Source organism: Natator depressus, chromosome 14, assembly GCF_965152275.1.
Source record: "Natator depressus isolate rNatDep1 chromosome 14, rNatDep2.hap1, whole genome shotgun sequence".
Taxonomy (NCBI): domain Eukaryota; kingdom Metazoa; phylum Chordata; order Testudines; family Cheloniidae; genus Natator; species Natator depressus.
Genome location: NC_134247.1, coordinates 41,376,774 through 41,502,262, shown reverse-complemented (window position 1 = coordinate 41,502,262; position 125,489 = coordinate 41,376,774). Strand labels below are relative to the sequence as shown.

General features: G+C 51.8%; 5 protein-coding genes, 1 long non-coding RNA gene and 1 pseudogene across 9 annotated transcripts; 3 read left to right on the top strand and 4 right to left on the bottom strand.

Moving 5' to 3' along the window:
• Positions 1-4,456: 4,456 nt before the first annotated feature.
• On the top strand, positions 4,457-13,207 carry LOC141998474 (zinc finger protein RFP-like). Of its 2 annotated transcripts, XM_074971325.1 has the most exons (8): positions 4,457-4,537; positions 5,251-5,840; positions 7,406-7,501; positions 8,517-8,747; positions 9,066-9,088; positions 9,820-9,935; positions 11,107-11,151; positions 12,515-13,207. In XM_074971325.1, exons 2-8 carry the CDS (start codon positions 5,424-5,426, stop codon positions 13,021-13,023), a joined length of 1,437 nt encoding a protein of 478 aa, XP_074827426.1. In that variant the 5' UTR covers positions 4,457-4,537; positions 5,251-5,423; the 3' UTR covers positions 13,024-13,207. The 2 variants fall into 2 exon arrangements, with proteins under 2 accessions (XP_074827426.1, XP_074827427.1); XM_074971326.1 differs by lacking the exon at positions 7,406-7,501 and having other exon boundaries at positions 12,515-13,206.
• Positions 13,208-23,713: 10,506 nt separating this feature from the next.
• LOC141998602 (uncharacterized) lies at positions 23,714-27,242 on the bottom strand. Its single transcript, XR_012641857.1, has 3 exons — positions 26,817-27,242; positions 24,854-25,081; positions 23,714-24,188 (listed from the first exon to the last, which is right to left on the bottom strand). It is a non-coding gene; the product is annotated as an uncharacterized LOC141998602 (long non-coding RNA).
• Positions 27,243-29,543: 2,301 nt separating this feature from the next.
• LOC141998473 (tripartite motif-containing protein 10-like) lies at positions 29,544-45,907 on the top strand. Its single transcript, XM_074971323.1, has 8 exons — positions 29,544-29,987; positions 33,971-34,436; positions 38,399-38,494; positions 39,480-39,710; positions 39,855-39,877; positions 40,620-40,735; positions 43,926-43,970; positions 45,329-45,907. The coding sequence occupies exons 2-8, from the start codon at positions 34,020-34,022 to the stop codon at positions 45,841-45,843; spliced, it is 1,443 nt and encodes a 480-aa protein (XP_074827424.1). The 5' UTR covers positions 29,544-29,987; positions 33,971-34,019; the 3' UTR covers positions 45,844-45,907.
• Positions 45,908-54,640: 8,733 nt separating this feature from the next.
• LOC141998469 (zinc finger protein RFP-like) lies at positions 54,641-65,105 on the top strand (annotated as a pseudogene).
• A 7,186-nt stretch (positions 65,106-72,291) lies between these two features.
• On the bottom strand, positions 72,292-82,205 carry LOC141998535 (zinc finger protein RFP-like). The gene is made up of 7 exons (XM_074971397.1): positions 81,777-82,205; positions 79,073-79,168; positions 78,458-78,688; positions 78,118-78,140; positions 77,268-77,383; positions 74,373-74,432; positions 72,292-73,017 (listed from the first exon to the last, which is right to left on the bottom strand). The coding sequence occupies exons 1-7, from the start codon at positions 82,200-82,202 to the stop codon at positions 72,503-72,505; spliced, it is 1,467 nt and encodes a 488-aa protein (XP_074827498.1). The 5' UTR covers positions 82,203-82,205; the 3' UTR covers positions 72,292-72,502.
• A 13,325-nt stretch (positions 82,206-95,530) lies between these two features.
• On the bottom strand, positions 95,531-108,123 carry LOC141998446 (zinc finger protein RFP-like). Of its 3 annotated transcripts, none has more exons than XM_074971281.1 (8): positions 107,328-108,123; positions 104,929-105,350; positions 102,033-102,128; positions 100,748-100,978; positions 100,412-100,434; positions 99,578-99,693; positions 97,481-97,540; positions 95,531-96,576 (listed from the first exon to the last, which is right to left on the bottom strand). In XM_074971281.1, the coding sequence occupies exons 2-8, from the start codon at positions 105,343-105,345 to the stop codon at positions 96,053-96,055; spliced, it is 1,467 nt and encodes a 488-aa protein (XP_074827382.1). In that variant the 5' UTR covers positions 105,346-105,350; positions 107,328-108,123; the 3' UTR covers positions 95,531-96,052. The 3 variants fall into 3 exon arrangements, with proteins under 3 accessions (XP_074827382.1, XP_074827380.1, XP_074827381.1); XM_074971279.1 differs by having other exon boundaries at positions 104,929-105,347; XM_074971280.1 differs by lacking the exon at positions 107,328-108,123 and adding an exon at positions 105,775-105,811.
• A 4,973-nt stretch (positions 108,124-113,096) lies between these two features.
• Positions 113,097-120,591, bottom strand: LOC141998464 (zinc finger protein RFP-like). Its single transcript, XM_074971315.1, has 7 exons — positions 120,162-120,591; positions 117,687-117,782; positions 116,853-117,083; positions 116,213-116,235; positions 115,365-115,480; positions 114,514-114,573; positions 113,097-113,638 (listed from the first exon to the last, which is right to left on the bottom strand). The coding sequence occupies exons 1-7, from the start codon at positions 120,576-120,578 to the stop codon at positions 113,124-113,126; spliced, it is 1,458 nt and encodes a 485-aa protein (XP_074827416.1). The 5' UTR covers positions 120,579-120,591; the 3' UTR covers positions 113,097-113,123.
• Positions 120,592-125,489: the final 4,898 nt, after the last annotated feature.

Here is a 125,489-nt window from a genome sequence, read left to right as displayed (position 1 = left end):
ATGGGCAGCTATCCCACAGAGCACCCATTCTGGCGCTGTGGGAAGGGGACGGGGGGGAGGGCATTCTGGGTCCTGTCCCAAAGCCCCGTGATGCATCAGTTCGCATCCCAGCAATCCCAGTGCTTAAGTCCACATTTGGCGCCATCTTTCAATGTTTTTTGTACTGCGCACTGTGTCTTCCCTTTCGGTCTGCGGGAACGGAGCCCGAACTGCTGAGGAATATGCTGACGACTCTCACCAGCACGTCACGTTTGGCAGTTGAGTTACTCCTTAAGATCCAAACGGACAGTGCAGAGTCTTGACTCGAGTAACGCATACGACACGAGATTGCTTCTGACATTCACAGACGTGCTCAGCACCGTGGAACGCTGCTTTTGGGCTCGGGAAAGAAGCACCGAGTGGTGGGAATCACATCGTCATGCAAGTCTGGGATGACGAGCAGTGGCTGCAGAACTTTTGGATGAGAAAAGCCACTTTCAGGGGACTGTGTGAGGAGCTCGTCCCCACCCTGCGGCGCAAAGACCTGAGACTGAGCACTGCCCTGACGGTGGAGAAGCGGGTGGCTATTGCAGTCTGGAAGCTGGCAACTCCAGACAGCTACCGATCGGTCACTAACCAGTTTGGAGTGGGAAAGTCGACCGCTGGAATCGTGTTGATGCAAGTTTGCAGGGCCATTGATCGCATCCTGCTCAGAAGAACAGTGACTCTGGGTAACGTGCATGAGATTGTGGCTGGCTTTGCACAAATGGGTTTCCCTAACAGTGGAGGGGCGATAGGTGGGACACATACTCCAATTCTGGCACCAGCCCACCTAGCCTCCGAGTACGTTAATCAGAAGGGGTATTTCTCTGTGGTTCTCCAAGCGCCTCTGGATCACTGTCGGCCTTTCATTGACATTAACGCAGCCTAGCTCGGAAAGGTGCATGACACGCGCATCTTTTGGAACACTGGCCTGTTCAGGAAGCTGCAAGCCGGGACTTTTTTCCCAGACCAGAAGATCACCGTAGGGGAAGTCGAACTGCCCATTGTGATCCTTGGAGACCCGCTTACCCGTTAATGCCGTGGCTCATGAAACCCTACACAGGGAGCCTTGACAGCAACAAGGAGAGCTTCAACAACAGGCTGAGCCCGTGCAGAATGACTGTGGAGTGTGCTTTTGGCCATTTAAAGGGCCGCTGGCACTCTCTGTATGGGAAGCTGGACCTGGCCGATGACAGCATCCCTGCGGTTATATCCACGTGCTGTACCCTCCATAACACTTGTAAAGGGAAGGGTGAAAGATTCACTCAGGCATGGACCTCAGAGCTTCAACACCTGGAGGCTGAATTTGAACAGCCAGAGAGCAGGGCTATTCGAGGGGCCCAGCGCAGGGCTGAAAGGATTAGGGATGCCTTGAGGGAGCAATTTGAGGCTGAAAGCCACCAGTTTGGTGCCCTGCACGGGAGTGAAGTGCAGTGGTTCCAATATTAGGAGGAATCTGTGTTTGCTACACTGACTTGCAGTGCTTGTTGATTTCCTGGGCTAAGGTATCTTTTACTTTATGGAATAATCAAGAATGTTTTCAAAGCCAGAAAATCCATTTATTGAAAAGAAAATTCATTTATTGAAAATAAACACAACTGCTTGGGAAACAGAAAGGGCAAGGGGGTGGGGTGGGGAACGGTACAATCACAGATTTGCGTATGTCCTGTCTGGAGGGCTGTGCAATGAGGGCTGCACTTCTGGCCGGCTATACTGCATGGTGATGGAGGTTGAGTGCAGAGGGTCGGGGTCGTAGTTTTCAGGGCTGGGTGGTGAAGCTACAGATGTTGGAGGCAGCTGGTGGCAGTAAAAACCCGGATGTTGGGGAAAGTGGGTTGGAGGTGACATGGGGGCACAAGGGAAAGAGTTTTGGGACAAGGGCTGCAGGGGGCGGGCGCGGGCACAGTAGTGCTCCGCCTTCATGGCTACAAGCGCCTGGATAGAGTCTGCTTGGTGCTCCATTGTGCTTCTCAGCCGATCCGTGCTTTGCTGCCGGAGCACCGCGCTTTTGTGCCAGCGCTCCTCGTTCTGCTGGCGGATCCTTCTTTCACTCTCCCGCCACTCCTACACCTTTTGATTCTCATTACTTGAATGCTGCATTACTTCATGCAACATGTCTTCCTTGCTTCTACGTGGCCTCTTTCTGGTTCTTTGGAGTCTTTCGGCCAGTGATAACATGGACGGCTGAGATCTCAAGGTTGCATCAGTAAAGGCAAAATGCAACACTTAACAGAGGCAGCATTGTCCACACCAGACAGAGCAATGATTCCCCCGTACTTAAGGGCAAGCAGTCTACACAATAGCATGCATGCAGCTGTAATCCTCCTCACCCCAAGAGCCCGCACCGAATAACTTCCTTCCCAAAATAAAAGCCGCTTACCGGGAACCTCCTCTGGTGTTTGTCCTTCCCCAAGCACTGGCCGCCGTGACTGGCTACCTTCCTCCTGGTTTGAGAACCGCTCCTGGCTGCATGCATCTAGGGATGCTGGGGTGTCTCCCTCCTCCTCAGCACCCTCGCTCCCGCTTTCCTCCTCCTCCTCCTGCTTGATTGAACTTGGCTCTGAAGTGCCCATGGTGGCCCTTGGAGTGGAGGTGGGGTCACCCCCAAGTATCGCGTCCAGCTCTTTGTACAAACGGCAGGTCGCGGGGGCAGCTGTTTGCCTCGTGGGCTTTGCGGTAGACTCCCATAGTGCATTCATTAACACTTAATAAATACATCAAAATTAAATACATTACAGAGATAAGAACCTGTAATGACAACTTTACTTCATGAGAAGCTCCAGAGAAAGAAGACCCAGAGGGACAGGTTTCAGAGTAGCAGCCGTGTTAGTCTGTTTCCGCAAAAAGAAAAGGAGGACTTGTGGCACCTTAGAGACTAACCAATTTATTTGAGCATAAGCTTTCGTGAGCTACAGCTCACTTCATCGGATGCATACAGTGGAAAATACAGTGGGGAGATTTTATATACACAGAGAACATGAAACAATGGGTGTTACCATACAGACTGTAACAAGAGTGATCAGGAAAGGTGAGCTATTACCAGCAAGAGAACCGGGGGCGGGGGGGGGGGGAACCTTTTGTAGTGATAATCAAGGTGGGCCATTTCCAGCAATTGACAAGAACGGTAGGGGGGAAATAAACAAGGGGAAATAGTTTGACTTTGTGTAATGACACATCCACTCCCAGTCTTTATTCAAGCCGAAGTTTGAGGGAGTAATGGTAGGGGGAATCCCAGGGAGACCAAAGGGGCTGGTAGAGGGAGCAGACAGAGAACAGGGGTAGAGGCAGAGTGGCTGCAGGGTTGGCCCAATCTTCTGCATCTCCGCTGTGGGTGGAGACACTGATCTCTATCACTGGAAGAGGGAACAATAGAATGGAATGCCCAGAAGAAGGAATGACTTGAGGACAATTTCCTGAGGGACCCATCCCCTTGCAGAGCTTTTCTAGCTCTGACATTTACATTGCTACATGGTTTGGCCCACAGAAATAAAAATCTGCACATCTTCCATGTGGTTTTGGATCAATGGAAAAAACCAGGTACAATTCAAGTTACTTTTAAAATTCCCGAGGAAACTGAGTTCACAAAATAAATGAGCGTATGAATAACCAGAAAATATACTTCTCAAGTGAAAACTGATCACTGGACTTCTTTGCAAAGACACTGTAAGTTTTCTTACAGGAAAAGCCACAACGTGTCTGGAAAGGAAGAGGAGATTAAATTACTTGCCTCAGTGGAATGAAATCCCCAGAGCATCGCTGGGCCTGTGATGATGACGACCGGGGTTTCCTCACCTGGGGCTCCCCCTCCCCGTGCTGGGGAGGCACGGCCGGGCAGGTCTGCGGCTGTAAGCAGGTCCCCTGCCCCAGGTGCAGCTCCCATTGGCCTTGGTGGCCGACAGACTGGGAGCCTCCTGGCCAATGAGCTGGGGGCGGGAGGGGGAAGGCAAAGGGGAAGATTGTAGGGAGCAGGGGAGGCAGGGGGGAGGGGAGCTGTGCCTGGAGGCACAAAGGGGAGGCTCTCTGGAGAGGGGTGACGGGGGCACAGGGGCTGGTGGGGATCTTCCAGGGAGGTAGCGGGTTGTGTGGGTCTCTGTGGGGTGGGAGTGATGGACAGAGCCAGCTGCAGCCCGGGTCTGGTCTGTGGGGGAAGGGAGCGTTGCTATATCCCCCCACCCCCTCCCCAGGAAGCCCCCTCTGTACTGTGGATTTTATGCCAGCCCCGGGGTGCCCATCGCTGCTCCTTTCTCCTGCCCCGGCTCCATCTCTTTGTCTGCCCCCACAATCCCCCCCCCCACATCTGTGTCTGACAGTGACAGACTCCTGCTGCTCTCTCTGCCTGCAGCTCCCTCCCCCTCCCTGCTGGAGAGGCGCGGTCAGGCAGCTCTGGCACGGCCCCCCAGCCCCAGCTGAGAACCAGGTCAGCTCTGGGAGGGGGGACGGAGGCAGCGTGCAGAGCTGCCCTGCCTCCGCTGAGACTCTCCGCAGGGACGCCGGGGAGGGGGGAGCCGCCCCTGAGGTGAGAGCGCCCCGCCCCGCCCCCACCCCACATTGCCGAACCGTGGAGCATGGGCACCACAGCCCATCTCGCTGCCTATGTATCCAACCCACCCTGCTCCCCGTCCCCTGGCTGCCCCCGCCCCTTATCAAACCCACCGGCCCCGCAACCATGAGGCTCCGAGCAGCGTTTGGCTCAGGGCGGAGCCAGACATGCTGCCCCGCGGGAGCATGCAGCCCCCCCCCCCCGAGCTCTGCCCTGCATTGGGCACACCTGGCACACCCCATTTGCAAGCCTATGCCATGTACCCTGCAGGCCCCTAGTGCGAGCTCCCCGCACACCTCAGCCATTGGGCCGCAGCCCTCACCTGGGGGACGGGAGCTTGGTCTCCCTGCAGTCCCTGGTCTCTCTGCTGGGACGGACAAACAGGGAGAAAATGGGAGCAGCCTTTGCTGGGCGTGGTTGTGTGACAGGGTCACCTGCCCCCCGAGGGCCCAGGCTGAGATCCCAGCACATTCCACAGGCCCCTGAGCCGCCGTCAGATGGACTCTCAGCCTCGGTCCCTGTGGTGGTGGGGGCGGCACTGGGTCATTGCCCTGGGGGAGCTGCAGGGGGAGGGAGGAGATTTAGCTCCTCACAGACAATTTTAACAGTTCTCAAGCTTCAACTTTTTGAATCTCAGTGTCTAGTGTCATTAAATAGTTCTGGTCTGACCACAATATTGATCCCCCCAGAACTGATACATTTTTCACCAAAGCCTCCAGGCGTGAAATTGGTTGGGTCCTTCCTGCTCAGCAAACAGCCTGAGTCATTTTCGGCATAGAAACACCCCGTTGCTGCTGCAGGCGGAGCATAGTGTGAACTCAGGAAACTGAAACTTACCCTGTCCCACTGCCCAGAGGGAGCCATGGCTGCAGCGAGCCCCGTGGAAAGTCTCCAGGAGGAAGCGACATGTCCCATCTGTCTGGAGTATTTCACAGACCCTGTCACTCTGGAGTGTGGGCACAATTTCTGCCAAGCCTGCATCGCCCAGTGCTGGGAGGGACCCAACACAGCTGCCTCCTGCCCTCAGTGCAGAGAAACTGTGCAACAGAGAAACCTCAGGCCCAACAGGCAGCTGGCAAATGTCATAGAAATCGCCAAGCGGCTGAGTTTCCAGGCAGCGAAGGGAGCAGGAGGGGGTGGGGTGTGTGGGGAACACCAGGAGGCTCTGAAACTGTTCTGTGAAGAGGATCAAACCCCCATCTGTGTGGTGTGCGACAGATCCCGGGCTCACCGCGCTCACATGGTGGTTCCCATACAGGAAGCTGCCCAGGAGTACAAGGTAGGGAGTTGCTGTCCAGTCTAATGGGTAATAACTTTGGATGTTAATTACAGGTTAATGGTGTAACCCTGTCATTCAGCTGCGTGTAGCCTTCATTGCACGAAAGCTGATTGGGGGAGTTAAAAGCTGTGGCTGGTATTAATGTGTTTATTGTTATTTGCATCCCCTAGAGACCCCAGATGAGATCTGACCTCGATTGTGGGGGCCTTGCACAAAACCCAGTAAGGGCCAATCCCTGCCCCGAGCCATTTACAGTCTAACTGGACAAGACAGACAAAGGGTGGGAGGGGAAACTGAGGCACAGTGAGGGGAAGTGACTTGTCCAAGGTGACTCAGCAGATCAGTGGCAGAGCTGGATATAAAAACCTGGTTTTCCAAGGCCCAGTTCAGTGCTCTAACCACTAGCTACTCTGCCCCTTTCAGCAGCACTGAGCAGTGATGAAGTGCAAACAGTAGGAGGAAAAGACTCCTCGATACAGATCCTAGGCCCGGCAGGGAGAGGAGGTTTCCCACTGGGATTGTGAACTCCTGTGCCGCTCCGTGAGGGTTAAACTCAGATGCTGCTGGCCTGCACGAGAGGAGATCACTGGGCTGAACACGGTGTGGGACTCCGAGCACTTCAGTCCACACCCACAAGGGCTCCAGTGAGCTCAGGTCCATGCCACATGCCACTGGGATCAGACTTATCTTCAGCAAAACTAACCCCTGGGCCGTGCGGACCAGTGCCAGTCTGACCTGTTCTCGTGTGTTCATGGGCAAGGACCAGCCAACGTGGGTCCGTTAGTCCCACCAGGCAGCCCTTTGAAATCTGCCACAATCCACCGCTTCTGGGGTCTTTGCTCGGGACTTTGGGGTCGCTACCCAGAGGCCATTGCCAGGGAAAGGGGCTAGGACAGCACTAGGGCAAACCCCAGCTGTTCCTAACACAAATCAACACATCTAATGGGGTCCAGGGCTGAAAGCCAATGGAGATGGACTCCTTTGAGCATCCCAGCCTACATGGCTGCCCCCGGTGGCTTCTGGGATTGGTATCACTGTTTGTTAAATCTTCTCAAAAAACAGCTTTATAGATTCACCACCATGGGACACCAGTTTTCCATTGGTTCGACTCAATGGAGAAAGTGGATGTAATAACTTCAAACCATCTGAATACAAAACCCGCCCAATTTCCATAAATCAGATTTCATTTCCTTGGTGTCTCTGATGTCCTACCTCGAGAAAGACCCACTGTTGTACACAATATTGTTGTAATTGTGTTGGTCCCGGGCTATTAGAAAGACAAGGTAGGTGAAGTAATATCTGCTCATGGCACCTTCTGTGGTGAACGACAAGCTTTCAAGCTTACACAGAGCTCTTCTTCAGGCCTGGGAAAGAGAATGTTCCCCAGAGCTGAGTTGTGTGTGACTCTTTTACCAACAGGAGCTGGGCCAGCAGAAGGTTTTGCCTTACCCCACCTAGTCAATCTAGGAAGACTGCCTGTTATGTAGAATTCTGGGTGGGAAAACACCTCATCCACCCCCCAGCAATCCTCAAAATAAACCCACCAAATCATTTCTGTTTGTCAGGAAAAAATACAAGCCCTTTTGCAGACTCTGAGGGAAGAGAGAGAAAAGCTGCTGGGATTGAAAGTGACTGGAGAGGAGAGAAGCCGGGAGTATCTGGTTGGTGCCTGTTGTTCTTTGCGTGCTGGGAGATGGAGCTGGGAGGGATGTTTATTGGTAGACTTCTCTGTGGCCTTGTGTGTGTTTCTCCCTGATCATGGGATACTGTGTGTGTGTGTGCGTCTGTGTGCGTGTGCGTGCAGATGTGCATATCACAAATGTTCTCTCCCTGGAGAAGGACAACAGCGTCTTCTGCAGGATCTAAGATGCATTTTAGTTAATGAGTTAATTACGACCCCTTGTGGCTTTCACAACATTTCTCCCAAACCGCACTGACTATATCCCCGTAGGCATGGAGACAGCCCTTGCAGAGAGATTGGGCCCAAATGGGAAGTTGTAAGAAAATCCTCTCCTTTGTGATCACAGTGTAGAGTCAAGTGTCAGGATGTGAAGAATGGTGGGTTTTGAACCTCAGCCCACAGAGACTCTCATGACAACCCGACCGCTCTCCAGAGCCAGCGGGGGAGGGGCTGGTGGAACTCTGGCCCACCAGAGGATCTGCCTACGAAGCTCCTGATTGGAGCAGACGTTCGGCTGCATGAATTACGCCAGCAGGAGTCACGGGAAGTTGTCCAAACAACTGAGTGAACTCCCGATCTGCTGCTGGACTGGACCCTGACGCTGGCTTGGCCCTGGTGTTGTTCCTGACTCAGGTTTGACCTGCAGTACTGCTGTCTGACTTTGGCTTGACCCTTCGCGTGGCTCCCTGACTCCGACTCCAGCCCTGATCCCCTGTGTGACTCCAGACACTGATTCTGGCTCAGCCTTTGGCGTGACTTCTGAGCTCGACTGTAGCCCCAACCCTTGGTCAGATCCTGACTTTGACTCCAGCTCTGACTTCGGCTGTAGTTAATGACTTCTGACTGCAGCTCTGAGCACTAGGCCTGATGGCTCATGGCCTGGTTTCTCCACAGGTGTGTTAGAGATTGTAAAGAAACTCTCTTTTGTAAGACTGTATGAAAGGTCATCAGTCTCCATCCGTGCTCCTGACCAGCCCTTTCCTTATTTCTTATAGAAACAGACAGAAACCGAGAGGCAGAAGATTATGTCTGAATTTCACCAACTGCGGCAGTTCCTGGAAGAACAAGAGCGACTGCTGCTGGCCCAGCTGGAAAAGCTGGACAAGGAGATTGTGAAGATACAGAATGAAAATATCACCAAACTCTCAGAGAGGATTTCCCGTCTCAGTGAGCTGATCAGTGAGATGGAGGGGAAGTGTCAGAAGCCAGCAAGTGAATTCCTGCAGGTGAGACTGAGCTAGAAATATCCCAAATCCCAACACAGGGACAGGAAGTACGGGCACCGGGGTCCAGCAGCCAGAGATCTCAGTGTAACTCAATGTGTGCATTGCTGAAATGTGAATGACTCTTGTTCTTTGCAGACTCACAGACACATTGATATTAGACCTGGAAAAGCCCCATTAGCTCAGTGAAACAATGGCCCCAGGGCCAGGGCAGGGCTGATTTTCCCTGTATTTGCAAAATCCCTTTCCTGGAATCCCAAGTGGGTGTCAGGTGGTACTGAGATTTTTTTTTAATCTCTCTCTGCTCTCTCTCCCCTCTAGGATGTCAGAATCACCTTGAGTAGGTACGTGGCTCTCTCTCACTCCCACACATACTTGACAATGCTGGGGAAGAGCATGGAGATGATGTTTGCACCGCATCTCCACAGCAACATGTGTGGGGATTTTGGATACAAATCTCTCAGATAAACTTAATCCTGAGGTTCTCACCCTGGTACAGAAGACTCTGGAATTCTCCATTCAGTGGAAAAGACTGACCTCAAGTCTTTCTGAGAGATGTCACATCCCTGGGGGAGCGGCTGCCTCAGGATTGTGGGGATGGAATATGGGCCTGTCACTACTGGGGCCCTGGTTACCATTCAGCCCAAGGCAGCAGTGGTCAAGAGTCTTTCCCACCTGAGTCTTTCCCGGCCTGAGGACAGTTTTGAGAGCTGTGTGGAATGAGCTGGGGACGGGGGAGTTGGTGTCTCCGTTTAGTTCCTAGTGGACAGATTTCTACAGCACTTTACATAGGAACCTCCTGTCCCTCAGAGCATGGAGGCCAAGGAGTGAATTGGCCATGGAGACTCAATTCCCCTTTTGTCCCCAGAGCTGAGCTCACCAGACCAGAGTTGAAGAATATTAAGGAGTCCTTAGAAGGGAAGGTTGTACGGCCATGGGCTGTGTTGCACCTGCTCTGAGGCTGGGAGAAGTCGAGGAATTCGAACTCCAGGCATATTAGAGCAACGACTCACGAGCCAGAACTTATCATGAGTCACACAATGAAATATAATCACTGGAAATTGTTTCTCTCCAGGTGTGAGAAGGGGAAGTTCCAGCAGCCAGAGGAGATTTCTCCTGAACTGGAAGAGCAAGTCAGCGATTTCTCCCAGAAAACTATTGTGCTAATGGAGACTCTGAGGAAGTTCAAAGGTACCCAGAAGGGATCTAGGAATAGAAATTGGAAAGAGCCTCTGAGACTGTGGGAAGAGAATGGTGCTGGTCAATTGGTTCACACTTAGAGGATGCTTCTATTTAATTGCTGGGTGAGAAGGCCAGACACCTGGGTCCAAGACACTCAGGTTGATTAATTCAAACCTTTGTTTGCACCAGAAACATGCTTTTCGATTACAGTTACAAAGTAAGAAATGACTCATCGACTTTAAGGTCAGAAGGGACCATCATGATCCATCTACTCTGACCTCCTGCACATTGCAGGCCACAGAACCTCCCCACCCACTCCTGCAATTTACCCGTAAACTCTGGCTGAATTACTGAAGCCCTCATATAATATATGATATAATTAAATCATATAATGATTTAAAGACTTCAAGTTACAGAGAATCCACCTTTCTTCTAGTTTAACATCGGTAAATGATACGTGCCCCATATGGCAGAGGAAGAAAAAATCAATCCCCTAGTCTCTGGCAATTTGATTTGGTGGAAAATTCCTTCCCTATCCCAAATATGATGGTCAGTTGGAGACTGAGCATTTCAGAAGACCCATCAGCCAGGCACCTGGGTGAGATTTCTCTCTAACTCAGAGCACTCCCCGACTCGTGCCCTATCACCAGCCATTGGGATATTTGCTACTAGCCATCGCATATAGAAAGAAGTGCTGGTCAGTTTCCTTCTCTTGGGGCATAGGTGGGTCATTGGGGATTTCTTCTAGGAAGCTCTAATTACACCTTACAATGTCTGGAATATTAGACACCTAAAGTGGCTAAAGTTACTTTTATGCCAAAGTCTTTGTATGATCTGGGTCTAGGTTATGACAAAAGGCCGTGAGTGAATGAAACAAACCAACCGGAGTTTGAAGGGTGGGAGGGGATGAGGAGGGGAAAAGTAAATCTCTCTTACAGATTGTGTGTCCTGGGATGGTTGTGAAGCTGAAAGGACGTTGGTTCCATTGCTGGGAGATGGCTGAATGAGAGAGGAAGTAGAAGGTTTCAGTTAGTTTCTATTAAATGCCTGAGTGTGTCTCTGGGCCTCTCGATCTGTTTCTCTGTCATGAGGAAAACACAGTTCTATGCGTTCAGAGTGGGGACGCTGTTAGAAATATGAAAGTCTGAAATCTCGTCTCTTTTCTCCTTTCCCCCGCCAGACACTCTGCCGTCTGCACTGGAATCCCTAGGAGCACACAGACAGGGTGAGTTTGCAGCTGGAGATTGTCTTTACATTAGGAGAAAATTCCAGTGAAAACATCTTCATGAGATTGTAACGAAAGTTACCAACCAACTCACCAGTGGCTGTGGCACACACAGCCCTAAAAATAACCTGTTCACAGTGAGGAGATCCAGGGGCACTGGAACATGGGGGCCGGGGGGCCAAGCTCACCCTCTTTTTAACATGGGCATAGTTTGGGGGCAGGGGGCCATGTTGGCCCCCCAAAGTGCAAGCCTTGGGCAGGTTGGAGCATCGCAGCATTGGCTGTGCTTCATGGAGGGGCGGCTGATCAACTGCGCCCTGTGTAGTGCAGCTTCTTCCTGGTGCTTGTCCCTCTTAGTGGCCCCACCCCTGCTCCTCTTCCCCCCGGACCCTCCACCTGCCCTGGGTGGTGCACGCCGGAGAGCGGGGACATGGGAAGGTGGAGGGTCAGGGGCTCTCCATAGGGGCCAAGGCTCCCAGCCTGGACAGGGTCAGGGCCTCGGCGGGAAGATGAAGAGTGGGGCAGGGCCAGGGAGAGGGCAGGGCCACAGGTGGTGCGACCTAGTACCCCCCTTCCCAACTTCTGCCAAGGTGCCGGAACACCTGGGGAGATCCCAAGCTGACATCACACAAATAATCCTGACACCAACCTTAGTGCTGAGTTCATGCCCATGCTAATGAACAGAAACACTCTCCCTGAGCAGCACCCGAACAGAGCTGTCTGCCCTGAGGACTGACACATCCCTCTGCTTTACCCTGGTGCAGGGGGTCTCCTCATTGCTCTTCCCCAACATCCCGCCTTTCCTCTGGGCAAGGCTGGGCTCTCCCATTCGAGCTGCTTCCTGGATTGGAGCGATCCTTTCCCTCTGATGCTGCCAGCTCCTCCCTTCTCTCTGTGCTGGGGATGGGGTTACCTCAGCCAATGCCACCTCCTTCTCTCTGGTATTAATCAGCTCTTCCCCAATGCTGCATCTTCCTCTCTGTTCCCAGCCGTGGGAGTGGAGACTGCATTAGAGGAGGGAGATTTCCTCTGGCCTTCAAAACTGTACCCGCTTCCTCTGCTCCCTCCCCACTAAAACCTTTCTTGGTGTGTCTCTCCTGCTGGGAATGGAGCAGAATCAGCAGGGGTAGCTGGGAGCTGACGCTTATGCAAGCTAATGGGAAATTAATGAAGTGGGTCTCCTTACAGAGACTGAGGAAGTGCAGTGACATCTCTGCTCAGTCTCAGGTGCCCAGGACAGAGGCAGCTCCCTGCGATCCAGGCCTGTCCCAGCCAGAACAGGGCTGCTGGGGAGAGTGAGAAATGGCCCCAGCCTCCCCCAGGGCAGAGCTCTGCCCCTGACGCTCTGATTCTCTCTCCCCAGTGAATGTGACTCTGGATCCAGACACGGCTCATCCCGACCTCGTCCTGTCTGAGGGTGGGAAAAGTGTGAGATGGGGAAACACGCGGCAGCAACTGCCCGACACCCCTGAGAGATTTGATACTGAGCTCTGGGTGCTGAGCTGTGAGGGATTCACCACGGGGAGACATTGCTGGGAGGTGGAGGTGGAGGGTGGGCGATACTGGGCTGTGGGGGTGGCCAGAGAGTCTGTGGGGAGGAAGGGACGGATCAGCTGTAGCCCTGAGGGGGGGATCTGGGCTGTGGAGCAGTGGGGCGATCAGTTCCGGGCTCTCACCTACCCTGTGACCCCCCTGAGCCGGGCCCCCAGCAGGATCCGGGTTTGTCTGGACTGTGGCCGGGGGCAGGTGACATTTATCGATGCTGGTGACGAGGCCCCGATCTTCACTTTCCTGCCGGGCTCCGTCCCTGGGGAGAGAATCCGCCCCTGGCTCTGGGTGGGGCTGGGATCCCGGCTCCGCCTGTGTCCCTGAGACCCAGAGCAGAGGGGGGAACCAGAAATCAGCCTCTCTAGTCTCACGGACCCCAGTCTCTATGACCTTGGAGGACTCCCATCGAACCCAGCCCCTGGCCCCTCATCTCTACGACCCCTGGAAGCTCCTCCCCCTCCCTCCCTGCAGCCCCAGGCATGGGAGGGGGAGGGGGAGGAACCCCTGGGGCTGCAGGAGGGGCAGAGGGGCCCTGAGGGGCAGAGGTGGGGGCTGGTCAGGGACCCAGCATGAATCAATCAGGGGTTGGGGGGCTGGGGAGAAGCAGCAGCAGGGAGCGGTTTGTGCAGATCTGTGGGATTGGATCTCACGGGGTCTCCCAGCCAGAGCTCCTGCCCCAGGGGCCCAAGTCACTTCAGGACAACTGATGACACTGTCATGGTCCCACACACGCGCGGGGGGGTGGAGGGGATGGGTAGGGGGTGCAGATTGATGGAAAAACCATAATATAACCTTAAAAAAATCATCATTCGGTCAGTCTCACGATTTTTTGAAACTCCTGAGCTTGGCAGCACTGGGGGAGGCAGGGACAGGGCAGGTTTGACCCGAGGGAATTAGAAGAAGCAAGAAGGAAAATGTGAATGAAAATAAAACAAGAAGAAAGGGAGAGTCCAGGAGAAATGGTGGAAAATAGAACTGAGAAGAGTGACAGGAAACTATCCCTGACAGGTTTCAGAGTAACAGCCGTGTTAGTCTGTATTCGCAAAAAGAAAAGGAGTACTTGTGGCACCTTAGAGACTAACCAATTTATTTGAGCATAAGCTTTCATGAGCAACAGCTCACTTCATCGGATGCATACTGTGGAAAGTGTAGAAGATCTTTTTATATACACACAAAGCATGAAAAAATACCTCCTCCCACCCCACTGCTGGTAATAGCTTATCTAAAGTGATCACTCTCCTTACAATGTGTATGATAATCAAGGTGGGCCATTTCCAGTCCACTTCCTGGACACTACAGTGCTAATAAACGATGGTCACATAAACACCACCCTATACCGGAAACCTACTGACCGCTATTCCTACCTACATGCCTCCAGCTTTCACCCTGACCACACCACACGATCCATCGTCTACAGCCAAGCTCTGCGATACAACCGCATTTGCTCCAACCCCTCAGACAGAGACAAACACCTACAAGATCTCTATCAAGCATTCTTACAACTACGATACCCACCTGCGGAAGTGAAGAAACAGATTGATAGAGCCAGAAGAGTTCCCAGAAGTCACCTACTACAGGACAGGCCCAACAAAGAAAATAACAGAACGCCACTAAGCCGTCACCTTCAGCCCCCAACTAAAACCCCTCCAACGCATTATTAAGGATCTACAACCTATCCTGAAGGATGACCCAACACTCTCACAAATCTTGGGAGACAGGCAAGTCCTTGCCTACAGACAGCCCCCAACCTGAAGCAAATACTCACCAGCAACCACATACCACACAACAGAACCACTAACCCAGGAACCTATCCTTGCAACAAAGCCCGTTGCCAACTGTGCCCACATATCTATTCAGGGGACACCATCACAGGGCCTAATAACATCAGCCACACTATCAGAGGCTCGTTCACCTGCACATCCACCAATGTGATATATGCCGTCATGTGCCAGCAATGCCCCTCTGCCATGTACATTGGTCAAACTGGACAGTCTCTATGTAAAAGAACAAATGGACACAAATCAGATGTCAAGAATTATAACATTCATAAACCAGTCGGAGAACACTTCAATCTCTCTAGTCACGCGATTACAGACATGAAAGTTGCTATATTAGAACAAAAAAACTTCAAATCCAGACTCCAGCGAGAAACTGTTGAATTGGAATTCATTTGCAAATTGCATACAATTAACCTAGGCTTGAATAGAGACTGGGAGTGGCTAAGTCATTATGCAAGGTAACCTATTTCCCCTTGTTTTTTCCTACCCCCCCTCCCCTTTCCTCTGACGTTCTTGTTAAACCCTGGATTTGTGCTGGAAATGGCCCACCTTGATTATCATACACATTGTAAGGAGAGTGATCACTTTAGATAAGCTATTACCAGCAGGAGAGTGGGGTGGGGGGAGGTATTTTTTCATGCTTTGCGTGTATATAAAAAGATCTTCTACACTTTCCACAGTATGCATCCGATGAAGTGAGCTGTAGCTCACGAAAGCTTATGCTCAAATAAATTGGTTAGTCTCTAAGGTTCCACAAGTACTCCTTTTCTTTATCCCTGACAGGGGAACCAGCCTGGGGGCAGCAAGAGGGGAATGAGTAAAATAACAGGGGTGGGATGGAGCAGCCATGGGCGATGATCTGTCAAAGGGAGGGGAGGAGAGTGGGAGAGACACAGGAAAATAAACAGGGATCAGAAGTGAGGGTTAGAAAAATGAATAGAAAAGGAGAGTATGAAAGGAAAGGGAAGAGAGAGATTTAAGACATGTTACTGAAAGTGAGACTGTAACTCATTAATTCCCTATATTAATTCCTGGCCATTGGTGCTATTTTAGTGCCATTAAGAAAACTGTTCTCAGTAGCTGGGGATCTGCTTGCCATGCTGTGGTTATTAAGGCTCCTTCTCAGCTCCCTTTACTTTCCACCTTTAGTAATTCCTGTAAATAAAACATTACAAACAATTCTTCTTGTTTGTTCCACTTTACTGTCCCAGCTGCAGTTGTCGGGGGCTGAGCCATGGGATTTCCTGCCTGACTTGGTTGTGTCCCCCCAGCCCCCACAGGGAATATCGTGCCTCTAGGAGGAGAGTTTGGGGTTTTACTGGGATGTGTCACTCTCCAGCCTGTGCTCTGTCTCTCTCCTGTCCACACCCATGTCAATGAGGAATTGCTCAGCTGTGCTCTGCGGAGAGGTGACTGGTTGCACAGGGGACAATCCATGAAGGGACTTGGTGTTGCAATGTTGAGCGTCACAGGGCCGAGTTTGTCGGCAACCAGAAAATCACATTCTGCAAAGCTGAGTCAGGTGCCTGAACCCCCTAGACAATGCGTGGGCATCAGAGGCAACTGACAGTGCGATTCACAAAAGCCAGCTCACTCGGCGGGGAGCCATCTACGCTAGACAAGGGGAGATGCTGACAAGGGGGGAGGGGTGTCCTAAGCCCTGCCCCCCTCACAGACAGGTGCCTAAATCGGGGCTGCAGGGGGGCATTGGTCTCTGCTTAGCCACCCACAGACGGGAACCCAGCGCCTGACGTCCGGTGGTGCTCCACCTCCTCCCCGAGCTCGCCACCGCTTCTCCCGCCTCCCAGGCTTGCGGCGCCAATCAGCTGTTTGCTGCGCCAGCCTGGGAGGGAGAGAAGCAGAGCGGGGCGGTGCTCAGGGGAGGAGGCGGAGCAGAGGTGAGCTGAGCCGGGGAGCTGGTCCCCTGTGCGCCGCCCCCCCCGTTATTTGCTGCAGGCGGCCCTCCCCGTGCCCCCCTGCCCCAGCTCACCTCCGCTCTACCGCCGCCCCCAACCACGTGGAGCCCGAGGCGACCGCCTAGTTCGCCGAGTGGTTGCTCCAGCCCTGCGGCAGAGTGAGCTCTGGCTGAGGCGGGGGAAAGAGTGAGCTCCTGTTGGGCAGGGAATAGCAAGCGGGACAGGGGAAAGGGGAAGGTCCTTCTGTGGCTAGGACTGTGGGGGAAGCAAGCTCCTGAGGGGGTTAACAGAATGTGCCCCTCCAAAAGGGGTTGATTTAAATTCCTGTGCACGTCCCTGCTTGTACCTTGTCTGAAGGGTCCTTGTGAGTGGCAGAGGGTCACATGTTCTCTTCCTCTCAGTGGCTCTGTTGCAAGAATCAACTCCTCTGACTTCCAGCAGCCTCCCCCCTGGCTGCCCCCCCTTCCTGTGACAACCTCTCCCCTTCAAGATCATTTCCTCCAAGTGGAGCAGGCCCTGCAGGAATGAGGCCACTTGAGCCCAGAGGAGTTTTCATCTGTTCCTGACTCGGATGGGGCTGTGCTTAATCAGGGTGTGTTAATCTAGTTTTATCAAATTTGGGTAAGTCTAAATTAAATAAACTTCAACCAAAATGTTATTGGGGGGATGAAAGAAGCAATAGAAAAATGGAAGTTGAATAACAATAATTACTCCGTCTTAACTTAAGAACACATAAGGGAAGGGAAGCTCATAAAAAAACATTTATATGCATTTCTGTTTATGTTTTAGGGAAACGAGATCTAGATATTGTAAGTGTCGTTTTCTTTCCTCTGAGAAGAAAATTTTTGTACACAATTGGATCCTCATGTGGGAGTGTAATTGAGTCATCAGTGGGTTAGGTGGCCTAGTGGTTAGCACACTTAGTGCCCCCTCCCAGTGGGCAGGTCTTGCAGTCCTGGCCCTCTTTTAATCAGAAGGGCAGGGAGGTGGGCAGTGGTAGGGGAGCCTGGGCCCACCCACTCTACTGGGCTCTGACCCAGGGCCCTAGGAGGCTCAACAGTGTCTGGTGCCCAGAGTTGTCCTCTGAGTTGCCCTCCCTGTGTCACTTCCTACCGTCTGCTGTTCTCCCACAGTTTCCAGTCCAAGATAAGCTGGGGGGAAAAGAAAAGGCAACCAAACCATCAGTCCCAACCAGGCTAAGTATACAGTCAGTCCCTTTTCAGGAGCCTTCAGGAGCCTCCCAGCCTCTCCCCTTTGAGCTGGGTTACTCCCCTTTCAATCCTCCGCAGCCCAGTCACACCCCGCTCACTGCCTGGGGACCTGCCATTGCAGCTGCGTCACTCTCCCCAGGCTCCCTGTGCATGGAGCAAAACTGTCCCTTGCTCCCCTTGGCTGCCCTGCCCCGACCTGTGGCTGCCAAGCTTGTGATCACACAGCCCAAGCTCTGAGCCCAGCTGTGCGACCCCAGTGTCCAGCCCAGGTGCTGGGGGCAGGCGGCTGATGCTCACAGGGTGGACTCACTCCCGCAAGCTCCAGAAGCCGAGGCCATGAGAATGGAATGAAACCCCCACCCCCACCGCACAGGCCACCAGACATGGGGAGGTGGCCGGGGGCGCGTCTGACACACATTTCCACTCAGGCCTGTGGCATCCAGCTCCCTGCCACTGCCCCACAGTCCTAGCACTCTCGGGAGATCCTGCTCCAGCAAGGGTCACTGGGCCTGGGCCTGCCGGGAGGGGAGACTGCAAAGCACTGTGGGCTCCCTCCAGCTGACACTGCTGGGCCTGATCTTGGAGGGGCTGAGCACCCTCTGTTCCAGTTGACACAGCTGGGCCTGAACCTGTGGGGGAGGGGGCTGAGACCCCTCTGAAGCCACTGGGCTTGTTTGTGGGGGTGGGGAACAAGCACCTCTGGCATCATGGCAGCTGGGTTCCATGGGCAGGGGCCAGCTCCAGAGGTTATCATTAGCTGACACTGGGCTTCTTCGGGGCAGAGGGAAGAGTGCATCATGGGTGCAGCTTAGAGCTGTGCTCCCCGCCCTGCCTGGGGAGTCCCTGGCCTTGCAGAGGCAGCCCGGCTCAGGGAGAAGGACATAGAGGGCTGCTGGGCAGACAGCCAGTTTCCTGGCTCCCAAAGCATGGAGAGCCTGTGGCCTGAGCAGGCCAGGTGGCTTCCACCAGCTTCTGATCTGCCGGTGCCCCCCTCAGTTTGAAAATCTCTGTGCTAAATGGAAGGCAGAAATCGGGGGAGGGGGCATGACCCCCACTTGCACACCGGCCCATTTTCCTGCCCCCGCTGGCTTTGCACCCTGGGTGGCTGCCCCTCTTACCCTGCACTACTTATGGACCTGTTCCTGTGGCAGGGGCCAAAGGCACCTTCCTCTACGAAGCTGGGAGGGTTGGCACCACCGTAATCACACACATGGGGATGAGCAGGGAATGGACAAAAATCACAAGATAAACCAGATACATTCTATGATATATTTTTGAAACTTCAGGGTTTTTTTGGAGGGAGGGGTCAAACCCATGCTTTTTGATTCTGACTCACAATTTTTAACTTTTGGGGTTGGCAACACTGGACAGGGTGGGAATAGAAGAAACAAAGGAAAAATATGTCAAAGTAAAACAAAATCAACAGAGAGTCCTGAAGAAAGGGTGAAAACTTGATATGAATACAATGAAAGGAAAGCACTCTGAAGAGGTGAAAGGCAGTGAGAGGGAAAAGAATGGAGACCATGAAGGGGAATGATCTGTGACAGTGATCCAAGGAGAGTGGAAGAGACACAGAAATAACAGAGATTGGAAGTGAGTGCTAGAAAAATAGTGAGTCAAAAAGGAACAGTATGAAAGAAAAGGGAATGCAAGAGGGACAGAGAGTTATAAAACATCACTGAAAGTGAGACTGTAACTCTGCAGTGTTACTTCCTTGACTTTGTTGTCATTTTAGTGCCATTAAAAAAGCTGTTTCCAAAATCTGTGGGTCTCTTTTCCATTGTTGTGGGTATTAAAGCTGCTTCTCGGCTCCTTTTCACTCAGGTGGGTATTTACAGTAAAGAAAGCAGGAAAGACAATTCTGATTTGTTCCTTGTTAATATTCCAACTGCAATTGTTGCGAGCAGAGTCATGGGATTTGGTTCCCTGCTTGGCTGTGTCCCCCCAGCACCAACAAAGAATATACCATGTAGCCTTTCATTTTATTTAAAGTGAATTGAGTAAGGTGGTGTTACACCTCCCTGGATTCAGCTTTGGTGGCTACAGTTTCAAGCTCAACGGAGTGAAAGTCACCTCTGCTACATGTTTCAAATTTAGAGCCTCTAGGAACACAGAAAGACCAAGGATGGCGACCGCACAGACATTCACAAGTACATACTCACATCCTGAAGGATAGTCTTCAGGTCTGATGGCTGCCTTGCCAATTGGTCATTAGTAGAGGGATGGTTCCTGCAGGAGTTTCCCATCGGGAACTCATTTTACCCAATCTGCAAGCAGGCGTGCAGGTGCTCGGGCTGTGGAGGGCACCAGGATTAGTAAGGTCGGCCCTGCTCCGCTGGGATCTAAAGGGTCCTGAGGTCAAGTGGAGAGGGGGCTGTTGCAGGCAGCAGGTGCAATGCTCACCCTCCCCCCTGCACATGTCCTCCATTTTGCCCGTTTTGGTTTTCTTTGGTGGAGTTTCCAGCTCAGTAACTGTCCCAACCTGGTTTTTCCTTTCTCCTGTGCAGGGGGTGCAAAGATCTCCCCCCTCTTCAACTCTGCTGCTGTGCCAAGCACTCGGGGAAGTATGGTGTCGGCACCAAGAGCTGAAGCTGGCACAGAGTGAGGAATTTGTCTCTTCAGTCTCCTCCCCACTGCTCCTGGGTTTCACTTCTGCTCCCCTAAAATAATTGATGGGGGAGGGGAAATGAAGAAAATCAGCTGAAACTCTTTGCCAGGAACCGTGAAATAAGGTAACTCTGGGTCTGAGTTCCATTCTGTTCCATCCAGGCTGGGAGTGAGGCTGATCTTCCTGGCAAGGAGACCTCTTGGGATGGTGCTGAATTAGTATGATGTGGTTGTTATGAATGAATGTGGTATGGCTTGACATGTCTGAATTTGCTTGAGGATTCTGGGAGCAGGATTCTTCTCTTAGCGTCAGGCAATTGATGTGGAAATTCACTGGCTGGCTCTATTCTGTGTGTATGTTTCAATACCGACCTTTGGAATATGTCAGTCAATATGCCAGCCCACTAGGTAAAGAAAATGTAAAAAACATGTTTCAGAGGGGTAGCCGTGTTAGTCTGTTTCTGCAAAAACAATCAGGAGTCCTGTGGCACCTTAAAGACTAACACATTTATGTGGGCATAAGCTTTCGTGGGCTGGAACCCACTTTGTCAGAGGCATGAAGACAAGCCATCAGTAAGCTTGGCACAAGCTGACCTGGGGCAAAATGACCCCCTTTGGAAGACATCATGCCGAGAGCTTGAGTGAATAACTGATGAAAGGGTAAACATGGAGTGATCTTTGGTTGGTACCTCTGTGCACTCCCTTCCAAAATATTAATGAGAGAAAATTAGTAATAAAACGCCCACGGGGCATGTTTCTGGAACATGTGACTTCTTGGAGGAAAAAAGGTATAAATATTAAGCAAAGTAAATTAGGGTGGGAAGGAAGGAAGGAAGGAAACATTCCTTAATTAACTTCTGAAGACACCTGTAAGGCCATAAGACAATCTCTGAGTAGCCAAGACTCTGCCTTGGGGGATATTTGACAGGTCAAGTGACAGAGAAGAGAAGAGAAGAGAAGAGAAGAGCCTTCAGCTAGAAGTGATATGTACGCCCACTTTGTTTGCCAATCAGGATACAGTGTAAGGCCAGCATAGTTACTGAGGGTTTGTGCTTGGGGAACAGTGGATGTCAGCTACGCAGTATCTACCAGTGCACCGGAACCACTTGGGGCCAAGGGGCCATGCTCCCCCCCTTTTTAACATGGGCATTGTCTGAGCGGCAAGGGGCCAGGTGAACCCCCCAAACTGAAAGCCTTGGGCAGACGTGGAATGGCACCAACAAGGGCTGCACTTCCTGGTCAGGGAGCTGAGAAGGTGATCAGCTCCCTGGATGTGAAGTGCAGCCCCTGCCAGCAGAGCCAGCTTCTTCCTGGTGGGGGAGTTGAACTGGCCTTAGCCCCCGACCGGCAGTGAACCCTGATCCCTCTCAGTGGCCCCACCCCTGCTCCTCCTCCTCTCCTTAAGCTCCCACCCCCTGGCCTGCCCCAAGTGATGTGCCCTGGGGGGCAAAGGAGTGGAGCACCTCCAGGGGAAACGAGAAGTCAGCACCTATGTGGCACAGTATTGCCAACCCCCGGCATTTACAAAGTACAAGTCAGGCTCCTCAAAATCATGAAGTTGGTGTTGGTCCTGCTTTGAGCAGGGGATTGGACTGGATGACCCTCCTGAGGTCTCTTCCTAATCTTCTGTGATTCTATGAAATGTAATCATAATAAACATTAGATTGTTTCTATTTGGGTTTTGGTTGCTCAGACCTGTAGGCGGCACTTGGGTCACTTTTTCTAGATTTTCTCTGCAACCGAGAGGGCGAGAATCTTCCGTGATGCTTCCGTTCCACATCCTCCTCACCCAGACTCCCAAGAATGTGGGCGGGGGGGAGGCTCTGGGCACCCAGCCACTCCACTCCAGAGCAATTCCATCGGCAAGGAATGGGGAGCAGCAGGTGATAACGGAGCAGAAAGGGCATGAAAGGAAAAGGGGGAGAAGGAAACAAACAAACAAGGACACAAAAGTTTAAACTCAGGGTCTGTCTACACAGTATGTGTCTGCGGCCTCACTGCTCTTGGCAGTGTGTTCGCTCCAGCAGTGTCAGCCTGTGTACTCGTACCCGAGCTGGGAATCACACCTCCCAGGTGCTGTGTAGACGAGCCCTCAATTGAACTAGGACATTCTTAATTCACAATGAGGCGTGTGTCCACAGCTACAAGCAGACTTGCACCGAAACAATGGGCGGGAACTAAACCCCACTGAGTGATTTCAGTGACAATCTGTGTGCGGAGGAGCCTTGGCTGGGCAGCGTCTTGCTGAACATCTAACCATCCGCCTGGGACCAGCCGGGCAACAGGGGCTCCCTGGGTCAAGGTGAGAGGCAGCGGAAGCGTGCTAGTGATAAGGCGTAAAAACGTCAGCACAGCAATTCATTAATCAGGAGCAACCCGTGAGCTGAAGGGAGATTTTAGGGTAAATATTCAAAGCTGTCTGAAAGTGCAGTCTGAAGGTTAAAGCCCAGCCGATTCAAAATGCCATCAAAGAGCTGGAAGGAAGACTGTAGTTTCAAACTTTGTAAATCTCCATAGACAGAAGGGAAAGTAACAATCCTACCCATCCTTCCCCACCCCCCACCACCCGCCCAGATCTGGACTAACTCTTTTCGGGGCCAGGGGCTATTAGATTTTGTGGTAACTCCTAGGTTCCAGGGTGTGGCCAAAAATGCAGGGTTCAGAGTGTGGGAGGGGGCTGCAGGAGACATACCCTTATTCTTCCTGAGGCCTGGTCTATACTACAACTTAGGTTGGCCTAGGTACTGTGCTCAGCGCTGTGAAAACTGTCACACCCAGCACTGTAGTGGGGAAGCCACCTAAGCTAGCCAATGGGAGATGCCAGTGAGAGGGGCAAGTGCTAAGGCCTCCCTGCACAGAGGTAGACACCTGCTTAGTTGCACACCCCATGGCTGGAGGAGGATGGGGGGGTCCTGTCACATCACCTTCCTTATTTTAGTGCACCACCGCGATGACTAGAGTTATGGATGAGACCAGCTTTCTGTTTAAAACTTGACTATTGTAAGTGCACTGAGATTGACAAAGTCCCTCGGTTTGCCTGGACATTTGGTGTGCCCTGGGGAGGAGTAGGGTCAGGCTGGGGGCCAAATTGGAGGCCAGTTGTCGAAGGGTTCCCAAGATACGTCTCCCTGGTAAAATAGCTTCTCCATGGCTTCTACCACTATTTGTGTTCACTATTTGTGAACACTATTTGTGTTCACTGATAGAGAAAAGCCCAGAGTGGAGTGTTTTGCTTCAAGGTCTCACTCACTGGAGGGTTACCCTTAGAGAGTGTCTGGGACCAGGGTTGCCAAGTGCTGAAAATAATTTTTATGGACAGTATAGAAAAAAAATTATAGACAACCAAACTCTTTTACGGACACATACTTACGTAATATAAAGATGGCTCAAAAGGACACAAGGGAACAATATTCAGTGTTTTTAATCCTACATCAAAACAGAAATGTTAATCTGCTAGTTTCACCGATTTACTAGCCACATCAGCGTCCTCCAAGTTCTCCGGTTTGTGATCATACACACACACGCCCGTTCAGGAGCAGCTCACAGGCACAGGGTATTTCCTGCAAAATTTGCTTTGTCTTTTCAATTCTTTCTGCAGTCTCTGGATCCAGCTCTTCCGGCTGGGCCAGCAGGAGTCGCTCTTGTTCCTCCAGGACATGGTGTAGTTGCTGAAAGTAAGACACAAGTTTCTGCCTTTCAGCTTCTGTCTCTGCCTGTAACATACGACCAGGGAGAGAGCAGGGCAGGGCAGGGACATGGACAGACTCCAGGGATAACTGATAGACGCTTGCATCCATAGGACACATCATATCATTGGAAGCTTTCCTGAGAATGTGCCTTCAGTTCAGTGGGAAATTCCCCCGTCACTTGCTGTTCCTGCAGCCCTTCCAATCCTGGAGATGCAAAGCAGCTGAAGCCTGAGCCCCGCCATGTGGGGCTGACAGCCGGAGCCACGTTGTGGGGTTGAAGATGAAGCCCTGTGTGCGGAGATGAAGTCACAGAGGTCAAATAAAATCGCAGAATCCATGACCTCCATGTTCCACTCGTACCAGTGGTTATCATACTATTTTTTGTGATCTCATGACCCCCCCTACAAAAGCCTTGCAATCCCCTTTTGGCTCAGGACCCTCCAGTCTGCAAAACACTGGCTGAGTGGTTAGTGCACTCTCCTCAGCAGTGGGGAACTCCGGTTCAAATAATGCCCCCCACACCCGGCAGGCAGTGGGAGCATAGATGCTGACTTTTATTTCTCCCTGGGGGTGCTCTACCCCCACTCTGCCCTGAGGCCACGCCCCCCCCATGCCCCTCCCCTGAGGCCCTGCGCTAGCTCCGACTCTTTTGACCCACTCCGCCTCATCCCCTAAGGCCTTGCCCTCTGGCTGCCTCTTCCCGCCCCTGCTCCAACCCCTCCGCCAAAGCCAATCTGCAGCTCGCTGCTCTGCGCCCTCCCGGAGGCACCTCCCCCAGCCACCAAACAGCTCATTGGCAGCCCCACAGAACAGCTGTGACTGGTGGTGCTGAGCTCCCCCTAAATTTGTATTTGTTCTGTGGGGGTTTGCGCTCTGGAGCACCCCTGGGGTAAGCACCTCTGTTGCTTCCAATCATGGGACCGAGCAGTGACCAACTATAAACAGCGACTTACAATGAGACTTAGCCCACGTCCTGCTGTTAATGGACAAGTCAGTGAGGCCTAAATTTACAGCAATGGCCTGATTTTGGGTGTCTCGGTTTATCTCCTCGGAATACAGGACTTCAGGGCGCGTGTTCCACCCGCATTCGCAGCTGCAGCCGGAATCAGTGGGTGCTGCCGGTGCCCAGCCCCTTGGAGAACCAGCCCTTCAGCACTTAGCTCAGGACCCAGATTTGGACCCTAAATCAAAAGACATTCTTGACATTTGGACCCAGCCCATCATTGTGCTCTGGCTCCTGTGCCGGCGAGCGTGGCTTTAATGCATGGGCATCAGAGGCACCTCACAGTGCGATTCACAAAAGCCAGCACACTCGGCGGGGAGCCACCTAAGCTAGACAAGGGGAGACGCTGACAAGGGGGGGGGTCCTATGCCCTGACCCCTCTCACCGACAGGTGCCTAATCGGGGCTGCAGGGGGGCATCGGTCTCTGCTCAGCCACCCACAGACGGGAACCCAGCGCCTGACGTCCGGTGGCTCAGGCACCTGAGGTGTTTCTTGCTGGAATGAGTCAGGCACCTGCCTCGCTCCACACACAATGTGAGTGTGGGGGTGGGGAGAAGGTGGAGATGGGTTTTGTGATGTCATCTTCCTTATAACTTTTACCCCCACGGTGAGAGCCCTCAGCTGGCACGTGGGAGACCCAGGTTTGACTCCACTGTCTAGAGTAGCTCATGAATGTGAGTACCAACCTCAGGGCAAACAGTTACAAACCAGGGTACAAACCCCACACTAGGTATCAAATGTGAACCCCTCAAGCACCATAACAGCCTGAACATGGAGTCACAGACAGTCCCCTTGGGTTCTCCGGTCCATCTTGCTGCTTTTCTGCCTCCTCCCCTGCTGCATCTCCCCGCTCCCCCTGCCGGAGCTGCCACATTCCCAGCAGCAGAGTCGGGGCAGCTCCTGGACACAGGTATCTATCGTTAAAGCCACCAGCTGCTCTATCCTGGCGTCAGAGAATTGTGGAAGACAAGGAACAGGAGACAGCCTCTCCCCAGCCCAGGGAGAACCATTAATAGAAACCTTCCCACCCCAGGGCAAAGGGAGCAGGAGGTGGCCGCCCTGGAGGGAGAGACTCTTATCCAGGAACAGGGAGAAGCATCCAGAAAAGAGCCCCCCTCAGCCCAAGCAAAGAGATTTGGCAGCCCTGAGTGGGAGACCTCTCCATTCCTGTCTCCAGAACCCACCTCGTCAGAGTTAAGGGGGTTTGGATGCTGGGCACTGAGAGGGTTTCTGTTTACTGGTGTGTGAGTCTGTATCCCAGACCTGGTGATGTGCTACCGGACTGCAGTAAGGGGAACCCAAGCATCTGAGCCCCAGGATCCCCAGATAATTCAAGCTTCTGGGACCAGAACAGAGCCCATCCACTGCTCCAGTCTTGGGGTCCCTAGGAACATTCTTTGGGGACTCTCCCCCTATCTGAGGTGTGAAACCCGCTGCCTAAGCCCCTGGTGCAGAGCTGACCCTCCAGACTCCCGCGTGCTTAAACGCACCATCTCCCAGAACTCCACGCCAAGGTGAGAGCCCGCTGGTCTCAGCAGAATTCCCTCCGGAGGCGCGCAGTGGTTGTGAAGCATTTGGCTCCGTCTGCACTAGACAGCAAAGCACTGCCTGTGTGCTCACCCGCGAGCGCTGGGGAGAGAGATCTCCCAACACTCCTGGTAAACCAGGTCGACGCTCAGAGCCTGTCTACACTGGGGCTTTACAGCGCTCAAACTTGCTGCGCTCGGGGGAGGGAGGGTGATTTTTCACACCCCATGAGCCAGCAAGTTACTGCACTGTGAATTGCCAGTGTAGACAGGCCCCTTCACACACAGAGAGACTCTTTGCTCATGTCCAACACACTATTGCTCTTTCTCTTAACCAGATAAAGCACAAGAGCATTCAAATCACATCGCACAAATGACCAACCTACCTGCAGTGGCCGTCACTAGCTCACCCTTCCCTTGGGAGTCCTGGGGGCCATCTGGGCTCAGGAAAAGCAGGCAGGGCCCCCGGCCTCATAAGGCTGCTGCGTGCTGGGGGACTGTGCTCTCTCCTTCCGAGTTGGAGACAAAGAGCGGGATCCATGAAGGGACTCAGGTATTGCAATGCTGAATGTCACCGCGTCTAAATTGCAGCTCCCTAGAACATCACTGGAACGCCACTGAGCCACAAAGCCTTAGTTATGGGGAGATGTAAGTGCCTTAGAAAGGGATCCACAAAAGCCAGCGTGCTAGGCAGGGAGCTGCCTAAGCCAGTCAATGGGAGATGCTGAGCAGAGGGGAATTGTATAGGGCAGGGGTGGCCAACCTGAGCCTGAGAAGGAGCCAGAATTTACCAATGTACATTGCCAAAGAGCCTGAGTAATACGTCAGCAGCCCCCCATCAGCTCCCTGCCTCCAGCCCCAGTGCCTCCCGCCTGCCGCCAGCCCCACCAATCAGTGCCTCCCCCTCCTCCCGCCTGCCACAATCAGCTGTTTCACATGCACTGGAGACTGGGGGAGGGGGAGGAGCGAGGGCATGACAGGCTGGGGGGCGGGGCAGGGAAGGGGCCTTGGGGAAAGGGGTGGAGTGGGAGCAGGGCCTGGGGCAGAGCATGGGGTTGAGCAGTGAGCCCCCCACCCCCCGTCCCGGGCACACTGGAAAGTTAGCATGTGTAGTTCCAGCCCTGGAGTCAGGGCCTATGCAAGGAGGTGAGGAGTGGGAGCTGCTGGTGTCTGAACAAGCCTTCAGAGTAGTGAGTGCTGTGCTTAAAGTGACAGTGCACTGTCTCTCTCTCACACACACGCACACACTGTCTCTCACTCCCCAGATACACACGCTCTCCCCCAACACACACTTGTATTATTGTTGTTGTTACTTCCTGTTGAAATGAGCAAGGCACCTATGTTCTCTGTAATTTTATTCTTTCAAAGTTGGTTAAGGATTGCAGGGCTGTTATTGTAGGGGTTCTTTTTTTGACTGGTCTGCGCATTTCATAATTTTATTTCTCTCTTATGCTTCAATTTAATTCTTTGAGGAGTGAGTTCTAAAGTGCCTAACCTGTCCTGGCTGGAGTAATTCTCATTATTACTGTTATTAGCATATTGTGCTTTCAGAGTAGCAGCCGTGTTAGTCTGTATTCGCAAAAAGAAAAGGAGGACTTGTGGCACCTTAGAGACTAACCAATTTATTTGAGCATAAGCTTTTGTGAGCTACAGCTCACTTCATCGGATGCATAAAAGTGGAAAATGTAGTGATGATGTTTTTATACACACAGACCATGAAAAAATGGGTGTTTATCACTTCAAAAGGTTTTCTCCCCCCACCCCACTCTCCTGCTGGTAAGAGCTTATCTAAAGTGATCACTCTCCTTACAATGTGTATGATAATCAAGGTGGGCCATTTCCAGCACAAATCCAGGGTTTAACAAGAACATCTGAGGAACGGGAGGGGGGTTGGAAACAAGGGGAAATAGGTTACCTTGCATAATGACTTAGCCATTCCCAGTCTCTATTCAAGCCTAAGTTAATTGTATCTAATTTGTAAATGAATTCCAATTCAGCAGTTTCTCTCTGGACTCTGGTTCTGAAGTTTTTCTGTTGTAATATTGCAACTTTCATGTCTGTAATCGTGTGACCAGAGAGATTGAAGTGTTCTCCGACTGGTTTATGAATGTTATAATTCTTGACATCTGATTTGTGTCCATTTATTCTTTTACGTAGAGACTGTCCAGTTTGACCAATGTACATGGCAGAGGGGCATTGCTGGCACATGATGGCATATATCACATTGGTGGATGTGCAGGTGAACGAGCCTCTGATAGTGTGGCTGATGTGATTAGGCCCTGTGATGGTGTCCCCTGAATAGATATGTGGGCACAGTTGACAACGGGCTTTGTTGCAAGGATAGGTTCCTGGGTTAGTGGTTCTGTTGTGTGGTATGTGGTTGCTGGTGAGTATTTGCTTCAGGTTGGGGGGCTGTCTGTAGGCAAGGACTGGCCTGTCTCCCAAGATCTGTGAGAGTGATGGGTCGTCCTTCAGGATAGGTTGTAGATCCTTGATAATGCGTTGGAGAGGTTTTAGTTGGGGGCTGAAGGTGACAGCTAGTGGCGTTCTGTTATTTTCTTTGTTGGGCCTGTCCTGTAGTAGGGACTTCTGGGTACTCTTCTGGCTCTGTCAATCTGTTTCTTCACTTCCGCAGGTGGGTATCGTAGTTGTAAGAATGCTTGATAGAGATCTTGTAGGTGTTTGTCTCTGTCTGAGGGGTTGGAGCAAATGCGGTTGTATCGTCGAGCTTGGCTGTAGACAATGGACCGTGTGGTGTGGTCAGGGTGAAAGCTGGAGGCATGCAGGTAGGAATAGCGGTCAGTAGGTTTCCGGTATAGGGTGTTGTTTATGTGACCATCGCTTATTAGCACTGTAGTGTCCAGGAAGTGGATCTCTTGTGTGGAGTGGTCCAGGCTGAGGTTGATGGTGGGATGGAAATTGTTGAAATCATGGTGGAATTCCTCAAGGGCTTCTTTTCCATGGGTCCAGATGATGCAGATGTCATCAATATAGCGCAAGTAGAGTAGGGGCATTAGGGGACGAGAGCTGAGGAAGCGTTGTTCTAAGTCAGCCATAAAAATGTTGGCATACTGTGGGGCCATGCAGGTACCCATAGCAGTGCCGCTGACTTGAAGGTATACATTGTCCCCAAATGTGAAATAGTTATGGGTGAGGACAAAGTCACAAAGTTCAGCCACCAGGTTTGCCGTGACATTATCGGGGAACACTATCCACTATCATAAAGTTCCGGTTTCCCCCCCTTTGCGGTCCCGCGGGACTGGGGCTGTGTCTTTCAGAGAAGACTCTCCCCTCCCCCCGGGACAGGGGTTGAACTGAGGCAATTTCCAGTGTTACTTTCACTTTCTCTGGGCAAAGGCTGCGAGCCGAGCGCACGTTTATCAATCGGTACAAACCCCGTTTCTGTTCACAACCTTCCGCGGAGAAGCCCCGAGACAAAACTGCAGCTCTGCCATCGCCAGAATGAGCTGAGCCACATCCGTGACCGACAGGAGCCAGAGGAGCCAGCCAGAGGAGCGAAGTCTGACCACACCTGACTGCTCAGAAGACCCAACCAGGTGGGTTAATTTTGCTCCAGAAGGACTGTTTCTAACGTCTAATGCACGCTCCTTACTGCTTGGACAGATTATTCAAAACACAAGGAGTAAATAATTCTGTAAGAATTTGTTTCTCTCTTTATGGGAGGGAGGAGGGATAGCTCAATTCGAGCACTGGCCTACTAAACCCAGGGTTGTGAGTTCAATCCTTGAGGGGGCCTTTAGGGATCTGAGGCAAAAATTGGGGATCGGTCCTGCTTTGAGCAGGGGGTTAGACTAGATGCCCTCCTGATGTCCCTTCCAACGCTGATAGTCTATGATCATTTGTTTCTCTCTTTATGGAAACTTTACAATACCTCTACACTCAAAGTGATTTACCGTCAAATACATTGTGGGTTGTTTTCGTAGCAATGTAACATGAGATTTTCACAGCTTGATGAATTAGTACCTAAAAGGTTGTTACAAGGAGGAGGAAGGTAAATTGTTCTCATTAACCTCTGAGGATAGGACAAGAAGCAATGGGCTTAAATTGCAGCAAGGGGGGTTAAGGTTGAACATCAGAAAAAACTTCCTAACTGTCAGGGTGGTTAAGCACTGGAATCAATTGCCTAGGGAGGTTGTGGAATCTCCTTCCCTGGAGATTTTTAAGAGCAGGTTAGATAAATACCTGCCAGGGATGGTCTAGATCACAGGTTCTCAACCTTTTTCTTTCTGAGCCACCCCCATGACATGCTATAAAAACTCCATGGCTCACTTGTGCCACAATAACTGGTTTTCTGCGTATAAAAGCTAGAGTCAGTGTTAGCAGGTAGCAAGTAGGGCAAATGCCTGGGACCCCATGCCACAGGGACCCTCATGAAGCCACATTGTCCCATGCAGTGGGGCTTCAGCTTTCTGCCCTGAATCTTTGCATACCTCACAGGTTAAGTCATATTGGGCTAGATCCTCAACTGGTGTGAATCAATGTAGCTGCTGCACTGAAGTCAATGGAAATATGCTGATTTACTCCTGCGGAGGTTTTGACCCATTGTGTCCTTAAGATTCAAAAATGTGTGTTTCTGGTGAACTTACTTATTATTCAGCTATCTGGTTCATTTATTTTTTATATTTGACAGTGTCATAGTACAGAATTGTCATTGAAGTAAGCAGGGGGTTACATGCACAATTCCCATTAACAGTAGTATTTTTCTTGGGATTTTGCAATGCCATTGCCTTCTAATGATTCGTAACTTTCATGCTTATGCATGCACAAACCAGAAGGAATAGGACTGAAGGAGGGCAAAGGGAAATTACCAGACTAAAAATACTGGTCTTACCACAAAATTGTGCGTAGCCCAAGCAACGCCTACCCCGGTATTTAACAACACTTCGTGCAAAACTGAAGGAAAGCATCATCTTATCTACTCTATCAACAGTTCCTTGCTTTGCAGTAAGGTTAAAGTCCTCCTAGATAAACTGATGCCAAAATAAAAGCCATATCTTAAAGAAACAGTTCACCTTTTTTATTTAGGGACTTATTCAAAGTCTATTGAAATCAACAGGTGTCTTTCTGTTGACTTCAATGGGCTTTGGAACAAATTCTGAATGCTCTTTTGTAAGAAGAAAAATCAAAGAAAAAGACACTTATGGGCAAAATTCTTCACCTTCTTCAATTCTGGTTCTCTGCTTCCCTTCATACATAGATTTCCCAGTGTCATCTGTGGTAATTCAGTGCACACAGGGAGAGCAGGATTCCAGATAAAAGAACCATCATTCCTATGGGAAAGGAGATTTTTATAGACTAATTGTCCTTTTCTTTTTGACTCAGTTGCCCACATATGTCATTTCAAGTACACAATTACTTGGGCCATTGTCTACCTGCACAAATAATGTCAAATTTCTCGTTAGCACTTCTGCAAATGATCCAACATTGCTAGAAAGGCTGATCTTCCATTGTTAAATGATTTTACAACATTTGTAGATGTGCTGCTCTACTTAAGTTCTGGCATATTTGATATAACATAATGACATTATAACATGTGAGGGTCAGGACAGCGTGAGAATGAACTCTGAGGTACGTTTGAGATCACAGTGAGGGGTGAACTCAAAAGTTTATAAGGTTAAGTGTAGTTTGGAACCAAAAATGTGGATGCTTGTAGAAACCAATTCAATGTATTGGTTCTGCAAAAATGGGCTGTAAGTGCTGCGCTGCCTCTGTATCAGTGTTTTGACACTTTCAGGAATTAGAAAAAGGTAGAATGTCACACTGGATCCCTTAAAACTCTAGGCTCCAAGTCCCTCCGCTGATAGAAATCAGTGTAACTGTTAGAGTTGGTTGAAACATTTTCAACTGAACATCTTTTCACTGAAAAATTTCCTTTTGCGAAAGCCAAAACATTTATCAGGAACATAAATTATGATGAAGTTTTCAGTGGTAACATTTCTGAGGTTCAAGGTGGACTCTCCAATCGCTTACAGAGAGAGAAAAAAAACAACCCATTTTAACATAATTCAGTTTCACAAAACAGTTCTTTTTTCATTCCAGTGTGGACCAAAACCAAATTCTGAAACCTTCAAAGTTGTTGCAAAATTGAATTGTTTTTCTCCATCCATCTCTAGTAGCTACATTAACTTTCATGGTGCTATGCTGAGTGAAGCCAACTGGTGACCTGGACCCACCTGTTATGCAGGAAGGCAATGTCTATTTTAGAAGGATTCAGGGATTTAATGATATTCAGTGGAATTCACTTGAGTGTACAGGTGGAATTTTAAGGCTCAAAGATTGTATATTAAAGTTTAGAACCATACTGTAAGCAATCTTTAATACAAAGAACGAGGCGAGAGAGGCCCCTGGGGTTCGTCTACACAGTCCATGGCGCTGAGCCTCCCAGCCTGGGACGACAAACTGGAGCTTGCATTAGTGCTCTAAAACAGCTGTGTAGACAGCACTTTGAAGTTGGGGGGAGGTGAAGCAGAGGGGTCCCACATCTCAGGGGAGTGCCCTAAGTCCTGGGATAAAAGTTATGCGGGAGCTCCTCCTCTCTCCCTCTCTTCTTAGCTCCCCCCTGCCCCCCGGTGTTTTGTCTGAACTTACCTGCAAGGCCTGATCCTTTAGGCATGCTCAGAGGACGCTACCAGACTGGACCCCACCCACTGGTGGTGGGTAGGGGAGGCTGAGTTTCCCCAAATGGCCAGGCATGGTCCCACCCACACTCCACCTCTCAGGGCCCTACTTCAGCAGAGCTGCTGAGCAGATGGAGGACATGGGGCTCCCCACAGCAGCCCAGGCTCCCTCTTAGCACAGCCCGGCTCTGGCTTTCAGCCTGGCCAGGGGACGGGACCTCAGGGGGAAGAGGAGGAACAGTGGGCAGGGCATGATCAGCTCCTCCACTCTGAATCGCAGCCCCTGCCTCTGTTGCTTCCTGCCCTCCGAAGGCTACTGTGCCCATATTAAAAAGTGCAGAGACCATGGCCCCCCTGGACCCTCCCGGATCTGGCACCACTGCTCTGAGTGAGTTTAGGCACCTATAGGATTCATTAGGAATTTTCTGCATTGAAGTGCTTTTGAAACTGAGACTTAAGCATCTTAAACAGGGACTTTGGTACCAACTGATTGTGTGTAGCCAGGGTAACATTGTTATCCCGTGGGCAAGTTCACATTGCCCTGTATTTTTTGTGGCCACAGAGCTATGGAAGAGAGGGTAGCAGGGGTGATTTCTGGTCCTGTGTTTAGGGAAGGTTTGGTGACGTGCCTGTGAAAGAGGCAATGTAACATATTGTGAGACAGATTGTTCTCTGCCGTGTGAAAAGCCTCATTTTCATGAGCAAATCTTTGGGCATGGTTAACCCAGGGAAATTATTTTTCATCACTACTTTTGAACAAAATTATTTTTGTTTCATTTTTACAATTCTATTTTTAATGAATCAACTCAAAAGAATGTCTTTCATGAAACAAATGGAATGGAATAAAAACTAACATTTTATTTATTTATTTGTATATTTCCACTATCAACAAAACAATTTAGGATCCAGAGTGGAAGCAGAGAGAACAGAAGCCTAGAGATCGCAACAGCCATGGCCTCAGGGGCTCCTGTACGGGAAATCCAAGAAGAAACCAACTGTCCCATCTGCCTGGAGTATCTGAGGGACCCAGTCACCGTACAGTGCGGGCACAACTTCTGCCAGGTCTGCATCACTCAGCACTGCGAGACATGGGCAGAGCTGGGCTCTGGCCCCTTTTGCTGCCCCAGTTGCAGAGCCCGAATCCCAAAAGGGACTCTCCGAAAAAACTATCAGCTAGCAACTATAGTGGAAAAAATTAAACAAATGGATTTCAAACCAGGAAAAGAGAATCTGTGTGAGAGACACGGCAAAGCCCTGGATCTGTTCTGTGATGAGGACTGGGAAGCCGTGTGTGTGGTTTGTTGGAGATCCTCAGAGCACAGATTTCACACCATGCTTCTCATGGAGGAGGCTGCCCAGAAATACAAGGTAGGAAACACTGTGGATCTGGGAAATTATTTCTTTTTCACACTCAGTCTCTCAGAGCCACAGAATCTCCTAATTTCCCAGATTTTCTCCCTGATCTCTGGAACCACCTAAATCTCCCCACCCCCCGCAGTCTCCTTCCTCTGGGCAGGTGCAGGGAGCCTTGGCCACTGATGGCAGGCACAAAGCCTGTCATTAGGGAGACATGGGGCCTGGCTACACTTGCAAGTTAGAGCACATTAAAGCAGCCACAGGCACCCTAACCCATCCACACTGGCAAGGCCCGTCGAGCGCCTGGACTCTGCAGGTGGAGCGCTCATGGTAATCCACCTCCATGAGAAGCATAACGCTTGCTGCGCCCCGGCTGAAACGCCCGGGTGTCAGTGTGAAGGAGGTGTTGCATTACTGAGCTGCCATCGGCCTCCGGAAAGGTCCCGTAATCCCTTAATTAAGTCAATTGGCCACTCTTGTCACTGTTTTGAACTCACTGGGCTGTAGGAATGTGGATATCCCCTTTCAAAGCTCTGTGTCTGACAACCGGCTGCTTCTCTGCTCCCAGACAAAGCAGCCAGTAGTGTGGAAAGCTGCTCGCTATGCCTGTGTGAGAGAGAGAGGCGGGCGGGGGGGTGTCTGCTGCTGTCTGAACTGACAAGACAGCCTGCTGACACGATCTCAGCCCCCCAAACCCACTCTCTCTCCCCCCACATACACACAACACACTCCCTGTCACACTCCATCCCAACCCCCGCCCCATTTGAAAAGCACCTTGCAGCCCCTTGCATGCTGGGATATACCTCCCACAATGCACTGCTCTCTGTGGCGTTATAAGAGCTGCTAATGCGTCCACGCCAGTGCGCTTGTAGCTGTCAGTGTGGACACACGGCAGCGCTTTCCCTGCTGCGCTCCCCGAGGGCTGGTTTAACTCCCAGCACTCTACATCTGCCGGTGGAGCCAAGCCCGTAGGCACTAGAGCTCCATGGGAGGCACGTTCCTCACATACAGGCCTGAAGCAGGATGTGTCTGTGCTGCTGCCAGGCCAGGCCTGGAAGGCACGAGCTGCGCTCACCACACACCCGCCGCCCCGGCTGTCAGGGATCAGAGGCAGGGCAAGGCAATGCCTTCTAAACCTGCCAGGCGTAGCCCCGCCCACACTCCGCCCCCTGGCACCCCCCTGCTTCCGCCGCGGCTCCTGGACCCTCAGTCTCCTGGGGCTGCCTGGGCTTCAGGGCCAGGTAGGCTGGAGCTGCGTGCTGCCTGCTCAGCGGGTGGGTGGGAGGTTGGGGTTGCTCAGGGGCTGGGGGCCTGCCTCCATAGGAACAGCTGAGTGTAGAGGCTGCACAGGGAGCAGGAGGGAAGAGGCTCTGAAATTGTTCTATGTGAAGAGGATCTAACTTCAATGTGTCTGGTTTCTCGTCTGTCCTGGGCTCACCGAGCTCTCACAGTGGTTCCCATCCAGGAAGCTGTCCGGTGGGACAAGATACAGAGTTGCCGTTCAGTCTAATGGGTCAGAGCTTTGGGTTTTAATTACAGGTTAACGGGATCACAAGTTGCCTGACACCAGGGCTGCTGACAGACTTGCCAGGCCTCTGGGCAAGGCATGGGGGGCAGCTCTGGGCCTCGGGAAGGGGCGGGGCCTCAGGGAGAAGGGGCGGGGCTGGGGCTAGCCTACCCCAGGCAGCCCTTCAGCACCGCCCAGGCCGCTCCACCTGGGGCTCCAGCGGCGATTTAAAGGTTCTGGGGCCATAGGTGCCAACTTTCCCCGGCGCCGGTGGGTACTCGTGCCCCTCCTGCCCCCGGCCCCGCCCCGACTCCACCCCTGCCCTGCCCCTTCCCCGCCCCCATTCCAGCCTCTTCCTCAAGCACGCCGCATTCCCCCTTCTCCCCACTCCCTCCCAGCGCTTGCCACAGGAAACAGCTGTTTCGCGGCAGCAGCAAGCGCTGGGGGAGAAGGGGGAGAAGTGGGGACGTGGGGCGCCCAGGGGAGGAGGCGGAGGTGAGCTGGAGCAGGGGGCGGGGCGGGGAGCTGCCGGTGGGTGCAGAGCACTCACCAATTTTTCCCCGTGGGTGCTCCAGCCCCGGAGCACCCACAGAGTCGGCGCCGATGGCTGTGGCTCCGGCCACCGCTGTTCCTGTGGTAGCAACGGCAGCTGCCAGGAGCCCCGGCCCCTTTTAAATCCCTGGCCCCGGGACAGCTGCCCCTTTTGCCTCCCCTGTTGGCGGCCCTGCCTGACACAGGTGTAACTGCATCATTCAGCTGCGTGAAGCCTTCATTGCTTGAAAGCGGATTTACACATAAACGATAGTCCAGCCTGGCAAGAAAAGCAACAGAGGAAGATTTTAGATTTGTCTGATATGGGAAAGTTTTCTCTGAGCAGCTAAATCCTTTTCAACCCCAGCTCCCACCAGTGACTATGGGACCTTTCTACAGACCAGAAGCTGTGAAATGATCAGTGAGGTTTGATTCTAGATGGTGCTTGATTCACAAGAGCCGCAGGACAGCCTGTGAGAGTGTTGCTTTCAGACTTCAGAAGGGGGAGTTACAAGCTGTGACTGTTATTACTGATTGTATCACAGTGTTCAATATTGTTATTTGCATCCCAGAAGACCCTACAGACCCCAGATGAGATCTGACCTCGATTGTGGGGGCCCTGCACAAAACCATTTACAGTCTAACTGGACAAGACAAAGTGTGGGAAGGGAAACTCAGGCACAGTGAGGGGAAGTGACGTGTCCAAGGTCACTCAGTAGGTCAGTGGCAGAGCTGTGTATAACCCTCGCTTTTCCAAGTAGAAGTGCAGTGTCCTATCCACTCGTCTACGCTGCCCCCCACCCCCAGCAGCACTGAGTAGGGATGAAGTGCAGCCATTAGGAGGAAAAGACTTCTTGGTAAAGGTCCCAGGTCCAGCAGGGAGACGAGGTTTCCCACTGGGATTCTAAACTCCTGGATTGCTCCATTCGGGGCTAAACTCGGAAGCTGCCAGCCTGGACTAGAGGAGATCATGGGGCTAAACTCCAAGCACCTTGAATCTGCACACAGAAGGGCTCCAGACAGCTCAGGTCCATGTCAAATACCCCTGGGATTACACTGGATTGTAACAAAACTAAGCCCAGGCTGGAGCTGACCGGTGCCAGTCTGACCTGTTCTGTTGTGTACGTGGGCAAGCACCAGCCAAAGTGGTTCCATGAGTCCCACCAGGCAGCCTTTTGAAATCTCCCAGAATCCACTGCTTCCGGGATCTTTATGAGGGAATGGGACAGTGGGGGACTTGCCGAGGGGGCATTGCCACGGAAAGGGTTTAGAGCAGCACTGGGGCAAACCCCAATCGTTCTTTATACAAATCAGCCTGTTTAATTAGGGTGGCCATAGAGGATTTCCCCGAACATAGCACATTCCCATGCCTGCCTGCATGGGCCCACCCCCAACTGTATCACTCTGCCTGCTTGGGCCCACCCCCGCCTCTGTCAGCACACCCCCACCTGCATCCTTCTGCATCAAAGTATCACCCCCCACTCCTGCCCCCACCCTCACAGGTGTCCTCCTGCATCCTCAGTTTCCTCCTGTCTCTTTTTCACCTGACAAAGCCACCTCCAGGGACCTGGTGGCTTCTGGGATTTTTATCATTTTGTTTATTAAACCATCTCAAACCCAGATTTATTGAGTCATCCCCATGTGACTCCAGTGTCCTGTTACGCACTGTACCACTAATCAATTCATAAATAGCAATAAAGCTTGGTTATAATTGAGATCTCTCTCTAATTATTAAAATACCTGAACCTGAATGGGTAACAAGTCAGAATATGACACGCTCCCAGTCTGCATTAATAAGGTTTCATCTCCTTGGTGGTCCTGATGTTGCAAAGCAATTCACCAACAATCATCTTGGGTTTTGGGTGGAAAAACACCCAGCTCCACACCCCTCTCAGCCATCTAAATGAAACCTCTCAAATCCTTTATGGTTCTTCAGGAAAAAATCCAAGCCCATTTGAAGACTCTGAGGGAAGAGAGAGAAAAGATTCTGGGATTTAAAATGACAAGAGAGGGAAAAAGGTGGGAGTATCAGGTAAGGTGCCTGTTGTTATTAATTGGCAGGGACTGGCCGTGGGAGGTCCATTTGGAGGCAGATTCCTGTGTGGCCTTGGGGAATGTGGACTTGTGTGTGTTTCTCCATGATCATGGATTGCTGGGTTAGATTCATGTGTAGACAAGCCCTAAGATTCCATTTCAGTTGATGAGTTAATGTCTAGCCCTTGTGGCTTTCCCAGAAATCCTCCCCAAGTGAACTGAATGTCACCCGAGAGGTGTTGTCCACTGTGTTTGGTCATTCTGTGTATTATTAACGTGTTTGTTCTTTTTTGTTCCCTGGCATCTGTGTCAGTGTAGTGCTGAGTCCTGCTTCCTGCTGCTCTGGGTTTGAGTTCACAGAGACCGTGAATAGCAGAATACGCTGACCATGACACACATGGAAACCTCCCTTTCAGAGGGATGCAGGGGCCAAAGGGGAAGGTGTGAGAGTCCTCAGCCTAGTACACACAGGCATAGGCGCAGACTTCACCTCTAGCCGGGGCGTGCTTGATCCCCCACTCTGCCCCGGCCCTGCTCCCATTCCACTTCTTTCGCCAAGACCCTGCCTGCGCCTGGCCTCTTCTTGCCTCTACTCTGCCCTTGCCCTGTCCCCATTCTATTCCTTCCCACAAGTCCTTGCCCCATCCCCACCTCACCATGTTCCTGCTCTTTCCGCTGTCCCCTGGAGCATCCCCAACACCGTGAAACAGCTGTTTCAGGGCAGGTGGGAAGCGCTGGGAGGGAGCGGGGGAGTTGGTCCATGGGGGGCAGAGGGGGAACTTGGCTGCTGGTGGGTACTGAGCATCTGCTAATTTTCCCCTGTGGGTGCTCCAGTCCCAGAGCACCCACGGTATCGGTGCCTATGCACACGGGGTACAGTCAATTGTCAGAAATTTTCAAAGAAATTGCACACTCAGCTCTCCATGAAAGGACCCCGGGCTCCATCCATGTCCCTGACCAGCCCTTGCCCTGTTTTCGTACAGAAACAAACACAAACCGAGAGGCAGAAGGTTGTGTCTGAATTTCAGAAGCTGCGGCAGTTCCTGGAGGAACAAGAGCGACTCCTGCTGGCCCAGCTGGAGAAGCTGGACAAGGAGATTGTGAGGATCCAGAATGAAAATGTCAGTAAACTCTCAGAGGAGATTTCCCATCTCAGTGAGCTGATCAATGAGATGGAGGGGAAGTGTCAGAAGCCAGAAAGTGAATTCCTGCAGGTGAGACTGAGGGAGAAATATTAGCACTGGAGCATAGTAGCCAGGGCGGGGCCTCCCTTCCCCCTATTTGATAAATCCCTTCCCTGAAATCCCCTGTATGTTTCAGATGGGACTGAGATTCTTTTCTCTCTCTCTCTCCTCTAGGATGTCAGAAGCACCTTGAGCAGGTACGTGGCTTTCTCTTGCTCCGACTCACAAATCTGGGAAAGAGCTTGGTGGTGATATTAGCACCACCTCTCCCCAGGGCTCTACTGAAAACTGTGTGGGGAAGATCAAAAGTCGGATACAAATCTCTCTGATCCACTTCATCCTGAGGTTCTCACCCTGGTACAGAAGACTCTGGAATTGTCCATTCAGTGGGAAAGACTGACCTCACGTGTTTCCGAGAGATGTCACATCCCTGGGGGAGTGGCTGCCTCAGGATTGTGGGGATGGAATATGGGCCTGTCACTACTGGGGCCCTGGTTACCATTCAGCTCAAGGCAGCAGTGGTCAAGAGTCTTTCCCACCTGAGTCTTCCCTGGCCTGAGGACTGTTTGGAGACCTGTGTGGAATGAGCTGGGGAGGGAGGAGTTGGTGTCTCAGTTTAGTTCCTAGTGGACAGATTTCTACAGCACTTTCCATAGGAACCTCCTGTCCCTCAGAGCATGGAGGCCAAGGAGTGAATTGGCCATGGAGCCTCAATTCCCCTTTTGTCCTCAGAGCTGATCTCACCAGACCAGAGCTGAAGAATATTAAGGAGTCCTTAGAAGGGAAGGTTGTATGGCCATGGGCTGTGTTGCACCTGCTCTGAGGCCGGGAGAAGTCGAGGAATTTGAACTCCAGGCATATTAGAGCAGCGACTCACTAGCCAGAACTTATCATGAGTCACACAATGAAATATAATCACATGAAATTGTTTCTCTCCAGGTGTGAGAAGAGGAAGTTCCAGCAGCCAGAGGAGATTTCTCCTGACCTGGAAGAGCAAGTCAGCGATTTCTCCCAGAAAACTATTGTGCTAATGGAGACTCTGAGGAAGTTCAAAGGTACCCAGAAGGGATCTAGGAATGGAAATTGGGAAGAGCCTCTGAGACTGTGGGAAGAGAATGGTGCTGGTCAATTAGTTCACACTTAGATGATGCTTCCATTTAATTGTTGGGTGAGAAGGCCAGACATTTGGGTCCAAGACACTCAGGTTGATTAATTCAAACCTTTGTTTGCACCAGAAACATGCTTTTCGATTACAGTTACAACGTAAGAAATGACTCATCGACTTTAAGGTCAGAAGGGACCACCATGATCCATCCACTCTGACCTCCTGCACATTGCAGGCCACAGAACCTCCCCACCCACTCCTGAAATTTACCCGTAAACTCTGGCTGAATACTGAAGCCCTCATATAATGATTTAAAGACTTCAAGTTACAGAGAATCCACCATTTCTTCTAGTTTAACATCGGTAAATGATACGTGCCAAATATGGCAGAGGAAGGCAAAAATCAACCCCAGAGTCTCTGACAATTTGATTTGGTGGAAAATTCCTTCCCTAGCCCAAATATGGTGGTCAGTTGGACACTGAGCATTTCAGCAAGACCTAAAAGCCAGACACCTGGGACAGATTTCTCCCTAACTCAGATCCCTCCCCAACTCGTGCCCCATCACCAGCCATTGGTATATTTGCTACTAGCCATCGCAAATAGAAAGAAGTGCTGGTCAGTTCCCTTCTCCCGGGGCATAGGTGGGTCATGGGGAATTTCTCCTAGGAAGCTCTAATTACCCCTTACAATGTCTGACGTATTAGACACATCCAAACTGCATATTTACTAGTTCTTTTCCAATCATCTTTCAGTGACATGAATATTAAGTACCTTATATAGGTCACACACTACACATGCATGAACACATCGTTGGCAGGGCTTTTTTTCTTCAAGTTATTTTCATGTTATTGTTCTCTTCTCTGATTGATTATGCACACACCACTTTCCCCCTTGTCTCCACAGAGGGGGTATTGGACTTTGTTAACTTCTCTGTGGCAGGCTGCACAGCCCCCCTCAGCCTGGCTCCAGCCCTTCAGTGCCTCCCCCCATTGCACAGCACCCCACAGCCTAGCTCCAGTCCTTCAGTTCCACTACCCCACTGCACAGCCCCCTCAGCCTAGATCAAGCCCTTCAGTGCTGCCCCCTCACTGCACAGACCCCCTCAGCGAAGATCCAGCCCATCAGTGCTACCCCCACTGCACAGCCGCCCAAAGACTAGCTCCAGCTCCAGCTCCTCAGTGCCACCTCCATATTGTACAGCTCCCCACAGCCAAGCTCCAGCCCGTGACTGCTACCCCTCCCCCGGCTGCACAGACCTCCTCAGCCCAGCTTCCCAGGAGCAGCAGGGATGAGGGACAATGGAAAGCCACTTCTGGGAGCGACCAGAGGTGAGTCCCCCCCCAAAAGAATTTGTTCCACCCTGGCCCCTGCTCACAACAGCCCCCGGCCCATAGCCAGAGCTTGTCCCTTTGTCCTGGTCAGGAGACAGAGGAGGTTCCCATCGACCCTGGGATCACCCCTGCCCAGAGAGGGGTGCCCTGGTCACAGTGAGGTGATGGGAAACCCTGCGCCACTGAGAGACCCCCCTCCTCTGCTTCCCACATCCTGTGACATGATGGGGGATCTCCCATATAATGGACACAGACAGGGGAGAGACATGGGGTAAGCGGTGTAGAGGTGGGACACACACACACACACACACACAGACACAGACACTCATCCTCCCATCAGACATATTATTTAAACAAGAAAAAGAAAAAAGTAGTGACAACAATGCACTGAAATATGTTTTTAGGAGAAATATTTATTTCAATGCCCCCATCCCACAAAAAAAATATTGACTGCGGCAGTGAGGGACATTCAAAAACACTCACCTGAGTTGAATTTATTACTATTATTATTGTTTATTATTTATTAAAGAGCTAGGTTATGGTTTTTTCAGTGTGGAAAATTGTGCGTTATGTTACTGGTTGAATGATGAGTGAATGACATAACCCCCCGCCAATGTCCGTCACTCACTCCGGTAATTTTGTCAAGTGTCCATCGCACAACATGATGCTGCCAACCCCTGGCCAAAGGGACCAAAGTGGGTAAAGTTACTTTTCTGCCAAAGTCTTTGTATGATCTGGGTCTAGGTTATGACAAAAGGCCGTGAGTGAATGAGAGAAACCAACCGGAGTTTGAAGGGTGGGAGGGGATGAGGAGGGGAAAAGTAAATCTCTCTTACAGATTGTGTGTCCTGGGATGATTGTGAGGCTGAAAGGACATTGGTTCCATTGTTGGGAGATGGCTGAATGAGAGAGGAAATAGAAGGTTTCAGTTAGTTTCTATTAAATGCCTGAGTGTGTCTCTGGGCCTCTCGATCTGTTTCTCTGTCATGATGGGTTTCAGAGTAACAGCCGTGTTAGTCTGTATTCGTAAAAAGAAAAAAGAAAAGGAGTACTTGTGGCACCTTAGAGACTAACCAGTTTATTTGAGCATGAGCTTTCGTGAGCTACAGCTCACTTCATCGGATGCATAGCATATTGTGGAAACTGCAGAAGACATTATATACACACAGAGACCATGAAACAAAACTTCCTCCCACCCCACTGTCCTGCTCGTAACAGCTTATCTAAAGTGATCATCAAGGAGAGCCATTTCCAGCACAAATCCAGGTTTTCTCACCCTTCCCCCCCCCCCCCACAGACACACATACAAACTCACTCTCCTGCTGGTAATAGCCCATCCCTCTTTGAAACCTCTCTTTATAATGCGCATGATGCATCATGCGCATTATAAAGAGAGGTTTCAAAGAGAGATGGGCTATTACCAGCAGGAGAGTGAGTTTGTATGTGTGTCTGTGGGGGGGGGGGAAGGGTGAGAAAACCTGGATTTGTGCTGGAAATGGCTCTCCTTGATGATCACTTTAGATAAGCTGTTACGAGCAGGACAGTGGGGTGGGAGGAAGTTTTGTTTCATGGTCTCTGTGTGTATATAATGTCTTCTGCAGTTTCCACAATATGCTATGCATCCGATGAAGTGAGCTGTAGCTCACGAAAGCTCATGCTCAAATAAACTGGTTAGTCTCTAAGGTGCCACAAGTACTCCTTTTCTTTTCTCTGTCATGATGAAAACTCAGTTCTATGCGTTCAGAGTGGGGACGCTGTTAGAAATATGAAAGTCTGAAATCTCGTCTCTTTTCTCCTTTCCCCCGCCAGACACTCTGCCATCTGCACTGGAATCCCTAGGAGCACACAGACAGGGTGAGTTTGCAGCTGGAGATTGTCTTTAAATTAAGAGAAAATTCCAGTGAAAACATCTTCATGAGATTGTAACGAAAGTTACCAACCAAATCACCAGTGACTGTGGCTCACACAGCCCTAAAAATGACCTATTCACAGTGAGGAGATCCAGGGGCACTGGAACATGGGGGGCCAGGGGGCCAAGCTCACCCTCTTTTTAACATGGGCATAGTTTGGGGGCAGGGGGCCATGTTGGTCCCCCAAACTGCAAGCCTTGGGCAGGCGTGGAGCATCGCAGCATTGGCTGTGCTTCATGGAGGGGCAGCTGATCAACTGCGCCCTGTGTAGTGCAGCTTCTTCCTGGTGCTTGTCCCTCTCAGTGGCCCCACCCCTGCTCCTCTTCCCCCCGGACCCTCCACCTGCCCTGGGTGGTGCACGCCGGAGAGTGGACATGGGAAGGTGGAGGGTTAGGGGCTCTCCATAGTGGCCAAGGCTCCCAGCCTAGCCAGGGGCAGGGGCTCGGCAGGAAGATGAAGAATGGGTCAGGGCCAGGGAGAGGGCAGGGCCACAGGTGGTGGGAGCTAGTACCCCCCCTCCCCAACTTCTGCCAAGGTGCCGGAACACCTGGGGAGATCCCAAGATGACATCACACAAATAATCCTGACACCAACCTGAGTGCTGAGTTCATGCCCATGCTAATGAACAGAAACACTCTCCCTGAGCAGCACCCTAATAGAGCTCAATGCCCTGAGGACTGACACATTCCTCTGCTTTACCCCGGTGCAGGGGGTCTCCTCATTGCTATTCTCCAACATTCTGCCTTTCCTCTGGGCAGGGCTGGGCTCTCCCATTGGAGGTGCTCTCTGCTTCCTGCTCTTCCTGTGACGCTGGCAGCTCCTCCCTTCTCTCTGGCCTGGGGATGGGGCTACCTCACCCAATGCCACCTCCTACTCTCTGGTGTTAATCAGCTCTTCCCCAATGCTGCATCTTCCTCTCTGTTCCCAGCCCTGGGAGTGGAGACTGCATTGGAGGAGGGAGATTTCCTCTGGGCTTCAAAACTGTACCTGCTTCCTCTGCTCCCTCCCCACTAAAACCTTTCTTGGTGTGTCTCTCCTGCTGGGAATGGAGCAGAATCAACAGGGGTAGCTGGGAGCTGATACTTATGCAAGCAAATGGGAAATTAATGAAGTGGGTCTCCTTACAGAGACTGAGGAAGTGCAGTGACATCCCTGCTCAGTCTCAGGTGCCCAGGACAGAGGCAGCTCCCTGGGATCCAGGCCTGTCCCAGCCAGAACAGGGCTGCTGGGGAGAGTGAGAAATGGCCCCAGACTCCCCCAGGGCCGAGCTCTGCCCCTAACGCTCTGATTCTCTCTCCCCAGCGAATGTGACTCTGGATCCAGACACGGCTCATCCCCAACTCGTCCTGTCTGAGGGTGGGAAAAGTGTGAGACGGGGAAACAGGCGGCAGCGACTGCCCGACACCCCTGAGAGATTTGACGCTGCGCTCTGTGTGCTGGGCTGTGAGGGATTCACTGCGGGGAGACATTGCTGGGAGGTGGAGGTGGGGGGTGGGGGATACTGGGCTGTGGGGGTGGCCAGAGAGTCTGTGGGGAGGAAGGGACGGATCAGCCGTAGCCCTGAGGGGGGGATCTGGGCTGTGGAGTGGTGGGGGGGTCAGTTCCAGGCTCTCACCTCCCCTGTGACCCCCCTGCCCCTGAGCCGGGCCCCCAGCAGGATCCGGGTTTGTCTGGACTGTGACCGGGGGCAGGTGACATTTATCGATGCTGGTGACGAGGCCCCGATCTTCACTTTCCCGCCGGGCTCCGTCCCTGGGGGGAGAATCCGCCCCTGGCTCCGGGTGGGGTGGGGATCCCGGCTCCGCCTGTGTCCCTGAGACCCACAGCAGAGGGGAACCAGAAATCAGCCTCTCTAGCCTCATGGACCCCAGCCTCTATGATCTTGGAAGACTCCCATCTACCCAGCCCCTGGCCCCTCATCTCTATGACCCCTAGAAGCTCCTTCCCCTCCCTCCCTGCAGCCCCAGGGATGGGAGGGGGAGGGGGAGGAACCCCTGGGGCTGCAGGAGGGGCAGAGGGGCCCTGAGGGGCAGAGGTGGGGGCTGGGCAGGGACCCAGCATGAATCAATCAGTGGTTGGGGGGCTGGGGAGAAGCAGCAGCAGGGAGCGGTTTGTGCAGATCTGTGGGATTGGATCTCACGGGGTCTCCCAGCCAGAGCTCCTGCCCCAGGGGCCCAAGTCACTTCAGGACAACTGGTCGCACTGTCATGGTCCCCCACACACGCGGGGGCGGTGGAGGGGATGGGTAGGGGGTGCAGATTGCTGGAAAAACCATTGTATAACTTTAACAAAATCATCATTCGGTCAGTGTCGTGATTTTTTTAAACTCCTGAGGTTGGCAGCACTTGGGGGGGGGGGGGGGGGAGGGGGCAGGGACAGGGCAGGTTTAACCAGTGGGAATTAGAAGAAGCAAGAAGGAAAATGTGAATGAAAATAAAACAAGAAGAAAGGGAGAGTCCAGGAGAAATGGTGGAAAATATAAATGAGAAGAGTGACAGGAAACTATCCCTGACAGGGGAACCAGCTTGGGGGCAGCAAGAGGGGAAGGGATAAAATTGGGGGTGGAGGGGGGTGGGATGGAGCAGCCAGGGCGGCTGATCTGTAACAGGGAGGGGAGGAGAGTGGGAGAAACACAGGAAAATAAACAGGGATGAGAAGTGAGGGTTAGAAAAATGAACAGAAAAGGAGAATATGAAAGGAAAGGGAAGAGAGAGATTTATGACCCGTGACTGAAAGTGAGACTGTAACTCATTAATTCCCTGTATTAATTCTTGGCCATTGGTGCTATTTTAGTGCCATTAAGAAAGGTGTTCACAGTAGTTGGGGATCTCCTTGCCATGCTGTGGTTATTAAGGCTCCTTCTCAGCTCCCTTTACTTACCACCTTTAGTAATTACTGTAAATAAAACATTACAAACAATTCTTCTTGTTTGTTCCACTTTACTGTCCCAGCTGCAGTTGTCGGGGGCAGAGCCATGGGATTTCCTGCCTGACTTGGTTGTGTCCCCCCAATCCCCACAGGGAATATCGCGCCTCTAGGAGGAGAGTTTGGGTTTTACTGGGATGTGTCACTCTCCAGCCTGTGCTCTGTCTCTCTCCTGTCCACACCCATGTCAATGAGGAATTGCTCAGCTGTGCTCTGCGGAGAGGTGACTGGTTGCACAGGGACAATCCATGAAGGGACTTGGTGTTGCAATGATCCCCAGATAATTCAAGCCTCTGGGACCAGAACAGAGCCCATCCACTGCTCCAGTCTTGGGGTCCCTAGGAATATTCTTTGGGGACTCTCCCCCTATCTGAGGTGTGAAACCCACTGCCTAACCCCCTGGTGTAGAGCTGAACCTCCAGACTCCTGTGTGCTTAAACGCACCATCTCCCAGAACTCCACGCCAAGCTGAGAGCCCGCTGGTTTCAGCAGAATTCCCTCCGGAGGCGCGCAGTGGCTGTGAAGCATTTGGCTCTGTCTGCACTAGACAGCAAAGCGCTGCCTCTGTGGTCACCCGCGAGCACTGGGGAGAGAGATCTCCCAGCACTCCTGGTAAACCAGGTCGATGCTCAGAGCCTGTCTACACTGGGGCTTTACAGCGCTCAAACTTGCTGCGCTCGGCGTGTGTGTGTGTGATCTTTCACACCCCTGAGCCAGCAAATTACTGCACGGAGAATTGCCAGTGTAGACAGGCCACTTCACACAGAGAGAGACTCTTTGCTCAAGTCCAACACACTATTGCTCTTTCACTGAGCCATTTACCGTCTGGGCTTTAATCCCCATATCGATGGAGCATCTAAGAAGATAACGTCAAATCCAGAAACCAGGACATGGCTGTCTAGCAAGTAACGACTCAGAGGGCTTTCCCCACTTCTAAATAGGGAAGCTTGAGCAACATTCCCCAGCTCAGTAAAGAACTGGAGAGGTTTGAGGCTGGGGATGAGAACTGGCTGCTGGAAGGAGTCGGGGCTCTGACCTGGAGTCTGACCAAGGAGGTCAGACGGAGAGACAGACAGAGCTCGAACAAGGAGGTTCGCTGCTGCTTGCCTGGGCTCTGGGCTGACCAGAATGATCTATGCTTGAACCTTCATTTCTCTCGGATAACCTAACAACTTCCTAGGCAGCGTCCAGTTGACTACTACACCCGACTGTTCTGACAACGCTCTTTGAGGGTTTCTGCAAACGCTTGCTCAGGTGTGTTTGTCCCTGAAGCGTGTGTGAGTCTCTACCAGGAGTGTCTCAGTTGGCCGCACTGAACAGAGCTCACAGTGTGAAGTCGGAGCGCTGCAGGCCGAGAGCTCCAGCCTAAGGAGGGGGTGCAGCCACGTGGCTTATCCAGGAGGAAGAGCGAGAGGCCTCGGGAGTCTGGCAGACTAAAGAGTCTAGAGACGGTTGTGAAGCTGGGAATGTAGCACCAGCCAAGTGAATTCATGACAGAAGTTTAAGAACAAGGAGATCCCAGGGCAGGGTTCATCTTCAGCCACTCCCTGCTGCAGTCAGCTTCTACCCAGGGGTGTGCGTAAGGGAGAGAAGCAGAGCGGGACGGTGCTCACGGGAGCTGCGCTGGGTAGCGGGTCCCCTGTGCACCGCCCCGGCCTCCCCGTTACTTGCTGCAGGCGGCCCTCCCTGTGCCCCAGCTCACCTCCGCTCCACCGCTGCCCCCAACCACTTGGAGCCCGAGGTGACCGCCTTTTTCGCCGAGTGGTTGCGCCAGCCCTGCGGCAGAGTGAGCTCTGGCTGTGGTGGGGGAAAGAGTGAGCTCCTGTTGGGGAGGGAATAGCAAGCGGGGATAGGGGAAAGGGGAAGGTCCTTCTGTGGCTAGGACTGTGGTGGGAGCAAGCTCCTGAGGGGGGTAACAGAATGTGCCCCTCCAAAAGGGGTTGATTTAAATTCCTGTGCACGTCCCTGCTTGTACCTGGTCTGAAGGGTCCTTGTGAGTAGGAGAGGGTCACATGTTCTCTTCCTTCCAGTGGCTCTGTTGCAAGAATCAGCTCCTCTGACTTCCAGCAGCCTCCCTGCTGGCTGCCCCCGCTTCGTGTGACAACCTCTCCCCTTCAAGATTGTTTCCTCCAAGTGGAGCAGGCCCTGCAGGAATGAGGCCACTTGAGCCCAGAGGAGTTTTCATCTGTTCCTGACTGGAATGGGGCTGTGCTTAATCAGGGTGTGTTAATCTAGTTTTATCAAATTTGGGGTAAGTCTAAATTAAATAAACTTCAACCAAAATATTATTGGGGGGGATGAAGGAAGCAATCAAAAAATGGAAGCTGAATAGCAACAATCACTCCGTCTTAACTTAATTTAAGAACACATAAGGGAAGGGAAGCTCATAAAAAAACATTTATATGTATTTCTGTTTATGTTTTAGGGAAACGAGATCTAGATATTGTAAGTGTCGTTTTCTTTCCCCTGAGAAGAAAATTTTTGTACACAATTGCATCCTCATGTGAGAGTGTAATTGAGTCATCGGTGGGTTAGGTGGCCTAGTGGTTAGCATACTTAGTGCCCCCTCCCAGTGGGCAGGTCTTGCAGTCCTGGCCCTCTTTTAATCAGAAGGGCAGGGAGGTGGGCAGTGGAAGAGGAGCCTGGGCCCACCCACTCTACTGGGCTCTGACCCAGGGCCCTAGGAGGCTCAACAGTGTCTGGTGCCCAAAGTTGTCCTCTGAATTGCCCTCCCTGTGTCACTTCCTACTGTCAAAGTTTGACTCAGACTCACAATTTATCAGACCACTCTGTTTTATTAGCAAAGCTGCTCTTCTAATACATTTAGAAGTGAACCCCCCGAGTGGGGCTTGTGTCTCTTAATTTATACAGCTTGCTGGAGAACAAGTTACAGAGAAGTTACAGACAAAAGAAGAAAAAAGATTTTAGTCACCACCCTTCGAGATCCCTGAGACCAGTCACGTATCTTCAATTACCTGCCACCCTTAACAATCTCCTTTAACAGCTTCTAGTTAACTTAACTAATTGCCCTTCACACCTTCCATTCTGATGCCTGCTTCTTAGAGGTGCTGGCTCTATCTTAATTGCTTCTCCATTCAAAAGCTAACTGTCCCTCCGTGTGCTCCCTCAGATACTTTGTAACATGTTTTGGCATGCCCTCTCATATACAATGTATCCAGCATGTCCCCTTACACAACCTTATACTTATACAATGTTATACTTCCACACCACAGAGCACCTCTTCCCATCCTGGCACTGTGGCTTGTGGAAAGGGGGCAGGGGGGGCATTCTGGGTCCTGTCCCAACGCCCCGTGATGCATCAGTTCGCATCCCAGCAATCCCAGTGCTTCCGTCCACATTTGGCGCCATCTTTCAATGTTTTTTGTACTGCGCGCTGTGTCTTCCCTTTCGGTCTGCGGGAACGGAGCCCGAACTGCTGAGGAATATGCTGACGAGTCTCACCGGCATGTCACGTTTGGCAGTTGAGTTACTCCTTAAGATCCAAACGGACATTGAGGAGTCTTGACTCGAGTAACGCACACGACACGAGATTGCTTGTGGCATTCACGGACGTGCTCAGCACCGTGGAACGCTGCTTTTGGGCTCGGGAAAGAAGCACCGAGTGGTGGGAATCACATCGTCATGCAAGTCTGGGATGACGAGCAGTGGCTGCAGAACTTTTGGATGAGAAAAGCCACTTTCAGGGGACTGTGTGAGGAGCTCGTCCCCACCCTGCGGCGCAAAGACATGAGACTGAGCACTGCCCTGACGGTGGAGAAGCGGGTGGCTATTGCAGTCTGGAAGCTGGCAACTCCAGACAGCTACCAATCTGTCGCTAACCAGTTTGAAGTGGAAAAGTCAACTGTTGGAATCGTGTTGATGCAAGTTTGCAGGGCCATTGATCGCATCCTGCTCAGAAGAACAGTGACTCTGGGTAACGTGCATGAGATTGTGGCTGGCTTTGCACAAATGGGTTTCCCTAACAGTGGGGGGGCGATAGGTGGGACACATACTCCAATTCTGGCACCAGCCCACCTAGCCTCCAAGTACGTTAATCAGAAGGGGTATTTCTCTGTGGTTCTCCAAGCGCCTCTGGATCACTGTCGGCGTTTCATTGACATTAACGCAGCCTAGCTCGGAAAGGTGCATGACACATGCATCTTTTGGAACACTGGCCTGTTCAGGAAGCTGCAAGCCGGGACTTTTTTCCCAGACCAGAAGATCACCGTAGGGGAAGTCGAACTGCCCATTGTGATCCTTGGAGACCCCGCTTACCCGTTAATGCCGTGGCTCATGAAACCCTACACAGGGAGCCTTGACAGCAACAAGGAGAGCTTCAACAACAGGCTGAGCCCGTGCAGAATGACTGTGGAGTGTGCTTTTGGCCGTTTAAAGGGCCGCTGGCACTCTCTGTATGGGAAGCTGGACCTGGCCGATGACAGCATCCCCGCGGTTATATCCGCGTGCTGTACCCTCCATAACACTTGTAAAGGGAAGGGTGAAAGATTCACTCAGGCATGGACCTCAGAGCTTCAACACCTGGAGGCTGAATTTGAACAGCCAGAGAGCAGGGCTATTCGAGGGGCCCAGCGCAGGGCTGAAAGGATTAGGGATGCCTTGAGGGAGCAATTTGAGGCTGAAAGCCACCAGTTTGGTGCCCTGCACGGGAGTGAAGTGCAGTGGTTCCAATATTAGGAGGAATCTGTGTTTGCTACACTGACTTGCAGTGCTTGTTGATTTCCTGGGCTAAGGTATCTTTTACTTTATGGAATAATCAAGAATGTTTTCAAAGCCAGAAAATCCATTTATTGAAAAGAAAATTCATTTATTGAAAATAAACACAACTGCTTGGGAAACAGAAAGGGCAAGGGGGTGGGGTGGGGAACGGTACAATCACAGATTTGCGTATGTCCTGTCTGGAGGGCTGTGCAATGAGTGCTGCACTTCTGGCTGGCTATACTGCATGGTGATGGGGGTTGAGTGCAGGGGGTCGGGGTCGTAGTTTTCAGGGCTGGGTGGTGAAGCTACAGATGTTGGAGGCAGCTGGTGGCAGTAAAAACCTGGATGTTGGGGAAAGTGGGTTGGAGGTGACATGGGGGCACAAGGGAAAGAGTTTTGGGACAAGGGCTGCACGGGGCGGGGGCGGGCACGGTAGTGCTCCTCCTTCATGGCTACAAGTGCCTGGATAGAGTCTGCTTGGTGCTCCATTGTGCTTCTCAGCCGATCCGTGCTTTGGTGCCGGAGCACCGCGCTTTTCTGCCAGCGCTCCTCGTTCTGCTGGCGGATCCTCCTTTCACTCTCCCGCCACTCCTACACCTTTTGATTCTCATTACTTGAATGCTGCATTACTTCATGCAACATGTCTTCCTTGCTTCTACGTGGCCTCTTTCTGGTTCTTTGGAGTCTTTCGGCCAGTGATAACATGGACGGCTGAGATCTCAAGGTTGCATCAGTAAAGGCAAAATGCAACACTTAACAGAGGCAGCATTGTCCACACCAGACAGAGCAATGATTCCCCCGTACTTAAGGGCAAGCAGTCTACACAATAGCATGCATGCAGCTGTAATCCTCCTCACCCCAAGAGCCTGCACCGAATAACTTCCTTCCCAAAATAAAAGCCGCTTACCGGGAACCTCCTCTGGTGTTTGTCCTTCCCCAAGCACTGGCCGCCGTGACTGGCTACCTTCCTCCTGGTTTGAGAACCGCTCCTGGCTGCATGCATCTAGGGATGCTGGGGTGTCTCCCTCCTCCTCAGCACCCTCGCTCCCGCTTTCCTCCTCCTCCTCCTGCTTGATTGAACTTGGCTCTGAAGTGCCCATGGTGGCCCTCGGAGTGGAGGTGGGGTCACCCCCAAGTATCGCGTCCAGCTCTTTGTACAAACGGCAGGTCGCGGGGGCAGCTGTTTGCCTCGTGGGCTTTGCGGTAGACTCCCATAGTGCATTCATTAACACTTAATAAATACATCAAAATTAAATACATTACAGAGATAAGAACCTGTAATGACAACTTTACTTCATGAGAAGCTCCAGAGAAAGAAGACCCAGAGGGACAGGTTTCAGAGTAGCAGCCGTGTTAGTCTGTTTCCGCAAAAAGAAAAGGAGGACTTGTGGCACCTTTGAGACTAACCAATTTATTTGAGCATAAGCTTTCGTGAGCTACAGCTCACTTCATCGGATGCATACAGTGGAAAATACAGTGGGGAGATTTTATATACACAGAGAACATGAAACAATGGGTGTTACCATACAGACTGTAACAAGAGTGATCAGGAAAGGTGAGCTATTACCAGCAAGAGAACCGGGGGTGGGGGGGGGGGGAACCTTTTGTAGTGATAATCAAGGTGGGCCATTTCCAGCAATTGACAAGAACAGTAGGGAGGAAATAAACAAGGGGAAATAGTTTGACTTTGTGTAATGACACATCCACTCCCAGTCTTTATTCAAGCCGAAGTTTGAGGGAGTAATGGTAGGGGGAATCCCAGGGAGACCAAAGGGGCTGGTAGAGGGAGCAGACAGAGAACAGGGGTAGAGGCAGAGTGGCTGCAGGGTTGGCCCAGTCTTCTGCATCTCCGCTGTGGGTGGAGACACTGATCTCTATCACTGGAAGAGGGAACAATAGAATGGAATGCCCAGAAGAAGGAATGACTTGAGGACAATTTCCTGAGGGACCCATCCCCTTGCAGAGCTTTTCTAGCTCTGACATTTACATTGCTACATGGTTTGGCCCACAGAAATAAAAAGCTGCACATCTTCCATGTGTTTTTGGACCAATGGAAAAAACCAGGTACAATTCAAGTGACTTTTAAAATTCCCGAGGAAACTGAGTTAACAAAATAAATGAGCGTATGAATAACCAGAAAATATACTGCTCAAGTGAAAACTGATCACTGGACTTCTTTGCAAAGACATTGTAAGTTTTCTGACAGGAAAAGCCACAAAGTGTCTGGAAAGGAAGAGGAGATTAAATTACTTGCCTCAGTGGAATGAAATCCCCAGAGCATCGCTGGGCCTGTGATGATGACGACCGGGGTTTGCTCACCTGGGGCTCCCCCTCCCTGTGCTGGGGAGGCACGGCTGGGCAGGTCTGCGGCTGCCAGCAGGTCCCCTGCCCCAGGTGCAGCTCCCATTGGCCTTGGTGGCCGACAGTCTGGGAGCCTCCTGGCCAATGAGCTGGGGGCGGGAGGGGGAAGGCAAAGGGGAAGATTGTAGGGAGCAGGGGAGGCAGGGGGGAGGGGAGCTGTGCCTGGAGGCACAAAGGGGAGGCTCTCTGGAGAGGGGTGACGGGGGCACAGGGGCTGGTGGGGATCTTCCAGGGAGGTAGCGGGTTGTGTGGGTCTCTGTGGGGTGGGAGTGATGGACAGAGCCAGCTGCAGCCCGGGTCTGGTCTGTGGGGGAAGGGAGCGTTGCTATATCCCCCCACCCCCTCCCCAGGAAGCCCCCTCTGTACTGTGGATTTTATGCCAGCCCCGGGGTGCCCATCGCTGCTCCTTTCTCCTGCCCCGGCTCCATCTCTTTGTCTGCCCCCACAATCCCCCCACCCCACATCTGTGTCTGACAGTGACAGACTCCTGCTGCTCTCTCTGCCTGCAGCTCCCTCCCCCTCCCTGCTGGAGAGGCGCGGTCAGGCAGCTCTGGCACCGCCCCCCCCCCGCCCCAGCTGGGAACCGGGTCAGCTCTGGGAGGGGGGACCGAGGCAGCGTGCAGAGCTGCCCTGCCTCCGCTGAGACTCTCCGCAGGGACGCCGGGGAGGGGGGAGCCGCCCCTGAGGTGAGAGCGCCCCGCCCCCACCCCACATTGCCGAACCGTGGAGCATGGGCACCACAGCCCATCTCGCTGCCTATGTATCCAACCCACCCTGCTCCCCGTCCCCTGGCTGCCCCCGCCCCTTATCAAACCCACCGGCCCCCCAACCATGAGGCTCCGAGCAGCGTTTGGCTCAGGGCGGAGCCAGACATGCTGCCCCGCGGGAGCATGCAGCCCCCCCCCGCCCCGAGCTCTGCCCTGCATTGGGCACACCTGGCACACCCCATTTGCAAGCCTATGCCATGTACCCTGCAGGCCCCTAGTGCGAGCTCCCCGCACACCTCAGCCATTGGGCCGCAGCCCTCACCTGGGGGACGGGAGCTTGGTCTCCCTGCAGTCCCTGGTCTCTCTGCTGGGACGGACAAACAGGCAGTAAATGGGAGCAGGCCTTGCTGGGTGTGGTTGTGTGACAGGGTCACCTGCCCCCCGAGGGCCCAGGCTGAGATCCCAGCACATTCCACAGGCCCCTGAGCCGCCGTCAGATGGACTCTCAGCCTCGGTCCCTGTGGTGGTGGGGGACGCACTGCGTCATTGCCCTGGGGGAGCTGCTGGGGGAGGGAGGAGATTTAGCTCCTCACAGACAATTTTAACAGTTCTAAAGATTCAACTTTTTGAATCCCAGTGTCTAGTGTCATTAAATAGTTCTGGTCTGACCAAAATATTGTCTGATCCCCCCAGAACTGATACATTTTTTCACCAAAGCCTCCAGGGGTGAAATTGGTCGGGTCCTTCCTGCTCAGCAAACAGCAGGAGTCACTTTCAGGCAAGGAAACACCCCCCTTGCTGCTGCAGGCGGGGCATAGTGTGAACTCAGGAAACGGAAACTTACCCTGTCCCACTCCCCGGAGGGAGCCATGGCTGCAGCGAGCCCCGTGGAAAGTCTCCAGGAGGAAGCGACATGTCCCATCTGTCTGGAGTATTTCACACACCCTGTCACTCTGGAGTGTGGGCACAATTTCTGCCGAGCCTGCATCGCCCAGTGCTGGGAGGGACCCGACAGGGCCCCCTCAGTGCAGAGAAACTGTGCAACAGAGAAACCTCAGGCCCAACAGGCAGCTGGCAAATGTCGTAGAAATCGCCAAGCAGCTGAGTTTCCAGGCAGCGAAGGGAGCAGGAGGGGGTGGGGTGTGTGGGGAACACCAGGAGGCTCTGAAACTGTTCTGTGAAGAGGATCAAACCCCCATCTGTGTGGTGTGCGACAGATCCCGGGCTCACCGCGCTCACATGGTGGTTCCCATACAGGAAGCTGCCCAGGAGTACAAGGTAGGGAGTTGCTGTCCAGTCTAATGGGTAATAACTTTGGATGTTATTTACAGCTTAATGGTGTAACCCTGTCATTCAGCTGTGTGTAGCCTTCACTGCATGAAAGCTGATTAGGGGAGTTACAAGCTGTGGCTGGTATTACTGGTTGTATGACAGTGTTTATTGTTATTTGCATCCCCTAGAGACCCCAGATGAGATCTGACCTCGATTGTGGGGGCCTTGCACAAAACCCGGTGAGGGACAATCCCTGCCCCGAGCCATTTACAGTCTAACTGGACAAGACAGACAAAGGGTGGGAAGGGAAACTGAGGCACAGTGAGGGGAAGTGACTTGTCCAAGGTGACTCAGCAGATCCGTGGCAGAGCTGGATATAAAAACCTGGTTTTCCAAGGCCCAGTTCAGTGCTCTAACCACTAGCTACTCTACCCTTTCAGCAGCACTGAGCAGTGATGACGTGCAGACAGTAGGAGGAAAAGACTGCTCCATACAGGTCCTAGGCCCGGCAGGGAGAGGAGGTTTCCCACTGCGATTCTGAACTCCTATGCCGCTCCGTGAGGGTTAAACTCAGATGCTGGCGGCCTGCACTAGAGGAGATCACTGGACTGAACATGGTGTGGGACCCCGAGCACCTTCAGTCCACACCCACAAGGGCTCCAGTCCGAGCAGGTCCATGCCACATGCCACTGGGATCAGACTTATCTGCAGCAAAACTAACCCCTGGGCCGTGCGGACCAGTGCCAGTCTGACCTGTTCCCGTGTGTTCATGGGCAAGGACCAGCCAACGTGGTTCCGTTCGTCCCACCAGGCAGCCCTTTGAAATCTGCCAGAATCCACCGCTTCTGGGGTCTTTGCTCGGGACTTTGGAGTCGCTACCCAGAGGCCATTGCCAGGGAAAGGGGCTAGGACAGCACTAGGGCAAACCCCAGCTGTTCCTAACACAAGTCAACACATCTAATGGGGTTTGCCCTCGTCCTTAGATCAGTGCTGTCCAACCCGTCCCATCCCCCGGGGCACAGGGCTGAAAGTCAATGGAGTTGGACTCCTTTGAGCATCCCAGCCTACATGGCTGCCCCCGGTGGCTTCTGGGATTGGTATCACTGTTTGCTAAATCTTCTCAAAAACAGCTTTATAGATTCACCGCCATGGGACACCAGTTTTCCACTGGTTCAACTCAATGGAGAAAAGAAAAGGAGTACTTGTGGCACCTTAGAGACTAACCAGTTTATTTGAGCATGAGCTTTCGTGAGCTACAGCTCACTTCATCGGATGCATATGCATCCGATGAAGTGAGCTGTAGCTCACGAAAGCTCATGCTCAAATAAACTGGTTAGTCTCTAAGGTGCCACAAGTACTCCTTTTCTTTTTACGAATACAGACTAACACGGCTGTTACTCTGAAACCTGTCAATGGAGAAAGTGGATGTAATAACTTCAAACAAAACCCGCCCAATTTCCATAAATAAGGTTTCATTTCCTTGGTGTCTCTGATGTCCTACCTCTAGAAAGACCCACTGTTGTACACAGTATTGTTGTTGGTCCCGGGATACTAGAGAGACAAGGTAGGTGAAGTAATATCTGCTCATGGCCAGATTCTGTGGTGGACGACAAGCTTTCAGGCTTACACAGAGCTCTTCTTCAGGCCTGGGAAAGAGTATGTTCCCCAGAGCTGAGTTGTGTGTGACTCTTTTACCAACAGGAGCTGGGCCAGCAGAAGGTATTGCCTTACCCACCTAGTGTATCTAGGAAGACTGACTGTTGTGTAGAATTTTGGGTGGAAAACACCTCATCTACCCCCTACAATCCTGAAAATAAACCCACCAAATCATTTCTGTTTGTCAGGAAAAAATACAAGCCCATTTGAAGACTCTGAGGGAAGAGAGAGAAAAGCTGCTGGGATTGAAAGTGGCTGGAGAGGAGAGAAGCCGGGAGTATCTGGTCGGTGCCTGTTGTTCTTTCCCTGCTGGGACATGGAGCTGGGAGGGATGTTTATTGGTAGATTTCTCTGTGGCCTTGTGTGTGTTTCTCCATGATCATGGGATACTGTGTGTGTGTGTGTGTGCGCATGCGCGCCCATATCACAAATGTTCTCTCCCTGGAGAAGGACAACAGCGTCTTCTGCAGGATCTAAGATGCATTTTAGTTAATGAGTTAATTACTACCCCTTGTGGCTTTCACAAAATTTCTCCCAAACCGCACTGACTATATCCCAGCAGACATGGAGACAGCCCTTGCAGAGAGATTGGGCCCAAATGGGAAGCTGTAAGAAAATCCTCTCCTTTGTGATCACAGTGTAGAGTCAAGTGTCAGGATGGGAAAAATGGTGGGTTTTGAACCTCAGTCCACAGAGACTCTCATGACAACCCGACCGCTCTCCAGAGCCAGCGGGGGAGGGGCTAGTGGAACTCTGGCCCACCAGAGGATCTGCCTACGAAGCTCCTGATTGGAGCAGACGTTCGGCTGCATGAATTACGCCAGCAGGAGTCACGGGAAGTTGTCCAAACAACTGAGTGAACTCCCGATCTGCTGCTGGACTGGACACACTGACGCTGGCTTGGCCCTGGCGTTGTTCCTGACTCAGGTTTGACCTGCAGTACTGCTGTCTGACTTTGGCTTGACCCTTCGCGTGGCTCCCTGACTCCGACTCCAGTCCTGATCCCCTGTGTGACTCCAGACACTGATTCTGGCTCAGGCTTTGGCATGACTTCTGAGCTTGACTGTAGCCCCAACCCTTGGTAAATTCCTGACTTTGACTCCAGCTCCGACTTCGGCTGTAGTTCCTGACTTCTGACTGCAGCTCTGAGCATTAGGCCTGATGACTCATGGCCTGGTCTCTGCACAGATGTGTTAGAGATTGTAAAGAAACTCTCTCTTGTAAGACTGTATGAAAGGTCATCAGACTCCATCCGTGTTCCTGACCAACCCTTTCCTTATTTCTTCTAGAAACAGACAGAAACCGAGAGGCAGAGGATTGTGTGTGAATTTCAGCAGCTGCGGCAGTTCCTGGAGGAACAAGAGCGACTCCAGCTGGCCCAGCTGGAAAAGCTGAACAAGGAGATTGTGAAGATACAGAATGAAAATATCACCAAACTCTCAGAGGGAATTTCCCATCTCAGTGAGCTGATCAGTGAGATGGAGGGGAAGTGTCAGAAACCAGGAAGTGAATTCCTGCAGGTGAGACTGAGCTAGAAACATCCCAAATCCCAACACAGGGACAGGACAGCTCCTGAAGTACGGGCACCGGGGTCCAGCAGTCAGAGATCTGAGTGTAACTCAATGTGTGCATTGCTGAAATGTGAATGACTATTGTTCTTTGCAGACTCACAGACACGTTGATATTAGAGCTGGAAAAGCCCCATTATCTCAGTGAAACCATGGCCCCAGGGCCAGGGCAGGGCTGATTTTCCCTGTGTTTGCAAAATCCCTTTCTTGGAATCCCAAGTGTGTGTCAGGTGGTACTGAGATTTTTTTTAATCTCTCTCTTCTCTCTCTCTCTCCCCTCTAGGATGTCAGAAGCACCTTGCGTAGGTACGTGGCTCTCGCTCACTCCCACACATACTTGGCAATGCTGGGGAAGAGCATGGAGATGATGTTCGCACCGCATCTCCACAGCAACATATGTGGGGATTTTGGAAACAAATCTCTCAGATAAACTTCATCCTGAGGTTCTCACCCTGGTACAGAAGACTCTGGAATTGTCCATTCAGTGGGAAAGACTGACCTCACGTGTTTCCTAGAGCTGTCACATCCCTGGGGGAGTGGCTGCCTCAGGATTGTGGGGATGGAATATGGGCCTGTCACTACTGGGGCCCTGCTTCCGATTCAGCCCAAGGCAGCAGTGGTCAAGCATCTTTCCCACCTGAGTCTTTTCCGGCCTGAGCACTGTTTGGAGACCTGTGTGGAATGAGCTGGGGACGAGGGAGTTGGTGTCTCAGTTTAGTTCGTAGTGGACAGATTTCTACAGCACTTTACATCGGAACCTCCTGTCCCTCAGAGCAGGGAAGCCAAGGAGTGAATTGGCCATGGAGACTCAATTCCCCTTTTGTCCCCAGAGCTGAGCTCACCAGACCAGAGTTGAAGAATATTAAGGAGTCCTTAGAAGGGAAGGTTGTACGGCCATGGGCTGTGTTGCACCTGCTCTGAGGCTGGGAGAAGTCGAGGAATTTGAACTCCAGGCCCATTAGAGCAGCGACTCACTAGCCAGAACTTATCATGAGTCACACAATGAAATATAATCACGTGAAATTGTTTCTCTCCAGGTGTGAGAAGCGGAAGTTCCAGCAGCCAGAGGAGATTTCTCCTGAACTGGAAGAGTATGTCAGCAATTTCTCCCAGAAAACTATTGTGCTAATGGAGACTCTGAGGAAGTTCAAAGGTACCCAGAAGGGATCTAGGAATGGAAATTGGGAAGAGCCTCTGAGACTGTGGGAAGAGAATGGTGCTGGTTAATTGGTTCATACTTAGATGATGCTTTTATTTAATTGCTGGGTGAGAAGGCCAGACATTTGGGTCCAAGACACACAGGTTGATTAATTCAAACCTTTGTTTGCACCAGAAACATGCTTTTCAATGACAGTTACAAAGTAAGAAAAGACTCGTAGACTTTAAGGTCAGAAGGTACCATCATGATCCATCTACTCTGACCTCCTGCACTCCTCTCAAGTGGGCCTCTCCGGTCCCTCCAGCTCGTCCGAGTACTCAGCTGCTGGCAGTCCTGGTTGCTAGAGTCCGTCGTCCCGGTCAGGTTTCTCCTGGCCCAGGGCTTCCCCTTGGTCGGCAGCAGGATCTGGAGGGAGCAGCCTGTGTCTGGCTCCCTCACTGGTGCTGCGCTCATGGGGCAAAGGGCCCCACCCTTTGTACTTCCTGTCCCACCCCTCCCTTTCCGGGGATTGGTGTAAGCTTGGTCTGGCCGCGCCCACTCAGGCTGAGAAGGTGGCTCTTTACCCTCTGGTTCGGAGGGAAGCCACCCTGGCTCCCTACAATCAGTAAATGATACGTGCCCCAGATGGCAGAGGAAGGCAAAAATAAACCCCAGAGTCTCTGGCAATTTGATTTGGTGGAAAATTCCTTCCCTATCCCAAATATGGTGGTCAGCTGGACACTGAGCATTTCAGCAAGACCCAAAAGCCAGACACCTGGGACAGATTTCTCTCTAACTCAGAGCCCTCCCCGACTCATGCCCCATCACCAGCCATTGGGGTATTTGCTATTTGCCATCGCATATAGAAAGAAGTGCTGGTCACTTCCCTTCTCCCGGGCATAGGTGGGTCATGGGGGATCAGGAAGCTCTAATTACCCCTTACAATGTCTGGAATATTATACACATCCAAACTGCATATTTACTAGTTCTTTTCCAATTACCTTTGAGTGGTATGAATATTAAGTACCTTATATAGGTCACACACTACACATGCATGAACACATCATTGGCAGGGCTTTTTTCCTTCAAGTTATTTTCATGTTATTGTTCTCTTCTCTGATTGGTTTATAACCACTGATTATGCACACGCCACTTTCACCGTTGTCTCCACACAGGGGGTATTGGACTTTGCTAACTTCTCTGTGGCTGGATGCACAGCCCCCCTCAGCCTAGCTCCAGCCCCTCAGTGCCGACCCCACTGCACAGCCCCCCTCAGCCGAGCTCCCTCCAGCCCTTCACTGCCACCCCCCACTGTACAGCCTCCGTACACTGCACAGCCCCCCTCAGACTAACTCCAGCTCTTCAGTGCCACCTCCATATTGCACAGCTCCCCACAGCCAGCACTAGCCCCTCATTGGTACCCCTCCCCCAGCTGCACAGATCCCCTCAGCCTAGCTTCCCAGGATCAGCAGGGATGAGGGACAGTGGGAAGCCACTTCTGGGAGTCACCAGAGGTGAGTCCGTCCCCCCGAAGAATTTGTTCTGCCCTGGCCCCTGCTCACAACAGGCCCACAGCCAGAGCTTGTCCCTTTGTCCTGGTCAGGAGACAGAGGAGGTTCCCATCGACCCTGGCATCACCCCTGCCCGGAGAGGGGTGCCCTGGTCACAGTGAGGCGATGGGAAACCCTGCGCCACTGAGAGACCCCCCTCTTATGCTTCACACATCCTGTGACATGACGGAGGATCTCCCATGTAAGGGACACAGACAGGGGAGAGACATGGGGTAAGCGGTGTAGAGGTGGGACACACACACACTCTCATCCTCCCATCAGACATATTATTTAAACAAGAAAAATAAAAAAGTAGTGACAACAATGCACTGAAATATGCTTTTAGGAGAAATATTTATTTCAATGCCCCCATCCCACAAAAAAATATTGACAGCGGCAGTGAGGGATATTCAAAAACACTCACCTGAGTTGAATTTATTACTATTATTATTGTTTATTATTTATTAACGAGCTAAGTTATGGTTTTTTCAGTGTGGAAAATTGTGTGTTATTTTACGGGTTGAATGATGACTGAATGACATAACCCCCTGCCAATATCTGCCACTAACTCCGGTAATTTTGTCAAGTCTCCGTCGCACAACACGATGCTGCCTGACCCCTGGCCAAAGTGGGTAAAGTTACTTTTCTGCCAAAGTCTTTGTATGATCTGGGTCTAGGTTATGACAAAAGGCCATGAGTGAATGAAACAAACCAACCGGAGTTTGAAGGTTGGAGGGGATGAGGAGGGGAAAAGTAAATCTCTCTTTCAGATTGTGTGTCCTGGGATGGTTGTGAGGCTGAAAGGACGTTGGTTCTATTGCTGGGAGATATCTGAATGAGAGAGGAAGTAGAAGGTTTCAGTTAGTTTCTATTAAATGCCTGAGTGTGTCTCTGGGCCTCTCGATCTGTTTCTCTGTCATGATGAAAACACAGTTCTATGCGTTCAGAGTGGGGACGCTGTTATAAATACGAAAGTCTGAAATCTCGTCTCTTTTCTCCTTTCCCCCACCAGACACTCTGCCCTCTGCACTGGAATCCCTAGGAGCACTCAGACAGGGTGAGTTTGCAGCTGGAGATTGTCTTTACATTAGGAGAAAATTCCAGTGAAAACATCTTCATGAGATTATAAGGAAAGTTACCAACCAAATCACCAGTGACTGTGGCACACACAGCCCTAAAAATAACCTGTTCACAGTGAGGAGATCCAGGGGCACTGGAAAATGGGGGGCCAGGGGGCCAAGCTCACCCTCTTTTGAACATGGGCATAGTTTGGGGGCAGGGGGCCATGTTGGCCCCCCAAAGTGCAAGCTTTGGGCAGGCGTGGAGCATCGCAGCATTGGCTGTGCTTCATGGAGGGGCGGCTGATCAACTGCGCCCTGTGTAGTGCAGCTTCTTCCTGGTGCTTGTCCCTCTCAGTGGCCCCACCCCTGCTCCTGTTCCCCCTGGACCCTCCACCTGCCCTGGGTGGTGCACGCCGGAGAGTGGGGACATGGGAAGGTGGAGGGTCAGGGGCTCTCCATAGTGGCTAAGGCTCCCAGCCTGGCCAGGGGCAGGGCCTCGGCGGGAAGATGAAGAGTGGAGAGTGGGCAGGGCCAGGGAGAGGGCAGGGCCACAGGTGGTGTGACCTAGTACCCCCCTCCCCAACTTCTGCCAAGGTGCCGGAACACCTGGGGAGATCCCAAGCTGACATCACACAAATAATCCTGACACCAACCTTAGTGCTGAGTTCATGCCCATGCTAATGAACAGAAACACTCTCCCTGAGCAGCACCCGAACAGAGCTGTCTGCCCTGAGGACTGACACATCTCTCTGCTTTACCCCGGTGCAGGAAGTCTCCCCATTGCTCTTCTCCAGCATCCCGCCTTTCCTCTGGGCAGGGCTGGGCTCTCCCATTGGAGCTGCTCCCTGCTTCCTGGATTGGGGCGATCCTCTCCCTCTGATGCTGCCAGCTTCTCCCTTCTCTCTGGGCTGGGGATGGGGCTACCTCACTGAATGCCACCTCCTACTCTCTGGTGTTAATCAGCTCTTCCCCAATGCTGCATCTTCCTCTCTCTTCCCAGCCCTGGGAGGGGAGACTGCATTAGAGGAGGGAGATTTCCTCTGGGCTTCAAAACTGTACCTGCTTCCACTGCTCCTTCCCCACTAAAACCTTTCTTGGTGTCTCTCTCCTGCTGGGAATGGAGCAGAATCAGCAGGGGTAGCTGGGAGCTGAAGCTTATGCAGGCAAATGGGAAATTAATGAAGTGGGTCTCCTTACAGAGACTGAGGAAGTGCAGTGACATCCCTGCTCAGTCTCAGGTGCCCAGGACAGAGGCAGCTCCCTGGGATCCAGGCCTGTCCCAGCCAGAACAGGGCTGCTGGGGAGATTGAGAAATGTTCCCAGCCTCCCCCAGGGCTGAGCTCTGCCTCTAACGCTCTGATTCTCTCTCTCCCCAGCGAATGTGACTCTGGATCCAGACACGGCTCATCGCTACCTCGTCCTGTCTGAGGATGGGAAAAGTGTGAGATGGGGAGACACAGAGCAGGATCTGCCCAACAACCCTGAGAGATTTGACACTGAGCCCTGTGTGCTGGGCTGTGAGGGATTCACCTCGGGGAGACATTGCTGGGAGGTGGAGGCGGAGGTGGAGGTGGGGGGTGAGGGATCCTGGGCTGTGGGGGTGGCCAGAGAGTCTGTGGGGAGGAAGGGAGATATCATTTGTAGCCCTGAGGGGGGGATCTGGGCTGTGGAGCGGTGCGGGGATCATTTCCAGGCTCTCACCTGCCCTGTGACCCCCCTGTTCCTGAGCTGGGCCCACAGCAGGATCCGGGTTTGTCTGGACTGTGGCCGGGGGCAGGTGACATTTATCGGTGGTGGTGACGAGGCCCCGATCTTCACTTTCCCGCTGGGCTCCGTCCCTGGGGAGAGAATCCGCCCCTGGCTCCAGGTGGGGACGGAATCCCGGCTCCGCCTGTGTCCCTGAGACCCACAGCAGAGGGGGGGAACCGGAAATCAGCCTCTCTAGCCTCATGGACCCCAGTGTCTATGACCTTGGGAGGACTCCCATCGACCCAGCCCCTGGCCTCTCATCTCTATGAGCCCTGGAAGCTCCTTCCCCTCCCTCCCTGCAGCCCCAGGCATGGGAGGGGGAGGGGGAGGAACCCCTGGGGCTGCAGGAGGGGCAGAGGTGGGGGCTGGGCAGGGACCCAGCACGAATCAATCAGGGTTTGGGGGGCTGGGGAGAAGCGGCAGCAGGGAGTGGTTTGTGCAGATCTGTGGGATTGGATCTCACGGGGTCTCCCAGCCAGAGCTCCTGCCCCAGGGGCCCAAGTCACCTTTCCCTGTAACTACAGGACAGCTGGTAACCCTGTAACTGTCAGAAAAGGGGGGGAGGGGGAGATGGGTGGAGATTGACAAAAAAAACCCAAACATCATATAACCTTAAAACAATCGTCACTGGGGCAGTCTCATGATTTTTTTTTAAACTCCTGAGGTTGGCAGCACTGGGGGAGGCAGGGACAGGGTGGGTTGAACCAGAGGGAATTAGAAGAAGCAGGAAGAAAAATGTGAATGAAAATAAAACAAGAATAAAGGGAGTGTCTATGAGAAATGGTGGAAAACAGAAATGAGAAGAGTGACAGGAAAATGTCCCTGACAGGGGAACCAGCCTGGGGGCAGCAAGAGGGGAAGGGATAAAATCAGGGGAAAGAAGGGAGCAGCCATGGGGGATGATCTGTGACAGGGCGGGGAGGAGAGTGGGAGAGACACAGGAAAATAAACAGGGATCAGAAGTGAGGAAAGGAGCATGAGAGGGACAGAGATTTATTCATAGTTACTGAAGGTGACACTGTAACTCATCAATTCCCTATATTCATTCCTGGACAACTGTACTGTTGTGCCATTAAGAAAACTCTTCTCAGTGGCTGGGGAGCTCCTGGCCATGCTGTGGTTATTAAAGCTCCTTCTCGGCTCCCTTTACTTTCCACCTTTAGTTACTTACTGTAAATAAAACATTACAAACAATTCTTCATGTTTGTTCCACTTTCCTGTCCCAGCTGCAGTTGTTGAGTGCAGAGTCCTGGGCTTTGCTTTCTTACTTGCTTGTGTCCCCCCAGCGCCCAGGGAATATCGAGCCCCTGGGAAGAGATTTTGGGTTTTCCTGGGATGTGTCACTCTCCAGCCTGTGCTCTGTCTCTGTCCTGTGCACACCCCTGTCAATCAGGAATTGCTCAGCTGTGCTCTGCGGAGAGGTGACTGGTTGCACAGGGAGCAATCCGTGACTTGGTGTTGCAATGCTGAGCGTCACAGGGCTTAATTTGTAGGCAACCAGAAAATCATTGTCTGCAACTCTGCAAAGCTGAGTTAGGGGCCTAAACCCCCTAGACAATGCGTGGGCATCACAGGCACCTCACAGTGCAATTCATAAAAGCCAGCTCACTTGGCGGGGAGCCATCTAAGCCATCCAATGGGAGAGGCAAGAAGGGGGGAGGGGTGTCCGAAACCCTGCCCCCTCTCACAGACAGGTGCCTAAACCAGGGCTGCAGAGGGGCATCTATGTCCGCTTAGCAACCCACAGACGGGAACCCAGAGCCTGACGTCAGGGAGCTCAGGTGCCTATGGCGTGTCTTGTTGGAATGAGGTAGGCACCTGCCTCTCTCCACAGGACGGGTTGGCGGGGAGAAGGAGGAGGTGGTTTTGGTGATATCACCTGCCTTATAACTTTTATCCCCTTGGTGAGAGCCCTCAGCTGGCACGTGGGAGCCCAGGACAGATGGCAAACCAGACAGGAAGAAGTTTGATCCTCTTCACAGAACAGTTTCAGAGCCTCTTGGTGTTCCTCACACACCCCGTCCTCTCCTGATCCCTTCGCTGCCTCTAAACACAGCAGTTTGGCTGTTTCTTTGTCTTTTGCCAACTGCCTGTCTGGCCTGAGATTTGTCTATTGCACAGTTTCTCTTTACTGGGGGCAGGAAGGACACACCTGTATGCCATCCCTCCCAGGGCCAGTCCATTCAGGGTTGGCTGAAATTTTGCCCATGCTCCAGAGTGGCAGGTTCTCTGAAATACTCCACACAGACGGGACAAGTTGCTTCATCCTGGAGACTTTCCACGGGGGTCTCTGTGGCCCTGGCTCCCGCTGGGCAGCGTAACAAGGTAAAGTTCAGTTTTCTGAGCTCAGAAATATGCCCCATCTACAGCACAACTGGTTGTTTCCCTTCCTGGGACTGACTCTGCTGTTTGCTAAGGGTCAAGCCCCAAAAAACTACACTGAACGTGTGGAGAGAGAGAGAGAGAAACTAAGAGGGTTGAAAGCTAGCTAGCAATGACTTGCGGAGTTGAGAGGTTCAAAGGTGAATTTTGCGAGCTGTTGAACCTGAGTAATACACAGACACCGAGTTCAACCATGGTCCTGGGTAGAAATCAGATTTTTTAAAAAAGGTCTGCCTCTGTCAAAGGGCTATTATTTATTTTGGGTAAATGCCATCTGAGTGCAGCAGAAAATTCAGAAGGTTCTCAAACTATGTTTGAAAATAAAGTACGCACACAAATGCTTATTTGGAGGGGAGGGGGAATTTGTCTCTACTCATCTTTATAGACTGCAAGCTCTTTGGGGCAGGGACCTCAGTACATTTAAGCTGCCGATTTGTGTATCATTTTTATTTTCTTGGAATGGAGAGCTGGGGCCCACTGCCTTCTTCCCCGCCTGCTGCACACACAGAGCCCCCAGCTGGAGAGAAGTGAATGAGGACCCCAGAGCAGTTGTTCTTGGGGAGACACTCCATTAACTTAGTTTGCAGTACAGAGTTAGGTTGACGTCAGGCTGCCTTGTATAAACATAATTATGTCAGTGTCTACACTGCAATGCTGCTTCTGCTGAAAGAAGCGGCCTGCTTTGCTGACATAATCACTTCACTTCCACGAGAGGCATAGTGCTTATGTCGGTGTAGATAGGATGACGCCGCATCCATGTAGCCACTGCATAACTTACATCGGTGTGGGGCTGACAGCTGGCCCCACCTCCACCACAGCGCTGACAGCTGGGCTCACTAATGGAGCCCCTCCTCCCCCACCCCAGTGCTGACTGCCTGGGATGTCAGCTGAGATCTGGGCTCACAGCTGAGCCCCTCAGCTGTCAGGGCTCAATTTCACAGCAGGGAGCCTACCCGCACAGTTTCACAGCTGCAATTGTTTCACATTTCCTCTCTGGCGCCAGCTGTCAGACCCTGGGTGGGGCGTGGGGGCTCTGGCTGTGATCCCCGAGTAGCTGTCAGTGCCTCACACTCTGGCTGTCCTTACCCCACAATGCCATACTTCAGTTGGTGAAAGTGCTCCTGGTGAAGACATGTACCAGTGGCAGAAGGAGGGTAGTGTGAACATTAACAGGCGATTTAATTACTGTGGTGCTGGAGGTTGACCTAACTCAAGTCGACCTAATTTTGTAGTGTAGATAACCCCACGGAGATTCCCTCTTCTCAGGCTATTGGCTCAGGCTCTCTGCAAACTCAGGCACAAGTCACTATATCAGTTAAGCTCGGGCTACGTTATCAAACTTTTGTTTTCAATCATGTGGGCTAGAAAGTTACTTTTTGTTTGCTGATTTTTTTTATTATGAAACCTCATGTGACCCTAGAGATGGGTCCGTAGGGAATATCCCATAGCACCTGTGTTTAAACCCACTCCTGGATGTTCCATGCAGCAGAGTGAGGGCTGCTGCGTGCATGATTCATGTGAATGTCCTGCTGGTGGTGCCTGGGCTGTCAGGGGTGTGGTGGGAACAGCTCATTCCTGGCCTGGCAGCAGCACGGACACATCTTGCTTCAGTCCTGTGTGCAAGGAAAGTGCCTCGCATGGAGCTCTAGTGACGGCTTCCCCCCAGTGAACAGTGCGGGGTTGACAGGCTGGGGCACCACCAGTGGCCAGGGCTCCCTGCACCTGCCCAGAGGAAGGAGCCTGTAGGGGAGAGATTTAGGTGGAGCCAGAGATCAGGGAGAAAATCTGGGAAACTGGGAGATTCGGTAGCTCTGAGAGACTGAATCTGAAAAGGGAAGGACTGAATTAACCCGGATCCAGAGTGTTTCCTACCTTGTATTTCTGGGCAGCCTCGTCCAGGAGAAGCACCGGGTGAGATCTGTGCTCTGCGGATCTCTCACAAGCCACACACACGGCTTCCCCGTCCTCTCCACAGAACAGATCCAGGGCTTTGCCGTGTCTCTCACACAGCTTCTCTTTTCCTGGTTTGAAATCCAGTTGTCTGATTTTTTCCACAATATTTGCTTGCTGATAATTATGCAGGAGAGCCCCTTTCTGGATTCGGGCTCTGCAACTGGGGCAGCACAAGGGGTCAGAGTCCAGCTCTTCCCATGTCTCACAGTGCTGAGTGATGCAGCCTCGGCAGAAGCTGTGCCCACAGTATATGGTCACTGATCTGTCAGATATTCCAGACAGATGGGACATTTGGTTTCCTCTTAGATTTCCTGTACAGGAGTTGCTGAGGCCATGGCTGCTGGGATGTCTGGGCTTCTGTTCTCTCTGCACCAGAAATGGTTTTGCTGATAATGGGCAGTCCCTGCCCCACTTCCTATCAGCTGCACAGGTGCAGAATGAGGGGAAGAGAAAGGAGAGCCCAGGAGGTGGAGCAGGAGAAAGATAAGCAAAGAAGGAAGCAGGAACTACCTAGGCAAGGAATGGGAGCAATGGGGTATAAAGAAGCCGAAAAGGAATGAAAGGAAAAGGGGGGAAACAAACAAAACAACAAGCACATAAAAGCTTCATTTCTACATAGTACCTGTTCAGGTGGGGGTTGAGCCGGCTTGTACTCCCGGGGCTAGCTCAAGCGGCCTCCTGGCTTCTGCAGCTGCTCCATTAGCAGCAGTAGGCTAGCTCCAGCCATCAGCTGGGAATCACACCGCCCCGGTGTTGGGTGGACATGCCCTCAAACGAACCAGCTAGCCAACTACAAAAGCCGTTTCTCCTCCCGTGGTGGTCACACCTCCACTGCTAGAACAGGGCCTCGTCCTTCCTGATGGAACTAACCTGGTTATCCCTAGCCTGATTCTTCCTTGCATATTTATACCTGCCTCTGGAAATTTCCACTGCATGCATCCGACGAAGTGGGGATTCACCCCCGAAAGCTTAGGCTCCAATACGTCTGTTAGTCTACAGGACTCTTTGCCATTTAAACGAACTAGGACATTCTTCATTCACAGTGAGGGCATCCACAGCTACAGGCAGACTTGCACTGTAACTACAGTAGGTGGGACCTGAACCCACCGAGTGATTTCAGTGACAATGTGTGTGCAGAGGAGCCTCGGCTTGGCTGTGTCTTTCTCAACATCTAACCACCAGCCTGGGACCAGCTGGGCAACAGGGGCTCCCTGGGTTAAGGTCAGAGGCAGCCGGCATGTGCTAGTGACAAGGCATGAAAACAACAGCTCTATGACATTGCCGTTAAAGGTTACACAGCCCAGCCATGCACAATACCAGATAACAGCTGGAAAGAAGATTTTTAGGTTTAAACTTTGTAAAACGCCATAGACAGAAGAAGGGAACAATCCTACCCTTCCCCTGCCCCCAGCCCATTCCAGCTGCCCCAGTCTCTTCCAGCCGTTTTTTCTCCTTGGGCCAATACTGAGCCCATCATCACTGTGTGGGCTGGTTCTGCTGGGGGAAAATATGAGCCAGGGATCCATGTTTGGGTTTTGTCTGACTCTGGGGAGAGGCGTGCCAACTCGGAGAGAAGGCACAGTGGGGCCTGCTCAGCACACAAAGCTGGACATGCTCACGTCCACAATGAGCAGCAATCCGCCCCTCTGCACAGGCTCTTTGCTGCTGGAGCTCCCCGCAAATGTTTCCCACCAACGCATTTGCCGCCACAGGTCTGGATTCTGACCCGGGTTGCACCATCGCTCCTTTGACCTGAGCCGTTAGCCAGTGTTGGGGCCTTGCTAGGTTCTTCCACTGGCAGGGGGGATGGATTATTGGAGTCAGGTATTTCTTTGGTGCCATCTTTATTATTTACAATGTCCGCACATTCCTGTGCCCTGAACACAGTAGAGACAAACAGCAGCCGGCAGTTTTCTTACTCAGAAATGCACGTCTGCCTTTCCAGGGGTCCCTGTCCCTGAAGCAAGTTCTGTCTCTCAGTTTCCTGCGGAGACCAGGCTCACGACTGCTTCTCCTGGCTTCCTGCCTCCCGCACACCAGCCAGCCAATCCCTCAGCCCCTGTGTTTCCAGCTAGCTCCAGGGAAACCCCTCTTGGGCCAGCTTCTTCCCAAAACCACAATTAATTAAATCTGTGTCCCTCCACCCCACACCTGCCTGCCTGTCCCCCGCCCAGCCCCTACCTCTGCCCCTCTGCTCCTCCTGAAGTTCCACTGGCCCTTCCCCCCCCATCCCTCCATCCATGGTGCTGCAGGGAGGGAGTGGGGAGGAGCTTCCAGGGCTCATAGAGCTAAGAGGCCAGACGGCTGGGTAGACAGGAGTCCTCCAGGCCATAGGGGCTAGGATAACTTGGCTAGAGAAACCCATTTTTCCATGCCCAGTGGGCTGTTCCCCCTCATGTCTCAGTGTCACTGTCTGACCCAGGATCCCCAGAGTCCTCCTGGACCATAGAGAACAGTGGCAAACAGGCTGCACAATTCCTGGGGCAGTGATGAGATCGGCTTGTCTACTTAGGCACCGACCTCTAGATTTTCCGGAGGGTGCTCAACCCCTCCCCACTCCATCCTATGCCCCACCCCCCACTCCACCCCTTCTCACCCCCTCCCCCAGGGTGCTCCATATTCAACTGCTGTCTCCCCGTAATGGGGGGGGGGCAGGATCTAAAGGGCGGGTCTCGTGCCCCTGCACCCAGCCTCGGGGCCACCGCACCCTCCCGGCCCCATGCTACCTGCGGGGTGTGTGTGTGCTTTTTCCTCCCGCTGCATCGGCCCCTCCTCACGGCATGTTCTGACTCTGTCCCTGGTGGGCAGGAGCCCAGGGAGGAGCAGGAAGAAGACGCCTTTTAACACCAACCCCTCTTGCTGGGGCAGCTGCCTGAGAGAGTCTGGCTGGAAAGGCCGCTTCCGCTCCCTACCTGGGCTCGGGTGCCAAACTCTGGCAGCTGAGCCCAGGTCGGGAGGAGAAATCACCTCCCCAGCCAGGCTTTCTTGGGCAGCTGCCGCGCACGGATGCAGAGCAGTGTCTCGGCGGCTAGCCTGGCAGGGGCTGGTGCCGGCCCTTCCACTGGTAGCATCTGGGCCATGCATCGCCCAGGCCCGCCCCACCCATCGCCTTCGGCATGCCACGAAACAGCGGATGGTGGCGGGTGGGAGGCTCTGGAGGGGATGCTGATGAGCTGATTGGCGGGGCGGCTGAGGGGCGGGGGAAAAGGAGTCGCCCTCCCAGTGGGTGATCAGCATTTTTTTCTAGGGCAATGAGATCGGCTTCTCTGCCTCGCTCACTGAATGCTCTCTATGGTTTGACAGTCCTGAGGCTGCACAGAGTTGAGACCTGAAGCAACCTCCAGGGTCATACAGACTGTGAGGCTAGAGAGGCTGATCTCAGGACCCCCAGTGGGATATTACACACACACACACCCTGACACCCCACCCTGTGTCTCAGGGACACAGGCGGAGCTGGGATCCTGGCCCCACCCAGAGCCAGGGGCGGATTCTCTCCCCAGGGACGGAGCCCGGCGGGAAAGTGAAGATCGGGGCCTCATCACCAGCATCGATAAATGTCACCTGCCCCTGGTCACAGTCCAGACAAACCCGGATCCTGCTGGGGGCCCGGTACCATGGCAGGGAGGTCTCAGGAGAGGTGAGAGCCCGGAACTGACCCCACCACCGCTCCACAGCCCAGATCCCCCCTTCAGGGCTGAGGCTGATCACCCCCTTCCTCCTCACAGACTCTCTGGCCACCCCCACAGCCCAGCGTTCCCCACCCCCCACCTCCACCTCCCAGCAATGTCTCCCTGCGGTGAATCCCTCACAGCCCAGCACACAGAGAGCAGTGTCAAATCTCTCAGGGTTGTGGGGAAGATCCTGCCGTGTGTATTCCCATCTCACACTCTTCCAGTCCGCAGACAGAATGAGGTCAGGCTGAGCCGTGTCTGGATCCAGAGTCACATTCGCTGTGGGGGAGAGAGAATCAGAGCGTGAGGGGCGGAGCTCGGCCCTGGGGGCAGCTGGGGCCATTTCTCACTCTCCCCAGCAGCCCTGTTCTGGCTGGGACAGGCCTGGATTGCAGGGAGCTGCCTGTGTCCTGGGCACTTGAGACTGAGCAGGGATGTCACTGCACTTCCTCAGCCTGTTTCTCATTTGCTTGCAAAAACTTCAGCTCCCAGCTCCCCCTACTGGGGCTGCTGCATTCCCAGCGGCAAGACACAGCCAGGAAGGGATCAGAAGCTTTTATTGAGGAGGGAACAGAGGAGGCAGGTACCAGTTTAAAAACCCAGAGAGAAACTCCATCCCTTAAGGCAGCCTCCATTCCCAGGCCAGGGAACAGAGAGGAAGGTGCAGCATTGGGGAAGAGCCGCTTAAGACCAGAGTAGGAGGCGGCATTGGGTGGGGTAGCCCCATCCCCAGCCTAGAGAGAAAGGAGGAGCTGCCAGCATCAGAGGGGGAGAATCTCCCCAATCCAGGACGCAGGGAGCAGCCCCAATGGGAGAGCCCAGCCCTGCCCAAAGGAAAGGCCAGATGTTGGAGAAGCGCGATGGGGAGTCTCTGGGTAAAGCAGAGGGGTGTGTCAGGCCTCAGGGCAGGGAGCTCTGTTCGGGTGCTGCTCAGGGAGAGTGTTTCAGTTCAGCAGCCTGGGCTGGGCATGAACTCAGCACTCAGGTTGGTGTCAGGATTATTTGTAAAAAGAACAAGAGGACTTGTGGCATCTTAGAGACTAACAAATTTATTTAAGCATAAGCTTTCGTGGGCTACAACCCGCTTCGTCGGATGCACGCATGAAGTGGGCTGTAGCCCACAAAAGCTTATGCTCAAATAAATTGGTTAGTCTCTAAGGTGCCACAAGTCCTCTTGTTCTTTTTGCGGATACAGACTAACACGGCTGCTCCTCTGAAACCAGGATTATTTGTGTGATGTCGGCTTGGGATCCCCCCAGGTGTTCTGGAACCTTGGTAGAAGTTGGGGGGGGGACAAAGGGCCCATTGCCTGCGGTCCCGCCCACTCCGTGTCCCTGCCCCATGACTCCTCTTCCCACCGAGGCCCTGACCCCTCGCCATGCTGGGAGCCTTGGCCACTGTGGGGAGCCCCTGACCCTCCACCTGCCCTGGGCTGGTGTCTGGGGGGCCTGGGAGCAGCCCCCGGCCCATGTTTCCACTCCCCAGAGCGCACCACCCCAGGGCAGGTGGAGGGTGCAGGGTTCCCCAGGGCCGCTCGAGCGCCCTGGGTGACAGCTGGGCTCTGGGCCTCGCGGGAAGGGGAGCAGGGCTGGGGTCTGAGAGGGGCCAGTGCCAGAAAGAGGCTGCAGTCTCACCCTGTCTGTGTGCTCCAAGTGGTTCCCCTCTTTTTGTCTCCAGTTCAGACGGCAGAGTGTCTGCAGGGGGAAAGGAGAAGAGGGGGGAGATTTCAGGCTTTCATATTTACAACAGCGTCCCCACTCTGAACTCCTAGAACTGTGTTTTCATCGTGACAGAGAGACAGGCAGAGAGACACTCAGGTATTTAATATAAAAAGGTCTGAAACCATGGGTCTTGCCCAGGGTGCAGAGTGTCAGAGGCCCAGCTTTACACGGCCCACGGCCCTCTATCCCTCATCCAACCCCCTCCCTCTTCCGCCCGCCCTCACCACCCTCACCCCATTCCCGGCCCTCTCAGGACCCTGCCTTGTGCCCGCAGCTGCTGGGGAGGAGGCTCTGGTGCTGGAGGGATCCCTCACCGTGGGGGGGCGCCTTCTCGTTCCCTACCGCCCATTTGGCCCAGACTAGCTGCATACGGGACCAGAGCTGGGCTGGGTCCAGGTGTAACAATTGATCTTTAATTTTGGGTGCCGGCCTTTAGGCACCTGGGGCCTGGTTCTCAGAGGGGCTGGTCTCCTGCGGCTCCCACTGACTCCACCTGCAGCTGTGGAGGCTACACGGCTCTGGCGCACCTGCCCTGCAGCTCTCCAGCTGGGAGAGGGAAACTCGGGTGCCCCAACTTAGGCCATTTTCCTGAATTTGGGACTGAGTGTTGAATGTTGTGACCAGTGGTGAGCTGGAGCCGGTTCGCACCGGTTGGCTAGAACCGGTTGTTAAATTTAGAAGCCCTTTTAGAACCGGTTGTTCCGCGAGGGCGAACTGGTTCTAAACGGGCTTCTAAATTTAACAACTGGCCCAAAGTGGCGCCTTAGGCGCCGACTCCATGGGTGCTCCAGCCCTGGAGCACCCACGGGGAAAATTTGGTGGGTGCAGAGCCCCCACCGGCAGCTCCCTGCCCCATCCCCGGCCCCAGCTCACCTCCGCCTCCGCCTCCTCCCCTGAACGCGCCGCCCCGCTCTGCTTCTCCGCGCCCCCCGCCCCCCGCTTCCCACGATTCAGCTGTTCGGTGGGAAGCCAGGCCAGGCTGAGAAGCAAGCGGCGGCTTCCTGCTCAGGCCCAGGGAGGCAGAGCGGAGGTGAGCTGGGGCGGGGGAGCGCAAGGAGGGCCGCCCGTGCCGCAGCAGGTAACCAGGGGTGGGGAGGGCGCAGGGGAACTGCTCCCTGCCCCAGCTCGCCTCCGCCACCCTCGGCCTGAGCAGGAAGCTGCGGCCTGCTTCTCAGCCCTCCCCGGCTTCCCGCTGAACAGCTGATTCGCGGGAAGGGGGGCGTGCGGAGAAGCAGAGCAGGATGATTGGTTCAGGGGAGGAGGCGGAGCGGAGGCGAGCTGAGGCCGGGCGCAGGGTGGGGAGCTGCCGGTGGGGGCTCTGCACCCACCAAATTTTCCCCGTGGGTGCTCCAGCCCCGGAGCACCCAGAGAGTCAGCGCCTAAGGCGCCACTTTTGATGTGATCAGTGGGGGGAGCGGCAGCTCCCCCTGCTCCCCCCCAGCTACGCTCCCCAGCCCCTAGAGCCAAAGGGACCTGCTGGATGCTTCCTGGGAGCTGCCCCAGGTAAGCACCGCTGGGAATCCCCACCTCGCCCCCCAGCAGGTCCCTCCAGCTCTTAGGGGTGGGGTGGGCACCCACTACGGTGGCCCACGAGACCCTCTTGCCCAGTTCTGGGCGCAGTCAGGGGACAGGGGAGGGGGGTGGATGGGGCAGGAGTCCCGGGGGGCGGGGGTGGGCAACAACCCCCTCATGGAGTGAGGAGGGAACCCGTTGTTAAGATTTTGGCAGCTCATCACTGGTTGTGACCTTTGGTAAATCATGAATTAACGTGAGACATCCTGATGCCTGGGCCCCTGCTACATCCGCTCCATTTGTCTGCTTTCCACGAGTTATTATATTAAGTATTGAGAATTGGTACAAGGGTCATTTCTTATACATAAGTTTGGACAGACTGAGACTGTGCGTTTGTACTGACTGACTTGGCTTTGGCCTGGTGAGCGGTTTACTTGACATAAGGGAAACGTTGCCTTAAGTGTCCTTGTTATTAAGTGATGTGTTCATAAGTTGCTATGTGGGACAAAGAGGTGTTTTGACCACACAATGTGCTTAAAGACAACAGACACCCAAAATGTACCGCCCAGGAGCAGTTGGCAAAGTCCAAAAACCCCCATGTGGAGAAAAGGTCAAAGTTATCTGTGCACATCAGTGTATTGAGTGGTGATGAATGAATCAGAAAAGAGAATAACATGAAAATAGCTTGGACAGCAAAAGCCCTGCCAATTAAAAAGTTCATGCAGGTGCAGTGCATGATTTAGGCAAGACACTTACTCTTCATAACACACAAAGGTGACTGAAAAAGAACTAATAAATACTGTATATAATCTGGATGTGTATAATATGTCGGACATTGTATGGAGTAGTCAGAGCATCAAAGGAGAAATGCATCATGACCCACCTTTGCCCCAGGAGAAGGTAACTGGGCAGTATTTCTTTCAGCATGTCCGTCACTTCTTACTTGAGCAGTAATTGTCATGGCAAGACATACTTTTGGAGCAAATAAGGGGTTGAATTAATCAACCTGAGAGTCTTGGACCCCAAGTGCGTGGCCTTCTCACCCAACAATTTTAAATAGAAGCATCATATAACCCATGGGAACTGAAACAACCACTCAGCCGCCCTCAGAAGAGACGGGAAGATTTCGTCCTGAAAAGATATTGCCACACATGGAGAAGGAAGCCCAGGATACCAGAAGAATGGTCAAACAAGGTAATCAAGGTGATTAATTATGACCCAACTGACCAGCGCCATTCTCTTCCCACAGTCTCAGACGCTTAACCCAGTTTCCCCGCCTAGGTCCCTTCTCGGTACCTTTGAACTTCCTCAGAGTCTCCAATAGCGCAAGCGTTTTCTGGAAGTAACCACGGACCCGCTCTTCCAGTTCAGGAGAAATCTCCTCTGGCTGCTGGAACTTCCCCTTCTCACACCTGGAGAGAAACAATTTCACGTGATTATATTGCATTTAGTGACCGACTACAAGCTTTTGTTAGTGAGTCGCTGCTCTAATGGGCCTGGAGTTAGAATTCCTCAGCTTCTCCCAGCCTCAGAGCAGGTACAGCACAGGCCATGGCCATGAAATGTTCCCCTCAAAGGACCCATAAATGTTCTTCAACTCTGGCCTGGAGAGATCAGCTCTGGGGACAAAAGAGGAATTGAGTCTCCATGGACAATTCACTCCTTGGCCTCCATGCTCTGATGGACAGCAGGTTCCCACGTGAAGTGCTGTAGAAATCGGTCCACTAGGAACTAGACTAAGACACCAACTCCCCTCTCCGCAGCTCATTCCACACAGGTCTCCAGACAGTCCTTAGGTGGGAAAGACTCTTGACCATGGCTGCCCTGGGCTGAATGGTAACCAGGGCCCCCAGCAGCGACAGGCCCATATTCCACCCCCACAATCCTGAGGCAGCCAGTCCCCCAGGGATGTGACATCCTTCGGAAATACTTGAGATCAGTCTTTCCCACTGAATGGAGAATTCCAGAGTCTTCTGTGTAAGGGTGAGAACCTCTGGATAAAGTTGTTCAGAGAGATTTGTATCCAGCATGTGACCTTCCCCACACATTTTGCTATAGAGCCCGGGGGAGATGTGGTGCTAACATAATCTCCAAGCTCTTTCCCAGCACTGTGAAGTGTGAGGGGGAGTGAGAGAAAGCCACATACCTGCTCAAGGTGCTTCTGACATCCTAGAGGAGAGAGAGAGAGAAAAGAATATCAGTCCCCTCTGATACACACAGGGGATCCCAGGGAAGGGATTTAGGAAGTTTGGGGGAAGAGAGACCCTACCCTGGCCCCAGGGCCATAGATTCCCTGAATTAATGGGACTTTTCCTTCTCTCATATCTCTGTGTCTGTGTCTCTGCAAAGAACAATAGTACTTCACATGTCAGCAATGGACACGCTGAGTTACACCAAGATCTCTGACTGCTGGACCCCAGTGCTTATGATTCAGGAGCCCTCCCTTCTCTGTGTGGGGATCTGGGGTGTTTCTCACTCAGTCTCACCTGCAGGAATACACTTGCTGGCTTCTGACACTTCCCCTCCAGCTCACTGATCAGCTCACTGAGATGGGAAATCTCCTCAGAGAATATACTGACATTTTCATTCTGGATCCACACAATCTCCTCGTCCAACTTGTCCAGCTGGCCCAGCAGGAGTCGCTCTTGTTCCTCCAGGAACTGCCGCAATTGCTGAAATTCAGACACAATCTTCTGCCTCTCGGTTTGTGTCTGTATCTGTATGAAAATAGGGAAAGGGCTGGTCAGGGACACGGATGGATCCTGGGGCCCTTTGATGGAAAGCTGAGTGTGCAGGAGGAAGATCTTCTTTGAAAATTCTAAGATCATGTTAGTGCAAGAAATGACCAGACACAGTGGACAGCACTTCACAGGGACATTCAGTTCACTTGGGGAGGATTTCTGTGAAAGCCACAAGGGCTAAACATTAACTCATCAACTGCAATGGAAGCTTAGTGCTTGTCTACACATAGATCTAACCCAGCAATCCATGATCAGGGACGAACACACACAAGCCCACATTCATCAAGGCCACAGGGAAATCTGCCTCCAAACAGACCTCCCACGGCCAGTCCCTGCTGGTTAATAACAACAGGCACCTACCAGATACTCCCAGCTTTTCCCTTCTCCAGTCACTTTTGATTTCAGCAGCTTTTCTCTCTCTTCTCTCAGAGTCTTCAAATGGGCCTGAAGTTTTTCCTGAAGAAACAGAAAGGATTCGGGAGGTTTCATTTTGAGGGTTGAGAGGGGTGTGAACTGAGTGTTTTTCCACCCAAACCCAAGATGACTGTTGGTTCTAATTGCTTTGTGACATCAGGGCCACCAAGGAGATAAAACCTCATTAATGGAGACTGGGAGCGTGTCATATTCAGACTTGTTACCAAATCAGATTCAGTCTCTTTAGTAATGAGAGAGATCTCAGTTATAACCAAGCTTTACTGGTATTTATGAATTGATTAGTGGTACAGCGTATACCAGGGCACTGGAGTCACATGGGGGAGAATCAATAAACCTGTTTTTGAGAAGGTTTAATGAACAAAGTGATACAAATCCCAGAAGCCACCAGGGTTTCAATATGGGCTGGGATTTCAGCCCTGCAGCCCTGGGGACGGCACTGGTTGGGCAGAGCTGGTCTAAGCACCAGGGCAAAGCCCATGAGACGTCGGGAGGCCACTCGTCTGGTTTGAAGCTGCGCGGTTCCAGTTCTGTGGAGCCCTATCCCTGTCCGGCAGGGACCCAGCACTGGACGTGGCTTTGTCTGGTGCAAAAGAAAGAGGAGGAGACTGAGGATGCAGGAGGACACCTCTGAGGGTGGGGGCGGGGCTGGGGGTGGCACCTCTATGCACAATGATGCAGATGGGTGGGCCACTCACAAAGGCGGTGGTGGGGCCCATACAGGGCGACTGATACTGGTGAGGATGGGCCCAGGCAGGCAGGCATGGGGATGTCCCATGCTTTGTGGATGCCTCGGTGACCTCCCTAATTAGACATGATGCAGATTTGTATGAAGAACGGGTTGGGGTTTGCCCCAGTGCTGTCCTGACCCCTTTCCGTGGCAATGCCCCCTGGGCAGGTACCCCACTGTCCCATTCCCTCATAAAGATCCCGGAAGCAGTGGACTCTGGGAGATTTCAAAGGCTGCCTGGTGGGACTCATGGAACCACTCTGGCTGGGCCTTGCCCACGTACACGACAGAACAGGTCAGACTGGCACCGGTCAGCACCTCCCAGGAGTTAATTTTGCTGCTATCCAGTCTAATCCCAGTGGGACTTGGCCTGGACCTGAGCTGTCTGGAGCCCTGTTGTGTGCGGACTGAAGGTGCTCGGGGTCCCACACAGTGTTGAGCCCAGTGATCTCCTCTAGTGCAGGCCGGCAGCATCTGAGTTTAACCCCCCATGGAGCAGCACAGGAATTCAGAATCCCCGTGAGAAATTTAATCTCCCTGCTGGGTCTGGGGCCTTTATCAAGGTACCTTTCCCTGTTAATGGACACACTTCATTGGGGGTGGGACTGACACTAGGGTAGCAGCATGGTCTAGCAGTTAGGGCCCTGGACCTGGTCTAGGAAGACCTCAGTTCTGTTCCCATCTACCGATGACCCTGGGCAACTCTCTGGGCCTCAGGTTTCAGAGTAGCAGCCGAGTTAGTCTGTATTCGCAAAAAGAAAAGGAGGACTTGTGGCACCTTAGAGACTAACCAATTTATTTGAGCATAAGCTTTCGTGAGCTACAGCTCACTTCATCGGATGCATTCAGTGGAAAATACAGTGGGGAGATTTTATATACACAGAGAACATGAAACAATGGGTGTTACCATACAGACTGTAACAAGAGTGATCAGGAAAGGTGAGCTATTACCAGCAGGAGAGCAGGTGAGGGGGACGGACCTTTTGTAGTGATAATCAAGGTGGGCCATTTCCAGCACTTTTCAAGAACAGTAGGAGGTAAATAAACAAGGGGAAATAGTTTGACTTTGTGTAGTGACACATCCACTCCCAGTCTTTTTCAAGCCTAAGTTAATAGTATCCAGTTTGCAAATTAATTCCAATTCAGCAGTCTCTCGTTGGAGTCTGTTTTTGAAGTTTTTTTGTTGAAGAATTGCCACTTTTAGGTCTGTAATCAAGTGACCAAAGAGATTGAAGTGTTCTCCGACTGGTTTTTGAATGTTATAATTCTTGACGTCTGATTTGTGTCCATTTATTCTTTTACGTAGAGACTGTCCAGTTTGGCCAATGTACATGGCAGAGGGGCATTGCTGGCACATGATGGCATATATCACATTGGTAGATGCGCAGGTGAATTGGCCAAACTGGACAGTCTCTACGTAAAAGAATAAATGGACACAAATCAGACGTCAAGAATTTATAACATTCAAAAACCAGTCGGAGAACACTTCAATCTCTTTGGTCATTCAATTAAACAAATCAGTAACAAGAACAGCTTGTAACTTCCCCTTCTCCAGGCTGAGGGCAACATATTCATATAGATCGGTCTGCAGCTCTTCTGAGTCAAGCTTCACTGAGCATTTCACAGCTTCCGTTGTGTTAAAAAAAAATAAAAGCTGGGTTTGCAAAGGATTCAGCATCTCAGAAAAGTTTCCCACATCAGGAGGTGTCTGTAAAGAGTTTTATATTTTTGACTCTGTTGCCAAACTGCCAAATTAGTTATTTTGTTACAGCATCTCCCATACCATGAAGGCTTTACTGAGCTGAATGATGTGTCACACCTGTTCAATGTAACTTTCAGTGAAATTAGCCTGTAATTAAAATCCAAAGTTATTACCCATTAAACTTGACAGCAATTCCCTACCTTGTACTCCTGGGCAGCCTCCTCTATGGGAACCACTGTATGAGCTCTGTGAGTCCGGGACAGATGGCAAACCAGACAGATCGAAGTTTCATCCTCTTTACAGAACAGTTTCAGAGCTTCCTGGTGTTCCCCACACACCCCATCTCCTCCTGCTCCCTTCGCTGCCTCATTTGCCTGTAAACTTAGCCGATTGGCGATTTCTACCATGTTTGCCAGCTGCCTATTGGGCCTGAGGTTTCTCTGTTGCACAGTTTCTCTGCACTGAGGGCAGGAGGTGGCTGTGTCGGGTCCCTCCCAGCACTGGCTGATGCAGGCTAGGCAGAAATTGTGCCCACAGTTTGTAATCACTGGGTCCTTAAAATACTCCAGACAGATGGGACATGTCGCTTCCTCCTGCAGACTTTCCACGGGGTTCTCTGCAGCCATGGCTCCCTCTCGGCAGTGTAACGGGGTAAGAACTAAGAAGTTTCAATTTCCTCCTGAGTTCACACTCTGCCCCGCCTGCAGCAACAACTGGGTGTTTCCCTTCCTGGAACTGATGCACACTGTTCGCTGAATTGGAAGGAGCCCACTGGTAACAATTCAGCTGTGAGGGTTTCGTGACAAATAGTGTTCTGGTCCTGCAGTCAGCCCCCTGTGCTGGTGTGGAAGGTCACCGGGGCTCCACGTGGACATCAGCATCCCCCTGTCCTGATGAGCTTGCAGGAGCAGGGTGGGTCTGTGTGTCTAAGGAGTGATAGTCAGGCTTGGTAGAATTCGTTTTTTAATATAAAATTTTGACAGATGTTTATTTCTAAGCAATTTTTATGCTTATCCATTTAAACTTTCACAAGTGCACAAAAATGTGGGTTTTAAGCATTTTATTCCAATTTTTATCAATTTAAATTTTCACTGGTGGGAAATTTAGGGCGGGATCAGACAGTATTTTAAATATTTAAGGACAGTAGAGACAGATTCAAAAAGTTAAAGCTTCATAACCATGAAAATAGAGATTGTCAACATCACATGTCAAGATATGCAAAGTAAATATTCTTTAATCAATGTCTAATAAGGTCTCATGCAGCATTGTTCTTACTGTGCCTATTGGTAAATTTTAATTATTATCACTGGAAGTATTTTGTCATGGTCTGTGTGTGTAAATCGACATTTGCAGACATCGACTGATAAAGTCTAATCCTTCCAAGTCTAGCGATATGAAATTCACAGGCCAAAACCTTGGTTACACTGGTATCAACATTTCAAAGCCTGATTCTCATGTATACTGAGGCTGCTCTGGCTCAATGTAAAGGAGCCACAGTGTCAACAACACTCATAAGGGGGGAAGGACAGCTCAGCGGTTTGAGCATTAGCCTATTAAACCCCAGGTTGTGAGCTCAATCCTTGAGGGAGCCATTTAGGGATCTGGGGCAGAAATTGGGGACTGGTCCTGCTTTGAGCAGGGGGTTGGACTAGATGATCATAGGTCCCTTCCAACCCTGATATTCTATGATATTTGGTGTGTTTGTTAAAGCCCCAGCTCCTGGAAGCATGTGATGAGGTGAGACTCTTGGCTTTTGTTTCCTAAACAAAGGAAGTTTTCAGTTTTCTTGGTTGCAGAGAAAAAACTATACAAACTGTGATCTGATTGCTGGGGTGGGGATGGGGGCAGAGCCAGAGGATGGCCCAGCATCCATAGGTGCATGCAGCCAGGAGCTGTTTTCAAGCCTGGAGAAAGGTAGCCAGTCACAGTGGATGGTGCTTGGGGAAGAGCAAACAGCAGAGTCGGTGCCCAGTAAGTGGCTTTTATTTTGAGAAGGGAGTTGTTGGGTGTGGGCTGTTAGGGCAGGGAGGGTTGCAGAAAGAAGGCTTGGGGCGGCATGCATGCCTACATGCGGAATAGGGCATTGATGTGCTCTCTCACATCGCGGTAATCGGCCTCAGTGATCTCTTCGAAGGTCTCACGCAGAAGCTGGGCAGTCCGCTTGTGCAGGTTCCTTGGCAGAGCTACTGTGCTCCTTGTCCCAGCAAGGGTAACATACTCGTACCACTGTGCCATGTGGGAGACCATTGCTGCACACATGAAAACCACATAAGGGCCAGGGCGGAAGCCGCATTGTTGCAGAAGATCCTCCCTTGCTTCCCAGGTCACCCTCAGCAGTGAGATATTTTCCAGGATGAACCCAGCCTGTGGAAAATGTGGGGACAGTGTTGAGTATAGGGGCTCCCTGCAGCTGTTGGCTCTCCCCAAGACACAGGACCCCAGAGAACATTACGGCCCTGGAACAATCAGTCTCCCCCCCCGTCCCCCGTCCGTGTGGTTACTCACCATTTCGGGGCTCTTATGGGTTATGTGCACTTGTCCTGGCACAGGCAGTTTGTGCTATTGTATGAACTGTGCTTGTCTTTAAGTTCTGCTGAATCATTGCTCTGTCTAGTGGTAACAATGCTGCCTCTGTAAAATGTTGCATTTTGGCTTCACAGATGCAACCTTGAGATCCCAACTGTTCCTGTTATCAATGGCTGCATGGCTGCACAGCCTCAGGAAGCGGCCGCGAAGAAGCAAGGACCTTCTGCATGAAGTCATGCCACAGTCCCTTACTGAGAATGAAAAAGTACAGATGTGACGGAAAAGCGAAAGGAGGGTCCACCAGGAGACTGCAGATCACCAGGAACAAAGCACGGAGTGGCTCCTAAGCATCATGGAGCACCAAACGGACTTGATGCAGGTGCTCGTAGCACTGCATATGGAGCAGATCTGCGCCCACCCCCACCCCTGCAGCCCTTGTCCCAAAATTCTTTCCCTTGCGCCCCCATGTCACTGCCAACCCACTTTCCCCAACATCTGGTTTCTTATCTCTACCAGCTGCCTCCATCACCTTTACCTTCACCGTCCACCCCTGCAAATTCCAACCCTTGCCCACTGCACTCAACCCCCATCCCCATGCAGTTTAGCCATCCTGAAGTGCACCACACAGACAGGAAGGCTGAATATGATACCAGGACATATGCAAATCTGTGACTGTTCCGTTCCCCACCCCACGCCTCCTCCCACACAGTACAGATGTACCATGTCATGTGTGTTTCTCCAGCAGTTGTGTTTCTTTTCAATAAATGATTTTTTTTGGTTTTGGAAACATTCTCTATTGCATTAATTAAAAGCATGCATAGCCCAGAAAAGCAACAGGCACTGCAAGTCAGTGCATCATACGTAGCAAACACAGATGCCGACTGGCATTGGAACCACTGCACTCCCGTGCAGAGCACCAGACATTACTGGCTTTCAGCATCAAATTGCTGCCTCAAGGCATCCCTAATCCTTGCGGCCCCATGCTGTGCCCCTTTAATAGCCCTGGTCTCTGGCTGTTCAAATTCAGCTTCCCAGCACTGAACCTCAGTGGTCCATGCCAGAGTGAAGCTTGTACCCTCCATGTTATGTTCAGCACGCGGCTATAACTGTAGCGGCCCAGCTTCCCATACAGACCGCGCCAGCGGGCCTTTAAACAGCCAAAAGCACACTCCACATTCATTATGCACTGACTCAACCTATTGTTGAACCGCTCCTTGCTGCTGTCAAGGTTCCCTGTTTATGGTTTCATCAGCCATGGCATTAAAAGGTAAGCAGGGTCTCCGAGGATCACAATAGGCATTTTGACTTCCCCTTCAGTGATCTTCTGGTCTGGGAAGAAAGTCCCAGCTTGCAGCTTTTTGAACAGACCAGCGTTCCGAAAGATGCATGCGCCATGCACCTTTCTGGACCTGCCTGCATTAATGTCTGTGAAACGCCCACAGTGATCCACAAGCGCCTGAAACCATTGAGAATACCCCTTGCGATTAATGTACTTGGAGGCTAGATGGTCTGGTGCCAGAATTGGAATATGCATCCCATCTATCGCCCCTCCACAGTTAGGGCAGCCCACCTGTGCAAAGCCATTCACGTCACGCATGTTGCCCAGAGTCACAGTTCTTCTGAGCAGGATGTGATTAATGGCCCTGCACACTTCCATCAACATGAGTCCAATGATCGACTTGCCCACTCCAAACTGGTTAGTGACTAATCGGTAGCTGTCTGGAGTTGCCAGCTTCCAGACTGCAATCGCCAACCACTTCTCCACCGGCAGGGCAGCTCTCAATCTCGTGTCCTAGCACCGCAGGGTGGGGGCGAGCTCCTCACACAGTCCCATGAAAGTGGCTTTCCTCATCAGAAAGTTCTGCAGCCACTGCTCATCATCCCAGACTTGCAGGATGATGTGATCCCGCCACTCAGTGCTTCTTTCCCGAGCCCAAGAGTGGCATTTCACGGTGGTCAGCATGTCTGTGAATGATGCAAGCAATCTCGTGCCGTATGCGTTATGTGAGTCGACATCATCGTCGGACTCCTGACTGTCACTTTGTAGCTTAAGGAGTAACTCGACTGCCATTCGTGATGTGCTGGCGAGACCCATCAGCATATTCCTCACCAGTTGGGCATCCATTCCCGCAGACCGAAAGGGAAGACAGAGCAGGCAGGACATAACCCATTGAAAGATGGTGCCAAATGTGGAAGGAAGCACAGGGAGCGCTGGCATGTGAAGCGATGCACGACGGGGCATTGGGACAGGACCTATGATGGCCCGTGCACCCCCTCCCACTTCCCACAAGTCTCAGCGTCAGAATGGGAAGAGGTGCTCTGTGGGATAGCTGCCCATAATGCACCGCTCCAAAAGCCGCTGCAAATGTGGCCATGCCACTGCGGTTGGAGCTGAGAGTGTGAACACACGGCAGCGCTTTCCCTGCTGCTGTCTCTGAGGGCGGGTTTAACTCCAGGCGCTCTACCTGTATCTCTTCCGAATTAGGCACTGCCGCGAGAATGTAACTTGGACAGCCAGCATTGTCTGTTACCCCTGTCGTACATGAGGATGGTCATATCGGTGAGTCTGACTGCGATGTTCACAAAGGTGTGAGGCAGAGTCTGGCAGGTGTAAAAAAATATACTAAGCTCACTTCACACATTGTCATGCTGTGTCTCAGCACAGGGCTGATCTTGCTCCAAAGCATCCAGAAGTAGGGAGGGGCGGTTACCAGACATGCTCTGTATTTGTTTACAAAGCTGCATCAGATGTTTTCATTGGGCACATGGCACCTGGCCTGGCCGCTCCCTCTTTACTCACCTGAGAGCTGAGGCCATCAGAGCTTGGAGGGGAGGTAGGGGTTTACAACAGCCCTGTGTCACAGAGTCACAGGCAGGACTCTGGTGCAGCGTGTCTCCCTTCAGGACACCCTTTCATCAGGGCAAAAAGCTTCCTGGGTTTGACACTGGTGTGCTCAGAACCCCTGTTCACACCGAGAGCTCCCTGCAGGGAGTCCACCTGGATGGGACACCTGGGGACAGCTGAGTAATTGGCTGAACAAGAAGTAGGACTGAGTGGAGTTGTAGGCTCTCAAGTTTTACATTGTTTTATTTTTGAATGCAGGTATTTTTTGTCCATAATTCTAAATTTGTAAGTTCAACTTTCACCATAAAGAGATTACTTGCAGTAGGTGAATTGAAAAATTGTTTGTTTTGTTTTTTACAGTGCAAGTATTTGTAATAAAAATATAAAGTGCTCACTGTACACTTTGTATTCTGTAAAAACAATGAGGAGTCCTTGTGACATTTTAGAGATTCACAAATTTATTTGGGCATAAATTTTCATGGGTTATAACCCACTTCACCAGATTCATGGAGTGTATTCTGTGTTGCAATTGAAATCAATATATTTGAAAATGTATAAAACATCCAAAATATTTAAATAAATGGTATTCTATTATTGTTTAACAGCATGATTAATCACAATTAATTTTTTTAATCGCTTGACAGCCCTAGCAGACAGTAATTGTAGAAGTCTCTGTTTACCTATGTCTTGTTACAGATTAACAGTGTAACCAAAGGGTTCCTGTCTAGGACTGTATTTTGTTAATTCCGAAGTCAAAAGGAAATATTAACATTTAGATTAAACTTGGGTGTAATAATGTCATTGTATATCTATCTCTGTAAAGTTTGTGGTAAACTGTCTATGAACGGCTTTATGGATAATTACCTTATGTTAATCCATGTAGTTTTATTACCTGTGATGTTTAGGAAATAGGAGGTTACTTCTAAAACCTATTGTTCACCCAAGGACTGTGTGCTGTCAAGAGGCTGCAAAAATGTCTATATAAACTCCTGGGACCTGATCCTTTTATCTCAGATCTTTTTAAGCTTTATTTGGGGGGGGGGGCGTTGAGTCATAACACTGAGATTTCCAGGCCCATCTGGACCACCCTGATATTGAACATTTGGATATTGGACTAGAACCTTAAGAAATGATTCTGAAAAACACTCTTCTCAATTCTAAAGCACCATCTCTATGGTGAAACTGACCTAAGGACTCTATTCATGTCTCTATGTATAATGATCTTTTAACCAATACTGTCTTTTCTTCTTTTAATAAATCTTAGTTTAGTTAATAAGAATTGGCGGTAAGCCTGTATTTGGGTAAGAGCTGAAGTATTCATTAACTTGGTGGGTGATGTGTTTGATCCTTTGAGACTGGTAAAATGGTTTATATGATGAACAAGATTTTCAGTAATCCCCATTATATTTAATTAGGCTGTCTAGGAGGGAGCCCAAAGCCAGGTTGCTGTACAGCAGGGGCAATCAATAGGCAGACCAGGGGCGAAATCTGGACCATGGATGCTTTTAAATGGACCCCCAGCATCTTTTTATTTACTTCTTATTACTGCGGTTTTTAATGATTACTATTTTCTCTGGAGTCTGGACCTTGACTGTATCTTGAGCAATACATTTTGAACTTGACAAAAAATAATTGACTAACTGTGCTTTAAGGGACCTGTGCTTTGGCCACTGTGTAGCCCGGTAAGGTTTTGCAGAAGCTGTTTTGTTGGTGGCTTGGTGAATTTAAGTACTGGAATAGCCACCAGTTTTGCGGATTGTCGGCCCCATTCTTTGCAGTTTGCCCTAACTGAGCAATCTCAGTGGGTCCCCCTGGAAACACTGGTCACAACTTCATAAATGCCTTGCCTGTGGGAAAAGTTTCATTCAGTGCTCACACCTCATTAAACATCAGAGAATCCACAAAGGTGTGAGAGACTCTAGGAATTGCCTGCAGGAAAAGGTTCAATGCGAGCTCACACATCAGTGACCCGTACAACAGAGGGACCTTAAATGTGGGAGAAGCTTCCTTTGGTGTCCTCCGGAATATCAGGCATCAGCAAATCCGCACAGGGAAGTAACCTGAGATGTTCTCAGTGTGGAAAATGCTCTAAGTGGAACTAACACCATGTGGGACATCAGAGACACCTCCACTCAGCAGGGAAATTCTCTCAGTGCCCCGACTAGGTCATAGTAACAAACCCATTTCCTCATTCCCACACACATCAGGGGTGTTTGCTTCCAAGGATCCAGCTGCTCATCGCTGGGGTGAGGATCCAGCAGCAGCAGAGCATCAGCTGGTCAGTGACCCTCTGGCTCTGCCTGGTTTAAGCAAACCCCAGGCAGAAGAGAAGCCCCCATCGGCCCCTCCTCCCTGCTCCAGCCCTGGCTGCTGAGCTGATGGGCCACAGGTGGGGGAAGGGAGAGAGAGAGAAACTCCTCCAGATGCTCCCTCTGCCTGGCTGAAGTTCCCCCCCACCTTCCCCTCCCAGCCGGGATCCCCCTGCCATGGAGATGAGGAGAAGGACACTTGGGCCCGGCCCCACCTGCACTCTAGACACCTGTCCCCAGCCCCATCTTCCACCAGCCCCTGGGCTGGGCTCCCCCACTTACCTGAAGTTGTTCCCTGCAGGGGGAGTGTCCCTGGGGGCTGGTACCTCCTCCCCTCCTGAATCCCCCAGGGCACTGGGCTCTGGGGGAGAAAATATTCAGAGACTAGGAGGATGGGTTCCGGGGAGGACACTGGGGATGGAATGGTTGGGTCTGGTGAAGCTGGGAAGCAGGGGGAGCTGGGTGCTGGGGTATCGAGTGTTTGGGGATCATGGGATAAGTGCAGAGGGAGAGCACAGGGGTAGAGAGGTGCTGCCTCTCCTCACTCACCCCCTCTGCCCCTTCTCCCTGCCCCATCTGCATTCAGACAGCGCCACTGAGCGGGGCTGATTCCCACAGGACCCTTTGTGGCAGGCCTGGAGATCCCACCTCTGCCTCCACAGCATCAGCCTCAGTGGTTTCTCTGTGGTAGGAAATGTGGTTTATTAGCCTTATTGGTTTACTGGTTTATGTGGCTGATTAGCCAGCCCGTCTCTGTGATCCTCCCCCAGGTTTCCTGGTGCAAACTATGTGACACTGGCAGACCAGATGCACCAGCTCATGCCAGAGCCCTAGGCCAGTTCACTTGTATATTAGGCTACATTAAAGTGATTTGGTGTTTAAACTTCATGACAAGTAATGGGATGTTACTTGCATTGATTTCACTTATCTTTATCCTCTTATAATGTAGTAGTGAACATTTCCATTGTGTATACCCCTGTAACTAAATTTCCCATCCAACGAGAAAGAAGCCTTGTGGAATGCAAGTGAAGAACGTTAACAGAAAAGTGCTAATTTCAAAGCAAGTGGACGTTGTGAGTGAGGATCGGAGGTCAAAAACTCAAAATGTGTTCCTCAGTCTCCGACATCAGAGGAAAAGCCCACGTCGGTAGTGACCCAGTCTGCCTCTTTTCTGTGAGAGGAAGCCGTGAGTATGGATTCAAGGAAAAGTCCTTCATTTCTGGACTGTGTGGACTCTTACAGGGAACAGTACTGACTACAAAGCGGAGATCCCCAGGGACAATGGGGGTACTGTGAAAAAGCTTCTGGGAAACTGGTAGTTTATTACATCACTGCCACCATTTGGAATGACAAACTGTGACTCATCTGGGCCTATAGTGTCCCTGCTTTAACCTCTCCATAACTCTCCTTAGCGAATGATCCTTTAGTGAGTTTACTATAGAATTGTCTCCCAGCCTTGTCTTTGGTGTCAGATCTAGGGTACCACTTGATGTGGGGTAAATGTCTGGTCTCCTGGGACTGGGAGGAGCCTGATGTGATGTGATTTTTGGTGTAAGCGACCTTTTATCACAAAATCCAGATTCTCTGGGTAACAAGACAGACTGGAGAGTCAAAGGGAAGCGTCTGGAGTCCAGGATAAGACTGGGATAATGATCCAGGAGTTCACATTGGTCATTGGCTTGGTGAAATCTAATGACAGAATGCACCATCAGCTTGGGATGGCTGCCTAGTTTTCTGCCTGTCTGCCCAGACATCGGCACTCATAGCTGTAAACCACTTGAGAGAGCTTGACAAAGCGGCTGCAGCTCACAAAGGAGGGGTGTGCACAGCTAGGAGGCGGCGATACAGGGGACAGCCAGACCCCTGGCGCCTGCACTCAAGCTCTCCTCCCCCCACCAATCCCTCACCAGGAGGCAAGCTGGACTTGGGCTCTCCTTCCCCGATAGCTCAGTGGTTTGAGCATTGGCCTGTTAAACCCAGGGTTGTGAGTTCAATCCTTGAGGGGGCCATTTGGGATCTGGGGCAAAAACTGGGGATTGGTCCTGCTTTGAGCAGTGGGTTGGACTAGATGACCTCCTGAGATCTCTTCCAACCACGATATTCTATGATTCCTAAGGAATCCCGCACCGGGAGGTGGAACAGCAGCGAGCGTGGCAAGGGGGCACGAGGTCTGCTGTGATTCTGGAATTTTCCTCTCTCTAAATTTAAACTACGTCATCTCTGTCTCTGCCATTTTGGTCCACCATATTGGATTTTCTAAATGTAAATGATCATTAATTTCTACTTATTTAGAGCCTTAATCTTAAAACTAATGACTGTTTTATGCCAATCAAAGGGTCCTGATACCGTCACCATGTCAACTGGGAGAGGTGGAATTTTTTTGCAGTATTTAAATCCTAAACATTCAGAGCAAAAATCTCTTGCTCTAGGCTCACAGCCAGCTAAATTGCATGAATGCTCCCGAATCACAAAGAGAAAGACACCAGCAAATCTCCCAAGCCCCCATGCTTGAACCCCCAAAATATACAATCTTGCCCTGCCCAAATCAGAAGCCTGACCCTGTGTAATTTTATTATCCGGTCTGTTCCTCCCTCAGTGTGGAGAGGACACGCACTGGCCTTTGAAGCCTGAGCTGAGATTTCCCAAGCACTTCAACCAAAACACACTGCTTTAGGTAAAATATAAAACAGATTTACTAACTCCAGAAAGATCGGTTTTAAGCGGTAGGCACAATAGGTCAGAGATCGTTGCGAAATAAAATAAAAGGTAAGCGCGCAGTCTAAATCTTCAGCCTTATTAGACTAGGCCAGCGGTCCCCAACCTTTCTTCTGGGAATAGCATATTGCTATTCCCAGAAGACTGTGGCGGGCAGCAGACACCCCGCTGCCGAAAAGCGGCAGTGGAAATAAGCGTCGCCACCAAAATACCGCTGAGAAATGGCAACGCTTCTCGGTGGCATTTTGGCGGTGGGGTGTCCTGTGGGCACACAAAAATGCCCCGGCGGGCGCCACGGCACCCATGGGCACCGCACTGGGGACCCCTGCACTAGGCAGTATTGGGATCAAGTACTTTTTGGATCAAGCCGTTTTTCCTCACCCCACTGGTCTTGTCAAGTCTTGGTTTTCCCATCATTCTTGTTGCTTCTGGCATAGGTGGAGGCGGCGAAAGGTAAAAGCACGATGCCACTGTCCCCTATTTTATATCCAGTCCATGTTCCCGGAAAACACTAGCCCGAGACATTTCCTGGTGGGCTTTGCTGAGTCACAGAGTTCAGTTGAGCAATCCTCCATTATGTGATGCTTGCACAGCTCTCTTACAGATTTCTAAATCCCTTCTTTACAACTCCCCTGCTGATTAATGGTCATTTAACACCCTCCTGGGAGTGGATCACCTTCTCTGTTGTCCCTGGAGAACTGGCACTCCGCGACTCTCAAACTTACAACATATTTCAGTAACAACCATACAGCAGAATCTAATAACTTCATACACATGAATGCTATATAAATTTTAACAGAACAGAGCAGCAGCCGTGTTAGTCTGTACTCACAAAAAGAAAAGGAGTACTTGTGGCACCTTAGAGACTAACCAATTTATTTGAGCATAAGCTTTCGTGAGCTACAGCTCACTTCACAGCTCATGAAAGCTTATGCTCAAATAAATTGGTTAGTTTCTAAGGTGCTGTCAAGGTTCTTTCCCCACTCTGAACTCTAGGGTACAGATGTGGGGACCTGCATGAAAACCTCCTAAGCTTACTTTCAGCAGCTTAGGTTAAAACTTCCCCAAGGTACAAATTAATTTTACCCTTTGCCCCTGGATTTCCACTGCCACCACCAAACTTTATCTGGGTTTACTGGGAAACGTAGTTTGGACACGTCTTTCCCCCCAAAATCCTCCCAACCCTTGCACCCCACTTCCTGGGGAAGATTTGGTAAAAATCCTCACCAATTTGCATAGGTGACCACAGACCCAAACCCTTGGATCTTAGAACAATGAAAAAACATTCAGTTTTCTTACAAGAAGACTTTTAATAGAAGTAAAGGAAACACCTCTGTAAAATCAGGATGGTAGATACCTTACAGGGTAATTAGATTCAAAACATAGAGAATCCCTCTAGGCAAAACCTTAAGTTACTAAAGAGACACACAGACAGGAATAGTCATTCTATTCAGCACAACTCTTTTCTCAGATTATGATTTCTTTAAATGGCTAACACATACCTAGCTAGATTACTTATTAAAAGTTCTAAGACTCCATTCCTGGTCTATCCCCGGCAAAAGCAGCATACAGACAGACAGACACTCTTTGTTTTTCTCCCTCCTCCCAGCTTTTGAAAGTATCTTGTCTCCTCATTGGTCATTTTGGTCAGGTCCCAGCGAGGTTACCTTTAGCTTCTTAACCCTTTACAGGTGAGAGGATTTTTCCTCTGGCCAGGAGGGATTTTAAAGGGGTTTACCCTTCCCTTTATATTTATGACAGATGCCACAAGTACTCCTTTTCTTTTAACAGAACAGTGCATTTCAGCACATCATGATTTTTCATATGACCTCTTACATGGCGTGCTTTGTATGCAATATCATAATTATATGATGGTCAATATGGGGGTTCCCGAGTGCTGCTTTGAGGTACAGAGTACCCCACACACCTTTTTACATATTTCATAACCCTTATCGCAAAAACAAAAACACACATCTCTCTACCCTACAAAGCAGCAAACTATCAGACACTTTCTCCCCCTGTGTACAAGGTATTAGGGAGTCTGAACAAAGTCAGTTCAGGTGGAACTGGGAAGAGAAACCAGGTCTCCAATACAGAAAGCCCAGGTACAAGCCATTTATTCCTACTGCCTTTTGGGATGAATGGATGAAATAGATAGGATCGGGTTACCCGTCACTACCCACCACCGTACCGTGGCCCTAGGAAGAGAACGCTGGAGCTCTGACCTCTAATATTCTAATGTGTCTAGTAAGCATTTGGGTACTTGCTGGCAGTGTGTGTCAAGTCCCGCTCTGGTGCTTGGCCTCAGAAATAAAGGCAATTCCTACTGAAGTTCAAGTGGTGGTGGTGGGGGGTGTGTGCTGGGGACCTGGGAGGCCATGCTACAAACCCTGCTGCTGTGTGAGTGGGGATTGAGTGGTTCCATTTGCTAGATATTTTAGGGTTATTTTTTAAAATAGTGTAATTAGTTACTGTTGACTGTGAGGGGATGTGCGATAAAACCCAGGTATTCTAGACTGTGAACATCTGTCACACACGGGCAGGTTTGGAAGCTGAGAAGTAAAATGACTAAGCCAGCTCTCTCCAGAGCACAGCTGGACAATTCCTGACCTACATGTTTGTATAAAGCACATAACCCAGAGTGCAGGATGGATAGCAACATATTACAGTGAGGTCCAAGTGATCATACTGACATACCCAGATACCCTCACTGGTGTTGGGTCGACACAACCAATTTGGGGAGAGGAAATCCCAGCTGGGAACTTAAAGAGAAACAGACTAGGAGAATGTTTTATGTTTAATTTACCTTAAAAGTAAATTAAATAGTCTTAAAAGGACCTGAGAGGGAACTTTCATAACCAGACCACAAAAACATCCACACGTTTGGAGAAGTGTTGTTCTGAAAGGTGCCAAAGTGGAAATACTGTCCATGAACTAGGGGGTGAAATTAATGTTACAGTCTCACTTTCAGACACGTTTTATAGATTTCCAGGTCACACTCGCGTTGTCTTGCCTGCTTCATTTAATCCAGTTTTATGCATTGTTTTCTCTAGCACTCGTTCTCCATCTGTTTATTTCTCTGAGTGTCCCTAACTCTATTTTAGTCCATGTCACTGATCATTCTGACTCAGGCCCCCAGTTCTCTCTGCTGAATTTATCCCCTCCCCTCTAGCTGCCACCTGAGCATTTCCCTTCTCAGGATTGTTTTGCCTTCACTATTCTCATTTCAACTTCCCCCACACTTTTTCTGTTTACTGTTGTTTTACTTTATTTTAATCTTTTCCCATTTCATTTCTTCTCTCCCTTCCGGTTAAACCTGCCCAGTGCCTGATTCCGCCCCTCTGCACAGCTCTTCATTCAGATGACCTCTCCCAACTCCTTCCCACTGCAGCATCCCTTCCCTGGTGGCCTGTAGGTCAGACTCCCCAGGCCCTGGGTCTCCCTCTCCTAGACTCCCTGCTGGTGCAGAGCCTCCATCTTCTCCCTACCCCTTCCCCCCCCCATCCTAATTAATAATTGTGTCCCTGCCACCCCCATATCTGCCCATCCCCAGCCCAGCTGTTAATTCTGCCCCTCAATTGCCACGTCACTTCTGCACCTGACCCCGAATTAGTTCTTCACCCCTCCCCTTCCCATTGCTGGTGCTGCACAGAGATCAATGGCTGGGTAGACAGGAGTCCTCCAGGGGCATAGAGAAGCCAGAATGCTGCTGAGTAGATGGGAATGCTCAGGTCACAGAGATTAGGATCACTGTGGCTAGAGAAACCCCCTTTTTCTATGCCCAGGGTGTATTCCCCTGCATGTGTCCAGGACACTGTCTGACCTAGGATCCCCAGAATCCTCCTGGATCAAATGAGATTGGCTTTTCTACCTCAATCACTGAATGGTCTCTATGATTTCACAGTCCAGCGGCTGCAGGAGTTGAGGGGTGAAGCAACCTTGCTCCAGGGTAGTAGTGATGGCATGAGAGAAAGTCCACCAGAGGAGGTCATAGAGACTAGATTGTGAGAGGCTACAGAGGCTGATTTCAGGGTCCCCAGTGGGATATTTCCTCCCACTCCCCACCCCATCCCTGAGTGTATCAGAGACACAGGCTGAGCTGGGATTCCTGCCCCAACCAGAACCAGGGTCGGAGTCTCTCCCTAGGGACAGAGCCCGGCGGGAAAGTGAAGATCCGGGCCCCATCATCAGCATCGATAAATGTCACCTGACCCCTGTCACAATCCAGACAAACCCGGATGCTGTTGGGGAATTGGCTCAGGGGCAGGGAAGTCTCCTCAGGGGAAGTGAGAGCCCGGAACTGACCCAGCCACAGCCCCACAGCCCAGATTCCCTCATCAGGGCTAAGGTTGATCCGTCCTTTCCTCATCATAGACGCTCTGGCCACCCCCACAGCCCAGCATTCCTCACCCCCCACATCCACCTGCACTTCCCAGCAATGTCTCCCCGAGGTGAATCCCTCACAACCCAGCACACAGGCCCAAGAGTCAAATCTCTCTGCGTTCTTGGGCATTGGACTCGGTTTGTATCCCCATCTCACATTTTTCTGATCCTCAGACAGGACGAGGATGGGATGAGCCGTGTCTGGATCCAGAGTCACATTCGCTAGGGAGAGAGAATCAGAGCGTTAGGGGCAGAGCTCGGCCCTGGGGAGGCTGGGGCCATTTCTCACACTCCCCAGCAGCACCGTCCTGACTGGGACAGGCCTGGATCCCAGGGAGCTGCCTCTGTTCTGGGCACCTGAAACTGAGCAGGGATGTCACTTCAGTTCCTCAGTCCGTGTAATGGGACCCTCTTCGTTAGATTTTCATTGGATTGCTGAGGCTTCAGCTCCCTGCTCCCCCTGCTGGGGCTACTCCATTCCCAGCATCAGAGACACAGCAAGGAAGGTTTTAATGAGGAGGGAGCAGAGGAGGCAGGTACAAGCTTTAAACCCCAGAGGGAAACTCCCACCCCAGTGAAGCCTCCACTCCCAGGCCAGGGAACAGAGAGGGAGCTGCAACACAGGGGAAGAGCCAATTAAGACCAGAGTGTAGGAGGTAGTATTGGGTGGGGTACCCCATCCCCAGCCCAAAGAGAGGGGAGGAGCTGCCAGCAGACAGAGCATCTCCCCAGTTCATGAAAAAGTAAGGAGCTCTAATGGGAGAGCCCATCCCTGCCCAAGATGTGTTAGCCCATAGGGGAGAGATCGCTCTACACTGTCCTCTCAATTTAGGATTAAAAAGTCCTGTGATTTTCTATGAAAATGCCACAGTCTGAGTTAAGGGTGTTTGGATGTTGCTCAGGGAGAGCGTTTCTGGTCATCAGCCTGGGCCTGAACTCAGCACCAAGAAGGGTGTCAGGATTGCTTGTGTGACTTCAGCTCGGGATCTCCTTAGTGGTTTTATATTTGGGGCTGTGTGGTCAAGTATGGTGTTGGATTGGTTTTTAACTTTAGCTACAATTTCATGAAAATGTTTTCATGGGAATTTTCTGATCATTTAAAGACAATCTCCAGCTGCAAACTCACCCTGTCTGTGTGCTCCTAGGGATTCCCCAATTTGTGTCTCCAGTGCAGACGGCAGAGTGTCTGGAGGGAGAAAGGAGAAAAGAGATGAGATTTCAGACTCTCATATTTATAACAGCATCCCCACTCTGAACTCACAGAACCATGTTTTAATTATGGCAGAGGCCCAGAGACACTCTCAGGTATTAATCTGAAACCATCTCTTTCCTCTCTCATTCAGGCATCTCCCAGCAATAGAACCAACATCCATGAATCCTCACAATCATCCCAGGACACACAATCTGTAAGTGCGATTTACTTTTCCCCTCATCACCCCTCCCACCCTTCAGACTCCAGTTGGTTTGTCTCATTCACTTACTGTCTTTTGTCGTAACCTAGACCCAGAGCTTGCAAAGACTTTGGCATAAAAATAACTTTACCCACTTTAGACCCTTTGACACTAACGGGACATTGAGAGTTTCCTAAATCCTGGCTCTAATTGTGAGCTGTTGGGTCTGTCTACTCAGCGTCTCTACAGAGAGCAGCATGACGGGGCCTCGTCCTCCATAGGCAGAAATAGGAATAATAATAATAAAATCACTTTATCAGAGTGGAAACTGAGGCAGGGGGAAGGTTGGCTCCATGGGCCAGATTCACCCTTGTATCGACAAAAGGAGAGAGGGGAGGGGCCATTTGTGACTCTGCTGTTCACTGGCTGCAGGGGCCGGTGCAGACCTTGGCAGAGGCTGAGGAAGTTCTGAAGTCAGCCAGAGCTACCTCCCTCTGACAATGGCCCCCGTGTGCCTTGCCCAGCGGGCAGAGTGTCAGAGGCCCAGCTTTACACTGCCCACCTCCCTCCGCCCCTCGTCCACCCCCTTCCTCCTCCACCCGCCCCATTCCCAGCCCTCTCAGGAACCCGCCTTGTGCCTGCAGCTGCTGGGGAGGAGGCACAAGAAGCTCCTGTGCCGGAGGGATCCCTCATCGTGGGAGAGGAACTTTCTCCTTCCCTGCAGCCCATTTGACCATGACTAGCTACCACACAGGACCTGGGCACAGTGATGGGCTGGATCCAGCTTTAACAAATGGCCTTTAATTTAGGGTCTAAATTTTGGGTGCCGACCTTTAGGCGCCTGGGGCCTGGTTCTCAGAGGGGCTGGGCACCTGCAGCTCCCACTGACTCCACCTGCAGCTGTGGAGGCTACACGGCTCTGGAGCACCTGCCCTGCAGCTCTCTAGCTGGGAGAGAGAAACCCAGGTGCCCCAAATTAGGCCATTTTGGGGAATTTGGGACTGAATGCTGTGACCTCTGGTAAATCATGAATTCATGTGAGACGTCCTGATGCCTGGGTCCCTGCTACATCTGCTCCATTTGTCTGCTTTTCACTAGTTATTAAGTTAAGTATTGAGAATTGGTACAAGGGTCATTTCTTATACATAAATTTGGACAGACCGAGACTGTGCTGACTGACTTGGCTTTGGCCTGGTGAGCAATTTGTTTGACATAAGGGAAATGGTGCCTTAAGTGACTTTGTTATTAAGCGATGTGTTCAATCGTTGCTATGTGGGACAAAGATGTTTTGAGCATACCATGTGTTAAAGACAGCAGACACCCAAAATGTACCGCCCAGGAGCAGTTAGCAAAGTCCAAAAATCCCTATGCAGAGAACAGGGTCAAAGTGACCTATGCATAATCAGTGGCAATAAACCTATCAGAAAAGAGAACAACATGGAAATAGCTTGTATAGCAAAAGCCCTGCCAATTAAAATGTTCATGCATGTTTATTGTATGAGTTAGTTATAGAAGATGCTTATCTTTGATTGTTACAAATATTGATTGAAAAAACTAATAAATATCTAATTTGGATCTGTAGAGAGGAATCTGAACATCACAGGAAATTCTCTGTGACCCACCTATGCCCCAGAAGAAGGTAACTGGCCAGTACTTCTTTCAGTATGTCTGTAATTTCTTACTTTAATAGTAATTGTAATGGCAAGGCATGCTTTTGGTACAAATTATTAAATAGATCCACCATCTAATTATCAACCAATTGGCCAGACCCATTCTATTCCCCGTCTCAGCGGCTCATCCCAATTTTCCCCTCCTAGATCCCTTCTCAGTACCTTTGAACTTCCTCAGAGTATCCATTAGAGCAACAGTTTTCTGGGAGAAATCGCCGAGTCTTAATTCTAGATTAGTAGAAACCTCCTCTGGCTGCTGGAACTTCCCCTTCGCAGACCTAGAGAGAAACAATTTCACATGGTTATATTTCATTTATTGACTCAAATTCTTGGTAGTGAATCACTGTTCTAATGGGTCTGGAATTAGAATTCCTCTCCTGCTCCCAGCCTCAGAGAAAGGCCTTGGCAGTGAAACCTTCCCCCGCCAAAGGTCGCATTATTATTCTTCAGCTCTGGCCTGGAGAGTCCAGCTCTGGTGACAAAAGGGGAATTGAGTCTCCATGGCCAATTCACTCCTTGCCCTCCATGAGGAACAGGAGCTTCCCAGGTGAAGTGTTGTAGAAATCTGTCCACTAGGAACTAGACAGACACCAACTTCCCCCTCCCCAGCTCATTCCACACAGGTCTCCAAATAGTCCTCAGGTGGGAAAGACTCTTGACCACTGCTAGCCTGGGCTGAATGGTAACCAGGGTCCCAGCAGTGACAGTATTCCATATTCCATCCGCACAATCCTGGGGCAGCCAGTCCCCCAGGGATGTGACATCTCTAGGAAACACTGGAGGTCAGTCTTTCCCAATGAATGGATAATTCCAGAGTCTTCTATAAAAGGGTGAGAACCTCAAGATGAAGCTGATCAGAGATATTTGTGTCTAAAACAACATGATCTTCCCCACACATTTGGCTGTAGAGCCCTGGGGAGAGGTGGCGGTAACATCATCTCCAAGCTCTTCCCCTCACACTTAGCAATGCTGGGAGAGTAAGAGAGAGCCACGTACCTGATCAAGGTGCTTCTGACATCCTAGAGGAGAGAAAGAGAGAGAGGGAATTTTAGTCCCACCTGACACACTTAGAATTCCAGAAGAAGGGATTTAGCAACTATGGGGAAAAGAGGCTGTGCTCTGGCCGCAGGGCCATGCGTTAGCTGAGGTAATGAGGCTTTTCCATCTTTTACATCACAGTGTCTGTAACTTTTCAAAAATAGTAGTCATTCACATCTCTGCGATACACATTGAGTTACACAGTGATCTCTGACTGCTGGACTGCCGTGCCCATGTTTTAGGAGCAGTCTTGTCCCTGTGTTGGGATCTGGAGTATTTCTAACTCAGTCTCACCTGCAACAATTCAGTCACTGGCTTCTGACACTTCCCCTCCAGCTCACCGATCAGGTCACTGAGACGGGAAATTTCCTCAGATAGTTTTCTGACACTTTCATTCTGTATCTTCACACTCTCCTTGTCCAATTTCTCCAGCTGAGCCAGCAAGAGTTGCTCTTGTTCCTCCAGGAACTGCCGCAGTTGCTGGAATTCAGACACAATCTTCTGTCTCTCGGTTTGTGTATTTCTCTGTGAAGGAAAATAGGGAAAGGGCTGGTCAGGGACATGGATGGAGCCTGGGGGCCTTTCATAGAGCGCTGAGTGTGTAGGAGGGAGAATTTTTTTTCCAAATTCTAAGTCATCTGACTCTGAACAGTATCCTGTGGTTACTAGAGAGAGAATTATCTCACATCTTTCCATTTGGCCCCAGAATCTCTTAACGGGACGTTTCCATGTCTGACATGCTCTGAATAGCACGTTATTGATGGCCTTGGAGATGGAGATCCAAAGCAGCGGGAGGTGAAAATAAGAAAATACTAAAGGACTGTAAAACAACACATCTGGACAACATCCTCAGGCATAAAAGGTGAATTACAGGAATGGAGAGATTACAGTCCCGTTGTGCTCTGACAATGACAGAAATGAGCAGAGGGATAATTGTTTAGACAAGTAACCAAGACTTCACAGCCTGGGATACATGTCTCTTTTTAAGCTGGAACTCAAAACAGTAAACAAAGATTGCACAAGAGGATTCCTCAAGATATAACTGAACATCCCCCAAACTCTGAGTTAACAGACGATGAAAACTGTGACACTGAGGTGTGAATGTGTAACAGCAGGGGTTTGTTTTAGTGCACTGGATATTCTAATTCAAAATTCTGTTATTTCATTAATGTAAATTGTTTCCTATGAAGAGAGTTTAATTAAGCTAACAGTAGTTAATATACAATGGATAAGAATAATAGTTACAGTAGCTTATGGCAGTGGGTTTCAACCTGTGGTCCATACAGATAATAGATTTCCAAAGGGGTCTCTGCACCCCTAATTCAAAACCATCAAATGCAAAAAGGTTGAAACCCACTGGTTTATGGTGTAGGCCTAACTTGTAATTTCTGCTAAAACAACTAATTTTTATTTACTTGTGATTATTCCCCACTTAATGGATTTCTGCTTTACTCCCAACTGATTGAGATAAAACATAATTGGGCCTCTAGATTGTCTGTGCCTCTCATTATTGCTCTGATTCAGAACGCCCCTCCATCTGGCTCGTTGCAAATGCAGGTTAAGAATGACGGGCACCTACCAGATACTCCCGGCTTCTCTTCTCTCCACTCACTTTAAATCCCAGAAGCATTTCTCTCTCTTCCCTCAGCGTCTTCAAACGGGCCTGAATCTTTTCCTGAAGAAACAGAAACTCATTTGAGTGGTGTTATTGTTTGTTAGGAGTGAGAGTGTGGGTGGGACCTTTTCCAACACAAGCCAACACTCTGTTGATGACTGGAGAACGCAGTAGGTTCCCGACATCAGAGATACCAAGGAAGTGAAGTCATATTAATGGACGCTGGGAGTGTTTCATTTTCAGACTCCCTGAAAATTGTTTGACCTTTTTTCCCCCATTGATTTATACCAACATGACTCTGGCATCCTTGGATTTTTCTTTCACTGTGTGAAATATTTTGTTTTTGAGGAGGCTTAACACACAAAGTGATACAAATCCCAGAAACCTCCAGGGTTTGAAATATGGTCTGGGATTCTCAAAGGAGCCTGATTTCCACTGAATTTCAGCCCTGAACCCCTGGGGACTGGACTGGTTGGATAGAATTGGCTTGGGCATCTGGGCAAACCACATTAGATGTGTTCATTTTTCTCAAGAACACCTGGGGTTGCCCTAGCTCTGTCCTGGACCCTTACAGAGGCAGGGCTGCCTGGGTACCTGTTCCCCAGCTCCCAGAAGCAGAGAGTTCGAGAGATTTCAAAACGCCGCACTGTGGGAGAGCAATGGAACCATTAATGGAACCACTTTGGCTGGTTCTTCGGCCTGACATTGGTCACCACTGCCCAGGGGTTAGTTTTGCTGCAACCCAGTCTAATCCCCATGGTATTTGGCATGGACCTGCGCTGTCTTGAGCCCTTTTGTGTGAGGACTCAAGGTGCTTGGAGTCCACAGGGTGTTTAGCCCAGTGATCTCCTCTAGCGCAGGCTGGTAGCATTTGAGTTTAACCCCTCATGGAGCAACACTGGAGTTCAGAATCCCAGTGGGAAACAACCTCTCCCTGCTGGGCCTAGGACCTGTATCAAGGCATCTTTCCCTCCTAATGGCCTTTCTTAATTATTGCTCCGTCAGGAGACAGCTATATCTGATTACTCCCAGTTTTGGGTGATGGAGGTTTGGCAGAAAATGGTCCCACTCTCGAGAGTGGCAGGTTCTCTGAAATACTCCAGACAGATGGGACAAGTAGGTTCATGCTGGAATTTCTCCACAGGCTCCCTCTGTGGAGAGCTGGACTCAGCCCTGTGGGACAGGAGCTACCACTCCTGTCCCCACAGGGCTGCCCCTCCACACCAAGCCCACAACCCATCTACAACTTCCCACGACTCACTGGTGGGTGACAAGCCACCATTTGGGAAACAGCACCCAAAGGGGTCTCAACTCCCTAACCCTGATTCTGAAGTCCCCCCCAAGCCCACAGGAGGGAGGAGAGACTGGGCCATGGACTCCCCCTCATGCCTGCTGCCACTCCATCACCTAAAACATTCCCCATAGAAAAGTACAGGCAACTAAGTCTGCACCATGGAAAATGGACAGGTTTGAAATATGGATGACCTATTGCGACTGCCAGTGCATGAAAACACAACCCTCTTTAATTGTCCCCCGCCCCCAGCCCCGGTTCTTTCTTTATCCACTTGCTACACATCGTCCTCTTGGGACTGGGACTGTGGGCTCTTTGCCTGACTTTGTCTGTACAGAGCCTGGCACAAAGGGGCCCTAATCCCTCATCGGGGCCTGGAGATGCTACCGCAGTAGAAATCAGGACATTCTATTGGTTATGAATTCTTATTATTGTTATTGATGTCAGCATGGAAACCTTTATGGCCACAAGGTTCCCACACTGAAATCTATGACCAAAATTTCCAGACTGAAAACTGCAAGATGGGGACTGTCTCCCCGTGTCCTCAGGAGATGTGGAAGAGGGACAATGCCGGTCACAGGGTGGCTGGCTGGCCGGCCCTAGAAAGAGAGAGAAGTCTCAGCCCCACCTGCGAGAAACCAGTTCTCATCCCCAGGTGGGGAGAATGAAGGAGCAGTGACTGGGGGAAAGGGGAGTGTCATGTAATCCAACCAGGCCTGGGGTAGGTAAAACAGAGGGAGGAGACCCATGGAGAAGGCAGAGGAGGCCTTGGGATCTTGTTCAGGGTGATAAGGCCAAACTCCAGACTAGAAGTCTTGGGAGTCACTGCTGGGAGAGCAGGGGTGTTACTGGCCACAGAAAAGCCTTCGTGGATTATTTCTGGGAACCTCAGAGGGAAAATGAGGTAAGGCAACCCCATGCCATGAGGGGACAGTCTGGAAACAATGATCCTGCTTCAGTGCCCCCTTCCACCCAATCCCTGCTTCCTGCAATCCCATCTCTAATTATATCAGGCAGACTTGCTAGGATTTGCAAGATGGGAGCGCCACTCCTGTGTGCCCCCCGCTCCCCAAGTTTCATGAGGGTCGGGCTCCCTTCTTCTCTGCGTGAGGAGCTCTGCAGGAAAAGGGCGAAGGGGATGTCTGCCAAGAGGACAGACCCAGCTGCAACCTCCTGCTCCCTCAGCTCCAAGGAGGAGGAGCCCGGACATGGTGTTTGTAGCTTGGGGAAGGGCTGGAAGCAGGAAGGGCAGAGAAGGGGGGTCATTCAGTGCCCAGGACTCTGTGTATGGGGAGTAGGAGGGGTGGGGTGCAGTGTGGGTTCCTCACTCCCCCTCACTCCAACGCGTAAGCCTTACTTAGGATGTTTATTAAGGACTAAAATTCTCCATCTGCATGAGTCTTTGGAGGATTCCCAGTTGCAGGGAAACCTACTTAAGCCTGAAACCCCTCGTTCCTCTCCAATGGAGCTCACTGAGTGGCTGTCTGGGGCTAAAGGAAACTCTAATGCTGGGGGAAGGTGAATTCCCCAAGGCTCTGGTTATAAAAATAACAGTTGGTGATTTCCTACCTTGAATTCTTCGGCAGCTTCCTCTGCAGGAATCACAGTGTGATCTCTGTGCTCCTTGGATCTGTCACACACCAGGCAGATGGGGATTTTGTCCTCTTCGCAGAAGAGTTTGAAAGGCTCCTTGTGTTTCTCACACAGTCTCTCTGGTGCTGGTTCTCTCCCTGTCTGCAACCTGAGTTTTCTGGCTGCTTCCACAATATTCCTGAGCTGTCTGTTCAGCCTGAGTTTCCTCTGGGGAAAGGTCTCTCTGCACTGAGGGCAGGAGATGTATGTAGCGAATCCCCCCTGGCACTGGGTGATGCAGGCTCGGCAGAAACTGTGATCACAGCCTAGAGACACCGGATCTTTAAAATACTCCAGACAGATGGGACAGGTCAGTTCATCCTGGAGAGTTTTTGCTGGATTTGCAGCAGCCATGGCTTCTAGTGCAGGAAAGAGACATAAGTGGGTGAATGGTCCCACTATTGTGGGGACCTTTTTTGGCTTATAGACTACCCCGGTGAAATGGGCTAGCAAAGGATCTGAGTCCTCGCTCCTACTCCCTTTACCCGGAGGCCTGCCTGACCTTGAGGGCTCCCCTTCCACACTCCTGTGTGGCAGAGTCCTCGTAACCCCAACAAAGCTGGGCCCAGGATTCCTGGGGGGCTCGACCCCCAACCCTGCTGTGGTCACTTAGGGCAGGGGCTAGGGTGTCCCCACTCCAGGGGGCTCTCTCTGCACTGGGCACTTCTCTGACCCACTGATCATTACATACAATTTAAAGCAAATACAATTTATTTAAACAGCAATCAATAAAAAAAAAAGAAGAAGGAAACAAATGGGAAAGGTTAAAGGTAAACACATCACCCCGCTCTGTGGCAGGGAACATCACAAGCAGGATCTCTGGAATGCCAGGGCAGTTCACACACTGTCCCTCCCACGTCCCAGGCCTCCTGCCCAGGCCCTGGCTGTGCTGCAGGGATGCTGCAGGTTGGACACATGCTCTGGTGGTGACCACAACCGCCCCCTGTCCACGGGAAGCCAGGATGGAAAGGGGCTACCCCAGTGATGAGCTGCCAAAATCTTAACAACGGGTTCCCTCACCCCACGAGGGGATCGTTGCCCACCCCCGCCCCCCAGGACTCCTGCCCCATCCACCCCCCCCCCCGCGTTCCTTGACGCCCCCTCCCCGCAGGACCCCTGCCCCATCCATCCCTGTCCCCTGACTGCCCCCAGAACTGGGCAGGAGGGCCTCATAGGCCACCACAGTGGGTGGCCACCCCACCCCTAAGAGCCAGAGGCACCTGCTGGGAGGCGAGGTGGGGAGTCCCGGCGGTGCTTACCTGGGGCAGCTCCCAGAAAGCATCCAGCAGGTCTCTCTGGCTCCTAGGGGCGGGGGAGCATAGCTGGGGGGGAGCGGCTGCTCCCCCACTGATCACATCAAAAGTGGCACCTTCGGCTCCAACTCCCTGTGTGCTCTGGGGCTGGAGCACCCACAGGGAAAATTGGTGGGTGCAGAGCCCCCACCGGCAGCTCCCCACCCCACGCCCGGCCCCAGCTCGCCTCCGCCTCCTCTCCTGAACCGACCACCTCACTCTGCTTCTCCGCGCCCCCCCCCGCCTCCTCCCCTGAACCTACTGCCCCACTCTGCTTCTCCACCCCCCCTTCCCACGAATCAGCTGTTAGGCGGGAAGCCGGGGAGGGCTGAGAAGCAGGCCGAGGGTGGCGGAGGCGAGCTGAGGCAGGGAGCAGTTCCCCTGCGCGCCCCCCCTTACCTGCTGTGGCGCGGGCGGCCCTCCTCACGCCCCCCCGCTCACCTCCGCTCTGCCTTCCTGGGCTTGAGCGGGAAGCCACCGCTTGCTTCTCAGCCGGCCCCGGCTTCCCACCAAACAGCTGATTCGGGGAAAGGGGGGGCGCGGAGAAGCAGAGTGGGGCGGCTGGTTCAGGGGAGGAGGAGGAGGAGGAGGCGGAGGTGAGCTGGGGCCACGGGTAGGGAGCTGCTCTGCACCCACAAAATTTTCCCCGTGGGTGCTCCAGAGCTGGAGCACCCGTGGAGTCGGCACCTAAGGCACCACTTTGGGCCGGTTGTTAAATTTAGAAGCCCGTTCAGAACCGGTTCTCCCTCGCGGAACAACCCGTTCTAAAAGGGCTTCTAAATTTAACAACCGGTTCTAGCCAACCGGTGCGAACCGGCTGCAGCTCACCACTGGGCTACCCTGCCTCCCTCTTCTGCGTTAGGGCCGAAAGGCAGAGCTGTCTTGCCTCTCCCGCTCCACCCGGCGGAAAGGGCTGGGGAGGGGGTCAGTCTGCACGTGGCCAAGGCCGCCTGGCCCCTCCGGGGACCAGCGTCAGCCCCTACCCCTCTGGCCTGCAAGACCCTTGGCTGCCCAGAACCCCCTTTGCTCTCCCCAGCTACTCACAACACCCAGCTCCAGACTGCTCCAGCCCCAGCTCCACTCTCTGCTGTTCTGCCTCCAGCCCCCTGGGCGGCTTCTCTGGCCCCTCTGGCTTTGTGGCTGCAGCCCTGCTCCCAGCCCAGGATCTGCTCTCCCTGGGCCGTGTCTCCGGCTGGCCCAGCCCTGCTCCCAGCACAGGATCCGCTCTCCCTGGGCCGTGTCTCTGGCTGGCCCAGCCCTGCTCCCAGCCCAGGATCCGCTCTCCCTGGGCCGTGTCTCCGGCTGGCCCAGCCCTGCTCCCAGCCCAGGATCTGCTCTCCCTGGGCCGTGTCTCTGGCTGGCCCAGCCCTGCTCCCAGCACAGGATCCGCTCTCCCTGGGCCGTGTCTCTGGCTGGCCCAGCCCTGCTCCCAGCCCAGGATCCGCTCTCCCTGGGCCGTGTCTCTGGCTGGCCCAGCCCTGCTCCCAGCCCAGGATCTGCTCTCCCTGGGCCGTGTCTCTGGCTGGCCCAGCCCTGCTCCCAGGACAGGATCCGCTCTCCCTGGGCCGTGTCTCTGCCTGGCCCAGCCCTGCTCCCAGCACAGGATCCGCTCTCCCTGGGCCGTGTCTCTGCCTGGCCCAGCCCTGCTCCCAGCACAGGATCCGCTCTCCCTGGGCCGTGTCTCTGCCTGGCCCAGCCCTGCTCCCAGCACAGGATCCGCTCTCCCTGGGCCGTGTCTCCGGCTGGCCCAGCTCTGCTCCCAGCTCAGCTTGGGCCCCTTCTCTCTCCTTAGCTGGCCCCACTCTGTCTGCCTGACCCAGGGCGATTCCAGCTCACACAAAGGACGGGATCTCCCTGACCACCTGCCTGCCTCATTCGCCTGCCCGCCCTGTCAATCAGGGTGATCTGGAGTAGTGGCCTCTCCCCATTGCCCCTGGGGACTGTCAGTCTCAGGGTCCTGGTTTCTCATAGACCCTTCCCCCTTTCTTTTGGTACTGGGAGCCAGCCAACCAGAACACCCCCTCTGAGTGTTAGTAGGGGGCCAGCAGTCCCACTACTGAGACAAGAGAGGAGTTTAGTTTCACTCCCTGCTCAGACGTGGGCTGATGGAATATCATTAGGCATTTCCTTTCGGGTGTGGGCTCATGATTTCTTTTCTGTGGACTGTAAAGAGCCTTTGAATGAAGTGTGATGAGTCCAAATTGACACTAACTTGTCCAGAACATCTGCAAGGCCCCAAACTTTGGACTAGTCGCTTAGGTCAAAAAGGGGTAACAAGCGACTGGGGGTTTCGCTGCCTGACATAAGGATCTGATGGAGCAGCCTGGGAAGGAGGGGGAAAATCACAGCTGCTGACTCCTACTGCCCCTTCCCTTCCTGGCCTTTAGGCTCTTTAAGACCCATGTCTCTCTGGTGCCTGGGTAACCCACTGGTGTGTGTGTGTTTGTGTGTGGAGCTGTTACAGTTATAAAGGGTTGAATATTTAGCATAAGCTGTGGCAGCCTGTGCTTTTAGCTCTAGGGGTCCCTGGTTCGGTGCTGGGTGTGCTGGCCAAGAGGGCAGCTGTTACACTGGTTCTTAGCCTGGTGGCTACTGCTTCTGTTTCCCTGCACAGTCTCCCCAGCTCTCAGGGACTCCTGGCTCCCTTCAGATGGCAGTGGGTGTGAGAGGAGCTGACACTGGGGCTCCTGCGCTGTACAGGGGATGGGATAACCAGAGATCTCCTATCTCCAAGGCTCTCAGGCCACTTGTCCAGTCTGGCTGCAGGAGGGCATCTGGGGACAGACACAGGGGGCCTGGGAGAGTCTGGGGAGCAGCCACCTGGGACCAGAAATGGAAATCCAGCTGTGGTGAGAAAGGAGTGCTTGCCACGGATGTGCCTGGTTACAGGGGCTGCCCTACAGCTGGATACAATGTTGCAGCTATTTAATGCATTACACTGAGGGATTCCTATTATCTTGCAGCTGGATGGTGTGAGCTGAAATTATTTTCTTTCAGGGGAAGGCTGGCACTGCTTTTTGTTTTGCTGGGGAATGCATGGCTGGAGATCCGTAGCCATCAGTCACACGCCTTCATTCTGCGGCTGTTTCCTGTGGCCGGGCCCTGCAGTCAGGACTCGTTTGTGGCAGAGTGGATCTGAGATCAGGATCAAGAGGGAATCTGGGGAGTGGCCTTCTGGAACCAGAACAGGGGCTGCAACTGCAATGGGAAAGGCGAGCTAGGCAGAGATGCTGCAGGGGAAGCCGCTGGATACTTCATGAGCAACTGGATACAAAGTTAGGTTTCAGAGTAACAGCCGTGTTAGTCTGTATTCGCAAAAAGAAAAGGAGGACTTGTGGCACCTTAGAGACTAACCAATTTATTTGAGCATCGTGTAAGGCAAACTGGTAATGAGGGGCACTGCAGTTAGGTTGGTTGTTTTGTGCTATGTGATCTGAACTCTCTTGTGCTTTATCTGGTTAAGTGAAAGAGCAATAGTGTGTTGGACATGTGCAAAGAGTCTCTGTGTGTGTGAAAAGCTTCACAACTACTGCCTGCCTCCAGAGAGAGAGTTCAGCTGAAACCCGTAGGCTCTCACCTTGGTGTGGAGTCCTGGGAGATGTGTGTTTAAGCATGTGGCTGTCTGGAGAGTCAGCTCTGCACCAAGGAATAAGGTAGTGGATTCCAGGAGAGGGAGCTATTCCTCTTCCGGTCCCAGAAGCTTGAATTATTTGGGGATCCTGGGGGTCAGATTCTAGGATTCCCCTTACAGCAGTCCAGTGGCACCTAACAATTTCTGGGACACATGCACCGGGAAACAGAAACCTTCTCACTGCCTAGCATCCAAACACCCTTATCTCTGACCATGTTAGTTCTGGCGAATATTTCTACATATCTACATATCATATTGAATTCAGAGACATGAATGGAGAGGCCTCCCACTCAGGGCTGTCACATCCCTTTCCCTTCGGCTGAAGGGGGCTCTTTCCTGGATGCTTCTCCCGGTTTCTGTATTAGGGAGAGTCTCTCCCTCCAGGGCTGCCATCTCCTGCTCCCTTTGCCTTGGGTTGGGAAGGGGTCTTCCTGGGCTGGGGAGAGACTACCTCCCCTTCTATGTCTTCCACCATTTCTGTGGCTAGGATAGAGCAGCTGGTGACTTTTAACACCCCACCTGCCATGTCCAGCCCCTCCCCGATCCTCTCCCCGCGAGACACCTCCCCCCCCCCCGCCTGCTTGTCACATCCCTCCTCACACCCTCATCCCTGGGCGACCCGCCCACCAGTTGCCACATCCCTCCTCATCCCTCTTTCCCTTCGCGATCCCGCCCCACCTCGCTGCATCCCTTCTCAACCCCCACCCTCACGGGGGCAGGATGGCGGCCGAGCAGGGAGGGGGCGGGGCTGGAGTGGAATGTGGGTGCAAGAGGTGGGACAGGGAACTAGCCTCCCCCAGGGGAAGCTTCACCCGCCGCCCGTGTTAAGGCTGATTTAGTGCTGGAGGGTACCACACTTGATACCTGGTGAGTGAAATCTAAATACAGAACAGACAACCAGTGTGGGGTTTGTGCCCTGCTTTGTAACTGCCCTGAGGTTGGTCCTCACATTCCTCAGCTACTCTAGACCCAGGGGTTTTCAAAGTCTGGGTCGTGGCTGGTCAGGGAAAGCCGCTGGAAAGATGCTTCCTTTAATGAGCGTCAGCAGGCATCACCATTCGCAGCACCGAGTGGCCGCAGTTCGTCGTTCCCCTTCCCCTGACCAGCCGTGACCCATACCTTGAAAATCCCCTGCTCTAGGTAGAGAACTGAACCTGGGTCTCCCACGTGCCAGCCGAGTGCTCTCACCACGGGGGTGAACGTTACAAGCCGGGTGACATCACCAAAACCACATTCCCCTTCCCCCCGCCCCTCACATTGTGTGTGGAGTGAGGCAGATGCCCACCTCATTCCAGCAAGAAACGCCTTAGGAGCCTGAGCCACTGACCGTCAGGCGCTGGGTTCCCATCTGTGGGTGGCTGAGCAGAGACTGACGCCCCCCTGCAGCCCCAATTTAGGCACCTGTCGGTGAGAGGGGGCAGGGCTTAGGACACCCCTCCCCCCTTGTCGCCTCTCCCATGGGCTAGCTCAGGTGGCTCCCCGCCACACACCGAGCTGGCTTTTGTGAATCGCACTGTACGGTGTCTGTGATGCCCACGCATTGTCTAGGGAGTTCAGGGCCCACCTCAGCTCTGCAGAATGTGATTTTCTAGTTGCCTACAAACTAGACCCTGTGACGCTCAGCATTGCAACACCAAGTCCCTTCATGGATTGTCCCCTGTGCAACCAGTCACCTCTCCGCAGAGCACAGCTGAGCAATTCCAGATTGACACGGGTGTGCACAGGACAGAGACAGAGCACAGGCTGGTTAGTGACACATCCCAGTAAACCCCAAACTCTCCTCCTAGAGGCACAATATTCCCTGTGGGGGTTGGGGGGACAAAACCAAGTCTGGAAGCAAATCCCATGATGCTGCCCTCGGCAGCTGCAGCTGGGACAGTACAGTGGAACAAACAAGAAGAACTGTTTGTAATGTTTTATTTACAGAATTAGGGTTGCCAACTTTCTCACGACCACCCTTGTCCCAGCCTGACAGAGCTGAGAAGGAGCCTTAAGAACCATAGCATGGCAAGGAGATCCCCAGCTACCGAGCACAGTTTTCTTAATGGCACAACAACCATACAGTTGCCCAGGAATTAATGAGTTACAGTCTCACTTTCAGTAACTTGTAATAAGTCTCTCCATCCCTCTCACATTCCCGTTCCTTCTCCCTTTTCTTCCACACTGTACTTTTCTACTCATCATTTTTCTAGCCCTCACTTCCCACCCCTGTATCTCTCCCACTCTCCTCCCCTCCCTGTCCCAGATCATCCCCCATGGCTGCTCCCTTCTTTCCCCTGATTTTATCCCTTCCCCTCTTGCTGCCCCGGCTGGTTCCCCGTCAGGGATTTTTTACTGTCACTCTTCTCATTTCCGTTTTCCACCATTTCTCATAGACTCTCCCTTTATTTCATGGTGTCTGTGTATTTAATGTCTTCTGCAATTTCCATAGTATGCATCCGATGAAGTGAGCTGTAGCTCACGAAAGCTCATGCTCAAATAAATTGGTTAGTCTCTAAGGTGCCACAAGTACTCCTTTCCTTTATTCTTGGTTTATTTTCATTCACATTTTTCTTCTTGCTTCTTCTAATTCCCTCTGGTTGAACCCGCCTTGTCCCTGCCTCCCCCAGTGCTGCCAACCTCAGGAGGTTTTAAAAAAAATCATAAGATTGACACAATGATGATTGTTTTAAGGTTATATAATGGGTTTTTTGGTCAATCTGCACCCCTACCCATCTCCCCCTCCCACCTGTGTGTGACAATTACAGGGTTACCAGCTGTCCTGTAGTTACAGGGGAAAGGTGACTTGGGCCCCTGTGGCAGGAGTTCTCTCTGGGAGACCCCATGAGATCCAATCCCACAGATCTGCACAAACCGCTCCCTGCTGCTGCTTCTCCCCAGCCCCCCAGCCCCCAACCCCTGATTGATTCATGCTGGGTCCCTGCCCAGCCCACACCTCTGCCTGTCCCCAGCCCGGCTGTTAGTTCTGCCCCCTGCCCAGCCCCCACCTCTGCCCCTCACTCCTCCTGCAGCCCCAGGGGTTCTTCCCCTCTCCCCCTCCCATCCATGGGGCTGTAGGGAAAGGGAGGGGCTTCCACAGGTCATAGATAAGAGAAGCAAGGGGCTGGGTAGACAGGAGTCCTCCAAGGTCACAGAGACTGGTGTGTGTGACACTAGAAAGGCTGATTTCTGGTTCTGCAGTGGGATTACACCCCCCCCCCCACCCTCCCTCAGGGACACAGTCTGAGCTGGGATCCCAGCCACACCCAGAGCCAGGGGCGGATTCTCCCCCCAGGGACGGAGCCCGGCGGGAAAGTGAAGATCGGGGCCTCGTCACCAGCATCGATAAATGTCACCTGCCCCCGGTCACAGTCCAGACAAACCCGGATCCTGCTGGGGAATCGGCGCCGGGGAAGGGGGGTCTCAGGGGAGGTGAGAGCCCAGAACTGATCCCCCAACCACCCAACAGCCCAGATCCCCCCGTCAGGGCTACAGCTGATCCATCCCTTCCTCCTCACAGACTCTCTGGCCACCCCCACAGCCCAGCCTCCCCCACCCACCACCTCCACCTCCCAGCAATGTCTCCCTGAGGTGAATCCCTCACAGCCCAGCACACAGGGCTTAGTGTCAAATCTCTCAGGGGTGTTGGGCAGATGCTGCCGTGTGTCTCCCCGTGTCACACTTTTCCAGTCCTCAGTCAGGACGAGGTGGGGATGAGCCGTGTCTGGATCCAGAGTCACATTCGCTGGGGAGATAGAGAATCAGAGCGTGAGGGGCAGAGCTCAGCCCTGGGGGAGGCTGGGACCATTTCTCACACTCCCCAGCAGCCCTGATCTGGCTGGGACAGGCCTGGATCCCAGGGAGCTGCCTCTGTCCTGGGCACCTGAGACTGAGCAGAGATGTCACTGCAGCTCCTCAATCTGTGTAAGTGGAGCCACTTCATTAGTTTTTCATTTGCTTGCTGAGGCTTCAGCTCCCTGCTCCCTCTCCTGGGGTTGCTCCATTCCCAGCATCAGAGACACAGCAAGGAAGATTTTAGTGAGGAGGGAGCAGAGGAGGCAGGTACCAGTTTTGAACCCCAGAGGGAAGCTCCATCCCCTAAATGCAGCCTCCACTCCCCGGCCACAGTAGGAAGAGCCAATTAAGAAAAAAGAGTAGGAAATGGCATTGGGTGGAGGAGCCCCATCCCCAGCCTAGAGAGGAGGGAGGAGCTGGCAGCATCAGAGGGAGAGGATCTCCCCAATCCAGGAAACAGGGAGCAGCTCCAATGGGAGAGCCCAGCCCTGCCCGGAGGAAAGGCAGGATGTTGGAGAAGAGCAATGGGGAGACCTCCTGCACCGGGGTAAAGCAGAGGGATGTGTCAGTCCTCAGGGCAGAGAGCTCTGTTCGGGTGCTGCTCAGGGAGAGTGTTTCTGTTCATTAGCATGGGCATGAACTCAGCACTCAGGTTGGTGTCAGGAGTGTTTGTGTGACTTCAGCGTGGGAGCTCCTCACTGCTCAGTGTGTTGTTTTTAGGGCTATGTGTGTCGTGGGCGGCATTGATTTGGCTGGTAACTTTAGCTGCAATCTCATGAAGACGTTTTCGGATAATTCAAAGACAATCTCCAGCTGCAAACTCACCCTCTCTGAATGTTCCTAGGGATCCTCCTCTTTTCATCTCTAGTGCAGACGGCAAAGTGTCTGGAGGGGGGAAGGAGAAAGGAGGTGAGATTTCAGGCTTTCATGTTTATAACAGCATTCCCACTCTCAACTCGTAGAACTGTCTTAATTATGACAGAGAAACACTCAGATATTTAATATAAAAAGGTCTGAAACCGTCTCTTTTCTTTCTCATTCAGGCATCTCCCAGCAATGGAACCAACATCCTTGCAGCCTCACAACCATCCCAGGACAATCTGTCAGTGACATTTACTTTTCCCCTCCCACCCTTCAAACTCCAGTTGGTTTGTCTCATTCACTTGCTGCCTTTTGTCATAACCTAAACCTAGAGACTGCAAAAGTTTGGCATAAAAGTAACTTTACCCACTTTGGTCCCTTTGACACTAATGAGATGTTGAGAGTTTCCTAAATCCTGACTCTAATTGTGAGCTGTTGGGGCTGTTTACTCAGCGTCTCTACGGAGAGCAGCACGCCGGGGCCTTGTCCTCCATAGGCAGGAATAGGAATAATAATAAAACCATTTTATAAATGTGGAAATTGAGGTGGGGGAAGGTTGACTCAATGAGTCCGATTCACCCCTGTACTGGCAAAAGTCTGAGTCATTTATTTCTTTAACAGGAATTGTCATGGCAAGACATATTTTTGGTAGAAATAAAGGTTTGAATTAATCAACCTGAGTGACTTGGACCCCAAGTGCGTGACATTCTCACCCAACAATTAAATAGAAGCATCATCTAAATGTGAACCAATTGGCCAGAGACACGCTCCTCCCTCAGTCTCAGAGGCTCATCCCAGTTTCCCCTCCTAGATACCTTTGAACTTCCCCAGAGTCTCCGATAGCACAATCATTTTCCAGGAGAAATCGCTGACTCCCTCTTCCAGTTCAGGAGAAATCTCCTCTGGCTGCTGGAACTGCCCCTTCTCCCACCTGGAGAGAAACAATTTCACGTGATTATATTTTATCGTGTGACGGATTATACGTTCTTGCTAGTGAGCCGCTGCTCTAACGGGCCTGGAGATAGAATTCCTCGACTTCTCCCAGCCTCAGAGCAGGTGCAGCACAGCCCAGGGCCGTACAACCTTCCCTTCTAAGGGCTCATTAATACTCTTCTACTCTGGTCTGGAGAGACCAGCTCTGGGGACAAAAGGGAAATTGAGTTTCCATGGGCAACTCACTCCTTGGCCTCCATGCTCTGGGGCACAGGAGGTTCCCAGGTGAAGTGCTGTAGAAATCTGCCCTCTAGGAACTAGACTGAGACACCAAGTCCCCCTCCCCAGCTCATTCCACACAGGTCTCCAAAGAGTCCTCAGGTGGGAAAGACTCTTGACCACGGCTGCCCTGGGCTGAATAGTGACCAGTGCCCCAGCAGTGACAGGCCCATATTCCATCCCCACAATCCTGAAGCAGACGGTTCCTCGGGGAGGTGACATCTCTAGGAAATACTTGAGGTCAGTCTTTCCCAGCGAATGGAGAATTCCAGAGTCTTCTATACAAGGGTGGGAACCTCAGGATGAAGTTGATCAGCGAGATTTGTATCCAACATGTGACATTCCCCACACATTTTGCAGTAGAGCCCTGGGGAGATGTGGTGCTAACATTACCACCAAGCCCTTTGCCAGCACTGGGAAGTGTGAGGGGGAGTGTGAGAGAGCCACTTACCTGCTCAAGGAGCTTCTAATATCCTAGAAGAGAGAGAGACAAAAGAATTTCAGTCCCCTCTGGCACACACACACAGGGGATTCTAGGGAAGGGATTTAGGAAGTATGAGGAAGAGAGGCCCTGCCCTGGCCCAGGGTCGTCGATTCTCTGAGCTAATGGGGCTTTTCCATCTCTCATATCTCTGTGTCTGTGACTCTGCAAAGAATAATAGTTAGTCACATGTCAGCAATGCACACGCCGAGTAACACCATGGTCTCCAACTGCTGGACTCCACTTGCTTGTGATTCAGGAGCCCTCCCTTCCCAGTGTGGGGATCTGGCATGTTTCTAATGACAAGTGCCAGTTTCCAGTTGTCCCTGGAGGTGCTCAATCCCATGCCCCACCCCCACTCCAAACCTTCCCACAATGCCACACCCCAGCCCAACTCTTCCCGCTCCCACTCCACCCTGTCTCCTCCCATGAGCACACTCCCTCCTCGCTCTTCCCCCTCCCTCCCAACCTCTCCTGCACACAGATCGCGGCAGGCGGGAGGTGCTGGAGGGAGGGGGAGAAGTTGATCGGCGGGGCTGCTGGTGGGCAGCACTGAGGGGGGGATCTGGCTGCCCTGGAGCACCCGCCTCTGTTTCTCATTCAGTCTGACCTGCAGGAATTCACTCGCTGGCTTCTGACACTTCCCCTCCATCTCACTGATCAGCTCGCTGAGACGGGAAATCTGTTTGGAGAGTTTACTGACATTTTCTTTCTGGATCCTCACAATCTCCTCCTCCAGCTTCTCCAGCTGGGCCAGCAGGAGTTGCTCTTGTTCCCCCAGGAACTGCCGCAGTTGCTGAAATTCAGACACAATCTTCTGCCTCTTGGTTTGTGTTTGTTTCTGTATGAAAATAGGGCAAGGGATGGTCAGGGACATGGATGGAGCCCGGGGTCCTTTCATGGAGTGCTGAGTGTGGAGGAGGCTGAATTGCTTTGAAAATCCTAAGATTTCTGACGTTTGACTCTACCCTGTGGGTACTAGGCAGGGGATTCTCTCACACCTTCCCCTTTGGCCCCGGTATCCCTCGGAAAGGGATGTTTCCATGTGTGTCACGGTCAGCACATTCTGTTATTTATGGTCTCTGGAAATTCAGACCCAGAGCAGCAGGAGGCAGGACTCAGCAATACACTGACAGAGACGCTAGGGGAGTTAAAAGAAACAAACATTTAAAAAATGCACAAAATGACCAGACACAGTGGACAGCACCTCACGGGGACATTCAGTTCTCTTGGGGAGGATTTCTGGGAGAGCCACAAGGGCTAGACATTAACTCATCAACTGCAATGGAAGCTTAGGGCTTCCCTACACGTGAATCTAACCCAGCAATCCATGATCAAGGAGAAACACACACAAGCCCATGTTCCCCAAGGCCACATAGGAGTCTGCCTCCAAACAGACCTCCCACGGCCAGTCCCTGCCGGTTAATAACAACAGGCACCTTACCAGATACTCCCGGCTATTCCCCTCTCTAGTTGCTTTCAATCCCAGGAGCTTTTCTCTCTCTTCCCTCAGAGTCTTCAAATGGGCCTGGATTCTTTCCTGAGGAAACAGAAAGGATTTGGGAGGTTTCATCTGCATACTTGAGAGGTGGTTGGAAGTGGATGTTTGGCGGTGCTTAGCGCTTTCCAGGAGAGAGAGGGGAGGAGCGGGGAGCCGCCCGCTCAGGGGAGGAGGCGGAGAAGAGGTGGAGCAGGGGTAGGGATTTGGGGAAGGGGTTGGAATGAGGGCGAGGAAGGGGTGGGAAGAGGTGGAGTCGGGGTGGAGCCTTATGGGAGGGGTGGAGTGGGGGCAGGGTTGGGGGCACCGGGGGGAGGGTGTCAGTGATGTGGCCCTCGGGCCAATGTACTAGTCCTCATGTGGCCCTCCTGGTGATTTGAGTTTGAGATCCCTGGGCTAAGCAGTAGTTCTGCAGAAAAGGACCTGAGGATTACAGTGGATGAGAAGCTGGATATGTGTCAGCAGAGTGCCCTTGTTGCCAAGAAGGCCAATGGCATATTGGGCTGCATTAGTAGGAGCATGGCCAGCACATCAAGGGATGTGATTATTCCCCTCTATTCGGCACTGGTGAGGCCACACCTGGTGTATTGCAACCAGTTTTGGTCCCCCCACTACAGAAAGGATCAAGTATCAGAGGGGTAGCCATGTTAGTCTGGATCTGTAAAAGTGGCAGAGTCCTGTGGCACCTTATAGACTAACAGACGTATTGGAGCATAAGCTTTGGTGGGTGAATACCCACTTCGTCGGATGCATGCAGTGGAAATTTCCAGAGGCAGGTATAAACCTCTGGAATAAGCCTCTGGAAAATTTCCACTACATACATCCAATGAAGTGGGTATTCACCCACCAAAGCTTATGCTCCAATGCGTCTGTTAGTCTATAAGGTGCCACAGGACTCTTTGCCGCTTTTACAAAACGGATGAGAACAAATTGGAGAGAGTCCAGTGGAGGGCAACCAAAATGATTAGGGGGCTGGGGCACATGACTTACGAGGAGAAGCTGAGGGAACTGGGCTTATTTAATCGCAGAAGAGAAGAGTGAGGAGGGATTTGATAGCTGCTTTCAACTACCTGATAGGGGGTTCCAAAGAGGATGGAGCTTGGCTGTTCTCAGAGGTGGCAGATGACAGAACAAGGAGCGATGGTCTCAAGTTGCAGTGGGGGAGGTTTAGGTTGGATATTAGGAAAAACTTTTTCACTTGGAGGGTGGTGAAGCACTGGAATGGGTTACCTAGGGAGGTGGTGGATTCCCCTTCCTTAGAGGTTTTTAAGGCCTGGCTTGACAAAGCCCTGGCTGGGATGATTTAGTTGGGGATTGGTCCTGCTTTAAGCAGGGGGTTGGACTAGATGACTCCTGAGGTCTCTTCCAACCCTAATATTCTATAATTCTATGATTTTATGCCTCCCCCAGGGGCCACAGGGGCACATTTGCCCCTTCCAGGAGTGGCATAGGGCTGGGGCAGGTTGGAAGCCTGCCTTAGCCCCAGTGCACTGCTTACTGGGAGCCGCCAGAGGTAAGTCAGTGCCACCCGCCTGCACCCAGCACCCCCTTCTGCACCCCATATCCCCTGCCCCAGCCCTGACCCTCCTCCCAGAGTCAGCATCCTGTACCATTTCCTGCACCCCAACACTCTGCCCCAGCCCTGAGCCCCCCCCTACACCCACACTCCCTCCCAGAGCTTGCACCCTCACCCCACCATGCACCCCAACCCCCTGCCCCAGGCTTAGCCCAGATCCCTCCTCCCACACTGCAAACCCCTTGGCCCCAGCCCAGAGCCTGCACCTGCACCCCAAACCCAACCCCCTGCTCCAAACTGGTAAAAGTGAGTGAGAGTGGGGGAGAGCGAGCAATGGAGAGAGGGGGGTATGGAGTGAACGGGGCACTGGGGGGAAGGGGCAGGGCCTCAGGGAAGGGGTGGGGTAGATCCTGCTTTAAAGACTTGATATTTTGACTCTGTTTCCACACTGCCAGATCATTAATTTTGTTATAAAAAAAACCCAAGGAGTCCAGTGGCACCTTAAAGACTAATACATTTATTTGGGCATAAGCTTTTGTGGGTAAAGACCCACTTCTTCAGAGGGGCTTCAAATGGACTGAAGGTGAAAAACCCATTGCAATTCCTCTTTGTTTCAGTGGATACAGAACACGGCTACCCCTCTGAATGTTGTGATCGCATCTCCCCATACAATGAAGACTTTACAGAGTTGAATGGTGAGTCACACCTGTGACAGGGAACTTTCAATGAAATTAGCCTGTAATTAAAACCCAAAAGTTAACCCATTGAATGAAGTGAGCTGTAGCTCACGAAAGCTTAGGCTCAAATAAATTGGTTAGTCTCTAAGGTGCCACAAGCCCTCCTGTTCTTTTTGCGAATACAGACTAACACGGCTGCTCCTCTTAAATCTGACAGCAATTCCCTACCTTGTACTCCTGGGCAGCTTCCTGTATGGGAACCACCATGTGAGTGCGGTGAGCCCGGGATCTGTCGCACACCACACAGATGGGGGTTTGATCCTCTTCACAGAACAGTTTCAGAGCCTCCTGGTGTTCCCCACACACCCCGCCCCCTCCTGCTCCCTTCGCTGCCTGGAAACTCAGCTGCTTGGCGATTTCTACCATGTCTCCCAGCAGCACGTTGGGCCTGAGGTTTCTCTGTTGCACAGTTTCTCTGCACTGAGGGCAGGAGGCGGCTGTGTCGGGTCCCTCCCAGCACTGGGCGATGCAGGCTCGGCAGAAATTGTGCCCACACTCCAGAGTGACAGGGTCTGTGAAATACTCCAGACAGATGGGACATGTGGCTTCCTCCTGGAGACTTTCCACGGGGCTCTCTGCAGCCATGGCTCCCTCCGGGCAGTGGGACAGGCTTTGTTTCCATTTCCTGAGTTCACACTATGCCCCGCCTGCAGCAGCAAGGGGGTGTTTCCTTGCCTGAAAATGACCCCTGCTGTTAGGACCCAGGAGAAGCAGGAGCTGTGTGTCTAAGGCGAGATAATCAGGCTTGGCAGAATTTTTTATACTATATAATTGTGACAGATAATGTTTATTTTAAGCAATTTTTGCATTTATTGATTTAAACTTTCACAGTTGCACAACAATCTGGGATATAAGCATTTCATTCTAAATAAAATTTTCATGGTTGTGGGAAATTAGGGGGCGGGGGGCGGTTAAGGAATCAGACAATATTTTGGTCAGACCAGAACTATTTAATGACACTAGACACTGAGATTCAAGAAGCTGAAGCTTTAGAACTGGTAAAATTGTCTGTGAGGAGCTAAATCTCCTCCCTCCCCCAGCAGCTCCCCCAGGGCAATGACCCAGTGCCTCCCCCACCACCACAGGGACCGAGGCTGAGAGTCCATCTGATGGCGGCTCAGGGGCCTGTGGAATGTGCTGGGATCTCAGCCTGGGCCCTGGGGGGCAGGTGACCCTGTCACACAACCACACCCAGCAAGGCCTGTTCCCATTTTCTCCCTGTTTGTCCGTCCCAGCGGAGAGACCAGGGACTGCAGGGAGACCAAGCTCCCATCCCCCAGGTGAGGGCTGGGGCCCAATGGCCGAGGGCAGCTGGTGTGCGAGGAGCTCGCACTAGGGGCCTGCAGGGTACCTGGTGTGGGATAAACAGAGACCTCTCAGGCCAGTTGCCCATTGCGGCTGCAGGAGGGGATGTGGGGACAGACGGAGGAGGCCTGGGGCAGTCTGGGAAGCCGCCATCGGGGACACGGAGAGGGAATTCAGCTGTGGTGGGGAAGCCGTGCTGCACAAAGATGCTGCTGCAGATGCAGCTGGTTACCCGGGTCCAGCGTTGCAGCAGGTTAACAACGTGGTTACTAGACGTTGCAGCTCAGCGGAGTGAAGTGCTGCCCTTTTGCTGGTCTCCGCGCGGCTTGAGATTTGTGAGCATCGTTCAAACACGTTTCCCCTGCTGCTGTCTCAGGTACCTGAGTCTTCACTCAGCGTTGCAGAGCAGAGCAGATTCAGTGCTTTGGTACAGGGTTACGGAAAGGAAAAAAACTGGCATGGTAGATATAGTACCTGTAATTTCTCTCCCCTGTCTGTCAGATGTACCGTGTGCAGCTGGTTACTTAGAGACATTCAGTTAGACAGCTGGGGTGGCTTTTTTGTGCTCTCCCCCTTTCTCAGTAAATGGTGAGTGTAACTTTACCCACTCCGATCCCTTTGGCATCACTGGGACGCTGAGACCTTTCAGGATCAGGACACTGAATCATAAGCTTTTCGGGTCTGCTCAGAGCTCAGCACCATGGGGCCCTTGTCCTCCACAGACTGTAATGCGAAGAGACACATAAGCATTCTATAGATGGGGAAACTGAGGCAGTGAGTGGGCTGGTTCTATGGGCCCCCTATTCAGTGGCTGCAAGGGCCAATGCAGACCTTAGCAGCACCTAGGCAAGTCCTAAGCTCCAGCCAGAGCTGCATCCCTGGTTTAATGGTCCTAGTGTCTACAGGCAGCCAGTCCCCCAGGGATGTAACAAGTTCATAATCTTTCCCACAGGATGGGTAAATCCACCGTTTTTTTCACAGGGTGAGAACCTCAAGGTTAACTTAAACAAAGTGAAAGTAGCGGAAATGTGGCTCCTGTCCACACTGTGCTGAGGTGTCCTGGGGAGACGTGGCTTTCACCTGGTGTCGAAGCCCCTGCCCAGGCTCAAGAAGTGTGAGGGGGAGCGAGAAGGAGCCACGTGCCTGGTTGAGGTGCCTCTGAAGTCCTAGAGGGGAAACAGAGAGAAAAGAGCGCTCGGTCTAATATGTCTCACAGTGGGGTGGGGCTGTCGGACTCTGGGATACAGGACAATTGCTCTGTGCATGGTAAGTTACATCCTCCTTTCAGCAAATGCAGAATGAGGGAAGGGATCAGAGTTTGCAGCAGCATCAGGGGATGAGATTTCAGCAAACCATGTGCTGGCAGTTGCAGAATCCAATCCGTGAAGGGCCCCAACACAGAAGACCACCTGGATACATGTATTATCAATGCAGCTCTCAGCACACTGGGGAATTCTGCATAAAAATGGCAGGCTGGGTCTGGCCCACTGAACTCAAGGCCAGCACCAGCCTCTGACGGCCCTGATAACGCTGAGTGCAGGAATGAGAATCAGCCAGTGGCTCCCTAAGGGGTTGCCCCGAGGTCTGAGGATAAACCAACCTGTCCTGGGAATGGAAAGGGGGAGGGAGCCAAAGAAACAAGACTATTCAGGGACAGTAAAGGCTGCAGGGAAAGAATTAGGGAAAACAAGCAAACCAGTGAAACGGTAACTGCCAGGCGTCAACAGGGATTAAAAGGGATTTTACAAACACCAGAAACAGAGGCCCTGCCCTGGCCCCAAAGCCATGGATTCCCTGAGCGAATGGGGCTTTTCACCTCTAACAACTGCATGTCTGTGACTCTGCAAAGAACAGTAATAATTCCTGTCTCTGCCATGCACACACTGAGTTACGCTGTGATCTCTGAGTGCCGGACTCGAGCGCCCAGGATTCAGGATCTGTCCTGTCTCTGTGCAGGGGTCTGGGTGTCTGGAACAGTTTCACCTGCAGAAATTCACTTGCTGGCTGCTGGCCCTGCCCCTGCAGCTCACTGATCGGCTTGTAAAGAGGAGATATTGGTTTGGAAAAGTTGGTGGCATTTTCACTTAATTCCTTCCCAATCTCCCTGTCCAGTTCCCCCAGCTGGGCCAGCAGGAATTGATCTTGGTCCCGGACACAGCAGCCCAGAGAGTCAAAATGAGAAACAATTTCCTGCCTGTAAGCTTCTGTCTTTCCCTGTGGTGGCAGGTCATGGACATGTGGAGACTCGTGGGCCATTTCATCACCCTCCTCCTCCCCTAGCGCGTACATAGCACTTCTCATCTGTAGAGCTCAAGCACTTTACAGTGAAGGTCAGTGACGTTCTCCCCATTACGGATGGGAAACTGAGGCACGGCACGGTGAAGACCCAGATCCCCAGTGGAACTTAGGTGACTAAAGCCCAGGTTTCAACCCCTGAGTCCCAGAATTCGGTGCCACTGAAATCCAGAAAACCTCTGCCTGGCTGCCCCTAACTCTGCAGGGGCCTCAACTCACTCAGCACCAACATTTCAAGGGGAAAATTTCCCAAGGTTCCTAAATTTCTGCTTCTGGGCCTGGGCACTGCTGCCTCCTTCTCGGCATCCAGACACCTGCCTCACGTCTAAACCCCAGAAGGATCCTCCAAGCAGAAGGCTGGCAGTGGAAAGCCTCTCTTGCCTGTGGGGCCCAATCCTGTAGCTGAGTGTGCTGAGCACCCCTTTTGGATCAGGGCTCAGACAAAACCCAGAGGGGGTGCTGGCAGAGGCTCCTTTATAACATAGAGCCCAGTGGTTATGACACTCGCCTGGCGTATGAGAGATACAGGTTCTACTCTCTGCTCTGCGTGCTGGGGAGGAAGGGTTTGAACAGAGATTTGCCACATCTCAGGTGACTGCCCGAACAACGGGGGTCTGGGATATTCTGATCTGAGGCTCCCACAATCTCTTCTGATCAAGCTGCTCCAGTCTGGCTAAATAATTCAATAACCCCTGGGTCGGAGTGATTTAATTTTTCCAATTCCTGTTCCAAATTTTCCTTTTCACATTCACCGGCATGGTGCTTTTCTGAGAGCTTATTTACAGCCTGAGACATGGCACAGATGACTCATGCTACTGTTTGGACTTTCTTGGGGGAATAGCCCTCTTGATTCCCCAGCAACAAGTTGTCCAACCCTTTCTTATGCAGTGTAGAGACTGCAGCAGTCACACATGGATCAGACCCCAAGTTTTTCAAGCACTCATCAACCATAGCTGGAGGCTTCAGAGTGTCCCCCTTCTTCTCAGGAGTAAACCCGCCTTGCTCGCACTTGCAGAACATCATAGACTTGAAGATAGCACGAATTCAACTCCACGTGCCTATGTATTTCCCTCTCTCCCAATAATCTGTAACCAATCTGATCCCAATCTGATCCAATCCTCAGTTCCCCAGCCACTGAGTCTAATATCTTAAGACAAGATTTTAGCTTATCCAACCAGTTCAGAAACAGTTGACTTATTCACTGGCACGGTCACCATCCTCGGCTACGAAATGTTGAAATGGATCTTTAACGGCTCACAGCTGGGCAGAATGTTCCCGGTACCAATCAACAAGTCAGATTCAGTAGACTCCATGCAAAACAGTTTATTTGAGAAAGAATCACAGACACAGTATAAAGTTAACTAATGCACATCTCCCTAGTGAGCCTCAATTCCCCAAGCACAAACCCTCAGTATTTATGCTGGCCCTACGCAGTATTCTGATTGGCTAGCAAAGCTGGTATAGCTACCGATCTAGAGGAAGATTTATCTCTTTCATTGTCTTCTCTTCTCAGGCACCTGGTCTATCAAGGATTCCCCCGAGGCAATGGATTTCAAAGAAGTCCCACACCCTGTGGACCTTTTATTACTAATTTTCTCCTAATTCATACTTTGGAGGGACTGCAGAAGGGGTACCCACCAGACATCACCCCAAGGTTACGCTCTCATCAACTATTCACATAAGCTGTCAGCGCGATGCCTTCCAAAGGGGTCATTCTGGTCATTTTGCCCCGGGCCAGCTTGTGCCAAGCTCACTGATCTCATGTTTATACGTTTTCTTTACCTAGTGAGCCGGCATATTGACTGACAAAGGTCGGTAACAGAACAGACTCGCAGAATAGAGAATTTCCACTTTAAACGTTTGATGCTCAGAAGGCCCTGCTCCCAGAATCCTCTA

Excerpts from the sequence above, each read along its gene's own strand:
- LOC141998474 (XM_074971325.1), top strand. The coding sequence starts at position 5,424 with ATGGCTGCAGCGAGCCCCGTGGAAAGTCTCCAGGAGGAAGCGACATGT. Across the intron at positions 9,936-11,106 it reads GACTCTGAGGAAGTTCAAAG|ACACTCTGCCGTCTGCACTG; the intron begins GTACCCAGAAGG and ends TTCCCCCGCCAG. Across the intron at positions 11,152-12,514 it reads CCTAGGAGCACACAGACAGG|TGAATGTGACTCTGGATCCA; the intron begins GTGAGTTTGCAG and ends CTCTCTCCCCAG.
- LOC141998473 (XM_074971323.1), top strand. The coding sequence starts at position 34,020 with ATGGCCTCAGGGGCTCCTGTACGGGAAATCCAAGAAGAAACCAACTGT. Across the intron at positions 38,495-39,479 it reads GAAAAAGGTGGGAGTATCAG|AAACAAACACAAACCGAGAG; the intron begins GTAAGGTGCCTG and ends GTTTTCGTACAG. Across the intron at positions 40,736-43,925 it reads GACTCTGAGGAAGTTCAAAG|ACACTCTGCCATCTGCACTG; the intron begins GTACCCAGAAGG and ends TTCCCCCGCCAG.
- LOC141998535 (XM_074971397.1), bottom strand. The coding sequence starts at position 82,202 with ATGGCTGCAGAGAACCCCGTGGAAAGTCTGCAGGAGGAAGCGACATGT. Across the intron at positions 78,141-78,457 it reads CAGCAAGTGTATTCCTGCAG|GATGTCAGAAGCACCTTGAG; the intron begins GTGAGACTGAGT and ends TCTCTCCTCTAG. Across the intron at positions 73,018-74,372 it reads ACTTGGAGCACACAGACAGG|CGAATGTGACTCTGGATCCA; the intron begins GTGAGACTGCAG and ends TCTCCCCCACAG.
- LOC141998446 (XM_074971280.1), bottom strand. The coding sequence starts at position 105,796 with ATGTTCCCTGCCACAGAGCGGG. Across the intron at positions 105,351-105,774 it reads GTTCCCTGCCACAGAGCGGG|AAGCCATGGCTGCTGCAAAT; the intron begins GTGATGTGTTTA and ends TTCCTGCACTAG. Across the intron at positions 97,541-99,577 it reads TACTCTGAGGAAGTTCAAAG|ACACTCTGCCGTCTGCACTG; the intron begins GTACTGAGAAGG and ends TTCTCCCTCCAG.
- LOC141998464 (XM_074971315.1), bottom strand. The coding sequence starts at position 120,578 with ATGGCTGCAGAGAGCCCCGTGGAAAGTCTCCAGGAGGAAGCCACATGT. Across the intron at positions 115,481-116,212 it reads ATTAGAAGCTCCTTGAGCAG|GTGGGAGAAGGGGCAGTTCC; the intron begins GTAAGTGGCTCT and ends GTTTCTCTCCAG. Across the intron at positions 114,574-115,364 it reads GACTCTGGGGAAGTTCAAAG|ACACTTTGCCGTCTGCACTA; the intron begins GTATCTAGGAGG and ends TCCCCCCTCCAG.